This window comes from Giraffa tippelskirchi, chromosome X (assembly GCF_054371585.1).
Source record: "Giraffa tippelskirchi isolate mGirTip1 chromosome X, T2T-mGirTip1v1.2.pri, whole genome shotgun sequence".
NCBI lineage: Eukaryota > Metazoa > Chordata > Mammalia > Artiodactyla > Giraffidae > Giraffa > Giraffa tippelskirchi.
Window position 1 is genome coordinate 8,750,827 of NC_137289.1, and position 144,179 is coordinate 8,895,005.

The window sequence follows — 144,179 nt, forward strand, 5'->3', positions numbered from 1 at the left end:
AACACTGTCTGTCTAGGTGCCTTAGACTCGCCAGGCACGTTGGTGTGGTGTTATTTGTGTTTGGTGCAGTTTTGAGTGTGGAGCTCCAATGGCCTTAGCTCCCTCCAGAACATTTAGGAGCACCTTTAAAACTTTAACAGAGCCTCTGAAATCCTCTGTATGATGGCATGTTTCCATTCCTACCAATTTACCAGGAACTGTTAGAAAAGGGAAGGTGAATTCCATTCATATGTAGGGAGATCCGAAACCCCTATTTCTCTGTTGGTCCTCATCCTTCTAACTATGTACACTGCGAAGTGCAGTGCGGATGGTCTCGTGAGGGAGGGATGCACGGTGCAGGGTCCTGGGGCACCATTTTTAAGTTCTGTGCCTAAAACTTGGGTGAGGTTCAAGGCCGTGGTAGGAGTAATGAGGAATGATTTATTTAAGAGTGTGAAGGGGACCAGCAGGGCCTCCAACTTGAGGCCATATGTTGTACATATTCCCGCCGTGAGAGATGCTATTGACTTCACCTACTGGTAAACGGAACTTTCCTGGTACGATGATTTTGTGACTGCTTCGGAATTAATGACTCGTGGACTTTGGACAAAGGGTGTTTCTGGCACTCCAAGTAGTATTCCTCCAAGATGTCAGGGAGGCGCTTGAGGCCACAGCGATGTCAGTATATGTTGATTATGATCTCAGTAGTCCAGACCTGAAAATGTGCCCATGTATAAAGTAGATGATAGAAACATAAATACTGATAGAGTCACACTCATCTTGCCTGCTGATCATTTCTCCTATGTTCCTCTGTTGCTTCAGATAACCGTGGACTAGCTGAAGAGATTCTCAGGAAGCGGACGGGCAAAGTGGTGACAGTGAGTCCATGATTTAAAGGAGAAACGGTAAATCTTTGTTGTAGCATCAGGATATGATGATGAAAGTCAACTGTGGGAGTGAGGGTAAAGGCCAGTCCTCTGCCTAGAAGCCACGCTGTGTGCCGTGCCCTACCCAGCCAGGTGCAGTTCACGTTGAATCGCTGTACTGTTTCAGGCTGGGTAGGGTAAGGCTCACATGGACATCGTTTGTGGTGTCTCCTGGACCAGTGATGTGGTTGGAAATGCAGGTTTCACTGATCTACCGATCTCGGTAGCATAATGATCTGTGGAGTCATCTGTGGCTCAGGCATCTTCAGGATGATTTCCTTGGTCTGTCCTGACAATAAGAACACAAAGATTTTTTAGAAGGTATGATGATTCCTTAGAGGAGATGTGAGAAATACTAGAGGATATCTCTGGCTCTCTCTTTCTCTTTTTCACACACACACACACACACACACGCATGCACACACACACACACACACACACTCACTGTCTCTTTCTCTGTCTGTGTGTCTGCTTTTCTCAGATTTCAAGCCTCTCCAAAAGGTATAGGGTAGTGAATGGTAAACAACGAGAGAAGGAGAATTCGGGTTGCAATCAATGGGTGGATATTCTCTATGAGTCCGGGTATAGCTCGAGTGCAGCCTAGTGGATGCGATGGGTGAGAGATCATAGGTGATTCTAAGACAGTGCCGGGTCTTGGCTTGATTGATCAGAGACAGCCCTGCTGTGCGCAATACGCTGCGTAGACAGGTACTGATCTTGTAGACCTCGTGCAATCGGGATTGAAAGAAGCCTCAAGGAAGAAGTTTTGGGGTTGAACATAGAGCAGTTCCAGTGTTAGTGCTACGTTTGTCCTTGTGACGCTTGCCATGGTATCTTGAGTGTCCAGGGAACCTGCTACATTCTTGGAACTTTGAGGCTGCTTCCGCTGCTTGAATGTTCGTACGATCATTAGCACCTCCCGTTTAACGATGCAACCACATTTCCTATTAGGAAACGAAGTCAAGGGAGTAAGCTTTTATCATAGTACCTGATCCTGGTGCAAATACGCAGAGAAGAGGTGATGTCATCCTATGAGAGGTGTGTGATCCATGTTTGAGTATAGTGGGTCAACTTTTTCTAGGTCCATATCTACATCTTGGGTGAAGTCATCAAGGTATGGCATTCAGAGGGAAGGAAACTTCACTGCAGATTTGAACGTGGTGCCTGAGGACGTTTTCCACCATGAGGCCGTGGCGTGCGCAGTGCCTTGCCAGGATTGGCACTATTCACATAAATTCGATGAAGTTAGTGCCTCTCTTGGTGAGGTAGTGTGCCACAGAAATATGACCTTTGGTGGCCGTTGGAGCAGTCTTGGCTAGGGGGCTGCTCGTGACTCTGTGATATCTTCCATAAATTCAGGAGGGCTTTAGGAGCCACATAGATATCTGTCATCTGATTGTTATTTCCGTGGACCAATCTCAAATCCTGAAATCTGATACCTTGGGAAATGTAAGGCTATTTCTCAGTAGTTTAGCCTAGAAGCGGGACATGCTGAATATCTCCAGGATTTCTGTGTTCGCCTGGTGTACAAAGAGCTTATGAGGAAACGTCCAAGAGGGAGTAGGATGAAAATTGAAGGGCAGCGAGATAACTTGTTTTTGGAGTGTAGAATATCTTGTGTTCACTCAAGGGGATGTAGTGCGTAGGTTCTCAAAGCTGCATGAGGTACTGAGAGGGCCAAAAGGCATGTCCTTAACCTTGGAGCCTTGCTGTGTGTAATTCCCTGCCCATTCAGGTGCCGTTCACTTAGACTCCCTGTGAACGGCCCACCTGCATAGAGGAAAGCTCACAATGACATCGTTGGTGGTGGCCTCTAAACCAGTGACCTGAATGCAGTTGCAGGTGGCCCTAATCTGCTTGCCTTAATGTCTTAATGACCCTGGAGCCATCTGTGCCTCTAGCACCCTCGGGAAGATGTCAGTGGTCTTCTCCTCACATTGTGAACCCCAAGAGTTTACAGAGAGTCAGATGATACATATGAGGAGAATCTAGAAATGGGAAATTCTTCACTATCTCTGATCCTCCTATGTCCGCAGTAAGTATAAAGGGGATCGAAAGGTCAGTCCCTGAGGAGGGAAAAAGGATTCACATGTGGGTGGATATTCCCTTGCTGTCTGGATATATCATGCATAGAGCCATCAGGATGCGGAGGCATGAGATAGCAAGCTAAATGGAAGAGGATGATGGGGACTGCGGTGTGGCTACACATTACAGATTTCTTGTGTGTAGTGCCCCAGCCATACAGCTACTGTACCCTTGGAGAATGTGTAAACACACTCTGTCTAGGTGCGTTAGACTTGCCAGGCACGTTGGTGTGGTGGTATTTGTGTTTGGTGCAGTTTTGAGTGTGGAGCTCCGATGGCCTTAGCTTCCTCCAGAACATTTAGGAGCACCTTTAAAACTTTAACAGAGCCTCTGAAATCCTGTGTATGACGGAATGTTTCCATTCCTACCAATTTACCAGGAACTGTTAGAAAAGGGAAGGTGAATTCCGTTGAAATGAAGAGAGATCCGAAACCCCTATTTCTCTCTTGGTCCTTATCCTTCTAAATCTGTACACTGCGAAGTGCAGTGCGGATGGTCCTGTGAGGGAGGGATGCACCGTGCCGGGTCCTGGGGCACCATTTTTAAGTTCTGTGCCTAAAACTTGGGTGAGGTTCAAGGCCGTGGTAGGAGTAATGAGGAATGATTTATTTAAGAGTGTGAAGGGGACCAGCAGGGCCTCCAAGTTGAGGCCATATGTTGTACAGATTCCCGCTGTGAGATTTGCTATTGACTTCACCTACTGGTAAACGGAACTTTCCTCTTTCGAGGATTGTGGGATTGCTTCCGCATTAATGACTCGTGGGCTTTGGACCAAGGGTGTTTCTGGGACTCCAAGTAATATTCCTCCAAGATGTCAGGGAGGCGCTTGAGGCCACAGAGATGTCAGTATATGTTGATTATGATCTCAGTAGTCCAGACCTGAAAATGTGCCCATGTATAAAGTAGATGATAGAAACATAAATGCTGATAGAGTCACACTCATCTTGCCTGCTGATCATTTCTCCTATGTTCCTCTGTTGCTTCAGATAACTGTGGAGCAGCTGAAGAGATTCTCAGGAAGCGGACGGGCAAAGTGGTGACAGTGAGTCCATGATTTAAAGGAGAAACGGTAAATCTTTGTTGTAGCATCAGGATATGATGATGAAAGTCATGTGTGGGTATGCCGGTAAAGGCCAGTCCTCTGCCTAGAAGCCACGCTGTGTGCCGTGCCCTACCCAGCCGGGTGCAGTTCACGTTTAATCGCTGTATATGTACCCTGCTGGGTAGCGTAAGGCTCACAAGTTCATCGTTTGTTGTGTCTCCTGGACCAGTGATGTGGATGCATATGCAGGTTTCTCTGAGCTAAAGACCTTGGTATCATAATTATCTGTGGAGTCATCTTTGGCTCAGACATCTTCAGGATGATTTCCTTGGTCTGTCCTGACAATAAGAACACAAAGATTTTTCAGAAGGCATGATGATTCCTTAGAGGAGATGTGAGAAATCTTAGAGGATTTCTCTGTCTCTCTTCTCTGTGTCTCTCTCTGTGTCTCTCTCTCTCTCTCACACACACACACTCACACTCTCTTTCTCTCTGTGTGTGTCTGCTTATCTCCGTTTTCGTACCTCTCCAAAAGGGATAGAGAAGTGAATGCTTGACATCGAGGGAAGGAAATTTCGGGGTGCAATCAATGGGTGTATATTCTCTATGAGTCCGGGTATATCTCGAGTGCAGCCTATTGGATGTGATGGGTGACAGACCCTAGGTGATTCTAAGACAGTGCAGGGTCTTGGCTTGATTGATCAGAGACAGCCCTGCTGTGCGCAATACCCCGCGTGGACACTACTGATCTTGTAGACCTTGTGCAATCGGGATGGAAAGAAGCTACAAGGAAGAAGTTTTGGGGTTGACCTTAGAGCAGTTGGGGTGTTAGTGCTACGTTTGTTCTTGTGACGCTTGCCATGGTATCTTGAGTGTCCAGGGAACCTGCTACATTCTAGGAACTTTGAGGCTGCTTCCCCTGCTTGAATATTCCTACGAACATGAGCACTTCCAGTTTAATGGTGGAACCACAGTTACTATTAGGAAATGAAGTCATCGGACGAAGCTTTTATCATAGTACCTGATCCTGGTGCAGATACGCAGAGAAGAGGTGATGACATCCTGTGAGAGGTGTGTGATCCATGTTTGAGTATAGTGGGTTAACTTTTTCCAGGTCCATATCTACATCTTGGGTGAAGTCAACAAGGTATGGCACTCCGAGGGAAGGAAACTTCACTGCAGTTTTGAAGGTGGTGCCTGAGGATGTTTTCCACCATGAGGCCGTGTCGTGTGCAGTGCCTTGCCAGGATCGGCACTATTCACGTAAATTCGATGTTCATAGTGCCTCTCTTGGTGAGGTAATGTGCCACAGGAATATGACCTTCGGTGGCCGCTGGAGCAGTCTTGGGTAGGGGGCTGTTCGTGACTCTGTGATCTCTTCCATAAATTCAGGAGGGCTTTAGCAGCCACATAGATATTTGTCATGTGATTGTTATTTCCGTGGTCCATTCTAAAATCCTGAAATCTGAAAACCTGGGAAATGTAAGGCTATTTCTCAGTAGTTTAGCGTAGAAGCGGGCCATGCTGAATACCTCCAGGATTTCTGTGTTCTCTTCATGGACACAGAGCTTGTGAGGAAACATCCAAGAGGGAGTAGGATGAAAATTGAAGGGCAGCGAGATAACTTGTTTTTGGAGTGTAGAATATCTTGTGTTCACTCAAGGGGATGTAGTGCGTAGGTTCTCAAAGCTGCATGAGGTACTGAGAGGGCCAAAAGGCATGTCCTTAACCTTGGAGCCTTGCTGTGTGTAATTCCCTGCCCATTCAGGTGCCGTTCACTTAGACTCCCTGGGAACGGCCCACCTGCATAGAGGAAAGCTCACAATGACATCGTTGGTGGTGGCCTCTAAACCAGTGACCTGAGTGCAGTTGCAGGTGGCCCTAATCTGCTTGCCTTAATGTCTTAATGACCCTGGAGCCATCTGTGCCTCTAGCACCCTCGGGAAGATGTCAGTGGTCTTCTCCTCACATTGTGAACCCCAAGAGTTTACAGAGAGTCAGATGATACATATGAGGAGAATCTAGAAATGGGAAATTCTTCACTATCTCTGATCCTCCTATGTCCGCAGTAAGTATAAAGGGGATCGAAAGGTCAGTCCCTGAGGAGGGAAAAAGGATTCACATGTGGGTGGATATTCCCTTGCTGTCTGGATATATCATGCATAGAGCCATCAGGATGCGGAGGCAAGAGATAGCAAGCTAAATGGAAGAGGATGATGGGGACTGCGGTGTGGCTACACATTACAGATTTCTTGTGTGTAGTGCCCCAGCCATACAGCTACTGTACCCTTGGAGAATGTGTAAACACACTCTGTCTAGGTGCGTTAGACTTGCCAGGCACGTTGGTGTGGTGGTATTTGTGTTTGGTGCAGTTTTGAGTGTGGAGCTCCGATGGCCTTAGCTTCCTCCAGAACATTTAGGAGCACCTTTAAAACTTTAACAGAGCCTCTGAAATCCTGTGTATGACGGAATGTTTCCATTCCTACCAATTTACCAGGAACTGTTAGAAAAGGGAAGGTGAATTCCGTTGAAATGAAGAGAGATCCGAAACCCCTATTTCTCTCTTGGTCCTTATCCTTCTAAATCTGTACACTGCGAAGTGCAGTGCGGATGGTCCTGTGAGGGAGGGATGCACCGTGCCGGGTCCTGGGGCACCATTTTTAAGTTCTGTGCCTAAAACTTGGGTGAGGTTCAAGGCCGTGGTAGGAGTAATGAGGAATGATTTATTTAAGAGTGTGAAGGGGACCAGCAGGGCCTCCAAGTTGAGGCCATATGTTGTACAGATTCCCGCTGTGAGATTTGCTATTGACTTCACCTACTGGTAAACGGAACTTTCCTCTTTCGAGGATTGTGGGATTGCTTCCGCATTAATGACTCGTGGGCTTTGGACCAAGGGTGTTTCTGGGACTCCAAGTAATATTCCTCCAAGATGTCAGGGAGGCGCTTGAGGCCACAGAGATGTCAGTATATGTTGATTATGATCTCAGTAGTCCAGACCTGAAAATGTGCCCATGTATAAAGTAGATGATAGAAACATAAATGCTGATAGAGTCACACTCATCTTGCCTGCTGATCATTTCTCCTATGTTCCTCTGTTGCTTCAGATAACTGTGGAGCAGCTGAAGAGATTCTCAGGAAGCGGACGGGCAAAGTGGTGACAGTGAGTCCATGATTTAAAGGAGAAACGGTAAATCTTTGTTGTAGCATCAGGATATGATGATGAAAGTCATGTGTGGGTATGCCGGTAAAGGCCAGTCCTCTGCCTAGAAGCCACGCTGTGTGCCGTGCCCTACCCAGCCGGGTGCAGTTCACGTTTAATCGCTGTATATGTACCCTGCTGGGTAGCGTAAGGCTCACAAGTTCATCGTTTGTTGTGTCTCCTGGACCAGTGATGTGGATGCATATGCAGGTTTCTCTGAGCTAAAGACCTTGGTATCATAATTATCTGTGGAGTCATCTTTGGCTCAGACATCTTCAGGATGATTTCCTTGGTCTGTCCTGACAATAAGAACACAAAGATTTTTCAGAAGGCATGATGATTCCTTAGAGGAGATGTGAGAAATCTTAGAGGATTTCTCTGTCTCTCTTCTCTGTGTCTCTCTCTGTGTCTCTCTCTCTCTCACACACACACACACTCACACTCTCTTTCTCTCTCTGTGTGTCTGCTTATCTCCGTTTTCGTACCTCTCCAAAAGGGATAGAGAAGTGAATGCTTGACATCGAGGGAAGGAAATTTCGGGGTGCAATCAATGGGTGTATATTCTCTATGAGTCCGGGTATATCTCGAGTGCAGCCTATTGGATGTGATGGGTGACAGACCCTAGGTGATTCTAAGACAGTGCAGGGTCTTGGCTTGATTGATCAGAGACAGCCCTGCTGTGCGCAATACCCCGCGTGGACACTACTGATCTTGTAGACCTTGTGCAATCGGGATGGAAAGAAGCTACAAGGAAGAAGTTTTGGGGTTGACCTTAGAGCAGTTGGGGTGTTAGTGCTACGTTTGTTCTTGTGACGCTTGCCATGGTATCTTGAGTGTCCAGGGAACCTGCTACATTCTAGGAACTTTGAGGCTGCTTCCCCTGCTTGAATATTCCTACGAACATGAGCACTTCCAGTTTAATGGTGGAACCACAGTTACTATTAGGAAATGAAGTCATCGGACGAAGCTTTTATCATAGTACCTGATCCTGGTGCAGATACGCAGAGAAGAGGTGATGACATCCTGTGAGAGGTGTGTGATCCATGTTTGAGTATAGTGGGTTAACTTTTTCCAGGTCCATATCTACATCTTGGGTGAAGTCAACAAGGTATGGCACTCCGAGGGAAGGAAACTTCACTGCAGTTTTGAAGGTGGTGCCTGAGGATGTTTTCCACCATGAGGCCGTGTCGTGTGCAGTGCCTTGCCAGGATCGGCACTATTCACGTAAATTCGATGTTCATAGTGCCTCTCTTGGTGAGGTAATGTGCCACAGGAATATGACCTTCGGTGGCCGCTGGAGCAGTCTTGGGTAGGGGGCTGTTCGTGACTCTGTGATCTCTTCCATAAATTCAGGAGGGCTTTAGCAGCCACATAGATATTTGTCATGTGATTGTTATTTCCGTGGTCCATTCTAAAATCCTGAAATCTGAAAACCTGGGAAATGTAAGGCTATTTCTCAGTAGTTTAGCGTAGAAGCGGGCCATGCTGAATACCTCCAGGATTTCTGTGTTCTCTTCATGGACACAGAGCTTGTGAGGAAACATCCAAGAGGGAGTAGGATGAAAATTGAAGGGCAGCGAGGTAACTTGTTTTTGGAGTGTAGAATATCTTGTGTTCACTCACGGGGATGTAGTGCGTAGGTTCTCAAAGCTGCATGAGGTACTGAGAGGGCCAAAAGGCATGTCCTTAGCCTTGGAGCCTTGCTGTGTGTAGTTCCCTGCCCATTCAGGTGCCGTTCACTTAGACTCCCTTTGAACGGCCCACCTGCATAGAGGAAAGCTCACAATGACATCGTTGGTGGTGGCCTCTAAACCAGTGACCTGAATGCAGTTGCAGGTGGCCCTAATCTGCTTGCCTTAATGTCTTAATGACCCTGGAGCCATCTGTGCCTCTAGCAGCCTCAGGAAGATGTCAGTGGTCTTCTCCTCACATTGTGAACCCCAAGAGTTTACAGAGAGTCAGATGATACATATGAGGAGAATATAGAAATGGGAAATTCTTCACTATCTCTGATCCTCCTATGTCCGCAGTAACTATAAAGGGGATCGAATGGTCAGTCCCTGAGGAGGGAAAAAGGATTCACATGTGGGTGGATATTCCCTTGCTGTTTGGATATATCATGCATAGAGCCATCAGGATGCGGAGGCAAGAGATAGCAAGCTAAATGGAAGAGGATGATGGGGACTGCGATGTGGCTACACATTACAGATTTCTTGTGTGTAGTGCCCCAGCCATACAGCTACTGTACCCTTGGAGAATGTGTAAACACACTCTGTCTAGGTGTGTTAGACTTGCCAGGCACGTTGGTGTGGTGGTATATGTGTTTGCTGCAGTTTTGAGTGTGGAGCTCCGATGGCCTTAACTTCCTCCAGAACATTTAGGAGCACCTTTAAAACTTTAACAGAGCCTCTGAAATCCTGTGTATGACGGAATGTTTCCATTCCTACCAATTTACCAGGAACTGTTAGAAAAGGGAAGGTGAATTCCGTTGAAATGAAGAGAGATCCGAAACCCCTATTTCTCTCTTGGTCCTTATCCTTCTAAATCTGTACACTGCGAAGTGCAGTGCGGATGGTCCTGTGAGGGAGGGATGCACCGTGCCGGGTCCTGGGGCACCATTTTTAAGTTCTGTGCCTAAAACTTGGGTGAGGTTCAAGGCCGTGGTAGGAGTAATGAGGAATGATTTATTTAAGAGTGTGAAGGGGACCAGCAGGGCCTCCAAGTTGAGGCCATATGTTGTACAGATTCCCGCTGTGAGATTTGCTATTGACTTCACCTACTGGTAAACGGAACTTTCCTCTTTCGAGGATTGTGGGATTGCTTCCGCATTAATGACTCGTGGGCTTTGGACCAAGGGTGTTTCTGGGACTCCAAGTAATATTCCTCCAAGATGTCAGGGAGGAGCTTGAGGCCACAGAGATGTCAGTATATGTTGATTATGATCTCAGTAGTCCAGACCTGAAAATGTGCCCATGTATAAAGTAGATGATAGAAACATAAATGCTGATAGAGTCACACTCATCTTGCCTGCTGATCATTTCTCCTATGTTCCTCTGTTGCTTCAGATAACTGTGGAGCAGCTGAAGAGATTCTCAGGAAGCGGACGGGCAAAGTGGTGACAGTGAGTCCATGATTTAAAGGAGAAACGGTAAATCTTTGTTGTAGCATCAGGATATGATGATGTAAGTCATGTGTGGGTATGCCGGTAAAGGCCAGTCCTCTGCCTAGAAGCCACGCTGTGTGCCGTGCCCTACCCAGCCGGGTGCAGTTCACGTTTAATCGCTGTATATGTACCCTGCTGGGTAGCGTAAGGCTCACAAGTTCATCGTTTGTTGTGTCTCCTGGACCAGTGATGTGGATGCATATGCAGGTTTCTCTGAGCTAAAGACCTTGGTATCATAATTATCTGTGGAGTCATCTTTGGTTGAGACATCTTCAGGATGATTTCCTTGGTCTGTCCTGACAATAAGAACACAAAGATTTTTCAGAAGGCATGATGATTCCTTAGAGGAGATGTGAGAAATCTTAGAGGATTTCTCTGTCTCTCTTCTCTGTGTCTCTCTCTGTGTCTCTCTCTCTCTCTCTCACACACACACACTCACACTCTCTTTCTCTCTCTGTGTGTCTGCTTATCTCCGTTTTCGTACCTCTCCAAAAGGGATAGAGAAGTGAATGCTTGACATCGAGGGACGGAAATTTCGGGGTGCAATCAATGGGTGTAAATTCTCTATGAGTCCGGGTATATCTCGAGTGCAGCCTATTGGATGTGATGGGTGACAGACCCTAGGTGATTCTAAGACAGTGCAGGGTCTTGGCTTGATTGATCAGAGACAGCCCTGCTGTGCGCAATACCCCGCGTGGACACTACTGATCTTGTAGACCTTGTGCAATCGGGATGGAAAGAAGCTACAAGGAAGAAGTTTTGGGGTTGACCTTAGAGCAGTTGGGGTGTTAGTGCTACGTTTGTTCTTGTGACGCTTGCCATGGTATCTTGAGTGTCCAGGGAACCTGCTACATTCTAGGAACTTTGAGGCTGCTTCCCCTGCTTGAATATTCCTACGAACATGAGCACTTCAAGTTTAATGGTGGAACCACAGTTACTATTAGGAAATGAAGTCATCGGACGAAGCTTTTATCATAGTACCTGATCCTGGTGCAGATACGCAGAGAAGAGGTGATGACATCCTGTGAGAGGTGTGTGATCCATGTTTGAGTATAGTGGGTTAACTTTTTCCAGGTCCATATCTACATCTTGGGTGAAGTCAACAAGGTATGGCACTCCGAGGGAAGGAAACTTCACTGCAGTTTTGAAGGTGGTGCCTGAGGATGTTTTCCACCATGAGGCCGTGTCGTGTGCAGTGCCTTGCCAGGATCGGCACTATTCACGTAAATTCGATGTCCATAGTGCCTCTCTTGGTGAGGTAATGTGCCACAGGAATATGACCTTCGGTGGCCGCTGGAGCAGTCTTGGGTAGGGGGCTGTTCGTGACTCTGTGATCTCTTCCATAAATTCAGGAGGGCTTTAGCAGCCACATAGATATTTGTCATGTGATTGTTATTTCCGTGGTCCATTCTAAAATCCTGAAATCTGAAAACCTGGGAAATGTAAGGCTATTTCTCAGTAGTTTAGCGTAGAAGCGGGCCATGCTGAATACCTCCAGGATTTCTGTGTTCTCTTCATGGACACAGAGCTTGTGAGGAAACATCCAAGAGGGAGTAGGATGAAAATTGAAGGGCAGTGAGATAACTTGTTTTTCGAGTGTAGAATATCTTGTGTTCACTCACGGGGATGTAGTGCGTAGGTTCTCAAAGCTGCATGAGGTACTGAGAGGGCCAAAAGGCATGTCCTTAGCCTTGGAGCCTTGCTGTGTGTAGTTCCCTGCCCATTCAGGTGCCGATCACTTAGACTCCCTTTGAACGGCCCACCTGCATAGAGGAAAGCTCACAATGACATCGTTGGTGGTGGCCTCTAAACCAGTGACCTGAATGCAGTTGCAGGTGGCCCTAATCTGCTTGCCTTAATGTCTTAATGACCCTGGAGCCATCTGTGCCTCTAGCAGCCTCGGGAAGATGTCAGTGGTCTTCTCCTCACATTGTGAACCCCAAGAGTTTACAGAGAGTCAGATGATATATATGAGGAGAATATAGAAATGGGAAATTCTTCACTATCTCTGATCCTCCTATGTCCGCAGTAAGTATAAAGGGGATCGAAATGTCAGTCCCTGAGGAGGGAAAAAGGATTCACCTGTGGTTGGATATTCCCTTGCTGTCTGGATATATCATGCGTAGAGCCATCAGGATGCGGAGGCAAGAGATAGCAAGCTAAATGGAAGAGGATGATGGGGACTGCGGTGTGGCTACACATTACAGATTTCTTGTGTGTAGTGCCTCAGCCATACAGCTACTGTACCCTTGGAGAATGTGTAAACACACTCTGTCTAGGTGCGTTAGACTCGCCAGGCACCTTGGTGTGGTGGTATTTGTGTTTGGTGCAGTTTTGAGTGTGGAACTCCGATGGCCTTAGCTCCCTCCAGAACATTTAGGAGCACCTTTAAAACTTTAACAGTGCCTCAGAAATCCTCTGTATGAGGTTATGTTTCCATTTCTACCAATTTACCAGGAACTGTTACAAAAGGGAAGGTGAATTCCGTTGAAATGAAGAGAGATCCGAAACCCCTATTTCTCTCTTGGTCCTCATCCTTCTATATCTGTACACTGCGAAGTGCAGTGCGGATGGTCTCGTGAGGGAGGGATGCAAGGTGCAGGGTCCTGGGGCACCATTTGCAAGTTCTGTGCATAACACTTGGGGGAGGTTCAAGACCGTGGTAGGAGTAATGAGGACTGATGTATTTAAGAGTGTGAAGTAGACCAGCAGGGCCTGCAACTTGAGACCATGCGTTGGACAGATTTTGGTCGTGAGAGATGCTATTGATTTCACCTACTGGTAAACGGAACTTTCCTGGTTCGAGAACTGTGCACCTGCTTCCTCATTAATGTCTCGTGGCCTTTGGACCAAGGGCGTCTCTGGGACTTCAAGTAATATTCCTCCAAGATGTCAGGGAAGTGCTTGAGGCACAGAGATATCAATATATGTTGATTATGACCTCAGTAGTCTAGACCTGAAAATGTGCCCATGTATAAAGGAGATGATAGAAACATAAATGCTGATGGAGTCACACTCATCTTGCCTGCTGATCATTTCTCCTATGCTCCTCTATTGCTTCAGATAACTGTGGACCAGCTGAAGAGATTCTCTGGAAGCGGAGATGCAAACTGATTGACGGAGTGTCCATGATTTAAAGGAGAACCGGTAAAACTTTGTTGTACCCTCAGGATATGATGATGAAAGTCATGTGTCAGTGTGAGGGTAAAGGCCAGTCCTCTACATTGAAGCCACGCTGTGTGCCATGCCCTACCCAGCCAGGTGCAGTTCACGTTGAATCAGTGTACTTGTACCCCGCTGGGGAGAGTACGGCTCACAAGAACCTCCTTTGTGGTGTCTCCTGGACCAGTGATGTGGATGGATATGCAGGTTTCACTGAGCTACCGACCTCGGTAGAATAATGACCTCTGGAATCATCTGTGGCTCAGGCATCTTTAGGATGATTTCCTTGGTCTGTCCTGACAATAAGAACACAAAGATTTTTTAGAAGGCATGATGATTCCTTAGAGGAGATGTGAGAAATACTAGAGGATATCTCTGTCTCTCTCTTTCTCTTTTTCACACACACACACACACACACACACACACACACACACACACACACTCACTGTCTCTTTCTCTGTCTGGGTGTCTGCTTTTCTCAGATTTCAATCCTCTCCAAAAGGTATAGGGTAGTGAATGGTAAACAATGAGAGATGGAGAATTCAGGTTGCAATCAATGGGTGGATATTCCCTATGAGTCCGGGTATAGCTCGAGTGCAGCCTAGTGGATGCGATGGGTTAGAGATCATAGGTGATTCTAAGACACTGCAGGGTCTTGGCTTGATTGATCAGAGACAGCCCTGCTGTGCGCAATACGCTGGGTAGACAGGTACTGATCTTGTAGACCTCGTGCAATCGGGATTGAAAGAAGCTACAAGGAAGAAGTTTTGGGGTTGACCTTAGAGCAGTTCCAGTGTTAGTGCTACGTTTGTCCTTGTGACGCTTGCCATGGTATCTTGAGTGTCCAGGGAACCTGCTACATTCTTGGAACTTTGAGGCTGCTTCCGCTGCTTGAAAGTTCGTACGATCATTAGCACCTCCCGTTTAACGATGCAACCACAGTTCCTATTAGGAAACGAAGTCAAGGGAGTAAGCTTTTATCATCGTACCTGATCCTGGTGCAGATACGCAGAGAAGAGGTGATGACATCCTGTGAGAGGTGTGTGATCCATGTTTGAGTATAGTGGGTCAACTTTTTCTAGGTCCATATCTACATCTTGGGTGAAGTCATCAAGGTATGGCACTCAGAGGGAAGGAAACTTCACTGCAGATTTGAACGTGGTGCCTGAGGACGTTTTCCACCATGAGGCCGTGGCGTGCTCAGTGCCTTGCCAGGATTGGCACTATTCACGTAAATTCGATGAAGATAGTGCCTCTCTTGGTGAGGTAGTGTGCCACAGAAATATGACCTTTGGTGGCCGTTGGAGCAGTCTTGGCTAGGGGGCGGCTCGTGACTCTGTGATCTCTTCCAAAAAGTCAGGAGGGCTTTAGGAGCCACATCGATATTTGTCATCTGAATGTTATTTCCGTGGTCCATTCTAAAATCCTGAAATCTGAAAACCTGGGAAATGTAAGGCTATTTCTCATTAGATTAGCGTAGAAGCGGGCAATGCTGAATACCCCCAGGATGTCTGGGTTCTCTTCATGGATACAGAGCTTGTGAGGAAACATCCAAGAGGGAGTAGGATGAAAATTGAAGGGCAGCGAGATAACTTGTTTTAGGAGTGTAGAATATCTTGTGTGCACTCACTTGGATGTAGTGCGTAGGTCTCAAAGCTGCATGAGGTACTGAGAGGGCCGAAAGGCATGTCCTTAGCCTTGGAGCCTTGCTGTGTGTAGTTCCCTGCCCATTCAGGTGCCGTTCACTTAGACTCCCTGGGAACGGCCCACCTGCATAGAGGAAAGCTGACAATGACATCTTTGGTGGTGGCCTCTAAACCAGTGACCTGAATGCAGTTGCAGGTGGCCCTAATCTGCTTGCCTTGATGTCTTAATGACCCTGGAGCCATCTGTGCATCTAGCAGCCTCGGGGAGATGTCAGTGGTCTTCTCCTCACATTGTGAACCCCAAGAGTTTACAGAGAGTCAGATGATACATATCAGGAGAATATAGAAATGGGAAATTCTTCACTCTCTGTGATCCTCCTATATCTGTAGTAAGTATAAAGGGGATGGAAAGGTCAGTCCCTGAGAAGGGAAAAGGATTCAAATGTGGGTGGATATTCCCTTGCTGTCTGGATATATCATGCATAGAGCCATCAGGATGCAGAGGCAAGAGATAGCAAGCTAAATGGAAGAGGATGATGGGGACTGCGGTGTGGCTACACATTACAGATTTCTTGTGTTTAGTGCCCCAGCCATACAGCTACTGTACCCTTGGAGAATGTGTAAACCCTGTCTTTCTAGCTGCGTTAGTCTCTGCAGGCACCCTGGTGTGGTGTTGTTTGTGTTCGGTGCATTTTTGACTGTGGAGCTCCAATGGCCTTAGCTCCCTCTAGAAAATTTAGCAGCACCTTTAGAACTTTAACAGAGCCTCGGAAATCCTCCGTATGACGTAATGTTTCCATTTCTGGAAGTTTACCAGGAACTGTTAGTAAAGGGAAGGTTAATTCCATTGAAATGAAGAGAGATCTGAAACAACTCTTTGTCTCTTGGTCCTCATCCTTCTAAATCTGTACACTGCGAAGTGCAGTGGAGATGGTCTCTTGAGGGAGAGATGCAAGGTGCAGGGTCCTGGGGCACCATTTTCAAATTCTTTGTATAAAACCTGGGTGAGGTTCAAGGAGGTGGTCGGAGTAATGAGGAATGATTTATTTAAGAGTGTGAAGGGGACCAGCAGGGCCTCCAACTTAAGGCCATGCGTTGCACAGATTCCCGCCGTGAGAGTTGGTATTGACCTCAACTACTGGTAAACGGAACTTTCCTGGTTCGAGGACTGTGCACCTGCTTCCTCATTAATGACTCGTGGCTTTTGGACCAAGGGTGGCTCTGGGACTCCAAGTAATAGTCCTCCAAGATGTCAGGGAGGAGCTTGAGGCCACAGAGTTGTCTCTATATGTTGATTATCATCTCAGCAGTCCAGACCTGAAAACGTGCCCGTGTATAAAGTAGATGATAGAAACATAAATGCTTATAGAGTCACACTCATCTTGTCTGCTGATCATTTCTCTTATGCTCCTGTATTGCTTCCGATACCTGTGGACCAGCTGAAGAGATTCTCAGGAAGCGAAGAGACAACGTGGTTGACAGTTTGTCCATGATTTGTAGGGTCACTGGTTAATGTTTTTTGTAGCATCAGGATATGATGAATAAAGTCATGTGTGCGTGTGACGGTAAAGGCCAGTCCTCTGCGTGGATGTCACACTGTGTGCATTGCCCTGCCCAGTCAGGTGTAGTTCACGTTGAATCTGTGTGCTATGCCCCGCTGTGCAGAGTAAGGCTCACAAGACCATCATTTGTGGTGTCTCCTGGCCCAGTGATGTGGAAGGATATGCAGATTTCACTGAGCTACCCACCTCTGTAGCATAATGATCTGTGGAGTCATCTGTGGCTCAAGTGTCTTCAGCCTGATTGCCTTCGTCTGTCCTGACAATAAGAACACAAAGATTTTTCAGAAGGCAGGATGATGCCTTGGAGAATTGTGAGAAATATTAGAGGATTTCTCTCTGTCTATCTCTCGCTCACTGACTCTGTGTTTCTCTGTGTGTGTGTCTGTTCTTCTCAGATTCTGTACATCTCAAGAAGGCATAGAGAAGTGGAGGGTTGACATCGAGAGAAGGATATTTTCACGTTGCAATCAATGGAGGGATATTCTCTATCAGTGAGGGTATATCTCGAATGCAGCCTATTGGATGCGATGGGAGAGAGACCATAGGTGATTCTGAGACAGTGCAGGGTCTTGGCTTGACTGATCAGAGACAGCCCTGCTGTGCGCAATACCCTGCGTAGACAGGTACTGATCTTGTAGACCTCGTGGAATCGGGATAGAAAGAAGCTAAAAGGAAGAAGTTTTGGGGTTGACCTTAGAGCAGTTCCGGTGCTAGTGCTAGGTTTGTCCTTGTGAACCTTGCCATGGTATCTTGAGGGTCCAGGGAACCTGCCCCATTCTAGGAACTTTGAGGCTGCTTCCACAGCTTGAATATTCCTATGAACATCATCACCTCGAGTTTAACGATGGAACCACAGTTCCTATTAGGTAGCGAAGCCAACGGAGTAAGCTTTTACCGCAGTACCTCCTCCTGCTGCAGATACGCAGGGAACAGGTGGTGACATCCTGAGTGAGGTGTGTGATCCGTGTCTGAGTATAGTGGGCCAACTTTTTCTAGGTCCACATTTACATCTTGGGTGAAGTCATCAAGGTATGGCACTCAGAGGGAAGGAAACTTCACTGCAGTTTTGAACGTGGTGCCTGAGGACGTTTTCCACCATGAGGCCGTGGCGTGCGCAGTGCCTTGCCCGGAGAGGCCATATTCAGGTAAATTCGATGTACACAGTGACTTTCTCGGTGAGGTAATGTGCGACAGGAATAGGACCTTTGGTGGCCGCTGGAGAGGTCCTGGGTAGGGGGCTGCTCGTGACTCTGTGATATCTTCCATAAATTCAGGAGGGCTTTAGGACCCACATAGATATCTGTCATCTGATTGTTATTTCCGTGGACCAATCTCAAATCCTGAAATCTGATAACCTGGGAAATGTAAGGCTATTTCTCAGTAGTATAGCCTAGAAGCGGGACATGCTGAATATCTCCAGGATTTCTGTGTTCTCCTGTTGTACAGAGAGCTTGTGAGGAAACGTCCAAGAGGGAGTAGGATGAAAATTGAAGGGCAGTGAGATAACTTGTTTTAGGTGTTTAGACTATGTTGTGTGCACTCACAGGGATGTAGTGGGTAGGGTTCTCAAAGTTACATGGGATACTGAGAGGGCCAATAGTCATGTCCTTAGCCTTGGAGCCTTGCTGTGTGTAGTTCTCTGCCCATTCAGGTGCCGTTCACGTAGACTCCCTGTGAACGGCCCACCTCTGAAGACGAAAGCTCACAGTGACATCGTCCGTGGTGGCCTCTAAACCAGTGACCTGGATGGAGTTGCAGGTGGCCCAAATCTGCTTGCCTTGATGTCTTAATGACCCTGGAGGCATCTGTGCCTCTAGCAGCCTCGGGAAGATGTCAGTGGTCTTCTCCTCACATTGTGAACCCCAAGAGTTTACAGAGATTCAGGTGATACATATGAGGAGAATATAGAAATGGGAAGTACTTCACTCTCACTGATCCTCCTATATCTGCAGTAAGTATAAAGGGGATGGAAAGGTCAGTCCCTGAGGAGGGAAAAGGATTCAAATGTGGGTGGATATTCCCTTGCTGTGTGGATATATCATGCATAGAGCCATCAGGATGTGGAGGCAAGAGATAGCAAGCTAAATGGAAGAGGAAAATGGGGACTGCGGTGTGGCTACACACTATAGATTTCTTGTGTTTCGTGCCCCAGCCATACAGCTACTGTACCCTTGGATAATTTGTAAACACTGTCTGTCTAGGTGCGTCAGACTCTCCAGGCACGCTGGTGTGGTGTTGTTTGTGTTCGGAGCAGTTTTGAGTGTAGAGCTCCAATGGCCTTAGCTCCCTCTAGAACATTTAGGAGAACCTTTACAACTTTAACAGAGCCTCGGAAATCTTCCGTATGACGTAAGGTTTCCATTTCTGGAAGTTTACCATGAACTGTTAGTAAAGGGAAGGTTAATTCCATTGAAATGAAGAGAGATCTGAAACACCTGTTTGTCTCTTGGTCCTCATCCTTCTAAATCTGTACACTGCGAAGTGCAGTGCAGATGGTCTCTTGAGGGAGAGATGCAAGGTGCAGGGTCCTGGGGCACCATTTTCAAATTCTTTCTATAAAACCTGGGTGAGGTTCAAGGACGTGGTCGGAGTAATGAGGAATGATTTATTTAAGAGTGTGAAGGGGACCAGCAGGGCCTCCAACTTGAGGCCATGCGTTGTACAGATTCCCGCCGTGAGAGTTGGTATTGACCTCAACTACTGGTAAACGGAACTTTCCTGGTTCGAGGACTGTGCACCTGCTTCCTCATTAATGACTCGTGTCTTTTGGACCAAGGGTGGCTCTGGGACTCCAGGTAATATTTCTCCAAGATGTCAGGGAGGCGCTTGAGGCCACAGAGTTGTCTCTGTATGTTGATTATCATCTCAGCAGTCCAGACCTGAAAAAGTCCCCGTGTATAAAGTAGATGATAGAAACATAAATGCTTGTAGAGTCACACTCATCTTGTCTGCTGATCATTTCTCTTATGCTCCTCTATTGCTTCAGATACCTGTGGACAAGCTGAAGAGATTCTCAGGAAGCGAAGAGACAACGTGGTTGACAGTGTGTCCATGATTTATAGGATCACTGGGTAAACTTTTTTTGTAGCATCAGGATATGATGAGTAAAATCATGTGTGCATGTGAGGGTAAAGGCCAGTCCTCTGCCTGGAAGTCACACTGTGTGCATTGCCCTGCCCAGCCAGGTGTAGTTCACGTTGAATCGCTGTTCTACACCCCGCTGGGCAGAGTAAGGCTCACAAGACCATCATTTGTGGTGTCTCCTGGCCCAGTGATGTGGAAGGATATGCAGATTTCACTGAGCTACCTGCCTCTGTATCGTAATGATCTGCGGAGTCATCTGTGGCTCAGGTGTCTTCAGAATGATTGCCTTGGTGTCTCCTGACAATAAGAACACAAAGATTTTTGAGAAGGCAAGATGATTCCTTGGAGAATTGTGAGAAATATTAGAGGAATTCTCTCTGTCTATCACTCGCTGACTCCCTCTGTGTTTCTCTGTGTGTGTGTCTGTTCTTCTCAGATTCTGTACATCTCAAGAAGGCATAGAGAAGTGGAGGGTCGACATCGAGAGAAGGATATTTTCACGTTGCAATCAATGGGTGGATATTCTCTATCAGTCAGGGTATATCTCGAATGCAGCCTATTGGATGCGATGCGAGAGAGACCATAGGTGATTCTGAGACAGTGCAGGGTCTTGGCTTGATTGATCAGAGACAGCCCTGCTGTGCGCAATACCCTGCGTAGACAGGTACTGATCTTGTAGACCTCGTGGAATCGGGATAGAAAGAAACTACAAGGAAGAAGTTTTGGGGTTGACCTTAGAGCAGTTCCGGTGCTACTGCTACGTCTGTCCTTGTGACGCTTGCCATGGTATCTTGAGGGTGCAGGGAACCTGCTACATTCTAGGAACTTTGAGGCTGCTTCCACTGCTTCAATATTCCTATGAACATCAGCACCTCGAGTTTAACGATGGAACCACAGTTCCTATTAGGAAACGAAACCATGGGGGTAAGCTTTTACCACAGTACCTCATCCCGGTGCCGATACTCAGGGAACAGGTGGTGACATCCTGAGAGAGGTGTGTGATCCGTGTCTGAGCAGAGTGGGTCAACTTTTTCTAGGTCCATATCTACATCTTGGGTGAAGTCATCAAGGTATGGCACTCAGAGGGAACGAATCTTCACTGCAGTTTCGAACGTGGTGCCTGAGGACGTTTTCCACCATGAGGCCGTGGCGTGCGCAGTGCCTTGCACGGATAGGCCATATTCAGGTAAATTCGATGTACACAGTGACTTTCTCAGTGAGGTAATGAGCGACAGGAATAGGACCTTTGGTGGCCGCTGGAGCAGTCCTGGGTAGGCGGCTGCTCGTGACTCTGTGATCTCTTCCATAAATTCAAGATGGCTTTAGGAGCCACATAGATATTTGTTATCTGATTGTTTTTCCGTGGTCAATTCTCAAATCCTGAAATCTGATAACCTGGGAGATGTAAGGCTATTTCTCAGTAGTTTAGCGTAGAATCGGGCCATGCTGAATACCTCCAGGATTTCTGTATTCTCCTGGTGTACAGAGAGCTTGTGAGGAAACGTCCAAGAGGTAGGAGGATGAAAATTGAAGGGCAGTGAGATAACTAGTTTTAGGAGTGTAGACAATGTTGTGTGCGTTCAAGGGGATGTAGTGCGTAGGGTTCTCAAAGCTACATGGGATACTGAGAGCACCAAAAGTCATGTCTTTAGCCTTGGAGCCTTGCTGTGTGTAATTCCCTGCCCACTCAGGTGCCTTTCACTTAGACTCCCTGTGAACGGCCCACTTCTGTAGAGGAAAGCTCACAGTGACATCGTTCCTGGTAGCCTCTAAACCAGTGACCTGGATGGAGTTGCAGGTGGCCCAAATCTGCTTGCCTTGATGTCTTAATGACCCTGGAGCCATCTGTGCATCTAGCAGCCTCGGGGAGATGTCAGTGGTCTTCTCCTCACATTGTGAACCCCAAGAGTTTACAGAGAGTCAGATGATACATATCAGGAGAATATACAAATGGGAAATTCTTCACTCTCTGTGATCCTCCTATATCTGTAGTAAGTATAAAGGGGATGGAAAGGTCAGTCCCTGAGGAGGGAAAAGGATTCAAATGTGGGTGGATATTCCCTTGCTGTCTGGATATATCATGCATAGAGCCATCAGGATGCAGAGGCAAGAGATAGCAAGCTAAATGGAAGAAGATGATGGGGACTGCGGTGTGGCTACACATTACAGATTTCTTGTGTTTAGTGCCCCAGCCATACAGCTACTGTACCCTTGGAGAATGTGTAAACCCTGTCTTTCTAGCTGCGTTAGTCTCTGCAGGCACCCTGGTGTGGTGTTGTTTGTGTTCGGTGCATTTTTGACTGTGGAGCTCCAATGGCCTTAGCTCCCTCTAGAACATTTAGCAGCACCTTTAGAATGTTAACAGAGCCTCGGAAATCCTCCGTATGACGTAATGTTTCCATTTCTGGAAGTTTACCAGGAACTGTTAGTAAAGGGAAGGTTAATTCCATTGAAATGAAGAGAGATCTGAAACACCTCTTTGTCTCTTGGTCCTCATCCTTCTAAATCTGTACACTGCGAAGTGCAGTGCAGATGGTCTCCTGAGGGAGAGATGCAAGGTGCAGGGTCCTGGGGCACCATTTTCAAATTCTTTGTATAAAACCTGGGTGAGGTTCAAGGAGGTGGTCAGAGTAATGAGGAATGATTTATTTAAGAGTGTGAAGGGGACCAGCAGGGCCTCCAACTTAAGGCCATGCGTTGCACAGATTCCCGCCGTGAGAGTTGGTATTGACCTCAACTACTGGTAAACGGAACTTTCCTGGTTCGAGGACTGTGCACCTGCTTCCTCATTAATGACTCGTGGCTTTTGGACCAAGGGTGGCTCTGGGACTCCAAGTAATAGTCCTCCAAGATGTCAGGGAGGAGCTTGAGGCCACAGAGTTGTCTCTATATGTTGATTATCATCTCAGCAGTCCAGACCTGAAAACGTGCCCGTGTATAAAGTAGATGATAGAAACATAAATGCTTATAGAGTCACACTCATCTTGTCTGCTGATCATTTCTCTTATGCTCCTCTATTGCTTCCGATACCTGTGGACCAGCTGAAGTGATTCTCAGGAAGCGAAGAGACAACGTGGTTGACAGTTTGTCCATGATTTGTAGGATCACTGGTTAATGTTTTTTGTAGCATCAGGATATGATGAATAAAGTCATGTGTGCGTGTGACGGTAAAGGCCAGTCCTCTGCGTGGATGTCACACTGTGTGCATTGCCCTGCCCAGTCAGGTGTAGTTCACGTTGAATCTGTGTGCTATGCCCCGCTGGGCAGAGTAAGGCTCACAAGACCATCATTTGTGGTGTCTCCTGGCCCAGTGATGTGGAAGGATATGCAGATTTCACTGAGCTACCCACCTCTGTAGCATAATGATCTGTGGAGTCATCTGTGGCTCAAGTGTCTTCAGCCTGATTGCCTTCGTCTGTCCTGACAATAAGAACACAAAGATTTTTCAGAAGGCAGGATGATGCCTTGGAGAATTGTGAGAAATATTAGAGGATTTCTCTCTGTCTATCTCTCGCTCACTGACTCTGTGTTTCTCTGTGTGTGTGTCTGTTCTTCTCAGATTCTGTACATCTCAAGAAGGCATAGAGAAGTGGAGGGTTGACATCGAGAGAAGGATATTTTCACGTTGCAATCAATGGGGGGATATTCTCTATCAGTGAGGGTATATCTCGAATGCAGCCTATTGGATGCGATGGGAGAGAGACCATAGGTGATTCTGAGACAGTGCAGGGTCTTGGCTTGACTGATCAGAGACAGCCCTGCTGTGCGCAATACCCTGCGTAGACAGGTACTGATCTTGTAGACCTCGTGGAATCGGGATAGAAAGAAGCTAAAAGGAAGAAGTTTTGGGGTTGACCTTAGAGCAGTTCCGGTGCTAGTGCTAGGTTTGTCCTTGTGAACCTTGCCATGGTATCTTGAGGGTCCAGGGAACCTGCCCCATTCTAGGAACTTTGAGGCTGCTTCCACAGCTTGAATATTCCTATGAACATCATCACCTCGAGTTTAACGATGGAACCACAGTTCCTATTAGGTAGCGAAGCCAACGGAGTAAGCTTTTACCGCAGTACCTCCTCCTGCTGCAGATACGCAGGGAACAGGTGGTGACATCCTGAGTGAGGTGTGTGATCCGTGTCTGAGTATAGTGGGCCAACTTTTTCTAGGTCCACATTTACATCTTGGGTGAAGTCATCAAGGTATGGCACTCAGAGGGAAGGAAACTTCACTGCAGTTTTGAACGTGGTGCCTGAGGACGTTTTCCACCATGAGGCCGTGGCGTGCGCAGTGCCTTGCCCGGAGAGGCCATATTCAGGTAAATTCGATGTACACAGTGACTTTCTCGGTGAGGTAATGTGCGACAGGAATAGGACCTTTGGTGGCCGCTGGAGAGGTCCTGGGTAGGGGGCTGCTCGTGACTCTGTGATATCTTCCATAAATTCAGGAGGGCTTTAGGACCCACATAGATATCTGTCATCTGATTGTTATTTCCGTGGACCAATCTCAAATCCTGAAATCTGATAACCTGGGAAATGTAAGGCTATTTCTCAGTAGTATAGCCTAGAAGCGGGACATGCTGAATATCTCCAGGATTTCTGTGTTCTCCTGTTGTACAGAGAGCTTGTGAGGAAACGTCCAAGAGGGAGTAGGATGAAAATTGAAGGGCAGTGAGATAACTTGTTTTAGGTGTGTAGACTATGTTGTGTGCACTCACAGGGATGTAGTGGGTAGGGTTCTCAAAGTTACATGGGATACTGAGAGGGCCAATAGTCATGTCCTTAGCCTTGGAGCCTTGCTGTGTGTAGTTCTCTGCCCATTCAGGTGCCGTTCACGTAGACTCCCTGTGAACGGCCCACCTCTGAAGACGAAAGCTCACAGTGACATCGTCCGTGGTGGCCTCTAAACCAGTGACCTGGATGGAGTTGCAAGTGGCCCAAATCTGCTTGCCTTGATGTCTTAATGACCCTGGAGGCATCTGTGCCTCTAGCAGCCTCGGGAAGATGTCAGTGGTCTTCTCCTCACATTGTGAACCCCAAGAGTTTACAGAGAGTCAGGTGATACATATGAGGAGAATATAGAAATGGGAAGTACTTCACTCTCACTGATCCTCCTATATCTGCAGTAAGTATAAAGGGGATGGAAAGGTCAGTCCCTGAGGAGGGAAAAGGATTCAAATGTGGGTGGATATTCCCTTGCTGTGTGGATATATCATGCATAGAGCCATCAGGATGTGGAGGCAAGAGATAGCAAGCTAAATGGAAGAGGAAAATGGGGACTGCGGTGTGGCTACACATTATAGATTTCTTGTGTTTCGTGCCCCAGCCATACAGCTACTGTACCCTTGGATAATTTGTAAACACTGTCTGTCTAGGTGCGTCAGACTCTCCAGGCACGCTGGTGTGGTGTTGTTTGTGTTCGGAGCAGTTTTGAGTGTAGAGCTCCAATGGCCTTAGCTCCCTCTAGAACATTTAGGAGAACCTTTACAACTTTAACAGAGCCTCGGAAATCTTCCGTATGACGTAAGGTTTCCATTTCTGGAAGTTTACCATGAACTGTTAGTAAAGGGAAGGTTAATTTCATTGAAATGAAGAGAGATCTGAAACACCTGTTTGTCTCTTGGTCCTCATCCTTCTAAATCTGTACACTGCGAAGTGCAGTGCAGATGGTCTCTTGAGGGAGAGATGCAAGGTGCAGGGTCCTGGGGCACCATTTTCAAATTCTTTCTATAAAACCTGGGTGAGGTTCAAGGACGTGGTCGGAGTAATGAGGAATGATTTATTTAAGAGTGTGAAGGGGACCAGCAGGGCCTCCAACTTGAGGCCATGCGTTGTACAGATTCCCGCCGTGAGAGTTGGTATTGACCTCAACTACTGGTAAACGGAACTTTCCTGGTTCGAGGACTGTGCACCTGCTTCCTCATTAATGACTCGTGTCTTTTGGACCAAGGGTGGCTCTGGGACTCCAGGTAATATTTCTCCAAGATGTCAGGGAGGCGCTTGAGGCCACAGAGTTGTCTCTGTATGTTGATTATCATCTCAGCAGTCCAGACCTGAAAAAGTCCCCGTGTATAAAGTAGATGATAGAAACATAAATGCTTGTAGAGTCACACTCATCTTGTCTGCTGATCATTTCTCTTATGCTCCTCTATTGCTTCAGATACCTGTGGACAAGCTGAAGAGATTCTCAGGAAGCGAAGAGACAACGTGGTTGACAGTGTGTCCATGATTTATAGGATCACTGGGTAAACTTTTTTTGTAGCATCAGGATATGATGAGTAAAATCATGTGTGCATGTGAGGGTAAAGGCCAGTCCTCTGCCTGGAAGTCACACTGTGTGCATTGCCCTGCCCAGCCAGGTGTAGTTCACGTTGAATCGCTGTTCTACACCCCGCTGGGCAGAGTAAGGCTCACAAGACCATCATTTGTGGTGTCTCCTGGCCCAGTGATGTGGAAGGATATGCAGATTTCACTGAGCTACCTGCCTCTGTATCGTAATGATCTGCGGAGTCATCTGTGGCTCAGGTGTCTTCAGAATGATTGCCTTGGTGTCTCCTGACAATAAGAACACAAAGATTTTTGAGAAGGCAAGATGATTCCTTGGAGAATTGTGAGAAATATTAGAGGAATTCTCTCTGTCTATCACTCGCTGACTCCCTCTGTGTTTCTCTGTGTGTGTGTCTGTTCTTCTCAGATTCTGTACATCTCAAGAAGGCATAGAGAAGTGGAGGGTCGACATCGAGAGAAGGATATTTTCACGTTGCAATCAATGGGTGGATATTCTCTATCAGTCAGGGTATATCTCGAATGCAGCCTATTGGATGCGATGCGAGAGAGACCATAGGTGATTCTGAGACAGTGCAGGGTCTTGGCTTGATTGATCAGAGACAGCCCTGCTGTGCGCAATACCCTGCGTAGACAGGTACTGATCTTGTAGACCTCGTGGAATCGGGATAGAAAGAAACTACAAGGAAGAAGTTTTGGGGTTGACCTTAGAGCAGTTCCGGTGCTACTGCTACGTCTGTCCTTGTGACGCTTGCCATGGTATCTTGAGGGTGCAGGGAACCTGCTACATTCTAGGAACTTTGAGGCTGCTTCCACTGCTTCAATATTCCTATGAACATCAGCACCTCGAGTTTAACGATGGAACCACAGTTCCTATTAGGAAACGAAACCATGGGGGTAAGCTTTTACCACAGTACCTCATCCCGGTGCCGATACTCAGGGAACAGGTGGTGACATCCTGAGAGAGGTGTGTGATCCGTGTCTGAGCAGAGTGGGTCAACTTTTTCTAGGTCCATATCTACATCTTGGGTGAAGTCATCAAGGTATGGCACTCAGAGGGAACGAATCTTCACTGCAGTTTCGAACGTGGTGCCTGAGGACGTTTTCCACCATGAGGCCGTGGCGTGCGCAGTGCCTTGCACGGATAGGCCATATTCAGGTAAATTCGATGTACACAGTGACTTTCTCAGTGAGGTAATGAGCGACAGGAATAGGACCTTTGGTGGCCGCTGGAGCAGTCCTGGGTAGGCGGCTGCTCGTGACTCTGTGATCTCTTCCATAAATTCAAGATGGCTTTAGGAGCCACATAGATATTTGTTATCTGATTGTTTTTCCGTGGTCAATTCTCAAATCCTGAAATCTGATAACCTGGGAGATGTAAGGCTATTTCTCAGTAGTTTAGCGTAGAATCGGGCCATGCTGAATACCTCCAGGATTTCTGTATTCTCCTGGTGTACAGAGAGCTTGTGAGGAAACGTCCAAGAGGTAGGAGGATGAAAATTGAAGGGCAGTGAGATAACTAGTTTTAGGAGTGTAGACAATGTTGTGTGCGTTCAAGGGGATGTAGTGCGTAGGGTTCTCAAAGCTACATGGGATACTGAGAGCACCAAAAGTCATGTCTTTAGCCTTGGAGCCTTGCTGTGTGTAATTCCCTGCCCACTCAGGTGCCTTTCACTTAGACTCCCTGTGAACGGCCCACTTCTGTAGAGGAAAGCTCACAGTGACATCGTTCCTGGTAGCCTCTAAACCAGTGACCTGGATGGAGTTGCAGGTGGCCCAAATCTGCTTGCCTTGATGTCTTAATGACCCTGGAGCCATCTGTGCATCTAGCAGCCTCGGGGAGATGTCAGTGGTCTTCTCCTCACATTGTGAACCCCAAGAGTTTACAGAGAGTCAGATGATACATATCAGGAGAATATACAAATGGGAAATTCTTCACTCTCTGTGATCCTCCTATATCTGTAGTAAGTATAAAGGGGATGGAAAGGTCAGTCCCTGAGGAGGGAAAAGGATTCAAATGTGGGTGGATATTCCCTTGCTGTCTGGATATATCATGCATAGAGCCATCAGGATGCAGAGGCAAGAGATAGCAAGCTAAATGGAAGAAGATGATGGGGACTGCGGTGTGGCTACACATTACAGATTTCTTGTGTTTAGTGCCCCAGCCATACAGCTACTGTACCCTTGGAGAATGTGTAAACCCTGTCTTTCTAGCTGCGTTAGTCTCTGCAGGCACCCTGGTGTGGTGTTGTTTGTGTTCGGTGCATTTTTGACTGTGGAGCTCCAATGGCCTTAGCTCCCTCTAGAACATTTAGCAGCACCTTTAGAATGTTAACAGAGCCTCGGAAATCCTCCGTATGACGTAATGTTTCCATTTCTGGAAGTTTACCAGGAACTGTTAGTAAAGGGAAGGTTAATTCCATTGAAATGAAGAGAGATCTGAAACACCTCTTTGTCTCTTGGTCCTCATCCTTCTAAATCTGTACACTGCGAAGTGCAGTGCAGATGGTCTCCTGAGGGAGAGATGCAAGGTGCAGGGTCCTGGGGCACCATTTTCAAATTCTTTGTATAAAACCTGGGTGAGGTTCAAGGAGGTGGTCAGAGTAATGAGGAATGATTTATTTAAGAGTGTGAAGGGGACCAGCAGGGCCTCCAACTTAAGGCCATGCGTTGCACAGATTCCCGCCGTGAGAGTTGGTATTGACCTCAACTACTGGTAAACGGAACTTTCCTGGTTCGAGGACTGTGCACCTGCTTCCTCATTAATGACTCGTGGCTTTTGGACCAAGGGTGGCTCTGGGACTCCAAGTAATAGTCCTCCAAGATGTCAGGGAGGAGCTTGAGGCCACAGAGTTGTCTCTATATGTTGATTATCATCTCAGCAGTCCAGACCTGAAAACGTGCCCGTGTATAAAGTAGATGATAGAAACATAAATGCTTATAGAGTCACACTCATCTTGTCTGCTGATCATTTCTCTTATGCTCCTCTATTGCTTCCGATACCTGTGGACCAGCTGAAGTGATTCTCAGGAAGCGAAGAGACAACGTGGTTGACAGTTTGTCCATGATTTGTAGGATCACTGGTTAATGTTTTTTGTAGCATCAGGATATGATGAATAAAGTCATGTGTGCGTGTGACGGTAAAGGCCAGTCCTCTGCGTGGATGTCACACTGTGTGCATTGCCCTGCCCAGTCAGGTGTAGTTCACGTTGAATCTGTGTGCTATGCCCCGCTGGGCAGAGTAAGGCTCACAAGACCATCATTTGTGGTGTCTCCTGGCCCAGTGATGTGGAAGGATATGCAGATTTCACTGAGCTACCCACCTCTGTAGCATAATGATCTGTGGAGTCATCTGTGGCTCAAGTGTCTTCAGCCTGATTGCCTTCGTCTGTCCTGACAATAAGAACACAAAGATTTTTCAGAAGGCAGGATGATGCCTTGGAGAATTGTGAGAAATATTAGAGGATTTCTCTCTGTCTATCTCTCGCTCACTGACTCTGTGTTTCTCTGTGTGTGTGTCTGTTCTTCTCAGATTCTGTACATCTCAAGAAGGCATAGAGAAGTGGAGGGTTGACATCGAGAGAAGGATATTTTCACGTTGCAATCAATGGGGGGATATTCTCTATCAGTGAGGGTATATCTCGAATGCAGCCTATTGGATGCGATGGGAGAGAGACCATAGGTGATTCTGAGACAGTGCAGGGTCTTGGCTTGACTGATCAGAGACAGCCCTGCTGTGCGCAATACCCTGCGTAGACAGGTACTGATCTTGTAGACCTCGTGGAATCGGGATAGAAAGAAGCTACAAGGAAGAAGTTTTGGGGTTGACCTTAGAGCAGTTCCGGTGCTAGTGCTAGGTTTGTCCTTGTGAACCTTGCCATGGTATCTTGAGGGTCCAGGGAACCTGCCCCATTCTAGGAACTTTGAGGCTGCTTCCACAGCTTGAATATTCCTATGAACATCATCACCTCGAGTTTAACGATGGAACCACAGTTCCTATTAGGTAGCGAAGCCAACGGAGTAAGCTTTTACCGCAGTACCTCCTCCTGCTGCAGATACGCAGGGAACAGGTGGTGACATCCTGAGTGAGGTGTGTGATCCGTGTCTGAGTATAGTGGGCCAACTTTTTCTAGGTCCACATTTACATCTTGGGTGAAGTCATCAAGGTATGGCACTCAGAGGGAAGGAAACTTCACTGCAGTTTTGAACGTGGTGCCTGAGGACGTTTTCCACCATGAGGCCGTGGCGTGCGCAGTGCCTTGCCCGGAGAGGCCATATTCAGGTAAATTCGATGTACACAGTGACTTTCTCGGTGAGGTAATGTGCGACAGGAATAGGACCTTTGGTGGCCGCTGGAGAGGTCCTGGGTAGGGGGCTGCTCGTGACTCTGTGATATCTTCCATAAATTCAGGAGGGCTTTAGGACCCACATAGATATCTGTCATCTGATTGTTATTTCCGTGGACCAATCTCAAATCCTGAAATCTGATAACCTGGGAAATGTAAGGCTATTTCTCAGTAGTATAGCCTAGAAGCGGGACATGCTGAATATCTCCAGGATTTCTGTGTTCTCCTGTTGTACAGAGAGCTTGTGAGGAAACGTCCAAGAGGGAGTAGGATGAAAATTGAAGGGCAGTGAGATAACTTGTTTTAGGTGTGTAGACTATGTTGTGTGCACTCACAGGGATGTAGTGGGTAGGGTTCTCAAAGTTACATGGGATACTGAGAGGGCCAATAGTCATGTCCTTAGCCTTGGAGCCTTGCTGTGTGTAGTTCTCTGCCCATTCAGGTGCCGTTCACGTAGACTCCCTGTGAACGGCCCACCTCTGAAGACGAAAGCTCACAGTGACATCGTCCGTGGTGGCCTCTAAACCAGTGACCTGGATGGAGTTGCAAGTGGCCCAAATCTGCTTGCCTTGATGTCTTAATGACCCTGGAGCCATCTGTGCCTCTAGCAGCCTCGGGAAGATGTCAGTGGTCTTCTCCTCACATTGTGAACCCCAAGAGTTTACAGAGAGTCAGGTGATACATATGAGGAGAATATAGAAATGGGAAGTACTTCACTCTCACTGATCCTCCTATATCTGCAGTAAGTATAAAGGGGATGGAAAGGTCAGTCCCTGAGGAGGGAAAAGGATTCAAATGTGGGTGGATATTCCCTTGCTGTGTGGATATATCATGCATAGAGCCATCAGGATGTGGAGGCAAGAGATAGCAAGCTAAATGGAAGAGGAAAATGGGGACTGCGGTGTGGCTACACATTATAGATTTCTTGTGTTTCGTGCCCCAGCCATACAGCTACTGTACCCTTGGATAATTTGTAAACACTGTCTGTCTAGGTGCGTCAGACTCTCCAGGCACGCTGGTGTGGTGTTGTTTGTGTTCGGAGCAGTTTTGAGTGTAGAGCTCCAATGGCCTTAGCTCCCTCTAGAACATTTAGGAGAACCTTTACAACTTTAACAGAGCCTCGGAAATCTTCCGTATGACGTAAGGTTTCCATTTCTGGAAGTTTACCATGAACTGTTAGTAAAGGGAAGGTTAATTTCATTGAAATGAAGAGAGATCTGAAACACCTGTTTGTCTCTTGGTCCTCATCCTTCTAAATCTGTACACTGCGAAGTGCAGTGCAGATGGTCTCTTGAGGGAGAGATGCAAGGTGCAGGGTCCTGGGGCACCATTTTCAAATTCTTTCTATAAAACCTGGGTGAGGTTCAAGGACGTGGTCGGAGTAATGAGGAATGATTTATTTAAGAGTGTGAAGGGGACCAGCAGGGCCTCCAACTTGAGGCCATGCGTTGTACAGATTCCCGCCGTGAGAGTTGGTATTGACCTCAACTACTGGTAAACGGAACTTTCCTGGTTCGAGGACTGTGCACCTGCTTCCTCATTAATGACTCGTGTCTTTTGGACCAAGGGTGGCTCTGGGACTCCAGGTAATATTTCTCCAAGATGTCAGGGAGGCGCTTGAGGCCACAGAGTTGTCTCTATATGTTGATTATCATCTCAGCAGTCCAGACCTGAAAACGTGCCCGTGTATAAAGTAGATGATAGAAACATAAATGCTTGTAGAGTCACACTCATCTTGTCTGCTGATCATTTCTCTTATGCTCCTCTATTGCTTCAGATACCTGTGGACAAGCTGAAGAGATTCTCAGGAAGCGAAGAGACAACGTGGTTGACAGTGTGTCCATGATTTATAGGATCACTGGGTAAACTTTTTTTGTAGCATCAGGATATGATGAGTAAAATCATGTGTGCATGTGAGGGTAAAGGCCAGTCCTCTGCCTGGAAGTCACACTGTGTGCATTGCCCTGCCCAGCCAGGTGTAGTTCACGTTGAATCGCTGTTCTACACCCCGCTGGGCAGAGTAAGGCTCACAAGACCATCATTTGTGGTGTCTCCTGGCCCAGTGATGTGGAAGGATATGCAGATTTCACTGAGCTACCTGCCTCTGTATCGTAATGATCTGCGGAGTCATCTGTGGCTCAGGTGTCTTCAGAATGATTGCCTTGGTGTCTCCTGACAATAAGAACACAAAGATTTTTGAGAAGGCAAGATGATTCCTTGGAGAATTGTGAGAAATATTAGAGGAATTCTCTCTGTCTATCACTCGCTGACTCCCTCTGTGTTTCTCTGTGTGTGTGTCTGTTCTTCTCAGATTCTGTACATCTCAAGAAGGCATAGAGAAGTGGAGGGTCGACATCGAGAGAAGGATATTTTCACGTTGCAATCAATGGGTGGATATTCTCTATCAGTCAGGGTATATCTCGAATGCAGCCTATTGGATGCGATGCGAGAGAGACCATAGGTGATTCTGAGACAGTGCAGGGTCTTGGCTTGATTGATCAGAGACAGCCCTGCTGTGCGCAATACCCTGCGTAGACAGGTACTGATCTTGTAGACCTCGTGGAATCGGGATAGAAAGAAACTACAAGGAAGAAGTTTTGGGGTTGACCTTAGAGCAGTTCCGGTGCTACTGCTACGTCTGTCCTTGTGACGCTTGCCATGGTATCTTGAGGGTGCAGGGAACCTGCTACATTCTAGGAACTTTGAGGCTGCTTCCACTGCTTCAATATTCCTATGAACATCAGCACCTCGAGTTTAACGATGGAACCACAGTTCCTATTAGGAAACGAAACCATGGGGGTAAGCTTTTACCACAGTACCTCATCCCGGTGCCGATACTCAGGGAACAGGTGGTGACATCCTGAGAGAGGTGTGTGATCCGTGTCTGAGCAGAGTGGGTCAACTTTTTCTAGGTCCATATCTACATCTTGGGTGAAGTCATCAAGGTATGGCACTCAGAGGGAACGAATCTTCACTGCAGTTTCGAACGTGGTGCCTGAGGACGTTTTCCACCATGAGGCCGTGGCGTGCGCAGTGCCTTGCACGGATAGGCCATATTCAGGTAAATTCGATGTACACAGTGACTTTCTCAGTGAGGTAATGAGCGACAGGAATAGGACCTTTGGTGGCCGCTGGAGCAGTCCTGGGTAGGCGGCTGCTCGTGACTCTGTGATCTCTTCCATAAATTCAAGATGGCTTTAGGAGCCACATAGATATTTGTTATCTGATTGTTTTTCCGTGGTCAATTCTCAAATCCTGAAATCTGATAACCTGGGAGATGTAAGGCTATTTCTCAGTAGTTTAGCGTAGAATCGGGCCATGCTGAATACCTCCAGGATTTCTGTATTCTCCTGGTGTACAGAGAGCTTGTGAGGAAACGTCCAAGAGGTAGGAGGATGAAAATTGAAGGGCAGTGAGATAACTAGTTTTAGGAGTGTAGACAATGTTGTGTGCGTTCAAGGGGATGTAGTGCGTAGGGTTCTCAAAGCTACATGGGATACTGAGAGCACCAAAAGTCATGTCTTTAGCCTTGGAGCCTTGCTGTGTGTAATTCCCTGCCCACTCAGGTGCCTTTCACTTAGACTCCCTGTGAACGGCCCACTTCTGTAGAGGAAAGCTCACAGTGACATCGTTCCTGGTAGCCTCTAAACCAGTGACCTGGATGGAGTTGCAGGTGGCCCAAATCTGCTTGCCTTGATGTCTTAATGACCCTGGAGCCATCTGTGCATCTAGCAGCCTCGGGGAGATGTCAGTGGTCTTCTCCTCACATTGTGAACCCCAAGAGTTTACAGAGAGTCAGATGATACATATCAGGAGAATATACAAATGGGAAATTCTTCACTCTCTGTGATCCTCCTATATCTGTAGTAAGTATAAAGGGGATGGAAAGGTCAGTCCCTGAGGAGGGAAAAGGATTCAAATGTGGGTGGATATTCCCTTGCTGTCTGGATATATCATGCATAGAGCCATCAGGATGCAGAGGCAAGAGATAGCAAGCTAAATGGAAGAAGATGATGGGGACTGCGGTGTGGCTACACATTACAGATTTCTTGTGTTTAGTGCCCCAGCCATACAGCTACTGTACCCTTGGAGAATGTGTAAACCCTGTCTTTCTAGCTGCGTTAGTCTCTGCAGGCACCCTGGTGTGGTGTTGTTTGTGTTCGGTGCATTTTTGACTGTGGAGCTCCAATGGCCTTAGCTCCCTCTAGAACATTTAGCAGCACCTTTAGAATGTTAACAGAGCCTCGGAAATCCTCCGTATGACGTAATGTTTCCATTTCTGGAAGTTTACCAGGAACTGTTAGTAAAGGGAAGGTTAATTCCATTGAAATGAAGAGAGATCTGAAACACCTCTTTGTCTCTTGGTCCTCATCCTTCTAAATCTGTACACTGCGAAGTGCAGTGCAGATGGTCTCCTGAGGGAGAGATGCAAGGTGCAGGGTCCTGGGGCACCATTTTCAAATTCTTTGTATAAAACCTGGGTGAGGTTCAAGGAGGTGGTCAGAGTAATGAGGAAGGATTTATTTAAGAGTGTGAAGGGGACCAGCAGGGCCTCCAACTTAAGGCCATGCGTTGCACAGATTCCCGCCGTGAGAGTTGGTATTGACCTCAACTACTGGTAAACGGAACTTTCCTGGTTCGAGGACTGTGCACCTGCTTCCTCATTAATGACTCGTGGCTTTTGGACCAAGGGTGGCTCTGGGACTCCAAGTAATAGTCCTCCAAGATGTCAGGGAGGAGCTTGAGGCCACAGAGTTGTCTCTATATGTTGATTATCATCTCAGCAGTCCAGACCTGAAAACGTGCCCGTGTATAAAGTAGATGATAGAAACATAAATGCTTATAGAGTCACACTCATCTTGTCTGCTGATCATTTCTCTTATGCTCCTCTATTGCTTCCGATACCTGTGGACCAGCTGAAGTGATTCTCAGGAAGCGAAGAGACAACGTGGTTGACAGTTTGTCCATGATTTGTAGGATCACTGGTTAATGGTTTTTGTAGCATCAGGATATGATGAATAAAGTCATGTGTGCGTGTGTCGGTAAAGGCCAGTCCTCTGCGTGGATGTCACACTGTGTGCATTGCCCTGCCCAGTCAGGTGTAGTTCACGTTGAATCTGTGTGCTATGCCCCGCTGGGCAGAGTAAGGCTCACAAGACCATCATTTGTGGTGTCTCCTGGCCCAGTGATGTGGAAGGATATGCAGATTTCACTGAGCTACCCACCTCTGTAGCATAATGATCTGTGGAGTCATCTGTGGCTCAAGTGTCTTCAGCCTGATTGCCTTCGTCTGTCCTGACAATAAGAACACAAAGATTTTTCAGAAGGCAGGATGATGCCTTGGAGAATTGTGAGAAATATTAGAGGATTTCTCTCTGTCTATCTCTCGCTCACTGACTCTGTGTTTCTCTGTGTGTGTGTCTGTTCTTCTCAGATTCTGTACATCTCAAGAAGGCATAGAGAAGTGGAGGGTTGACATCGAGAGAAGGATATTTTCACGTTGCAATCAATGGGGGGATATTCTCTATCAGTGAGGGTATATCTCGAATGCAGCCTATTGGATGCGATGGGAGAGAGACCATAGGTGATTCTGAGACAGTGCAGGGTCTTGGCTTGACTGATCAGAGACAGCCCTGCTGTGCGCAATACCCTGCGTAGACAGGTACTGATCTTGTAGACCTCGTGGAATCGGGATAGAAAGAAGCTACAAGGAAGAAGTTTTGGGGTTGACCTTAGAGCAGTTCCGGTGCTAGTGCTAGGTTTGTCCTTGTGAACCTTGCCATGGTATCTTGAGGGTCCAGGGAACCTGCCCCATTCTAGGAACTTTGAGGCTGCTTCCACAGCTTGAATATTCCTATGAACATCATCACCTCGAGTTTAACGATGGAACCACAGTTCCTATTAGGTAGCGAAGCCAACGGAGTAAGCTTTTACCGCAGTACCTCCTCCTGCTGCAGATACGCAGGGAACAGGTGGTGACATCCTGAGTGAGGTGTGTGATCCGTGTCTGAGTATAGTGGGCCAACTTTTTCTAGGTCCACATTTACATCTTGGGTGAAGTCATCAAGGTATGGCACTCAGAGGGAAGGAAACTTCACTGCAGTTTTGAACGTGGTGCCTGAGGACGTTTTCCACCATGAGGCCGTGGCGTGCGCAGTGCCTTGCCCGGAGAGGCCATATTCAGGTAAATTCGATGTACACAGTGACTTTCTCGGTGAGGTAATGTGCGACAGGAATAGGACCTTTGGTGGCCGCTGGAGAGGTCCTGGGTAGGGGGCTGCTCGTGACTCTGTGATATCTTCCATAAATTCAGGAGGGCTTTAGGACCCACATAGATATCTGTCATCTGATTGTTATTTCCGTGGACCAATCTCAAATCCTGAAATCTGATAACCTGGGAAATGTAAGGCTATTTCTCAGTAGTATAGCCTAGAAGCGGGACATGCTGAATATCTCCAGGATTTCTGTGTTCTCCTGTTGTACAGAGAGCTTGTGAGGAAACGTCCAAGAGGGAGTAGGATGAAAATTGAAGGGCAGTGAGATAACTTGTTTTAGGTGTGTAGACTATGTTGTGTGCACTCACAGGGATGTAGTGGGTAGGGTTCTCAAAGTTACATGGGATACTGAGAGGGCCAATAGTCATGTCCTTAGCCTTGGAGCCTTGCTGTGTGTAGTTCTCTGCCCATTCAGGTGCCGTTCACGTAGACTCCCTGTGAACGGCCCACCTCTGAAGACGAAAGCTCACAGTGACATCGTCCGTGGTGGCCTCTAAACCAGTGACCTGGATGGAGTTGCAAGTGGCCCAAATCTGCTTGCCTTGATGTCTTAATGACCCTGGAGGCATCTGTGCCTCTAGCAGCCTCGGGAAGATGTCAGTGGTCTTCTCCTCACATTGTGAACCCCAAGAGTTTACAGAGAGTCAGGTGATACATATGAGGAGAATATAGAAATGGGAAGTACTTCACTCTCACTGATCCTCCTATATCTGCAGTAAGTATAAAGGGGATGGAAAGGTCAGTCCCTGAGGAGGGAAAAGGATTCAAATGTGGGTGGATATTCCCTTGCTGTGTGGATATATCATGCATAGAGCCATCAGGATGTGGAGGCAAGAGATAGCAAGCTAAATGGAAGAGGAAAATGGGGACTGCGGTGTGGCTACACATTATAGATTTCTTGTGTTTCGTGCCCCAGCCATACAGCTACTGTACCCTTGGATAATTTGTAAACACTGTCTGTCTAGGTGCGTCAGACTCTCCAGGCACGCTGGTGTGGTGTTGTTTGTGTTCGGAGCAGTTTTGAGTGTAGAGCTCCAATGGCCTTAGCTCCCTCTAGAACATTTAGGAGAACCTTTACAACTTTAACAGAGCCTCGGAAATCTTCCGTATGACGTAAGGTTTCCATTTCTGGAAGTTTACCATGAACTGTTAGTAAAGGGAAGGTTAATTTCATTGAAATGAAGAGAGATCTGAAACACCTGTTTGTCTCTTGGTCCTCATCCTTCTAAATCTGTACACTGCGAAGTGCAGTGCAGATGGTCTCTTGAGGGAGAGATGCAAGGTGCAGGGTCCTGGGGCACCATTTTCAAATTCTTTCTATAAAACCTGGGTGAGGTTCAAGGACGTGGTCGGAGTAATGAGGAATGATTTATTTAAGAGTGTGAAGGGGACCAGCAGGGCCTCCAACTTGAGGCCATGCGTTGTACAGATTCCCGCCGTGAGAGTTGGTATTGACCTCAACTACTGGTAAACGGAACTTTCCTGGTTCGAGGACTGTGCACCTGCTTCCTCATTAATGACTCGTGTCTTTTGGACCAAGGGTGGCTCTGGGACTCCAGGTAATATTTCTCCAAGATGTCAGGGAGGCGCTTGAGGCCACAGAGTTGTCTCTATATGTTGATTATCATCTCAGCAGTCCAGACCTGAAAACGTGCCCGTGTATAAAGTAGATGATAGAAACATAAATGCTTGTAGAGTCACACTCATCTTGTCTGCTGATCATTTCTCTTATGCTCCTCTATTGCTTCAGATACCTGTGGACAAGCTGAAGAGATTCTCAGGAAGCGAAGAGACAACGTGGTTGACAGTGTGTCCATGATTTATAGGATCACTGGGTAAACTTTTTTTGTAGCATCAGGATATGATGAGTAAAATCATGTGTGCATGTGAGGGTAAAGGCCAGTCCTCTGCCTGGAAGTCACACTGTGTGCATTGCCCTGCCCAGCCAGGTGTAGTTCACGTTGAATCGCTGTTCTACACCCCGCTGGGCAGAGTAAGGCTCACAAGACCATCATTTGTGGTGTCTCCTGGCCCAGTGATGTGGAAGGATATGCAGATTTCACTGAGCTACCTGCCTCTGTATCGTAATGATCTGCGGAGTCATCTGTGGCTCAGGTGTCTTCAGAATGATTGCCTTGGTGTCTCCTGACAATAAGAACACAAAGATTTTTGAGAAGGCAAGATGATTCCTTGGAGAATTGTGAGAAATATTAGAGGAATTCTCTCTGTCTATCACTCGCTGACTCCCTCTGTGTTTGTCTGTGTGTGTGTCTGTTCTTCTCAGATTCTGTACATCTCAAGAAGGCATAGAGAAGTGGAGGGTCGACATCGAGAGAAGGATATTTTCACGTTGCAATCAATGGGTGGATATTCTCTATCAGTCAGGGTATATCTCGAATGCAGCCTATTGGATGCGATGCGAGAGAGACCATAGGTGATTCTGAAACAGTGCAGGGTCTTGGCTTGATTGATCAGAGACAGCCCTGCTGTGCGCAATACCCTGCGTAGACAGGTACTGATCTTGTAGACCTCGTGGAATCGGGATAGAAAGAAACTACAAGGAAGAAGTTTTGGGGTTGACCTTAGAGCAGTTCCGGTGCTACTGCTACGTCTGTCCTTGTGACGCTTGCCATGGTATCTTGAGGGTGCAGGGAACCTGCTACATTCTAGGAACTTTGAGGCTGCTTCCACTGCTTCAATATTCCTATGAACATCAGCACCTCGAGTTTAACGATGGAACCACAGTTCCTATTAGGAAACGAAACCATGGGGGTAAGCTTTTACCACAGTACCTCATCCCGGTGCCGATACTCAGGGAACAGGTGGTGACATCCTGAGAGAGGTGTGTGATCCGTGTCTGAGCAGAGTGGGTCAACTTTTTCTAGGTCCATATCTACATCTTGGGTGAAGTCATCAAGGTATGGCACTCAGAGGGAACGAATCTTCACTGCAGTTTCGAACGTGGTGCCTGAGGACGTTTTCCACCATGAGGCCGTGGCGTGCGCAGTGCCTTGCACGGATAGGCCATATTCAGGTAAATTCGATGTACACAGTGACTTTCTCGGTGAGGTAATGTGCGACAGGAATAGGACCTTTGGTGGCCGCTGGAGAGGTCCTGGGTAGGGGGCTGCTCGTGACTCGGTGATATCTTCCATAAATTCAGGAGGGCTTTACGAGCCACATAGATATCTGTCATCTGATTGTTATTTCCGTGGAACAATCTCAATTCCTGAAATCTGATAACCTGGGAAATGTAAGGCTTTTTCTCAGTAGTTTAGCCTAGAAGCGGGACATGCTGAATATCTCCAGGATTTCTGTGTTCTCCTGGTGTACAGAGAGCTTGTGAGGAAACGTCCAAGAGGGAGTAGGATGAAAATTGAAGGGCAGTGAGATAACTTGTTTTAGGAGTGTAGACTATGTTGTGTGCACTCACAGGGATGTAGTGGGTAGGGTTCTCAAAGTTACATGGGATACTGAGAGGGCCAATAGTCATGTCCTTAGCCTTGGAGCCTTGCTGTGTGTAGTTCTCTGCCGATTCAGGTGCTGTTCCCTTAGACTCCCTGTGAACGGCCCACCTCTGAAGACGAAAGCTCACAGTAACATCGTCCGTGGTGGCCCCTAAACCAGTGACCTGGATGGAGTTGCAGGTGGCCCAAATCTGCTTGCTTTGATGTCTTAATGACCCTGGAGCCATCTGTGCATCTAGCAGCCTCGGGGAGATGTCAGTGGTCTTCTCCTCACATTGTGAACCCCAAGAGTTTACAGAGAGTCAGATGATACATATCAGGAGAATATAGAAATGGGAAATTCTTCAATCTCTGTGATCCTCCTATATCTGTAGTAAGTATAAAGGGGATGGAAAGGTCAGTCCCTGAGGAGGGAAAATGATTCAAATGTGGGTGGATATTCCCTTGCTGTCTGGATATATCATGCATAGAGCCATCAGGATGCAGAGGCAAGAGATAGCAAGCTAAATGGAAGAGGATGATGGGGACTGCGGTGTGGCTACACATTACAGATTTCTTGTGTTTAGTGCCCCAGCCATTGAGCTACTGTACCCTTGGAGAATGTGTAAACCCTGTCTGTCTAGGTGCGTTGGACTCTCCAGGCACGCTGGTGTGGTGTTGTTTGTGTTCGGAGCAGTTTTGAGTGTGGAGCTCCAATGGCCTTATCATCCTCCAGAACATTTAGGAGCACCTAAAAAACTTTAATAGTGTCTCAGAAATCCTCTGTATGAGGTAATGTTTCCATTTCTACCAATTTACCAGGAACTGTTACAAAAGGGAAGGTGAATTCCTTTGAAATGAAAAGAGATCTGAAACCCCTATTTCTATCTTGGTCCTCATCCTTCTATATCTGTACACTGCGAAGTGCAGTGTGGATGGTCTCCTGAGGGAGGGATGCAAGGTGCAGGGTCCTGGGGCACCATTTGCAAGTTCTGTGCATAACACTTGGGTGAGGTGCAAAAACGTGGTAGGAGTAATGAGGACTGATGTATTTAAGAGTGTGAAGGTGACCAGCAGGGCCTGCAACTTGAGGCCATGCTTTGTACAGATTTTCGTCGTGAGAGATACTATTGATTTCACCTACTGGTAAATGGTACTTTCCTAGTTCGAGAACTGTGCACCTGCTTCCTCATTAATGTCTCGTGGCCTTTGGACCAAGGGTGTCTCTGGGACTTCAAGTAATATTCCTCCAAGATGTCAGGGAGGTGCTTGAGGCACAGAGATATCAATATATGATGATTATGATCTCAGTACTCTAGACCTGAAAATGTGCCCATGTAGAAAGGAGATGATAGAAACATAAATGCTGATAGAGTCACACTCATCTTGCCTGCTGATCATTTCTCCTATGCTCCTCTATTGCTTCAGATAACTGTGGACCAGCTGAAGAGATTCTCTGGAAGCGGAGAGGCAAACTGGATGACGGAGTGTCCATGATTTAAAGGAGAACCGGTAAAACTTTGTTGTAGCCTCAGGATATGATGATGAAAGTCATGTGTCAGTGTGAGGGTAAAGGCCAGTCCTCTGCCTTGAAGCCACGCTGTGTGCCGTGCCCTACCCAGCCAGGTGCAGTTCACATTGAATCAGTGTACTTGTACCCCGCTGGGGAGAGTATGGCTCACAAGAACCTCCTTTGTGGTGTCTCCTGGACCAGTGATGTGGATGGATATGCAGGTTTCACTGAGCTACCGACCTCGGTAGCATAATGATCTGTGGAATCATCTTTGGCTCAGGCATCTTCAGGATGATTTCCTTGGTCTGTCCTGACAATAAGAACACAAAGATTTTTTAGAAGGCATGATGATTCCTTAGAGGAGATGTGAGAAATACTAGAGGATATCTCTGTCTCTCTCTTTCTCTTTTTCACACACACACACACACACACACGCACACACACACACACACACTCACTGTCTCTTTCTCTGTCTGTGTGTCTGCTTTTCTCAGATTTCAAGCCTCTCCAAAAGGCATAGGGTAGTGAATGGTAGACAACGAGAGAAGGAGAATTCGGGTTGCAATCAATGGGTGGATATTCTCTATGAGTCCGGGTATAGCTCGAGTGCAGCCTAGTGGATGCGATGGGTGAGAGATCATAGGTGATTCGAAGACACTGCAGGGTCTTGGCTTGATTGATCAGAGACAGCCCTGCTGTGCGCAATACGCTGCGTAGACAGGTACTGATCTTGTAGACCTCGTGCAATCGGGATTGAAAGAAGCTACAAGGAAGAAGTTTTGGAGTTGACCTTAGAGCAGTTCCAGTGTTAGTGCTACGTTTGTTCTTGTGACGCTTGCCATGGTATCTTGAGTGTCCAGGGAACCTGCTACATTCTTGGAACTTTGAGGCTGCTTCCGCTGCTTGAATGTTCGTACGATCATTAGCACCTCCCGTTTAACGATGGAACCACAGTTCCTATTAGGAAACGAAGTCAAGGGAGTAAGCTTTTATCATAGTACCTGATGCTGGTGCAGATACGCAGAGAAGAGGTGATGACATCCTGTGAGAGGTGTGTGATCCATGTTTGAGTATAGTGGGTCAACTTTTTCTAGGTCCATATCTACATCTTGGGTGAAGTCATCAAGGTATGGCACTCAGAGGGAAGGAAACTTCATTGCAGATTTGAACGTGGTGCCTGAGGACGTTTTCCACCATGAGGCCGTGGCGTGCGCAGTGACTTGCCAGGATTGGCACTATTCACGTAAATTCGATGAAGATAGTGCCTCTCTTGGTGAGGTAATGTGCCACAGGAATATGACCTTTGGTGGCCGCTGGAGCAGTCTTGGGTAGGGGGCTGCTCGTGACTCTGTGATCTCTTCCATAAATTCAGGAGGGCTTTAGGAGCCACATAGATATTTGTCATGTGATTGTTATTTCTGTGGTCCATTCTAAAATCCTGAAATCTGAAAACCTGGGAAATGTAAGGCTATTTGTCAGTAGTTTAGCGTAGAAGCGGGCCATGCTGAATACCTCCAGGATTTCTGTGTTCTCTTCATGGACACAGAGCTTGTGAGGAAACATCCAAGAGGGAGTAGGAAGAAAATTGAAGGGCAGCGAGATAACTTGTTTTTGGAGTGTAGAATATCTTGTGTTCACTCACGGGGATGTAGTGCGTAGGTTCTCAAAGCTGCATGAGGTACTGAGAGGGCCAAAAGGCATGTCCTTAACCTTGGAGCTTGCTGTGTGTAGTTCCCTGCCCATTCAGGTGCCGTTCACTTAGACTCCCTGTGAACGGCCCACCTGCATAGAGGAAAGCTCACAATGACATCGTTGGTGGTGGCCTCTAAACCAGTGACCTGAATGCAGTTGCAGGTGCCCCTAATCTGCTTGCCTTAATGTCTTAATGACCCTGGAGCCATCTGTGCCTCTAGCAGCCTCGGGAAGATGTCAGTGGTCTTCTCCTCACATTGTGAACCCCAAGAGTTTACAGAGAGTCAGATGATACATATGAGGAGAATCTAGAAATGGGAAATTCTTCACTATCTCTGATCCTCCTATCTCCGCAGTAAGTATAAAGGGGATCGAAATTCAGTCCCTGAGGAGGGAAAAAGGATTCACATGTGGGTGGATATTCCCTTGCTGTCTGGATATATCATGCCTAGAGCCATCAGGATGAGGAGGCAAGAGATAGCAAGCTAAATGGAAGAGGATGATGGGGACTGCGGTGTGGCTATACATGACAGATTTCTTGTGTGTAGTGCCCCAGGCATACAGCTACTGTACCCTTGGAGAATGTGTAAACACACTCTGTCTAGGTGCGTTAGACTCGCCAGGCACGTTGGTGTGGTGGTATTTGTGTTTGGTGCAGTTTTGAGTGTGGAGCTCCAATGGCCTTAGCTCCCTCCAGAACATTTAGGAGCACCTTTAAAACTTTAACAGTGCCTCAGAAATCCTCTGTATGAGGTAATGTTTCCATCCCTACAAATTTACCAGGAACTGTTACAAAAGGGAATGTGAATTCCATTGAAATGAAGAGAGATCCGAAACCCCTATTTCTCTCTTGGTCCTCATCCTTCTATATCTGTACACTGCGAAGTGCAGTGCGGATGGTCTCGTGAGGGAGGGATGCAAGGTGCAGCATCCTGGGGCACCATTTGCAAGTTCTGTGCATAACACTTGGGTGAGGTTCAAGGACGTGGTAGGAGTAATGAGGAATGATGTATTTAAGAGTGTAAAGGAGACCAGCAGGGCCTGCAACTTGAGGCCATGCTTTGTACAGATACTGGTCGTGAGCGTTGCTATTGATTTCACCTACTGGTAAACGGAACTTTCCTGGTTCGAGGACTGTGCACCAGCTTCCTCATTAATGACTCGTGGCCTATGGCCAAGGGTGTCTCTGGGACTTCAAGTAATATTCCTCCAAGATGTCAGGGAGGCGCTTGAGGCACAGAGATGTCAATATATGTTGATTATGCTCTCAGTAGTCTAGACCTGAAAATGTGCCCATGTATAAAGGAGATGATAGAAACATAAATGCTGATAGAGTCACACTCATCTTGCCTGCTGATCATTTCTCCTATGCTCATCTATTGCTTCACATAACTGTGGACCAGCTGAAGACATTCTCAGGAAGCGGAGAGTCAAACTGGATGACAGCGTGTCCATGATTTAAAGGAGAAACAGTAAATCTTTGTTGTAGCATCAGGATATGATGATGAAAGTCACGTGTGGGTATGCCGGTAAAGGCCAGTCTTCTGCCTAGAAGCCACGCTGTGTGCCATGACCTACCCAGCCAGGTGCAGTTCACGTTTAATCGCTGTATATGTACCCTGCTGGGTAGCGTAAGGCTCACAAGTTCATCGTTTCTTGTGTCTCCTGAACCAGTGATGTGGATGCATATGCAGGTTTCTCTGAGCTAAAGACCTTGGTATCATAATTATCTGTGGAGTCATCTTTGGCTCAGACATCTTCAGGATGATTTCCTTGGTCTGTCCTTACAATAAGAACACAAAGATTTTTCAGAAGGCATGATGATTCCTTAGAGGAGATGTGAGAAATCTTAGAGGATTTCTCAGTCTCTCTTCTCTGTGTCTCTCTCTGTGTCTCTCTCTCTCTCTCTCACACACACTCACACTCTCTTTCTCTCTCTGTGTGTCTGCTTATCTCCGTTGTCGTACCTCTCCAAAAGGGATAGAGAAGCGAATGCTTGACATCGAGGGAAGGAAATTTCGGGGTGCAAACAATGGGTGTATATTCTCTATGAGTCCGGGTATATCTCGAGTGCAGCCTATTGGATGTGATGGGTGACAGACCCTAGGTGATTCTAAGACAGTGCAGGGTCTTGGCTTGATTGATCAGAGACAGCCCTGCTGTGCGCAATACCCCGCGTGGACACTACTGATCTTGTAGACCTTGTGCAATCGGGATGGAAAGAAGCTACAAGGAAGAAGTTTTGGGATTGACCTTAGAGCAGTTGGGGTGTTAGTGCTACGTTTGTTCTTGTGACGCTTGCCATGGTATCTTGAGTGTCCAGGGAACCTGCTACATTCTAGGAACTTTGAGGCTGCTTCCACTGCTTGAATATTCCTACGAACATGAGCACTTCCAGTTTAATGGTGGAACCACAGTTACTATTAGGAAATGAAGTCATCGGACTAAGCTTTTATCATAGTACCTGATCCTGGTGCAGATACGAAGAGAGGAGGTGATGACATACTGTGAGAGGTGTGTGATCCATGTTTGAGTATAGTGGGTCAACTTTTTCTAGGTCCATATCTACATCTTGGGTGAAGTCATCAAGGTATGGCACTCTGAGGGAAGGAAACTTCACTGCAGTTTTGAACGTGGTGCCTGAGGACGTTTTCAAACATGAGGCCGTGTCGTGTGCAGTGCCTTGCCAGGATCGGCACTATTCACGTAAATTCGATGAAGATAGTGCCTCTCTTGGTGAGGTAATGTGCCACAGGAATATGATCTTTGGTGGCCACTGGAGCAGTCTTGGGTAGGGGGCTGCTCGTGACTCTGTGATCTCTTCCATGAATTCAGGAGGGCTTTAGGAGCCACATAGATATTTGTGATGTGAATGTTACTTGCGTGGTCCACTCTAAAACCCTGAAATCTGATAACCTGGGAAAGAAATGTAAGGCTATTTCTCAGTAGTTTAGCGTAGAAGTGGGCCATGCTGAATACCTCCAGGATTTCTCGCTTCTCCTAATGGACACAGAGCTTGTGAGGAAACATCCAAGATGGAGTAGGATGAAAATTGAAGGGTAGCGAGATAACTTGTTTTAGGAGTGTAGAATATCTTGTGTGCACTCACAGGGATGTAGAGCGTAGGTTCTCAAAGCTACATGAGGTACTGAGAGGGCCAAAAGGCATGTCCGTAGCCTTAGAGCCTTGCTGTCTGTAGTTCCCTGCCCATTCAGGTGCGTTCACTTAGACTCCCTGTGAACGGGCCACCTGTGTAGAGGAAAGCTCACAATAACATCGTTCGTGGCGGCCTCAAAACCAGTGACCTGGATGCAGTTGCAGGTGGCCCTAATCTGCTTGCCTTAATGTTAATGAGTCTGGAGACATCTGTGCCTCTAGCAGCCTCGGGAAGATGTCAGTGGTCTTCTCCTCACATTGTGTACCCCAAGAGTTTACATCGAGCCAGATGATACATATGAGGAGAATATAGAAATGGGAAATTCTTCACTATCTCTGATCCTCCTTTATCCGCAGTAAGTATAAAGGAGATCGAAAGGTCAGTCCCTGAGGAGGGAAAAAGGATTCAAATGTGGGTGGATATTCCCTTGCTGTCTGGATACATCATGCATAGAGCCATCAGGATGTGAAGGCAAAGGATAGCAAGCTAAATGGAAGAGGATGATGGGGACTGCGGTGTGGCTACACATTACAGATTTCTTGTGTGTAGTGCCCCAGGCATACAGCTACTGTACCCTTGGAGAATGTGTAAACACACTCTGTCTAGGTGCGTTAGACTTGCCAGGCACGTTGGTGTGGTGGTATTTGTGTTTGGTGCAGTTTTGAGTGTGGAGCTCCGATGGCCTTAGCTTCCTCCAGAACATTTAGGAGCACCTTTAAAACTTTAACAGTGCCTCAGAAATCCTCTGTATGAGGTAATGTTTCCATTCCTACCAATTTACCAGGAACTGTTAGAAAAGGGAAGGTGAATTCCGTTGAAATGAAGAGAGATCCGAAACCCCTATTTCTCTCTTGGTCCGTATCCTTCTAAATCTGTACACTGCGAAGTGCAGTGTGGATGGTCCTGTGAGGGAGGGATGCACGGTGCAGGGTCCTGGGGCACCATTTTTAAGTTCTGTGCCTAAAACTTGGGTGAGGTTCAAGGCCGTGGTAGGAGTAATGAGGAATGATTTATTTAAGAGTGTGAAGGGGACCAGCAGGGCCTCCAAGTTGAGGCCATATGTTGTACAGATTCCCGCTGTGAGATTTGCTATTGACTTCACCTACTGGTAAACAGAACTTTCCTCTTTTGAGGATTGTGGGACTGCTTCCGCATTAATGACTCGTGGGCTTTGGACAAAGGGTGTTTCTGGGACTCCAAGTAATATTCCTCCAAGATGTCAGGGAGGCGCTTGAGGCCACAGAGATGGCAGTATATGTTGATTATGATCTCAGTAGTCCAGACCTGAAAATGTGCCCATGTATAAAGTAGATGATAGAAAGATAAATGCTGATAGAGTCACACTCATCTTGCCTGCTGATCATTTCTCCTATGTTCCTCTGTTGCTTCAGATAACTGTGGAGCAGCTGAAGAGATTCTCAGGAAGCGGACGGGCAAAGTGGTGACAGTGAGTCCATGATTTAAAGGAGAAACGGTAAATCTTTGTTGTAGCATCAGGATATGATGATGAAAGTCATGTGTGGGTATGCCGGTAAAGGCCAGTCCTCTGCCTAGAAGCCACGCTGTGTGCCGTGCCCTACCCAGCCGGGTGCAGTTCACGTTTAATCGCTGTATATGTACCCTGCTGGGTAGCGTAAGGCTCACAAGTTCATCGTTTGTTGTGTCTCATGGACCAGTGATGTGGATGCATATGCAGGTTTCTCTGAGCTAAAGACCTTGGTATCATAATTATCTGTGGAGTCATCTTTGGCTCAGACATCTTCAGGATGATTTCCGTGGTCTGTCCTGACAATAAGAACACAAAGATTTTTCAGAAGGCATGATGATTCCTTAGAGGAGATGTGAGAAATCTTAGAGGATTTCTCTGTCTCTCTTCTCTGTGTCTCTCTCTGTGTCTCTCTCTCTCTCACACACACACACACTCACACTCTCTTTCTCTCTGTGTGTGTCTGCTTATCTCCGTTTTCGTACCTCTCCAAAAGGGATAGAGAAGTGAATGCTTGACATCGAGGGAAGGAAATTTCGGGGTGCAATCAATGGGTGTATATTCTCTATGAGTCCAGGTATATCTCGAGTGCAGCCTATTGGATGTGATGGGTGACAGACCCTAGGTGATTCTAAGACAGTGCAGGGTCTTGGCTTGATTGATCAGAGACAGCCCGGCTGTGCGCAATACCCCGCGTGGACACTACTGATCTTGTAGTCCTTGTGCAATCGGGATGGAAAGAAGCTACAAGGAAGAAGTTTTGGGGTTGACCTTAGAGCAGTTGGGGTGTTAGTGCTACGTTTGTTCTTGTGACGCTTGCCATGGTATCTTGAGTGTCCAGGGAACCTGCTACATTCTAGGAACTTTGAGGCTGCTTCCACTGCTTGAATATCCCTACGAACATGAGCACTTCCAGTTTAATGGTGGAACCACAGTTACTATTAGGAAATGAAGTCATCGGACGAAGCTTTTATCATACTACCTGATCCTGGTGCAGATACGCAGAGAAGAGGTGATGACATCCTGTGAGAGGTGTGTGATCCATGTTTGAGTATAGTGGGTTAACTTTTTCTAGGTCCACATCTACATCTTGGGTGAAGTCAACAAGGTATGGCACTCCGAGGGAAGGAAACTTCACTGCAGTTTTGAAGGTGGTGCCTGAGGATGTTTTCCACCATGAGGCTGTGTCGTGTGCAGTGCCTTGCCAGGATCGGCACTATTCACGTAAATTCGATGAAGATAGTGCCTCTCTTGGTGAGGTAATGTGCCACAGGAATATGAGCTTCGGTGGCCGCTGGAGCAGTCTTGGGTAGGGGGCTGCTCGTGACTCTGTGATCTCTTCCATAAATTCAGGAGGGCTTTAGGAGCCACATAGATATTTGTCATGTGATTGTTATTTCCGTGGTCCATTCTAAAATCCTGAAATCTGAAAACCTGGGAAATGTAAGGCTATTTCTCAGTAGTTTACCGTAGAAGCGGGCCATGCTGAATACCTCCAGGATTTCTGTGTTCTCTTCATGGACACAGAGCTTGTGAGGAAACATCCAAGAGGGAGTAGGATGAAAATTGAAGGGCAGCGAGATAACTTGTTTCTGGAGTGTAGAATATCTTGTGTTCACTCACGGGGATGTAGTGCGTAGGTTCTCAAAGCTGCATGAGGTACTGAGAGGGCCAAAAGGCATGTCCTTAGCCTTGGAGCCTTGCTGTGTGTAGTTCCCTGCCCATTCAGGTGCCATTCACTTAGACTCCCTGTGAACGGCCCAACTGCATAGAGGAAAGCTCACAATGACATCGTTGGTGGTGGCCTCTAAACCAGTGACCTGAATGCAGTTGCAGGTGGCCCAAATCTGCTTGCCTTGATGTCTTAATGACCCTGGAGCCACCTGTGCCTCTAGCAGCCGCGGGAGATGTCAGTGGTCTTCTCCTCACATTGTGAACCCCAAGTGATTACAGAGAGTCAGATGATACATATCAGGAGAATCTAGAAATAGGAAATTCTTCACTCTCTCTGATCCTCCTATATCTGCAGTAAGTATATAGGGGATGGAAAGGTCAGTCCCTGAGGAGGGAAAAGGATTTAAATGTGGGTGGATATTCACTTGTGTCTGGATATATCATGCCTAGAGCCATCAGGATGCGGAGGCAAGAGATAGCAAGCTAAATGGAAGAGGATGATGGGGACTGCGGTGTGGCTACACATTACAGATTTCTTGTGTGTAGTGCCCCAGGCATACAGCTACTGTACCCTTGGAGAATGTGTAAACCCTGTCTGTCTAGGTGCGTTAGACTCGGCAGGCACGTTGGTGTGGTGGTATTTGTGTTTGGTGCAGTTTTGAGTGTGGAGCTCCAATGGCCTTAGCTCCCTCCAGAACATTTAGGAGCACCTTTAAAACTTTAACAGTGCCTCAGAAATCCTCTGTATGAGGTTATGTTTCCATTTCTACCAATTTACCAGGAACTGTTACAAAAGGGAAGGTGAATTCCATTGAAATGAAGAGAGATCCGAAACCCCTATTTCTCTCTTGGTCCTCATCCTTCTATATCTGTACACTGCGAAGTGCAGTGCGGATGGTCTCGTGAGGGAGGGATGCAAGGTGCAGGATCCTGGGGCACCATTTGCAAGTTCTGTGCATAACACTTGGGGGAGGTTCAAGACCGTGGTAGGAGTAATGAGGACTGATGTATTTAAGAGTGTGAAGGAGACCAGCAGGGCCTGCAACTTGAGGCCATGCGTTGGACAGATTTTGGTCGTGAGAGATGCTATTGATTTCACCTACTGGTAAACGGAACTTTCCTGGTTCGAGAACTGTGCACCTGCTTCCTCATTAATGTCTCGTGGCCTTTGGACCAAGGGTGTCTCTTGGACTTCAAGTAATATTCCTCCAAGGTGTCAGGGAAGTGCTTTAGGCACAGAGATATCAATATATATGATTATGATCTCAGTAGTCTAGACCTGAAAATGTGCCCATGTATAAAGGAGATGATAGAAACATAAATGCTGATAGAGTCACACTCATCTTGCCTGCTGATCATTTCTCCTATGCTCCTCTATTGCTTCAGATACCTGTGGACCAGCTGAAGAGATTCTCAGGAAGCGAAGAGACAACGTGGTTCACAGTGTCTCCATGATTTATAGGATCACTGGGTAAACTTTTTTTGTAGCATCAGGATACAATGAGGAAAGTCATGTGTGCGTGTGAGGGTAAAGGCCAGTACTCTGCCTGGAAGTCACACTGTGTGCAGTGCCCTACCCAGCCAGGCGTAGTTCACGTTGAATCGGTGTACTAGCTCCCGCTGGGTAGAGTAAGGCTCACAAGACCATCATTTGTGGTGTCTCCTGGCCCAGTGATGTGGAAGGATATGCAGATTTCACTGAGCTACCCACCTCTGTAGCTTAATGATCTGCGGAGTCATCTGTGGCTCAAGTGTCTTCAGCCTGATTGCCTTCGTCTGTCCTGACAATAAGAACACAAAGATTTTTCAGATGGCGGGATGATGCCTTGGAGAATTGTGAGAAATATTAGAGGATTTCTCTCTGTCTATCTCTCGCTCACTGCCTCTGTGTTTCTCTGTGTGTGTGTCTGTTCTTCTCAGATTCTGTACATCTCAAGAAGGCATAGAGAAGTGGAGGGTTGACATCGAGAGAAGGATATTTTCACGTTGCAATCAATGGGGGTATATTCTCTATCAGTCAGGGTATATCTTGCATGCAGCCTGTTGGATGCGATGGGAGAGAGACCATAGGTGATTCTGAGACAGTGCAGGGTCTTGGCTTGATTGATCAGAGACAGCCCTGCTGTGAGCAATACCCTGCGTAGACAGGTACTGATCTTGTAGACCTCGTGGAATCGGGATAGAAAGAAGCTCCAAGAAGAAGTTTTGGGGTTGACCTTAGAGCAGTTCCGGTGCTAGTGCTAGGTTTGCCCTTGTGAACCTTGCCATGGTGTCTTGAGGGTCCAGGGAACCTGCCCCATTCTAGGAACTTTGAGGCTGCTTCCACAGCTTGAATATTCCTATGAACATCATCACCTCTAGTTTAACGATGGAACCACAGTTCCTATTAGGTAGCGAAGCCAACGGAGTAAGCTTTTACCACAGTACCTCCTCCTGGTGCAGATACGCACGGAACAGGTGGTGACATCATGAGTGATGTGTGTGATCCGTGTCTGAGTATAGAGGGTCAACTTTTTCTAGGTCCATATTTACATCTTGGGTGAAGTCATCAAGGTATGGCACTCAGAGGGAAGGAAACTTCACTGCTGTTTTGAACGTGGTGCCTGAGGACGTTTTCCACCATGAGGCCATGGCGTGCGCAGTGCCTTGCCCGGAGAGGCCATATTCAGGTAAATGCGATGTACACAGTGACTTTCTCGGTGAGGTAATGTGCGACAGTAATAGGACCTTTGGTGGCCGCTGGAGAAGTCCTGGGTACGGGGCTGCTCGTGACTCTGTGATCTCTTCCATAAATTCAGGAGGGCTTTAGGAGCCACATAGATATTTGTCATCTGATTGTTATTTCAGTGGACCAATCTCAAATCCTGAAATCTGATAACCTGGGAAATGTAAGGCTATTTCTCAGTAGTTTAGCCTAGAAGCGGGACATGCTGAATATCTCCAGGATTTCTGTGTTCTCCTGGTGTACAGAGAGCTTGTGAGGAAACGCCCAAGAGGGAGTAGGATGAAAATTGAAGGGCAGTGAGATAACTTGTTTTAGGAGTGTAGACTATGTTGTGTGCACTCACAGGGATGTAGTTGGTAGGGTTCTCAAAGTTACATGGGATACTTTGAGGGTCAATAGTCATGTCCTTAGCCTTGGAGCCTTGCTGTGCGTAGTTCTCTGCCGATTCAGGTACTGTTCACTTAGACTCCCTGTGAACGGCCCACTTCTGAAGACGAAAGCTCACAGTGACATCGTCCGTGGTGGCCTCTAAACCAGTGACCTGGATGGAGTTGCAGGTGGCCCAAATCTGCTTGCCTTGATGTCTTAATGACCCTGGAGCCATCTGTGCCTCTAGCAGCCTCGGGAAGATGTCAGTGGTCTTCTCCACACATTGTGAACCCCAAGAGTTTACAGAGAGTCAGATGATACATATGAGGAGAATATAGAAATGGGAAATTCTTCACTATCTCTGATCCTCCTATGTCCGCAGTAAGTATAAAGGGGATCGAAAGGTCAGTCCCTGAGGAGGGAAAAAGGATTCACATGTGGGTGGATATTCCCTTGCTGTCTGGATATATCATGCATAGAGCCATCAGGATGTGGAGGCAAGAGATAGCAAGCTAAATGGAAGAGGATGATGGGGACTGCGGTGCGGCTACACATGACAGATTTCTTGTGTGTAGTGCCCCAGGCATACAGCTACTGTACCCTTGGAGAATGTGTAAACCCTGTCTATCTAAGTGCGTTAGACTCGGCAGGCACGTTGGTGTGGTGGTATTTGTGTTTGGTGCAGTTTTGAGTGTGGAGCTCCAATGGCCTTAGCTCCCTCCAGAACATTTAGGAGCACCTTTAAAACTTTAACAGTGCCTCAGAAATCCTCTGTATGAGGTAATGTTACCATTCCTACCAATTTACCAGGAACTGTTACAAAAGGGAAGGTGAATTCCATTGAAATGAAGAGAGATCCGAAACCCCTATTTCTCTCTTGGTCCTCATCCTTCTATATCTTTACACTGCGAAGTGCAGTGCGGATGGTCTCGTGAGGGAGGGATGCAAGGTGCAGGATCCTGGGGCACCATTTGCAAGTTCTGTGCATAACACTTGGGTGAGGTTCAAGGACGTGGTAGGAGTAATGAGGAATGATGTATTTAAGAGTGTGAAGGAGACCAGCAGGGCCTCCAACTTGAGGCCATGCGTTGTAGAGATACTGGTCGTGAGAGTTGCTATTGATTTCACCTACTGGTAAACGGAACTTTCCTGCTTCGTGGACTGTGCACCTGCTTCCTCATTAATGTCTCGTGGCCTATGGCCCAAGGGTGTCTCTGGGACTTCAAGTAATATTCCTCGAAGATTTCAGGGAGGCGCTTGAGGCGCAGAGATGTCAATATATGTTGATTATGCTCTCAGTAGTCTAGACCTGAAAATGTGCCCATGTATAAAGGAGATGATAGTAACATAAATGCTGATAGAGTCACACTCATCTTGCCTGCTGATCATTTCTCCTATGCTCCTCTATTGCTTCAGATAACTGTGGACGAGCTGAAGACATTCTCAGGAAGCGGAGAGTCAAACTGGATGACGGAGTGTCCATGATTTAAAGGATAACTGGTAAATCTTTGTTGAAGCATCAGGATATGATGAAGAAAGTCATGTGTGGGTATGCCGGTAAAGGCCAGTCCTCTGCCTAGAAGCCACGCTGTGTGCCGTGCCCTACCCAGCCGGGTGCAGTTCACGTTGAATCGCTGTATATGTACCCTGCTGGGTAGCGTAAGGCTCACAAGTTCATCGTTTGTTGTGTCTCCTGGACCAGTGATGTGGATGCATATGCAGGTTTCACTGAGCTAAAGACCTTGGTATCATAATTATCTGTGGAGTCATCTTTGGCTCAGACATCTTCAGGATGATTTCCTTGGTCTGTCCTGACAATAAGAACACAAAGATTTTTCAGAAGGCATGATGATTCCTTAGAGGAGCTGTGAGAAATCTTAGAGGATTTCTCAGTCTCTCTTCTCTGTGTCTCTCTCTGTGTCTCTCTCTCTCTCTCACACAGACACACATTCACACTCTTTCTCTCTCTATGTGTCTGCTTATCTCCGTTTTCGTACCTCTCCAAAAGGGATAGAGAAGTGAATGATTGACATCGAGGGAAGGAAGTTTCGGGGTGCAATCAATGGGTGTATATTCTCTATGAGTCCGGGTATATCTCAAGTGCAGCCTATTGGATGTGATGGTTGACCGACCCTAGGTGTTTCTAAGACAGTGCAGGGTCTTGGCTTGATTGATCAGAGACAGCCCTGCTGTGCGCAATACCCCACGTGGACACTACTGATCTTGTAGACCTTGTGCAATCGGGATGGAAAGAAGCTACAAGGAAGAAGTTTTGGGGTTGACCTTAGAGCAGTTGGGGTGTTAGTGCCACGTTTGTTCTTGTGACGCTTGCCATGGTATCTTGAGTGTCCAGGGAACCTGCTTCATTATAGGAACTTTGAGGCTGCTTCCACTGCTTGAATATTCCTAAGAACATGAGCACTTCCAGTTTAATGGTGGAACCACAGTTACTATTAGGAAATGAAGTCATCGGACGAAGCTTTTATCATAGTACATGATCCTGGTGCAGATACGCAGAGAAGAGGTGATGACATCCTGTGAGAGGTGTGTGATCCATGTTTGAGTATAGTGGGTCAACTTTTTCTAGGTCCATATCTACATCTTGGGTGAAGTCAACAAGGTATGGCACTCTGAGGGAAGGAAACTTCACTGCAGTTTTGAACGTGGTACCTCAGGACGTTTTCCACCATGAGGCGGTGTCGTGTGCAGTGCCTTGCCAGGATCGGCACTATTCACGTAAATTCGATGAAGATAGTGCCTCTCTTGGTGAGGTAATGTGCCAAAGGAATATGACCTTTGGTGGCCACTGGAGCAGTCTTGGGTAGGGGGCTGCTCGTGACTCTGTGATCTCTTCCATAAATTCAGGAGGGCTTTAGGAGCCAGATAGATATTTGTGATGTAAATGTTACTTGCGTGGTCCACTCTAAAATCCTGAAATCTGATAACCTGGGAAAGAAATGTAAGGCTATTTCTCAGTAGTTTAGCGTAGAAGTGAGCCATGCTGAATACCTCCAGGATTTCTCCCTTCTCCTAATGGACGAAGAGCTTGTGAGGAAACATCCAAGATGGAGTAGGATGAAAATTGAAGGGTAGCGAGATAACTTGTTTTAGGAGTGTAGAATATCTTGTGTGCACTCACGGGGATGTAGAACGTAGGTTCTCAAAGCTGCATGAGGTACTGAGAGGGCCAAAAGGCATGTCCTTAGCCTTGGAGCCTTGCTGTGTGTAGTTCCCTGCCCACTCAGGTGCCGTTCACTTAGACTCCCTGTGAACGGCCCACCTGTGTAGAGGAAAGCTCACAATAACATCGTTCGTGGCGGCCTCAAAACCAGTGACCTTGATGCGGTTGCAGGTGGCCCTAATCTGCTTGCCTTAATGTCTTAATGAGCCTGGAGCCATCTGTGCCTCTAGGAGCCTCGGGAAGATGTCAGTGGTCTTCTCCTCACATTGTGAACCCCAAGAGTTTAAAGAGAGTCAGATGATACATATGAGGAGAATATAGAAATGGGAAATTGTTCACTATCTCTGATCCTGCTATATCCGCAGTAAGTATAAAGGGATTTGAAATGTCAGTCTCGGCGGAGGTAAAAAGCATTCAAATGTGGGTGGATATTCCCTTGCTTTCTGGATATATCATGCATACAGCCATCAGGATGTGAAGGCAAGAGATACCAAGCTAAATGGAAGAGGATGATGGGGACTGCGGTGTGGCTACACATTACAGATTTCTTGTGTGTAGTGCCCCACCCATACAGCTACTGTACCCTTGGAGTATGTGTAAACACTCTCTGTCTAGGTGCCTTAGACTCGCCAGGCACGTTGGTGTGGTGGTATTTGTGTTTGGTGCAGTTTTGAGTGTGGAGCTCCGATGGCCTTAGCTTCCTCCAGAACATTTCGGAGCACCTTTAAAACTTTAACAGAGCCTCTGAAATCCTGTGCATGACGGAATGTTTCCATTCCTACCAATTTACCAGGAACTGTTAGAAAAGGGAAGGTGAATTCTGTTGAAATGAAGAGAGATCCGAAACCCCTATTTCTCTCTTGGTCCTTATCCTTCTAAATCTGTACTCTGCGAAGTGCAGTGCGGATGGTCCTGTGAGGGAGGGATGCATGGTGCAGGGTCCTGGGGCACCATTTTTAAGTTCTGTGCCTAAAACTTGGGTGAGGTTCAAGGCCATGGTCGGTGTAATGAGGAATGATTTATTTAAGAGTGTGAAGGGGACCAGCTGGCCCTCCAAGTTGAGGCCATATGTTGTACAGCTTCCCGCTGTGAGATTTGCTATTGACTTCACCTACTGGTAAACGGAACTTTCCTCTTTCGAGGATTGTGGGACTGCTTCCGCATTAATGACTCGTGGGCTTTGGACCAAGGGTGTTTCTGGGACTCCAAGTAATATTCCTCCAAGATGTCAGGGAGGCGCTTGAGGCCACAGAGATGTCAGTATATGTTGATTATGATCTCAGTAGTCCAGACCTGAAAATGTGCCCATGTATAAAGTAGATGATAGAAATATAAATGCTGATAGAGTCACACTCATCGTGCCTGCTGATCATTTCTCCTATGTTCCTCTGTTGCTTCAGATACCTGTGGAGCAGCTGAAGAGATTCTCAGGAAGCGGACGGGCAAAGTGGTGACAGTGAGTCCATGATTTAAAGGAGAACCGGTAAAACTTTGTTGTAGCCTCAGGATATGATGATGAAAGTCATGTGTGGGAGTGAGGGTAAAGGCCAGTCCTCTGCCTAGAAGCCACGCTGTGTGCCATGCCCTACCCAGCCAGATGCAGTTCACGTTGAATCGCTGTACTGTTTCCGGCTGGGTAGGGTAAGGCTCACATGAACATCGTTTGTGGTGTCTCCTGGACCAGTGATGTGGATGGAAATGCAGGTTTCACTGATCTACCGATCTCGGTAGCATAGTGATCTTTGGAGTCATCTGCGGCTCAGGCATCTTCAGGATGATTTCCTTGGTCTGTCCTGACAATAAGAACACAATGATTTTTCAGAAGACATGATGATTCCTTAGAGGAGATGTGAGAAATGCTGGAGGATTTCTCTGTCTCTCTCTCTCTCTCACACACACACACACAAACACACAAACACACTCACACTCTTTCTCTCTGTGTGTGTCTGCTTATCTCCTTTTTCGTACCTCTCCAAAAGGGATAGAGAAGTGAATGCTTGACATCGAGGGAAGGAAATTTCGGGGTGCCATAAATGGGTGTATATTCTCTGTGAGTCCGGGTATATCTCAAGTGCAGCCTATTGGATGTGATGGGTGACAGACCCTAGGTGATTCTAAGACAGTGCAGGGTCTTGGCTTGATTGATCAGAGACAGCCCTGCTGTGCGCAATACCCCACGTGGACACTACTGATCTTGTAGACCTTGTGCAATCGGGATGGAAAGAAGCTACAAGGAAGAAGTTTTGGGGTTGACCTTAGAGCAGTTGCGGTTTTAGTGCTACGTTTGTTCTTGTGACGCTTGCCATGGTATCTTGAGTGTCCAGGGAACCTCCTACATTCTAGAAACTTTGAGGCTGCTTCCACTGCTTGAATATTCCTAAGAACATGAGCACTTCCAGTTTAATGGTGGAACCACAGTTACTATTAGGAAATGAAGTCACTGGACGAAGCTTTTATCATAGTACCTGATCCTGGTGCAGATACGCAGAGAAGAGGTGATGACATCCTGTGAGAGGTGTGTGATCCATGTTTGAGTATAGTGGGTCAACTTTTTCTAGGTCCATATCTACATCTTGGGTGAAGTCAAAAAGGTATGGAACTCCGAGGGAAGGAAACTTCACTGCAGTTTTTAACGTGGTGCCTGAGGACGTTTTCCACCATGAGGCCGTGTCGTGTGCAGTGCCTTGCCAGGATCGGCACTATTCACGTAAATTTGATGTTCATAGTGCCTCTCTTGGTGAGGTAATGTGCCACAGGAAATATCACCTTCGGTGTCCGCTGGAGCAGTCGTGGGTAGGGGGCTGCTCGTGACTCTGTGATCTCTTCCATAAATTCAGGAGGGCTTTAGGAGCCACATAGATATTTGTCATGTGATTGTTATTTCCGTGGTCCATTCTAAAATCCTGAAATCTGAAAACCTGGGAAATGTAAGGCTATTTCTCAGTAGTTTAGCGTAGAAGCGGGCCATGCTGAATACCTCCAGGATTTCTGTGTTCTCTTCATGGACACAGAGCTTGTGAGGAAACATCCAAGAGGCAGTAGGATGAAAATTCAAGGGCAGCGAGATAACTTGTTTTAGGAGTGTAGAATATCTTGTGTGCACTCACTTGGATGTATTGCGTAGGTTCTCAAAGCTGCATGAGGTACTGAGAGGGCAAAAGGCATGTCCTTAGCCTTGGAGCCTTGCTGTGTGTAGTTCCCTTCCCATTCAGGTGCCGTTCACTTAGACTCCCTGTGAACGGCCCACCTTCATAGAGGAAAGCTCACAATGACATCGTTGGTGGTGGCTTCTAAACCAGTGACCTGAATGCAGTTGCAGGTGGCCCTAATCTGTTGCCTTAATGTCTTAATGACCCTGGAGCCATCTGTGCCTCTAGCAGCCTCGGGAAGATGTCAGTGGTCTTCTCCTCACATTGTGAACCCCAAGAGTTTACAGAGAGTCAGATGATACATATGAGGAGAATATAGAAATGGGAAAATCTTCACTATCTCTGATCCTCCTATGTCCGCAGTAAGTATAAAGGGGATCGAAAGGTCAGTTCCTGAGGAGGGAAAAAGGATTCACATGTGGGTGGATATTCCCTTGCTATCTGGATATATCATGCATAGAGCCATCAGGATGAGGAGGCAAGAGATAGCAAGCTAAATGGAAGAGGATGATGGGGACTGCGGTGTGGCTACACATGACAGATTTCTTGTGTGTAGTGCCCCACCCATCCAGCTACTGTACCCTTGGAGAATGTGTAAACCCTGTCTGTCTAGGTGCGTTAGACTCGCCAGGCACGTTGGTGTGGTGGTATTTGTGTTTGGTGCAGTTATGAGTGTGGAGCTCCAATGGCCTTAGCTCCCTCCAGAACATTTTGGAGCACCTTTAAAACTTTAACAGTGCCTCAGAAATCCTCTCTAGGAGGTAATGTTTCCATTTCTACCAATTTACCAGGAACTGTTAGAAAAGGGAAGGTGAATTCCATTGAAATGAAGAGAGATCCGAAACCCATATTTCTCTGTTGGTCCTCATACTTCTAAATCTGTACACTGCGAAGTGCAGTGCGGATGGTCTTGTGAGGGAGGGATGCACGGTGCAGGGTCCTGGGGCACCATTTTCAAATTCTATGTATAAAACCTGGGTGAGGTTCAAGGACGTGGTCGGAGTAATGAGGAATGATTTATTTAAGAGTGTGAAGGGGACCAGCGGGGCCTCCAACTTGAGGCCACGCGTTGTACAGATTCCCGCCGTGAGAGTTGGTATTGACCTCAACTACTGGTGAACGGAACTTCCCTGGTTCGAGGACTGTGCACCTGCTTCCTCATTAATGACTCGTGGCTTTTGGACCAAGGGTGGCTCTGGGACTCCAGGTAATATTCCTCCAAGATGTCAGGGAGGCGCTTGAGGCCACAGAGATGTCTCTGTATGTTGATTATCATCTCAGCAGTCCAGACCTGAAAACGTGCCCGTGTATAAAGTAGATGATAGAAACATAAATGCTTATAGAGTCACACTCATCTGGTCTGCTGATCATTTCTCTTATGCTCCTCTATTGCTTCCGATACCTGTGGACCAGCTGAAGAGATTCTCAGGAAGCGAAGAGACAATGTGGTTGACAGTGTGTCCATGATTTATAGGATCACTGGTTAATCTTTTTTGTAGCATCAGGATATGATGAGGAAAGTCATGTGTGCGTGTGAGGGTAAAGGCCAGTCCTCTGCCTGGAAGTCACACTGTGTGCAGTGCCCTACCCAGCCAGGTGTAGTTCACGTTGAATCGGTGTACTAAGCCCCGCTGGGCAGGGTAAGGCTCACAAGACCATCATTTGTGGTGTCTCCTGGCCCAGTGATGCGGATGCATATGCAGATTTCACTGAGCTACCCGCCTGTGTAGCATAATGATCTGCGGAGTCATCTGTGGCTCAGGTGTCTTCAGGATGATTGCCTTGGTGTCTCCTGACAATAAGAACACAAAGATTTTTGAGAAGGCAAGACGATTCCTTGGAGAATTGTGAGAAATATTAGAGGATTTCTCTCTGTCTATCACTCGCTGACTCCCTCTGTGTTTCTCTGTGTGTGTGTCTGTTCTTCTCAGATTCTGTACATCTCAAGAAGGCATAGAGAAGTGGAGGGTCGACATCGAGAGAAGGATATTTTCACGTTGCAATCAATGGGCGGATATTCTCTATCAGTCAGGGAATATCTCGAGTGCAGCCTATTGGATGCGATGGGTGAGAGACCATAGGTGATTCTGAGACAGTGCAGGGTCTTGGCTTGATTGATCAGAGACAGCCCTGCTGTGCGCAATAGCCTGCGTAGACAGGTACTGATCTTGTAGTCCTCATGGAATCGGGATAGAAAGAGGCTACAAGGAAGAAGTTTTGGGGTTGACCTTAGAGCGGTTCCGGTGCTAGTCCTACGTTTGTCCTTGTGAACCTTGCCGTGGTATCTTGAGGGTCCAGGGAACCTGCCACATTCTAGGAACTTTGAGGCTGCTTCCACTGCTTGAATATTCCTATGAACATCATCACCTCGAGTTTAACGATGGAACCACAGTTCCTATTAGGTAACGAAGCCAACGGAGTAAGCTTTTACCACAGTACCTCCTCCTGGTGCAGATACGCAGGGAACAGGTGGTGACATCCTGAGAGAGGTGTGTGATCCGTGTCTGAGTATAGTGGGTCAACTTTTTCTAGGGCCATATCTACATCTTGGGTGAAGTCATCAAGGTATGGCACTCAGAGGGAAGGAAACATCACTGCAGTTTTGAACGTGGTGCCAGAGGACGTTTTCCACCATGAGGCCGTGGCGTGCGCAGTGCCTTACCCGGATAGGCCATATTCAGGTAAATTCGATGTACATAGTGACTTTCTCGGTGAGGTAATGTGCGACAGGAATATGACCTTTGGTGGCCGCTGGATCAGTCTTGGGTAGGCGGCTGCTCGTGACTCTGATCTCTTCCATAAATTCAGGAGGGCTTTAGGAGCCACATAGATATTTGTCATCTGATTGTTTTTCCGTGGTCCATTCTCAAATCCTGAAATCTGATAACCTGGGAAATGTAAGGCTATTTCTCAGTAGTTTAGCGTAGCATGGGGACACGCTGAATATCTCCAGGATTTCTGTGTTCTCCGGGTGTACAGAGAGCTTGTCAGGAAACGTCCAAGAGGGAGTAGGCTGAAAATTGAAGGGCAGAGAGATAACTTGTTTTAGGATTGTAGACCATGTTGTGTGCCCTCACAGCGATGTAGTGCGTAGGGGCTCAAAGCGACATGAGATACTGTGAGGGCCAAAAGGCATGTGCTTAGCCTTGGAGCCTTGCTGTGTGTAGTCCCCTGCCCACTCAGGTGCCGTTCACTTAGACTCCCTGTGAACGGCCCACCTGCGTAGAGGAAAGCCCACAATGACATCGTTGGTGGTGGCCTCTAAACCAGTGACCTGGATGGAGTTGCAGGTGGCCCTACTCTGCTTGCCTGGTTGTCTTAATCACCCTGGAGCCATCTGTGCCTCTAGGAGCCTCGGGAAGATGTCAGTGCTCTTCTCCTCACATTGTGAACCCCAAGAGTTTACAGAGAGTCAGATGATACATGTGAGGAGAATATAGAAATGGGAAATTCTTCACTGTCTCTGATCCTCCTATATCCGCAGTAAGTATAAAGGGGATCGAAAGGTCAGTCCCCGAGGAGGGAAAAAGGATTCAAATGTGGGTGGATATTCCCTTGCTGTCTGGAGATATCATGCATAGAGCCATCAGGATGTGGAGGCAAGAGATAGCAAGCTAAATGGAAGAGGATGATGGGGACTGCGGTGTGGCTACACATTCCAGATTTCTTGTGCGTAGTGGCCCACCCATACAGCTACTGTACCCTTGGAGAATGTGTAAACCCTGTCTGTCTAGGTGCGTTAGACTCGCCAGGCACGTTGGTATGGTGGTATTTGTGTTTGGTGCAGTTTTGAGTGTGGAGCTCCAATGGCCTTAGCTCCTTCTAGAACATTTCGGAGCACCTTTAAAACTTTAACAGAGCCTCTGAAATCCTGTGTATGACGGAATGTTTCCATTCCTACCAATTTACCAGGAACTGTTAGAAAAGGGAAGGTGAATTCCATTGAAATGAAGAGAGATCCGAAACCCCTATTTCTCTGTTGGTCCTCATACTTCTAAATCTGTACACTGCGAAGTGCAGTGCGGATGGTCTCGTGAGGGAGGGATGCACGGTGCAGGGTCCTGGGGCACCATTTTCAAATTCTATATATAAAACCTGGGTGAGGTTCAAGGACGTGGTCGGAGTAATGAGGAATGATTTATTTAAGAGTGTGAAGGGGACCAGCAGGGCCTCCAAACTGAGGCCATGCGTTGTACAGATTCCGGCCGTGAGGGTTGTTATTGATTTCACCTACTGGTGAACGGAACTTTCCTGGTTCGAGGACTGTGCACCTGCTTCCTCATTAATGACTCGTGGCCTTTGGACCAAGGGTGTCTCTGGGACTCCAAGTAATATTCCTCCAAGGTGTCCGGGAGGTGCTTTAAGCCACAGAGATGTCCATATATGTTGATTATGATCTCAGTAGTCCAGACTTGAAAATGTGCCCATGTATAAAGTAGATGATAGAAACATAAATGCTGATAGAGTCACACTCATCTTGCCTGCTGATCATTTCTCTTATGCTCCTCTATTGCTTCAGATAACTGTGGACCAGCTGAAGAGAGCATCTGGAAGCGGAGAGGCAAACGGGATGAGAGTGTGTCCATGATTTAAAGGAGAACCGGTAAAACTTTGTTGTAGCCTCAGGATATGATGATGAAAGTCATGTGTCGGTGTGAGGGCAAAGGCCAGTCCTCTGCCTAGAAGCCACGCTGTGTGCCGTGCCCTACCCAGCCAGGTGCAGTTCACGTTGAATCAGTGTAATGTACCCCGCTGGGTAGAGTACGGCTCACAAGAACCTCCTTTGTGGTGTCTCCTGGCCCAGTGATGTGGATGGATATGCAGGTTTCACTGAGCTACCGACCTCAGTAGCATAATGATCTGTGGAATCATCTGTGGCTCAGGCATCTTCAGGATGATTTCCTTGGTCTGTCCTGAGAATAAGAACACAAAGATTTTTTAGAAGGCATGATGATTCCTTAGAGGAGATGTGAGAAATACTAGAGGATTCCTCTGTCTCTGTCTTTCTCTTTTTCACACACACCCACACACACACACACACACACACACACACACACACGCTCACTCTCTCTTTCTCTGTCTGTGTGTCTGCTTATCTCAGATTTCGTGCCTCTCCAAAAGGTATAGGGTAGTGAATGGTAGACATCGAGAGAAGGAGAATTCGGGTTGCAATCAATGGGTGGATATTCTCTCTGAGTCCGGGTATATGGCGAGTGCAGCCTATTGGATGCGATGGCTGAGAGATCATAGGTGATTCTAAGACAGTGCAGGGTCTTGGCTTGATTGATGAGAGACAGCCCTGCTGTGCGCAATATGCTGCATAGATAGGTACTGATCTTGTAGACCTTGCGCAATCGGGATTCAAAGAAGCTACAAGGAAGAAGTTTTGGGGTTGACCTTAGAGCAGTTCCGGTGTTAGTGCTACATTTGTCCTTGTGACGCTTGCCATGGTATCTTGAGTGTCCAGGGATCCTGCTACATTCTAGGAACTTTGAGGCTGCTTCCACGGCTTGAATGTTCGTACGAACATTAGCACCTCCAGTTTAACGATGCAACCACAGTTCCTATTAGGAAACAAAGTCTAGGGAGTAAGCTTTGATCATAGTTCCTCATCCAGGTGCAGATACACAGAGAACAGCTGATGACATCCTGTGAGAGGTGTGTGATCCATATTTGAGTATAGTGGGTCAACTTTTTCTAGGTCCATATCTACATCTTGGGTGAAATCATCAAGTTAAGGCACTCAGAGGGAAGGAAACTTCACTGCAGTTTTGAACGTGGTGCCTGAGTACGTTTTCCACCATGAGGCCGTGGCGTGCGCAGTGCCTTTCCAGGATCGGTGCTATTCACGTAAATTCAATGTAGATAGTGCCTTTCTTGGTGAGGTAATGTGCCACAGGAATATGACCTTTGGTGGCCACTGGAGCAGTCTTGGGTACGGGGCTGCTCGTGACTCTGTGATCTCTTCCATAAATTCAGGAGGGCTTTTGGAGCCACATAGATATTTGTCATGTGATTGTTATTTCCGTGGTCCACTCTAAAATACAGAAATCTGATAACCTGGGAAATGTTAGGCTATTTCTCAGTAGTTTAGCATAGAAGCGGGCCATGCTGAATACCTCCAGGATTTCTGTGTTCTCCTGATGGACACAGAGCTTGTGAGGAAACGTCCAAGAGGGAGTAGGCTGAAAATTGAAGGGCAGTGAGATAACTTGTTTTAGGATTGTAGACCATGTTGTGTGCCCTCACAGCGATGTAGTGCGTAGGGGCTCAAAGCGACATGAGATACTGTGAGGGCCAAAAGGCATGTGCTTAGCCTTGGAGCCTTGCTGTGTGCAGTCCCCTGCCCACTCAGGTGCCGTTCACTTAGACTCCCTGTGAACGGCCCACCTGCGTAGAGGAAAGCTCACAATGACATCGTTGGTGGTGGCCTCTAAACCAGTGACCTGGATGGAGTTGCAGGTGGCCCTACTCTGCTTGCCTGGTTGTCTTAATCACCCTGGAGCCATCTGTGCCTCTAGGAGCCTCGGGAAGATGTCAGTGGTCATCTCCTCACATTGTGAACCCCAAGAGTTTACAGAGAGTCAGATGATACATGTGAGGAGAATATAGAAATGGGAAATTCTTCACTGTCTCTGATCCTCCTATATCCGCAGTAAGTATAAAGGGGATCGAAAGGTCAGTCCCCGAGGGGGGAAAAAGGATTCAAATGTGGGTGGATATTCCCTTGCTGTCTGGATATATCATGCATAGAGCCATCAGGATGTGGAGGCAAGAGATAGCAAGCTAAATGTAAGAGGATGATGGGGACTGCGGTGTGGCTACACATTCCAGATTTCTTGTGTGTAGTGCCCCACCCATACAGCTACTGTAGCCTTGGAGAATGTGTAAACCCTGTCTGTCTGGGTGCGTTAGACTCGCCAGGCACGTTGGTATGGTGGTATTTGTGTTTGGTGCAGTTTTGAGTGTGGAGCTCCAATGGCCTTAGCTGCTTCTAGAACATTTCGGAGCACCTTTAAAACTTTAACAGAGCCTCTGAAATCCTGTGTATGACGGAATGTTTCCATTCCTACCAATTTACCAGGAACTGTTAGAAAAGGGAAGGTGAATTCCATTGAAATGAAGAGAGATCCGAAACCCCTATTTCTCTGTTGGTCCTCATACTTCTAAATCTGTACACTGCGAAGTGCAGTGCGGATGGTCTCGTGAGGGAGGGATGCACGGTGCAGGGTCCTGGGGCACCATTTTCAAATTCTATATATAAAACCTGGGTGAGGTTCAAGGACGTGGTCGGAGTAATGAGGAATGATTTATTTAAGAGTGTGAAGGGGACCAGCAGGGCCTCCAAACTGAGGCCATGCGTTGTACAGATTCCGGCCGTGAGGGTTGCTATTGATTTCACCTACTGGTGAACGGAACTTTCCTGGTTCGAGGACTGTGCACCTGCTTCCTCATTAATGACTCGTGGCCTTTGGACCAAGGGTGTCTCTGGGACTCCAAGTAATATTCCTCCAAGGTGTCCGGGAGGTGCTTTAAGCCACAGAGATGTCCATATATGTTGATTATGATCTCAGTAGTCCAGACTTGAAAATGTGCCCATGTATAAAGTAGATGATAGAAACATAAATGCTGATAGAGTCACACTCATCTTGCCTGCTGATCATTTCTCTTATGCTCCTCTATTGCTTCAGATAACTGTGGACCAGCTGAAGAGAGCATCTGGAAGCGGAGAGGCAAACGGGATGAGAGTGTGTCCATGATTTAAAGGAGAACCGGTAAAACTTTGTTGTAGCCTCAGGATATGATGATGAAAGTCATGTGTCGGTGTGAGGGCAAAGGCCAGTCCTCTGCCTAGAAGCCACGCTGTGTGCCGTGCCCTACCCAGCCAGGTGCAGTTCACGTTGAATCAGTGTGATGTACCCCGCTGGGTAGAGTACGGCTCACAAGAACCTCCTTTGTGGTGTCTCCTGGCCCAGTGATGTGGATGGATATGCAGGTTTCACTGAGCTACCGACCTCAGTAGCATAATGATCTGTGGAATCATCTGTGGCTCAGGCATCTTCAGGATGATTTCCTTGGTCTGTCCTGAGAATAAGAACACAAAGATTTTTTAGAAGGCATGATGATTCCTTAGAGGAGATGTGAGAAATACTAGAGGATTTCTCTGTCTCTGTCTTTCTCTTTTTCACACACACACACACACACACACACACACGCTCACTCTCTCTTTCTCTGTCTGTGTGTCTGCTTATCTCAGATATCGTGCCTCTCCAAAAGGTATAGGGTAGTGAATGGTAGACATCGAGAGAAGGAGAATTCGGGTTGCAATCAATGGGTGGATATTCTCTCTGAGTCCGGGTATATGGCGAGTGCAGCCTATTGGATGCGATGGCTGAGAGATCATAGGTGATTCTAAGACAGTGCAGGGTCTTGGCTTGATTGATGAGAGACAGCCCTGCTGTGCGCAATATGCTGCATAGATAGGTACTGATCTTGTAGACCTTGCGCAATCGGGATTCAAAGAAGCTACAAGGAAGAAGTTTTGGGGTTGACCTTAGAGCAGTTCCGGTGTTAGTGCTACATTTGTCCTTGTGACGCTTGCCATGGTATCTTGAGTGTCCAGGGATCCTGCTACATTCTAGGAACTTTGAGGCTGCTTCCACGGCTTGAATGTTCGTACGAACATTAGCACCTCCAGTTTAACGATGCAACCACAGTTCCTATTAGGAAACGAAGTCTAGGGAGTAAGCTTTGATCATAGTTCCTCATCCAGGTGCAGATACACAGAGAACAGCTGATGACATCCTGTGAGAGGTGTGTGATCCATATTTGAGTATAGTGGGTCAACTTTTTCTAGGTCCATATCTACATCTTGGGTGAAATCATCAAGTTAAGGCACTCAGAGGGAAGGAAACTTCACTGCAGTTTTGAACGTGGTGCCTGAGTACGTTTTCCACCATGAGGCCGTGGCGTGCGCAGTGCCTTTCCAGGATCAGTGCTATTCAGGTAAATTCAATGAAGATAGTGCCTTTCTTGGTGAGGTAATGTGCCACAGGAATATGACCTTTGGTGGCCACTGGAGCAGTCTTGGGTACGGGGCTGCTCGTGACTCTGTGATCTCTTCCATAAATTCAGGAGGGCTTTTGGAGCCACATAGATATTTGTCATGTGATTGTTATTTCCGTGGTCCACTCTAAAATACAGAAATCTGATAACCTGGGAAATGTTAGGCTATTTCTCAGTAGTTTAGCATAGAAGCGGGCCATGCTGAATACCTCCAGGATTTCTGTGTTCTCCTGATGGACACAGAGCTTGTGAGGAAACGTCCAAGAGGGAGTAGGCTGAAAATTGAAGCCAGTGAGATAACTTGTTTTAGGATTGTAGACCATGTTGTGTGCCCTCACAGCGATGTAGTGCGTAGGGGCTCAAAGCGACATGAGATACTGTGAGGGCCAAAAGGCATGTGCTTAGCCTTGGAGCCTTGCTGTGTGTAGTCCCCTGCCCACTCAGGTGCCGTTCACTTAGACTCCCTGTGAACGGCCCACCTGCGTAGAGGAAAGCTCACAATGACATCGTTGGTGGTGGCCTCTAAACCAGTGACCTGGATGGAGTTGCAGGTGGCCCTACTCTGCTTGCCTGGTTGTCTTAATCACCCTGGAGCCATCTGTGCCTCTAGGAGCCTCGGGAAGATGTCAGTGGTCTTCTCCTCACATTGTGAACCCCAAGAGTTTACAGAGAGTCAGATGATACATGTGAGGAGAATATAGAAATGGGAAATTCTTCACTGTCTCTGATCCTCCTATATCCGCAGTAAGTATAAAGGGGATCGAAAGGTCAGTCCCCGAGGAGGGAAAAAGGATTCAAATGTGGGTGGATATTCCCTTGCTGTCTGGATATATCATGCATAGAGCCATCAGGATGTGGAGGCAAGAGATAGCAAGCTAAATGGAAGAGGATGATGGGGACTGCGGTGTGGCTACACATTCCAGATTTCTTGTGTGTAGTGCCCCACCCATACAGCTACTGTAGCCTTGGAGAATGTGTAAACCCTGTCTGTCTGGGTGCGTTAGACTCGCCAGGCACGTTGGTATGGTGGTATTTGTGTTTGGTGCAGTTTTGAGTGTGGAGCTCCAATGGCCTCAGCTCCTTCTAGAACATTTCGGAGCACCTTTAAAACTTTAACAGAGCCTCTGAAATCCTGTGTATGACGGAATGTTTCCATTCCTACCGATTTACCAGGAACTGTTAGAAAAGGGAAGGTGAATTCCATTGAAATGAAGAGAGATCCGAAACCCCTATTTCTCTGTTGGTCCTCATACTTCTAAATCTGTACACTGCGAAGTGCAGTGCGGATGGTCTCGTGAGGGATGGATGTACGGTGCAGGGTCCTGGGGCACCATTTTCAAATTCTATGTATAAAACCTGGGTGAGGTTCAAGGACGTGGTCGGAGTAATGAGGAATGATTTATTTAAGAGTGTGAAGGGGACCAGCGGGGCCTCCAACTTGAGGCCACGCGTTGTACAGATTCCCGCCGTGAGAGTTGGTATTGACCTCAACTACTGGTGAAGGGAACTTTCCTGGTTCGAGGACTGTGCATCTGCTTCCTCATTAATGACTCGTGGCTTTTGGACCAAGGGTGGCTCTGGGACTCCAAGTAATATTCCTCCAAGATGTCAGGGAGGCGCTTGAGGCCACAGAGATGTCTCTGTATGTTGATTATCATCTCAGCAGTCCAGACCTGAAAACGTGCCCGTGTATAAAGTAGATGATAGACACACAAATGCTTATAGAGTCACACTCATCTGGTCTGCTGATCATTTCTCTTATGCTCCTCTATTGCTTCCGATACCTGTGGACCAGCTGAAGAGATTCTCAGGAAGCGAAGAGACAATGTGGTTGACAGTGTGTCCATGATTTATAGGATCACTGGTTAATCTTTTTTGTAGCATCAGGATATGATGAGGAAAGTCATGTGTGCGTGTGAGGGTAAAGGCCAGTCCTCTGCCTGGAAGTCACACTGTGTGCAGTGCCCTACCCAGCCAGGTGTAGTTCACGTTGAATCGGTGTACTAAGCCCCGCTGGGCAGGGTAAGGCTCACAAGACCATCATTTGTGGTGTCTCCTGGCCCAGTGATGCGGATGCATATGCAGATTTCACTGAGCTACCCGCCTGTGTAGCATAATGATCTGCGGAGTCATCTGTGGCTCAGGTGTCTTCAGGATGATTGCCTTGGTGTCTCCTGACAATAAGAACACAAAGATTTTTGAGAAGGCAAGACGATTCCTTGGAGAATTGTGAGAAATATTAGAGGATTTCTCTCTGTCTATCACTCGCTGACTCCCTCTGTGTTTCTCTGTGTGTGTGTCTGTTCTTCTCAGATTCTGTACATCTCAAGAAGGCATAGAGAAGTGGAGGGTCGACATCGAGAGAAGGATATTTTCACGTTGCAATCAATGGGCGGATATTCTCTATCAGTCAGGGAATATCTCGAGTGCAGCCTATTGGATGCGATGGGTGAGAGACCATAGGTGATTCTGAGACAGTGCAGGGTCTTGGCTTGATTGATCAGAGACAGCCCTGCTGTGCGCAATAGCCTGCGTAGACAGGTACTGATCTTGTAGTCCTCATGGAATCGGGATAGAAAGAGGCTACAAGGAAGAAGTTTTGGGGTTGACCTTAGAGCGGTTCCGGTGCTAGTGCTACGTTTGTCCTTGTGAACCTTGCCGTGGTATCTTGAGGGTCCAGGGAACCTGCCACATTCTAGGAACTTTGAGGCTGCTTCCACTGCTTGAATATTCCTATGAACATCATCACCTCGAGTTTAACGATGGAACCACAGTTCCTATTAGGTAACGAAGCCAACGGAGTAAGCTTTTACCACAGTACCTCCTCCTGGTGCAGATACGCAGGGAACAGGTGGTGACATCCTGAGAGAGGTGTGTGATCCGTGTCTGAGTATAGTGGGTCAACTTTTTCTAGGGCCATATCTACATCTTGGGTGAAGTCATCAAGGTATGGCACTCAGAGGGAAGGAAACATCACTGCAGTTTTGAACGTGGTGCCAGAGGACGTTTTCCACCATGAGGCCGTGGCGTGCGCAGTGCCTTACCCGGATAGGCCATATTCAGGTAAATTCGATGTACATAGTGACTTTCTCGGTGAGGTAATGTGCGACAGGAATATGACCTTTGGTGGCCGCTGGATCAGTCTTGGGTAGGCGGCTGCTCGTGACTCTGATCTCTTCCATAAATTCAGGAGGGCTTTAGGAGCCACATAGATATTTGTCATCTGATTGTTTTTCCGTGGTCCATTCTCAAATCCTGAAATCTGATAACCTGGGAAATGTAAGGCTATTTCTCAGTAGTTTAGCGTAGCATGGGGACACGCTGAATATCTCCAGGATTTCTGTGTTCTCCGGGTGTACAGAGAGCTTGTCAGGAAACGTCCAAGAGGGAGTAGGCTGAAAATTGAAGGGCAGTGAGATAACTTGTTTTAGGATTGTAGACCATGTTGTGTGCCCTCACAGCAATGTAGTGCGTAGGGGCTCAAAGCGACATGAGATACTGTGAGGGCCAAAAGGCATGTGCTTAGCCTTGGAGCCTTGCTGTGTGTAGTCCCCTGCCCACTCAGGTGCCGTTCACTTAGACTCCCTGTGAACGGCCCACCTGCGTAGAGGAAAGCCCACAATGACATCGTTGGTGGTGGCCTCTAAACCAGTGACCTGGATGGAGTTGCAGGTGGCCCTACTCTGCTTGCCTGGTTGTCTTAATCACCCTGGAGCCATCTGTGCCTCTAGGAGCCTCGGGAAGATGTCAGTGCTCTTCTCCTCACATTGTGAACCCCAAGAGTTTACAGAGAGTCAGATGATACATGTGAGGAGAATATAGAAATGGGAAATTCTTCACTGTCTCTGATCCTCCTATATCCGCAGTAAGTATAAAGGGGATCGAAAGGTCAGTCCCCGAGGAGGGAAAAAGGATTCAAATGTGGGTGGATATTCCCTTGCTGTCTGGAGATATCATGCATAGAGCCATCAGGATGTGGAGGCAAGAGATAGCAAGCTAAATGGAAGAGGATGATGGGGACTGCGGTGTGGCTACACATTCCAGATTTCTTGTGCGTAGTGCCCCACCCATACAGCTACTGTACCCTTGGAGAATGTGTAAACCCTGTCTGTCTAGGTGCGTTAGACTCGCCAGGCACGTTGGTATGGTGGTATTTGTGTTTGGTGCAGTTTTGAGTGTGGAGCTCCAATGGCCTTAGCTCCTTCTAGAACATTTCGGAGCACCTTTAAAACTTTAACAGAGCCTCTGAAATCCTGTGTATGACGGAATGTTTCCATTCCTACCAATTTACCAGGAACTGTTAGAAAAGGGAAGGTGAATTCCATTGAAATGAAGAGAGATCCGAAACCCCTATTTCTCTGTTGGTCCTCATACTTCTAAATCTGTACACTGCGAAGTGCAGTGCGGATGGTCTCGTGAGGGAGGGATGCACGGTGCAGGGTCCTGGGGCACCATTTTCAAATTCTATATATAAAACCTGGGTGAGGTTCAAGGACGTGGTCGGAGTAATGAGGAATGATTTATTTAAGAGTGTGAAGGGGACCAGCAGGGCCTCCAAACTGAGGCCATGCGTTGTACAGATTCCGGCCGTGAGGGTTGCTATTGATTTCACCTACTGGTGAACGGAACTTTCCTGGTTCGAGGACTGTGCACCTGCTTCCTCATTAATGACTCGTGGCCTTTGGACCAAGGGTGTCTCTGGGACTCCAAGTAATATTCCTCCAAGGTGTCCGGGAGGTGCTTTACGCCACAGAGATGTCCATATATGTTGATTATGATCTCAGTAGTCCAGACTTGAAAATGTGCCCATGTATAAAGTAGATGATAGAAACATAAATGCTGATAGAGTCACACTCATCTTGCCTGCTGATCATTTCTCTTATGCTCCTCTATTGCTTCAGATAACTGTGGACCAGCTGAAGAGAGCATCTGGAAGCGGAGAGGCAAACGGGATGAGAGTGTGTCCATGATTTAAAGGAGAACCGGTAAAACTTTGTTGTAGCCTCAGGATATGATGATGAAAGTCATGTGTCGGTGTGAGGGCAAAGGCCAGTCCTCTGCCTAGAAGCCACGCTGTGTGCCGTGCCCTACCCAGCCAGGTGCAGTTCACGTTGAATCAGTGTGATGTACCCCGCTGGGTAGAGTACGGCTCACAAGAACCTCCTTTGTGGTGTCTCCTGGCCCAGTGATGTGGATGGATATGCAGGTTTCACTGAGCTACCGACCTCAGTAGCATAATGATCTGTGGAATCATCTGTGGCTCAGGCATCTTCAGGATGATTTCCTTGGTCTGTCCTGAGAATAAGAACACAAAGATTTTTTAGAAGGCATGATGATTCCTTAGAGGAGATGTGAGAAATACTAGAGGATTTCTCTGTCTCTGTCTTTCTCTTTTTCACACACACCCACACACACACACACACACACACACACACACACGCTCACTCTCTCTTTCTCTGTCTGTGTGTCTGCTTATCTCAGATTTCGTGCCTCTCCAAAAGGTATAGGGTAGTGAATGGTAGACATCGAGAGAAGGAGAATTCGGGTTGCAATCAATGGGTGGATATTCTCTCTGAGTCCGGGTATATGGCGAGTGCAGCCTATTGGATGCGATGGCTGAGAGATCATAGGTGATTCTAAGACAGTGCAGGGTCTTGGCTTGATTGATGAGAGACAGCCCTGCTGTGCGCAATATGCTGCATAGATAGGTGCTGATCTTGTAGACCTTGCGCAATCGGGATTCAAAGAAGCTACAAGGAAGAAGTTTTGGGGTTGACCTTAGAGCAGTTCCGGTGTTAGTGCTACATTTGTCCTTGTGACGCTTGCCATGGTATCTTGAGTGTCCAGGGATCCTGCTACATTCTAGGAACTTTGAGGCTGCTTCCACGGCTTGAATGTTCGTACGAACATTAGCACCTCCAGTTTAACGATGCAACCACAGTTCCTATTAGGAAACGAAGTCTAGGGAGTAAGCTTTGATCATAGTTCCTCATCCAGGTGCAGATACACAGAGAACAGCTGATGACATCCTGTGAGAGGTGTGTGATCCATATTTGAGTATAGTGGGTCAACTTTTTCTAGGTCCATATCTACATCTTGGGTGAAATCATCAAGTTAAGGCACTCAGAGGGAAGGTAACTTCACTGCAGTTTTGAACGTGGTGCCTGAGTACGTTTTCCACCATGAGGCCGTGGCGTGCGCAGTGCCTTTCCAGGATCGGTGCTATTCACGTAAATTCAATGTAGATAGTGCCTTTCTTGGTGAGGTAATGTGCCACAGGAATGTGACCTTTGGTGGCCACTGGAGCAGTCTTGGGTACGGGGCTGCTCGTGACTCTGTGATCTCTTCCATAAATTCAGGAGGGCTTTTGGAGCCACATAGATATTTGTCATGTGATTGTTATTTCCGTGGTCCACTCTAAAATACAGAAATCTGATAACCTGGGAAATGTTAGGCTATTTCTCAGTAGTTTAGCATAGAAGCGGGCCATGCTGAATACCTCCAGGATTTCTGTGTTCTCCTGATGGACACAGAGCTTGTGAGGAAACGTCCAAGAGGGAGTAGGCTGAAAATTGAAGGGCAGTGAGATAACTTGTTTTAGGATTGTAGACCATGTTGTGTGCCCTCACAGCGATGTAGTGCGTAGGGGCTCAAAGCGACATGAGATACTGTGAGGGCCAAAAGGCATGTGCTTAGCCTTGGAGCCTTGCTGTGTGCAGTCCCCTGCCCACTCAGGTGCCGTTCACTTAGACTCCCTGTGAACGGCCCACCTGCGTAGAGGAAAGCTCACAATGACATCGTTGGTGGTGGCCTCTAAACCAGTGACCTGGATGGAGTTGCAGGTGGCCCTACTCTGCTTGCCTGGTTGTCTTAATCACCCTGGAGCCATCTGTGCCTCTAGGAGCCTCGGGAAGATGTCAGTGGTCTTCTCCGCACATTGTGAACCCCAAGAGTTTACAGAGAGAGTCAGATGATACATGTGAGGAGAATATAGAAATGGGAAATTCTTCACTGTCTCTGATCCTCCTATATCCGCAGTAAGTATAAAGGGGATCGAAAGGTCAGTCCCCGAGGAGGGAAAAAGGATTCAAATGTGGGTGGATATTCCCTTGCTGTCTGGATATATCATGCATAGAGCCATCAGGATGTGGAGGCAAGAGATAGCAAGCTAAATGGAAGAGGATGATGGGGACTGCGGTGTGGCTACACATTCCAGATTTCTTGTGCGTAGTGCCCCACCCATACAGCTACTGTAGCCTTGGAGAATGTGTAAACCCTGTCTGTCTGGGTGCGTTAGACTCGCCAGGCACTTTGGTATGGTGGTATTTGTGTTTGGTGCAGTTTTGAGTGTGGAGCTCCAATGGCCTAAGCTCCTTCTAGAACATTTCGGAGCACCTTTAAAACTTTAACAGAGCCTCTGAAATCCTGTGTATGACGGAATGTTTCCATTCCTACCGATTTACCAGGAACTGTTAGAAAAGGGAAGGTGAATTCCATTGAAATGAAGAGAGATCCGAAACCCCTATTTCTCTGTTGGTCCTCATACTTCTAAATCTGTACACTGCGAAGTGCAGTGCGGATGGTCTCGTGAGGGATGGATGTACGGTGCAGGGTCCTGGGGCACCATTTTCAAATTCTATGTATAAAACCTGGGTGAGGTTCAAGGACGTGGTCGGAGTAATGAGGAATGATTTATTTAAGAGTGTGAAGGGGACCAGCGGGGCCTCCAACTTGAGGCCACGCGTTGTACAGATTCCCGCCGTGAGAGTTGGTATTGACCTCAACTACTGGTGAAGGGAACTTTCCTGGTTCGAGGACTGTGCACCTGCTTCCTCATTAATGACTCGTGGCTTTTGGACCAAGGGTGGCTCTGGGACTCCAAGTAATATTCCTCCAAGATGTCAGGGAGGCGCTTGAGGCCACAGAGATGTCTCTGTATGTTGATTATCATCTCAGCAGTCCAGACCTGAAAACGTGCCCGTGTATAAAGTAGATGATAGACACACAAATGCTTATAGAGTCACACTCATCTGGTCTGCTGATCATTTCTCTTATGCTCCTCTATTGCTTCCGATACCTGTGGACCAGCTGAAGAGATTCTCAGGAAGCGAAGAGACAATGTGGTTGACAGTGTGTCCATGATTTATAGGATCACTGGTTAATCTTTTTTGTAGCATCAGGATATGATGAGGAAAGTCATGTGTGCGTGTGAGGGTAAAGGCCAGTCCTCTGCCTGGAAGTCACACTGTGTGCAGTGCCCTACCCAGCCAGGTGTAGTTCACGTTGAATCGGTGTACTAAGCCCCGCTGGGCAGGGTAAGGCTCACAAGACCATCATTTGTGGTGTCTCCTGGCCCAGTGATGCGGATGCATATGCAGATTTCACTGAGCTACCCGCCTGTGTAGCATAATGATCTGCGGAGTCATCTGTGGCTCAGGTGTCTTCAGGATGATTGCCTTGGTGTCTCCTGACAATAAGAACACAAAGATTTTTGAGAAGGCAAGACGATTCCTTGGAGAATTGTGAGAAATATTAGAGGATTTCTCTCTGTCTATCACTCGCTGACTCCCTCTGTGTTTCTCTGTGTGTGTGTCTGTTCTTCTCAGATTCTGTACATCTCAAGAAGGCATAGAGAAGTGGAGGGTCGACATCGAGAGAAGGATATTTTCACGTTGCAATCAATGGGCGGATATTCTCTATCAGTCAGGGAATATCTCGAGTGCAGCCTATTGGATGCGATGGGTGAGAGACCATAGGTGATTCTGAGACAGTGCAGGGTCTTGGCTTGATTGATCAGAGACAGCCCTGCTGTGCGCAATAGCCTGCGTAGACAGGTACTGATCTTGTAGTCCTCATGGAATCGGGATAGAAAGAGGCTACAAGGAAGAAGTTTTGGGGTTGACCTTAGAGCGGTTCCGGTGCTAGTGCTACGTTTGTCCTTGTGAACCTTGCCGTGGTATCTTGAGGGTCCAGGGAACCTGCCACATTCTAGGAACTTTGAGGCTGCTTCCACTGCTTGAATATTCCTATGAACATCATCACCTCGAGTTTAACGATGGAACCACAGTTCCTATTAGGTAACGAAGCCAACGGAGTAAGCTTTTACCACAGTACCTCCTCCTGGTGCAGATACGCAGGGAACAGGTGGTGACATCCTGAGAGAGGTGTGTGATCCGTGTCTGAGTATAGTGGGTCAACTTTTTCTAGGGCCATATCTACATCTTGGGTGAAGTCATCAAGGTATGGCACTCAGAGGGAAGGAAACATCACTGCAGTTTTGAACGTGGTGCCAGAGGACGTTTTCCACCATGAGGCTGTGGCGTGCGCAGTGCCTTACCCGGATAGGCCATATTCAGGTAAATTCGATGTACATAGTGACTTTCTCGGTGAGGTAATGTGCGACAGGAATATGACCTTTGGTGGCCGCTGGATCAGTCTTGGGTAGGCGGCTGCTCGTGACTCTGATCTCTTCCATAAATTCAGGAGGGCTTTAGGAGCCACATAGATATTTGTCATCTGATTGTTTTTCCGTGGTCCATTCTCAAATCCTGAAATCTGATAACCTGGGAAATGTAAGGCTATTTCTCAGTAGTTTAGCGTAGCATGGGGACACGCTGAATATCTCCAGGATTTCTGTGTTCTCCGGGTGTACAGAGAGCTTGTCAGGAAACGTCCAAGAGGGAGTAGGCTGAAAATTGAAGGGCAGTGAGATAACTTGTTTTAGGATTGTAGACCATGTTGTGTGCCCTCACAGCAATGTAGTGCGTAGGGGCTCAAAGCGACATGAGATACTGTGAGGGCCAAAAGGCATGTGCTTAGCCTTGGAGCCTTGCTGTGTGTAGTCCCCTGCCCACTCAGGTGCCGTTCACTTAGACTCCCTGTGAACGGCCCACCTGCGTAGAGGAAAGCCCACAATGACATCGTTGGTGGTGGCCTCTAAACCAGTGACCTGGATGGAGTTGCAGGTGGCCCTACTCTGCTTGCCTGGTTGTCTTAATCACCCTGGAGCCATCTGTGCCTCTAGGAGCCTCGGGAAGATGTCAGTGCTCTTCTCCTCACATTGTGAACCCCAAGAGTTTACAGAGAGTCAGATGATACATGTGAGGAGAATATAGAAATGGGAAATTCTTCACTGTCTCTGATCCTCCTATATCCGCAGTAAGTATAAAGGGGATCGAAAGGTCAGTCCCCGAGGAGGGAAAAAGGATTCAAATGTGGGTGGATATTCCCTTGCTGTCTGGAGATATCATGCATAGAGCCATCAGGATGTGGAGGCAAGAGATAGCAAGCTAAATGGAAGAGGATGATGGGGACTGCGGTGTGGCTACACATTCCAGATTTCTTGTGCGTAGTGCCCCACCCATACAGCTACTGTACCCTTGGAGAATGTGTAAACCCTGTCTGTCTAGGTGCGTTAGACTCGCCAGGCACGTTGGTATGGTGGTATTTGTGTTTGGTGCAGTTTTGAGTGTGGAGCTCCAATGGCCTTAGCTCCTTCTAGAACATTTCGGAGCACCTTTAAAACTTTAACAGAGCCTCTGAAATCCTGTGTATGACGGAATGTTTCCATTCCTACCAATTTACCAGGAACTGTTAGAAAAGGGAAGGTGAATTCCATTGAAATGAAGAGAGATCCGAAACCCCTATTTCTCTGTTGGTCCTCATACTTCTAAATCTGTACACTGCGAAGTGCAGTGCGGATGGTCTCGTGAGGGAGGGATGCACGGTGCAGGGTCCTGGGGCACCATTTTCAAATTCTATATATAAAACCTGGGTGAGGTTCAAGGACGTGGTCGGAGTAATGAGGAATGATTTATTTAAGAGTGTGAAGGGGACCAGCAGGGCCTCCAAACTGAGGCCATGCGTTGTACAGATTCCGGCCGTGAGGGTTGCTATTGATTTCACCTACTGGTGAACGGAACTTTCCTGGTTCGAGGACTGTGCACCTGCTTCCTCATTAATGACTCGTGGCCTTTGGACCAAGGGTGTCTCTGGGACTCCAAGTAATATTCCTCCAAGGTGTCCGGGAGGTGCTTTAAGCCACAGAGATGTCCATATATGTTGATTATGATCTCAGTAGTCCAGACTTGAAAATGTGCCCATGTATAAAGTAGATGATAGAAACATAAATGCTGATAGAGTCACACTCATCTTGCCTGCTGATCATTTCTCTTATGCTCCTCTATTGCTTCAGATAACTGTGGACCAGCTGAAGAGAGCATCTGGAAGCGGAGAGGCAAACGGGATGAGAGTGTGTCCATGATTTAAAGGAGAACCGGTAAAACTTTGTTGTAGCCTCAGGATATGATGATGAAAGTCATGTGTCGGTGTGAGGGCAAAGGCCAGTCCTCTGCCTAGAAGCCACGCTGTGTGCCGTGCCCTACCCAGCCAGGTGCAGTTCACGTTGAATCAGTGTGATGTACCCCGCTGGGTAGAGTACGGCTCACAAGAACCTCCTTTGTGGTGTCTCCTGGCCCAGTGATGTGGATGGATATGCAGGTTTCACTGAGCTACCGACCTCAGTAGCATAATGATCTGTGGAATCATCTGTGGCTCAGGCATCTTCAGGATGATTTCCTTGGTCTGTCCTGAGAATAAGAACACAAAGATTTTTTAGAAGGCATGATGATTCCTTAGAGGAGATGTGAGAAATACTAGAGGATTTCTCTGTCTCTGTCTTTCTCTTTTTCACACACACCCACACACACACACACACACACACACACACACACACACACACACGCTCACTCTCTCTTTCTCTGTCTGTGTGTCTGCTTATCTCAGATTTCGTGCCTCTCCAAAAGGTATAGGGTAGTGAATGGTAGACATCGAGAGAAGGAGAATTCGGGTTGCAATCAATGGGTGGATATTCTCTCTGAGTCCGGGTATATGGCGAGTGCAGCCTATTGGATGCGATGGCTGAGAGATCATAGGTGATTCTAAGACAGTGCAGGGTCTTGGCTTGATTGATGAGAGACAGCCCTGCTGTGCGCAATATGCTGCATAGATAGGTACTGATCTTGTAGACCTTGCGCAATCGGTATTCAAAGAAGCTACAAGGAAGAAGTTTTGGGGTTGACCTTAGAGCAGTTCCGGTGTTAGTGCTACATTTGTCCTTGTGACGCTTGCCATGGTATCTTGAGTGTCCAGGGATCCTGCTACATTCTAGGAACTTTGAGGCTGCTTCCACGGCTTGAATGTTCGTACGAACATTAGCACCTCCAGTTTAACGATGCAACCACAGTTCCTATTAGGAAACAAAGTCTAGGGAGTAAGCTTTGATCATAGTTCCTCATCCAGGTGCAGATACACAGAGAACAGCTGATGACATCCTGTGAGAGGTGTGTGATCCATATTTGAGTATAGTGGGTCAACTTTTTCTAGGTCCATATCTACATCTTGGGTGAAATCATCAAGTTAAGGCACTCAGAGGGAAGGAAACTTCACTGCAGTTTTGAACGTGGTGCCTGAGTACGTTTTCCACCATGAGGCCGTGGCGTGCGCAGTGCCTTTCCAGGATCGGTGCTATTCACGTAAATTCAATGTAGATAGTGCCTTTCTTGGTGAGGTAATGTGCCACAGGAATATGACCTTTGGTGGCCACTGGAGCAGTCTTGGGTACGGGGCTGCTCGTGACTCTGTGATCTCTTCCATAAATTCAGGAGGGCTTTTGGAGCCACATAGATATTTGTCATGTGATTGTTATTTCCGTGGTCCACTCTAAAATACAGAAATCTGATAACCTGGGAAATGTTAGGCTATTTCTCAGTAGTTTAGCATAGAAGCGGGCCATGCTGAATACCTCCAGGATTCCTGTGTTCTCCTGATGGACACAGAGCTTGTGAGGAAACGTCCAAGAGGGAGTAGGCTGAAAATTGAAGGGCAGTGAGATAACTTGTTTTAGGATTGTAGACCATGTTGTGTGCCCTCACAGCGATGTAGTGCGTAGGGGCTCAAAGCGACATGAGATACTGTGAGGGCCAAAAGGCATGTGCTTAGCCTTGGAGCCTTGCTGTGTGCAGTCCCCTGCCCACTCAGGTGCCGTTCACTTAGACTCCCTGTGAACGGCCCACCTGCGTAGAGGAAAGCTCACAATGACATCGTTGGTGGTGGCCTCTAAACCAGTGACCTGGATGGAGTTGCAGGTGGCCCTACTCTGCTTGCCTGGTTGTCTTAATCACCCTGGAGCCATCTGTGCCTCTAGGAGCCTCGGGAAGATGTCAGTGGTCTTCTCCTCACATTGTGAACCCCAAGAGTTTACAGAGAGAGTCAGATGATACATGTGAGGAGAATATAGAAATGGGAAATTCTTCACTGTCTCTGATCCTCCTATATCCGCAGTAAGTATAAAGGGGATCGAAAGGTCAGTCCCCGAGGAGGGAAAAAGGATTCAAATGTGGGTGGATATTCCCTTGCTGTCTGGATATATCATGCATAGAGCCATCAGGATGTGGAGGCAAGAGATAGCAAGCTAAATGGAAGAGGATGATGGGGACTGCGGTGTGGCTACACATTCCAGATTTCTTGTGTGTAGTGCCCCACCCATACAGCTACTGTAGCCTTGGAGAATGTGTAAACCCTGTCTGTCTGGGTGCGTTAGACTCGCCAGGCACGTTGGTATGGTGGTATTTGTGTTTGGTGCAGTTTTGAGTGTGGAGCTCCAATGGCCTAAGCTCCTTCTAGAACATTTCGGAGCACCTTTAAAACTTTAACAGAGCCTCTGAAATCCTGTGTATGACGGAATGTTTCCATTCCTACCAATTTACCAGGAACTGTTAGAAAAGGGAAGGTGAATTCCATTGAAATGAAGAGAGATCCGAAACCCCTATTTCTCTGTTGGTCCTCATACTTCTAAATCTGTACACTGCGAAGTGCAGTGCGGATGGTCTCGTGAGGGAGGGATGCACGGTGCAGGGTCCTGGGGCACCATTTTCAAATTCTATGTATAAAACCTGGGTGAGGTTCAAGGACGTGGTCGGAGTAATGAGGAATGATTTATTTAAGAGTGTGAAGGGGACCAGCGGGGCCTCCAACTTGAGGCCACGCGTTGTACAGATTCCCGCCGTGAGAGTTGGTATTGACCTCAACTACTGGTGAACGGAACTTTCCTGGTTCGAGGACTGTGCACCTGCTTCCTCATTAATGACTCGTGGCTTTTGGACCAAGGGTGGCTCTGGGACTCCAAGTAATATTCCTCCAAGATGTCAGGGAGGCGCTTGAGGCCACAGAGATGTCTCTGTATGTTGATTATCATCTCAGCAGTCCAGACCTGAAAACGTGCCCGTGTATAAAGTAGATGATAGAAACATAAATGCTTATAGAGTCACACTCATCTGGTCTGCTGATCATTTCTCTTATGCTCCTCTATTGCTTCCGATACCTGTGGACCAGCTGAAGAGATTCTCAGGAAGCGAAGAGACAATGTGGTTGACAGTGTGTCCATGATTTATAGGATCACTGGTTAATCTTTTTTGTAGCATCAGGATATGATGAGGAAAGTCATGTGTGCGTGTGAGGGTAAAGGCCAGTCCTCTGCCTGGAAGTCACACTGTGTGCAGTGCCCTACCCAGCCAGGTGTAGTTCACGTTGAATCGGTGTACTAAGCCCCGCTGGGCAGGGTAAGGCTCACAAGACCATCATTTGTGGTGTCTCCTGGCCCAGTGATGCGGATGCATATGCAGATTTCACTGAGCTACCCGCCTGTGTAGCATAATGATCTGCGGAGTCATCTGTGGCTCAGGTGTCTTCAGGATGATTGCCTTGGTGTCTCCTGACAATAAGAACACAAAGATTTTTGAGAAGGCAAGACGATTCCTTGGAGAATTGTGAGAAATATTAGAGGATTTCTCTCTGTCTATCACTCGCTGACTCCCTCTGTGTTTCTCTGTGTGTGTGTCTGTTCTTCTCAGATTCTGTACATCTCAAGAAGGCATAGAGAAGTGGAGGGTCGACATCGAGAGAAGGATATTTTCACGTTGCAATCAATGGGCGGATATTCTCTATCAGTCAGGGAATATCTCGAGTGCAGCCTATTGGATGCGATGGGTGAGAGACCATAGGTGATTCTGAGACAGTGCAGGGTCTTGGCTTGATTGATCAGAGACAGCCCTGCTGTGCGCAATAGCCTGCGTAGACAGGTACTGATCTTGTAGTCCTCATGGAATCGGGATAGAAAGAGGCTACAAGGAAGAAGTTTTGGGGTTGACCTTAGAGCGGTTCCGGTGCTAGTGCTACGTTTGTCCTTGTGAACCTTGCCGTGGTATCTTGAGGGTCCAGGGAACCTGCCACATTCTAGGAACTTTGAGGCTGCTTCCACTGCTTGAATATTCCTATGAACATCATCACCTCGAGTTTAACGATGGAACCACAGTTCCTATTAGGTAACGAAGCCAACGGAGTAAGCTTTTACCACAGTACCTCCTCCTGGTGCAGATACGCAGGGAACAGGTGGTGACATCCTGAGAGAGGTGTGTGATCCGTGTCTGAGTATAGTGGGTCAACTTTTTCTAGGGCCATATCTACATCTTGGGTGAAGTCATCAAGGTATGGCACTCAGAGGGAAGGAAACATCACTGCAGTTTTGAACGTGGTGCCAGAGGACGTTTTCCACCATGAGGCCGTGGCGTGCGCAGTGCCTTACCCGGATAGGCCATATTCAGGTAAATTCGATGTACATAGTGACTTTCTCGGTGAGGTAATGTGCGACAGGAATATGACCTTTGGTGGCCGCTGGATCAGTCTTGGGTAGGCGGCTGCTCGTGACTCTGATCTCTTCCATAAATTCAGGAGGGCTTTAGGAGCCACATAGATATTTGTCATCTGATTGTTTTTCCGTGGTCCATTCTCAAATCCTGAAATCTGATAACCTGGGAAATGTAAGGCTATTTCTCAGTAGTTTAGCGTAGCATGGGGACACGCTGAATATCTCCAGGATTTCTGTGTTCTCCGGGTGTACAGAGAGCTTGTCAGGAAACGTCCAAGAGGGAGTAGGCTGAAAATTGAAGGGCAGTGAGATAACTTGTTTTAGGATTGTAGACCATGTTGTGTGCCCTCACAGCGATGTAGTGCGTAGGGGCTCAAAGCGACATGAGATACTGTGAGGGCCAAAAGGCATGTGCTTAGCCTTGGAGCCTTGCTGTGTGTAGTCCCCTGCCCACTCAGGTGCCGTTCACTTAGACTCCCTGTGAACGGCCCACCTGCGTAGAGGAAAGCCCACAATGACATCGTTGGTGGTGGCCTCTAAACCAGTGACCTGGATGGAGTTGCAGGTGGCCCTACTCTGCTTGCCTGGTTGTCTTAATCACCCTGGAGCCATCTGTGCCTCTAGGAGCCTCGGGAAGATGTCAGTGGTCTTCTCCTCACATTGTGAACCCCAAGAGTTTACAGAGAGTCAGATGATACATGTGAGGAGAATATAGAAATGGGAAATTCTTCACTGTCTCTGATCCTCCTATATCCGCAGTAAGTATAAAGGGGATCGAAAGGTCAGTCCCCGAGGAGGGAAAAAGGATTCAAATGTGGGTGGATATTCCCTTGCTGTCTGGATATATCATGCATAGAGCCATCAGGATGTGGAGGCAAGAGATAGCAAGCTAAATGGAAGAGGATGATGGGGACTGCGGTGTGGCTACACATTCCAGATTTCTTGTGCGTAGTGGCCCACCCATACAGCTACTGTACCCTTGGAGAATGTGTAAACCCTGTCTGTCTAGGTGCGTTAGACTCGCCAGGCACGTTGGTATGGTGGTATTTGTGTTTGGTGCAGTTTTGAGTGTGGAGCTCCAATGGCCTTAGCTCCTTCTAGAACATTTCGGAGCACCTTTAAAACTTTAACAGAGCCTCTGAAATCCTGTGTATGACGGAATGTTTCCATTCCTACCAATTTACCAGGAACTGTTAGAAAAGGGAAGGTGAATTCCATTGAAATGAAGAGAGATCCGAAACCCCTATTTCTCTGTTGGTCCTCATACTTCTAAATCTGTACACTGCGAAGTGCAGTGCGGATGGTCTCGTGAGGGAGGGATGCACGGTGCAGGGTCCTGGGGCACCATTTTCAAATTCTATATATAAAACCTGGGTGAGGTTCAAGGACGTGGTCGGAGTAATGAGGAATGATTTATTTAAGAGTGTGAAGGGGACCAGCAGGGCCTCCAAACTGAGGCCATGCGTTGTACAGATTCCGGCCGTGAGGGTTGCTATTGATTTCACCTACTGGTGAACGGAACTTTCCTGGTTCGAGGACTGTGCACCTGCTTCCTCATTAATGACTCGTGGCCTTTGGACCAAGGGTGTCTCTGGGACTCCAAGTAATATTCCTCCAAGGTGTCCGGGAGGTGCTTTAAGCCACAGAGATGTCCATATATGTTGATTATGATCTCAGTAGTCCAGACTTGAAAATGTGCCCATGTATAAAGTAGATGATAGAAACATTAATGCTGATAGAGTCACACTCATCTTGCCTGCTGATCATTTCTCTTATGCTCCTCTATTGCTTCAGATAACTGTGGACCAGCTGAAGAGAGCATCTGGAAACGGAGAGGCAAACGGGATGAGAGTGTGTCCATGATTTAAAGGAGAACCGGTAAAACTTTGTTGTAGCCTCAGGATATGATGATGAAAGTCATGTGTCGGTGTGAGGGCAAAGGCCAGTCCTCTGCCTAGAAGCCACGCTGTGTGCCGTGCCCTACCCAGCCAGGTGCAGTTCACGTTGAATCAGTGTGATGTACCCCGCTGGGTAGAGTACGGCTCACAAGAACCTCCTTTGTGCTGTCTCCTGGCCCAGTGATGTGGATGGATATGCAGGTTTCACTGAGCTACCGACCTCAGTAGCATAATGATCTGTGGAATCATCTGTGGCTCAGGCATCTTCAGGATGATTTCCTTGGTCTGTCCTGAGAATAAGAACACAAAGATTTTTTAGAAGGCATGATGATTCCTTAGAGGAGATGTGAGAAATACTAGAGGATTTCTCTGTCTCTGTCTTTCTCTTTTTCACACACACCCACACACACACACACACACACACACACACACACACACACACACACGCTCACTCTCTCTTTCTCTGTCTGTGTGTCTGCTTATCTCAGATTTCGTGCCTCTCCAAAAGGTATAGGGTAGTGAATGGTAGACATCGAGAGAAGGAGAATTCGGGTTGCAATCAATGGGTGGATATTCTCTCTGAGTCCGGGTATATGGCGAGTGCAGCCTATTGGATGCGATGGCTGAGAGATCATAGGTGATTCTAAGACAGTGCAGGGTCTTGGCTTGATTGATGAGAGACAGCCCTGCTGTGCGCAATATGCTGCATAGATAGGTACTGATCTTGTAGACCTTGCGCAATCGGGATTCAAAGAAGCTACAAGGAAGAAGTTTTGGGGTTGACCTTAGAGCAGTTCCGGTGTTAGTGCTACATTTGTCCTTGTGACGCTTGCCATGGTATCTTGAGTGTCCAGGGATCCTGCTACATTCTAGGAACTTTGAGGCTGCTTCCACGGCTTGAATGTTCGTACGAACATTAGCACCTCCAGTTTAACGATGCAACCACAGTTCCTATTAGGAAACGAAGTCTAGGGAGTAAGCTTTGATCATAGTTCCTCATCCAGGTGCAGATACACAGAGAACAGCTGATGACATCCTGTGAGAGGTGTGTGATCCATATTTGAGTATAGTGGGTCAACTTTTTCTAGGTCCATATCTACATCTTGGGTGAAATCATCAAGTTAAGGCACTCAGAGGGAAGGAAACTTCACTGCAGTTTTGAACGTGGTGCCTGAGTACGTTTTCCACCATGAGGCCGTGGCGTGCGCAGTGCCTTTCCAGGATCGGTGCTATTCACGTAAATTCAATGTAGATAGTGCCTTTCTTGGTGAGGTAATGTGCCACAGGAATATGACCTTTGGTGGCCACTGGAGCAGTCTTGGGTACGGGGCTGCTCGTGACTCTGTGATCTCTTCCATAAATTCAGGAGGGCTTTTGGAGCCACATAGATATTTGTCATGTGATTGTTATTTCCGTGGTCCACTCTAAAATACAGAAATCTGATAACCTGGGAAATGTTAGGCTATTTCTCAGTAGTTTAGCATAGAAGCGGGCCATGCTGAATACCTCCAGGATTTCTGTGTTCTCCTGATGGACACAGAGCTTGTGAGGAAACGTCCAAGAGGGAGTAGGCTGAAAATTGAAGGGCAGTGAGATAACTTGTTTTAGGATTGTAGACCATGTTGTGTGCCCTCACAGCGATGTAGTGCGTAGGGGCTCAAAGCGACATGAGATACTGTGAGGGCCAAAAGGCATGTGCTTAGCCTTGGAGCCTTGCTGTGTGCAGTCCCCTGCCCACTCAGGTGCCGTTCACTTAGACTCCCTGTGAACGGCCCACCTGCGTAGAGGAAAGCTCACAATGACATCGTTGGTGGTGGCCTCTAAACCAGTGACCTGGATGGAGTTGCAGGTGGCCCTACTCTGCTTGCCTGGTTGTCTTAATCACCCTGGAGCCATCTGTGCCTCTAGGAGCCTCGGGAAGATGTCAGTGGTCTTCTCCTCACATTGTGAACCCCAAGAGTTTACAGAGAGTCAGATGATACATGTGAGGAGAATATAGAAATGGGAAATTCTTCACTGTCTCTGATCCTCCTATATCCGCAGTAAGTATAAAGGGGATCGAAAGGTCAGTCCCCGAGGAGGGAAAAAGGATTCAAATGTGGGTGGATATTCCCTTGCTGTCTGGATATATCATGCATAGAGCCATCAGGATGTGGAGGCAAGAGATAGCAAGCTAAATGGAAGAGGATGATGGGGACTGCGGTGTGGCTACACATTCCAGATTTCTTGTGCGTAGTGGCCCACCCATACAGCTACTGTACCCTTGGAGAATGTGTAAACCCTGTCTGTCTAGGTGCGTTAGACTCGCCAGGCACGTTGGTATGGTGGTATTTGTGTTTGGTGCAGTTTTGAGTGTGGAGCTCCAATGGCCTTAGCTCCTTCTAGAACATTTCGGAGCACCTTTAAAACTTTAACAGAGCCTCTGAAATCCTGTGTATGACGGAATGTTTCCATTCCTACCAATTTACCAGGAATTGTTAGAAAAGGGAAGGTGAATTCCATTGAAATGAAGAGAGATCCGAAACCCCTATTTCTCTGTTGGTCCTCATACTTCTAAATCTGTACACTGCGAAGTGCAGTGCGGATGGTCTCGTGAGGGAGGGATGCACGTTGCAGGGTCCTGGGGCTTCATTTTCAAATTCTATATATAAAACCTGGGTGAGGTTCAAGGACGTGGTCGGAGTAATGAGGAATGATTTATTTAAGAGTGTGAAGGGGACCAGCAGGGCCTCCAAACTGAGGCCATGCGTTGTACAGATTCCGGCCGTGAGGGTTGCTATTGATTTCACCTACTGGTGAAAGGAACTTTCCTGGTTCGAGGACTGTGCACCTGCTTCCTCATTAATGACTCGTGGCCTTTGGACCAAGGGTGTCTCTGGGACTCCAAGTAATATTCCTCCAAGGTGTCCGGGAGGTGCTTTAAGCCACAGAGATGTCCATATATGTTGATTATGATCTCAGTAGTCCAGACTTGAAAATGTGCCCATGTATAAAGTAGATGATAGAAACATAAATGCTGATAGAGTCACACTCATCTTGCCTGCTGATCATTTCTCTTATGCTCCTCTATTGCTTCAGATAACTGTGGACCAGCTGAAGAGAGCATCTGGAAGCGGAGAGGCAAACGGGATGAGAGTGTGTCCATGATTTAAAGGAGAACCGGTAAAACTTTGTTGTAGCCTCAGGATATGATGATGAAAGTCATGTGTCGGTGTGAGGGCAAAGGCCAGTCCTCTGCCTAGAAGCCACGCTGTGTGCCGTGCCCTACCCAGCCAGGTGCAGTTCACGTTGAATCAGTGTAATGTACCCCGCTGGGTAGAGTACGGCTCACAAGAACCTCCTTTGTGCTGTCTCCTGGCCCAGTGATGTGGATGGATATGCAGGTTTCACTGAGCTACCGACCTCAGTAGCATAATGATCTGTGGAATCATCTGTGGCTCAGGCATCTTCAGGATGATTTCCTTGGTCTGTCCTGAGAATAAGAACACAAAGATTTTTTAGAAGGCATGATGATTCCTTAGAGGAGATGTGAGAAATACTAGAGGATTTCTCTGTCTCTGTCTTTCTCTTTTTCACACACACCCACACACACCCACACACACACACACACACACACACACACACACGCTCACTCTCTCTTTCTCTGTCTGTGTGTCTGCTTATCTCAGATTTCGTGCCTCTCCAAAAGGTATAGGGTAGTGAATGGTAGACATCGAGAGAAGGAGAATTCGGGTTGCAATCAATGGGTGGATATTCTCTCTGAGTCCGGGTATATGGCGAGTGCAGCCTATTGGATGCGATGGCTGAGAGATCATAGGTGATTCTAAGACAGTGCAGGGTCTTGGCTTGATTGATGAGAGACAGCCCTGCTGTGCGCAATATGCTGCATAGATAGGTACTGATCTTGTAGACCTTGCGCAATCGGGATTCAAAGAAGCTACAAGGAAGAAGTTTTGGGGTTGACCTTAGAGCAGTTCCGGTGTTAGTGCTACATTTGTCCTTGTGACGCTTGCCATGGTATCTTGAGTGTCCAGGGATCCTGCTACATTCTAGGAACTTTGAGGCTGCTTCCACGGCTTGAATGTTCGTACGAACATTAGCACCTCCAGTTTAACGATGCAACCACAGTTCCTATTAGGAAACGAAGTCTAGGGAGTAAGCTTTGATCATAGTTCCTCATCCAGGTGCAGATACACAGAGAACAGCTGATGACATCCTGTGAGAGGTGTGTGATCCATATTTGAGTATAGTGGGTCAACTTTTTCTAGGTCCATATCTACATCTTGGGTGAAATCATCAAGTTAAGGCACTCAGAGGGAAGGAAACTTCACTGCAGTTTTGAACGTGGTGCCTGAGTACGTTTTCCACCATGAGGCCGTGGCGTGCGCAGTGCCTTTCCAGGATCGGTGCTATTCACGTAAATTCAATGTAGATAGTGCCTTTCTTGGTGAGGTAATGTGCCACAGGAATATGACCTTTGGTGGCCACTGGAGCAGTCTTGGGTACGGGGCTGCTCGTGACTCTGTGATCTCTTCCATAAATTCAGGAGGGCTTTTGGAGCCACATAGATATTTGTCATGTGATTGTTATTTCCGTGGTCCACTCTAAAATACAGAAATCTGATAACCTGGGAAATGTTAGGCTATTTCTCAGTAGTTTAGCATAGAAGCGGGCCATGCTGAATACCTCCAGGATTTCTGTGTTCTCCTGATGGACACAGAGCTTGTGAGGAAACGTCCAAGAGGGAGTAGGCTGAAAATTGAAGGGCAGTGAGATAACTTGTTTTAGGATTGTAGACCATGTTGTGTGCCGTCACAGCGATGTAGTGCGTAGGGGCTCAAAGCGACATGAGATACCGTGAGGGCCAAAAGGCATGTGCTTAGCCTTGGAGCCTTGCTGTGTGCAGTCCCCTGCCCACTCAGGTGCCGTTCACTTAGACTCCCTGTGAACGGCCCACCTGCGTAGAGGAAAGCTCACAATGACATCGTTGGTGGTGGCCTCTAAACCAGTGACCTGGATGGAGTTGCAGGTGGCCCTACTCTGCTTGCCTGGTTGTCTTAATCACCCTGGAGCCATCTGTGCCTCTAGGAGCCTCGGGAAGATGTCAGTGGTCTTCTCCTCACATTGTGAACCCCAAGAGTTTACAGAGAGAGTCAGATGATACATGTGAGGAGAATATAGAAATGGGAAATTCTTCACTGTCTCTGATCCTCCTATATCCGCAGTAAGTATAAAGGGGATCGAAAGGTCAGTCCCCGAGGAGGGAAAAAGGATTCAAATGTGGGTGGATATTACCTTGCTGTCTGGAGATATCATGCATAGAGCCATCAGGATGTGGAGGCAAGAGATAGCAAGCTAAATGGAAGAGGATGATGGGGACTGCGGTGTGGCTACACATTCCAGATTTCTTGTGTGTAGTGCCCCACCCATACAGCTACTGTAGCCTTGGAGAATGTGTAAACCCTGTCTGTCTGGGTGCGTTAGACTCGCCAGGCACGTTGGTATGGTGGTATTTGTGTTTGGTGCAGTTTTGAGTGTGGAGCTCCAATGGCCTAAGCTCCTTCTAGAACATTTCGGAGCACCTTTAAAACTTTAACAGAGCCTCTGAAATCCTGTGTATGACGGAATGTTTCCATTCCTACCAATTTACCAGGAACTGTTAGAAAAGGGAAGGTGAATTCTATTGAAATGAAGAGAGATCCGAAACCCCTATTTCTCTGTTGGTCCTCATACTTCTAAATCTGTACACTGCGAAGTGCAGTGCGGATGGTCTCGTGAGGGAGGGATGCACGGTGCAGGGTCCTGGGGCACCATTTTCAAATTCTATGTATAAAACCTGGGTGAGGTTCTAGGACGTGGTCGGAGTAATGAGGAATGATTTATTTAAGAGTGTGAAGGGGACCAGCGGGGCCTCCAACTTGAGGCCACGCGTTGTACAGATTCCCGCCGTGAGAGTTGGTATTGACCTCAACTACTGGTGAACGGAACTTTCCTGGTTCGAGGACTGTGCACCTGCTTCCTCATTAATGACTCGTGGCTTTTGGACCAAGGGTGGCTCTGGGACTCCAAGTAATATTCCTCCAAGATGTCAGGGAGGCGCTTGAGGCCACAGAGATGTCTCTGTATGTTGATTATCATCTCAGCAGTCCAGACCTGAAAACGTGCCCGTGTATAAAGTAGATGATAGAAACATAAATGCTTATAGAGTCACACTCATCTGGTCTGCTGATCATTTCTCTTATGCTCCTCTATTGCTTCCGATACCTGTGGACCAGCTGAAGAGATTCTCAGGAAGCGAAGAGACAATGTGGTTGACAGTGTGTCCATGATTTATAGGATCACTGGTTAATCTTTTTTGTAGCATCAGGATATGATGAGGAAAGTCATGTGTGCGTGTGAGGGTAAAGGCCAGTCCTCTGCCTGGAAGTCACACTGTGTGCAGTGCCCTACCCAGCCAGGTGTAGTTCACGTTGAATCGGTGTACTAAGCCCCGCTGGGCAGGGTAAGGCTCACAAGACCATCATTTGTGGTGTCTCCTGGCCCAGTGATGCGGATGCATATGCAGATTTCACTGAGCTACCCGCCTGTGTAGCATAATGATCTGCGGAGTCATCTGTGGCTCAGGTGTCTTCAGGATGATTGCCTTGGTGTCTCCTGACAATAAGAACACAAAGATTTTTGAGAAGGCAAGACGATTCCTTGGAGAATTGTGAGAAATATTAGAGGATTTCTCTCTGTCTATCACTCGCTGACTCCCTCTGTGTTTCTCTGTGTGTGTGTCTGTTCTTCTCAGATTCTGTACATCTCAAGAAGGCATAGAGAAGTGGAGGGTCGACATCGAGAGAAGGATATTTTCACGTTGCAATCAATGGGCGGATATTCTCTATCAGTCAGGGAATATCTCGAGTGCAGCCTATTGGATGCGATGGGTGAGAGACCATAGGTGATTCTGAGACAGTGCAGGGTCTTGGCTTGATTGATCAGAGACAGCCCTGCTGTGCGCAATAGCCTGCGTAGACAGGTACTGATCTTGTAGTCCTCATGGAATCGGGATAGAAAGAGGCTACAAGGAAGAAGTTTTGGGGTTGACCTTAGAGCGGTTCCGGTGCTAGTGCTACGTTTGTCCTTGTGAACCTTGCCGTGGTATCTTGAGGGTCCAGGGAACCTGCCACATTCTAGGAACTTTGAGGCTGCTTCCACTGCTTGAATATTCCTATGAACATCATCACCTCGAGTTTAACGATGGAACCACAGTTCCTATTAGGTAACGAAGCCAACGGAGTAAGCTTTTACCACAGTACCTCCTCCTGGTGCAGATACGCAGGGAACAGGTGGTGACATCCTGAGAGAGGTGTGTGATCCGTGTCTGAGTATAGTGGGTCAACTTTTTCTAGGGCCATATCTACATCTTGGGTGAAGTCATCAAGGTATGGCACTCAGAGGGAAGGAAACATCACTGCAGTTTTGAACGTGGTGCCAGAGGACGTTTTCCACCATGAGGCCGTGGCGTGCGCAGTGCCTTACCCGGATAGGCCATATTCAGGTAAATTCGATGTACATAGTGACTTTCTCGGTGAGGTAATGTGCGACAGGAATATGACCTTTGGTGGCCGCTGGATCAGTCTTGGGTAGGCGGCTGCTCGTGACTCTGATCTCTTCCATAAATTCAGGAGGGCTTTAGGAGCCACATAGATATTTGTCATCTGATTGTTTTTCCGTGGTCCATTCTCAAATCCTGAAATCTGATAACCTGGGAAATGTAAGGCTATTTCTCAGTAGTTTAGCGTAGCATGGGGACACGCTGAATATCTCCAGGATTTCTGTGTTCTCCGGGTGTACAGAGAGCTTGTCAGGAAACGTCCAAGAGGGAGTAGGCTGAAAATTGAAGGGCAGTGAGATAACTTGTTTTAGGATTGTAGACCATGTTGTGTGCCCTCACAGCGATGTAGTGCGTAGGGGCTCAAAGCGACATGAGATACTGTGAGGGCCAAAAGGCATGTGCTTAGCCTTGGAGCCTTGCTGTGTGCAGTCCCCTGCCCACTCAGGTGCCGTTCACTTAGACTCCCTGTGAACGGCCCACCTGCGTAGAGGAAAGCCCACAATGACATCGTTGGTGGTGGCCTCTAAACCAGTGACCTGGATGGAGTTGCAGGTGGCCCTACTCTGCTTGCCTGGTTGTCTTAATCACCCTGGAGCCATCTGTGCCTCTAGGAGCCTCGGGAAGATGTCAGTGCTCTTCTCCTCACATTGTGAACCCCAAGAGTTTACAGAGAGTCAGATGATACATGTGAGGAGAATATAGAAATGGGAAATTCTTCACTGTCTCTGATCCTCCTATATCCGCAGTAAGTATAAAGGGGATCGAAAGGTCAGTCCCCGAGGAGGGAAAAAGGATTCAAATGTGGGTGGATATTCCCTTGCTGTCTGGAGATATCATGCATAGAGCCATCAGGATGTGGAGGCAAGAGATAGCAAGCTAAATGGAAGAGGATGATGGGGACTGCGGTGTGGCTACACATTCCAGATTTCTTGTGCGTAGTGGCCCACCCATACAGCTACTGTACCCTTGGAGAATGTGTAAACCCTGTCTGTCTAGGTGCGTTAGACTCGCCAGGCACGTTGGTATGGTGGTATTTGTGTTTGGTGCAGTTTTGAGTGTGGAGCTCCAATGGCCTTAGCTCCTTCTAGAACATTTCGGAGCACCTTTAAAACTTTAACAGAGCCTCTGAAATCCTGTGTATGACGGAATGTTTCCATTCCTACCAATTTACCAGGAACTGTTAGAAAAGGGAAGGTGAATTCCATTGAAATGAAGAGAGATCCGAAACCCCTATTTCTCTGTTGGTCCTCATACTTCTAAATCTGTACACTGCGAAGTGCAGTGCGGATGGTCTCGTGAGGGAGGGATGCACGGTGCAGGGTCCTGGGGCACCATTTTCAAATTCTATATATAAAACCTGGGTGAGGTTCAAGGACGTGGTCGGAGTAATGAGGAATGATTTATTTAAGAGTGTGAAGGGGACCAGCAGGGCCTCCAAACTGAGGCCATGCGTTGTACAGATTCCGGCCGTGAGGGTTGCTATTGATTTCACCTACTGGTGAACGGAACTTTCCTGGTTCGAGGACTGTGCACCTGCTTCCTCATTAATGACTCGTGGCCTTTGGACCAAGGGTGTCTCTGGGACTCCAAGTAATATTCCTCCAAGGTGTCCGGGAGGTGCTTTAAGCCACAGAGATGTCCATATATGTTGATTATGATCTCAGTAGTCCAGACTTGAAAATGTGCCCATGTATAAAGTAGATGATAGAAACATAAATGCTGATAGAGTCACACTCATCTTGCCTGCTGATCATTTCTCTTATGCTCCTCTATTGCTTCAGATAACTGTGGACCAGCTGAAGAGAGCATCTGGAAGCGGAGAGGCAAACGGGATGAGAGTGTGTCCATGATTTAAAGGAGAACCGGTAAAACTTTGTTGTAGCCTCAGGATATGATGATGAAAGTCATGTGTCGGTGTGAGGGCAAAGGCCAGTCCTCTGCCTAGAAGCCACGCTGTGTGCCGTGCCCTACCCAGCCAGGTGCAGTTCACGTTGAATCAGTGTAATGTACCCCGCTGGGTAGAGTACGGCTCACAAGAACCTCCTTTGTGGTGTCTCCTGGCCCAGTGATGTGGATGGATATGCAGGTTTCACTGAGCTACCGACCTCAGTAGCATAATGATCTGTGGAATCATCTGTGGCTCAGGCATCTTCAGGATGATTTCCTTGGTCTGTCCTGAGAATAAGAACACATAGATTTTTTAGAAGGCATGATGATTCCTTAGAGGAGATGTGAGAAATACTAGAGGATTTCTCTGTCTCTGTCTTTCTCTTTTTCACACACACACACACACACACACACACGCTCACTCTCTCTTTCTCTGTCTGTGTGTCTGCTTATCTCAGATTTCGTGCCTCTCCAAAAGGTATAGGGTAGTGAATGGTAGACATCGAGAGAAGGAGAATTCGGGTTGCAATCAATGGGTGGATATTCTCTCTGAGTCCGGGTATATGGCGAGTGCAGCCTATTGGATGCGATGGCTGAGAGATCATAGGTGATTCTAAGACAGTGCAGGGTCTTGGCTTGATTGATGAGAGACAGCCCTGCTGTGCGCAATATGCTGCATAGATAGGTACTGATCTTGTAGACCTTGCGCAATCGGGATTCAAAGAAGCTACAAGGAAGAAGTTTTGGGGTTGACCTTAGAGCAGTTCCGGTGTTAGTGCTACATTTGTCCTTGTGACGCTTGCCATGGTATCTTGAGTGTCCAGGGATCCTGCTACATTCTAGGAACTTTGAGGCTGCTTCCACGGCTTGAATGTTCGTACGAACATTAGCACCTCCAGTTTAACGATGCAACCACAGTTCCTATTAGGAAACGAAGTCTAGGGAGTAAGCTTTGATCATAGTTCCTCATCCAGGTGCAGATACACAGAGAACAGCTGATGACATCCTGTGAGAGGTGTGTGATCCATATTTGAGTATAGTGGGTCAACTTTTTCTAGGTCCATATCTACATCTTGGGTGAAATCATCAAGTTAAGGCACTCAGAGGGAAGGAAACTTCACTGCAGTTTTGAACGTGGTGCCTGAGTACGTTTTCCACCATGAGGCCGTGGCGTGCGCAGTGCCTTTCCAGGATCGGTGCTATTCACGTAAATTCAATGTAGATAGTGCCTTTCTTGGTGAGGTAATGTGCCACAGGAATATGACCTTTGGTGGCCACTGGAGCAGTCTTGGGTACGGGGCTGCTCGTGACTCTGTGATCTCTTCCATAAATTCAGGAGGGCTTTTGGAGCCACATAGATATTTGTCATGTGATTGTTATTTCCGTGGTCCACTCTAAAATACAGAAATCTGATAACCTGGGAAATGTTAGGCTATTTCTCAGTAGTTTAGCATAGAAGCGGGCCATGCTGAATACCTCCAGGATTTCTGTGTTCTCCTGATGGACACAGAGCTTGTGAGGAAACGTCCAAGAGGGAGTAGGCTGAAAATTGAAGGGCAGTGAGATAACTTGTTTTAGGATTGTAGACCATGTTGTGTGCCGTCACAGCGATGTAGTGCGTAGGGGCTCAAAGCGACATGAGATACCGTGAGGGCCAAAAGGCATGTGCTTAGCCTTGGAGCCTTGCTGTGTGCAGTCCCCTGCCCACTCAGGTGCCGTTCACTTAGACTCCCTGTGAACGGCCCACCTGCGTAGAGGAAAGCTCACAATGACATCGTTGGTGGTGGCCTCTAAACCAGTGACCTGGATGGAGTTGCAGGTGGCCCTACTCTGCTTGCCTGGTTGTCTTAATCACCCTGGAGCCATCTGTGCCTCTAGGAGCCTCGGGAAGATGTCAGTGGTCTTCTCCTCACATTGTGAACCCCAAGAGTTTACAGAGAGAGTCAGATGATACATGTGAGGAGAATATAGAAATGGGAAATTCTTCACTGTCTCTGATCCTCCTATATCCGCAGTAAGTATAAAGGGGATCGAAAGGTCAGTCCCCGAGGAGGGAAAAAGGATTCAAATGTGGGTGGATATTACCTTGCTGTCTGGAGATATCATGCATAGAGCCATCAGGATGTGGAGGCAAGAGATAGCAAGCTAAATGGAAGAGGATGATGGGGACTGCGGTGTGGCTACACATTCCAGATTTCTTGTGTGTAGTGCCCCACCCATACAGCTACTGTAGCCTTGGAGAATGTGTAAACCCTGTCTGTCTGGGTGCGTTAGACTCGCCAGGCACGTTGGTATGGTGGTATTTGTGTTTGGTGCAGTTTTGAGTGTGGAGCTCCAATGGCCTAAGCTCCTTCTAGAACCTTTCGGAGCACCTTTAAAACTTTAACAGAGCCTCTGAAATCCTGTGTATGACGGAATGTTTCCATTCCTACCAATTTACCAGGAACTGTTAGAAAAGGGAAGGTGAATTCTATTGAAATGAAGAGAGATCCGAAACCCCTATTTCTCTGTTGGTCCTCATACTTCTAAATCTGTACACTGCGAAGTGCAGTGCGGATGGTCTCGTGAGGGAGGGATGCACGGTGCAGGGTCCTGGGGCACCATTTTCAAATTCTATGTATAAAACCTGGGTGAGGTTCTAGGACGTGGTCGGAGTAATGAGGAATGATTTATTTAAGAGTGTGAAGGGGACCAGCGGGGCCTCCAACTTGAGGCCACGCGTTGTACAGATTCCCGCCGTGAGAGTTGGTATTGACCTCAACTACTGGTGAACGGAACTTTCCTGGTTCGAGGACTGTGCACCTGCTTCCTCATTAATGACTCGTGGCTTTTGGACCAAGGGTGGCTCTGGGACTCCAAGTAATATTCCTCCAAGATGTCAGGGAGGCGCTTGAGGCCACAGAGATGTCTCTGTATGTTGATTATCATCTCAGCAGTCCAGACCTGAAAACGTGCCCGTGTATAAAGTAGATGATAGAAACATAAATGCTTATAGAGTCACACTCATCTGGTCTGCTGATCATTTCTCTTATGCTCCTCTATTGCTTCCGATACCTGTGGACCAGCTGAAGAGATTCTCAGGAAGCGAAGAGACAATGTGGTTGACAGTGTGTCCATGATTTATAGGATCACTGGTTAATCTTTTTTGTAGCATCAGGATATGATGAGGAAAGTCATGTGTGCGTGTGAGGGTAAAGGCCAGTCCTCTGCCTGGAAGTCACACTGTGTGCAGTGCCCTACCCAGCCAGGTGTAGTTCACGTTGAATCGGTGTACTAAGCCCCGCTGGGCAGGGTAAGGCTCACAAGACCATCATTTGTGGTGTCTCCTGGCCCAGTGATGCGGATGCATATGCAGATTTCACTGAGCTACCCGCCTGTGTAGCATAATGATCTGCGGAGTCATCTGTGGCTCAGGTGTCTTCAGGATGATTGCCTTGGTGTCTCCTGACAATAAGAACACAAAGATTTTTGAGAAGGCAAGACGATTCCTTGGAGAATTGTGAGAAATATTAGAGGATTTCTCTCTGTCTATCACTCGCTGACTCCCTCTGTGTTTCTCTGTGTGTGTGTCTGTTCTTCTCAGATTCTGTACATCTCAAGAAGGCATAGAGAAGTGGAGGGTCGACATCGAGAGAAGGATATTTTCACGTTGCAATCAATGGGCGGATATTCTCTATCAGTCAGGGAATATCTCGAGTGCAGCCTATTGGATGCGATGGGTGAGAGACCATAGGTGATTCTGAGACAGTGCAGGGTCTTGGCTTGATTGATCAGAGACAGCCCTGCTGTGCGCAATAGCCTGCGTAGACAGGTACTGATCTTGTAGTCCTCATGGAATCGGGATAGAAAGAGGCTACAAGGAAGAAGTTTTGGGGTTGACCTTAGAGCGGTTCCGGTGCTAGTGCTACGTTTGTCCTTGTGAACCTTGCCGTGGTATCTTGAGGGTCCAGGGAACCTGCCACATTCTAGGAACTTTGAGGCTGCTTCCACTGCTTGAATATTCCTATGAACATCATCACCTCGAGTTTAACGATGGAACCACAGTTCCTATTAGGTAACGAAGCCAACGGAGTAAGCTTTTACCACAGTACCTCCTCCTGGTGCAGATACGCAGGGAACAGGTGGTGACATCCTGAGAGAGGTGTGTGATCCGTGTCTGAGTATAGTGGGTCAACTTTTTCTAGGGCCATATCTACATCTTGGGTGAAGTCATCAAGGTATGGCACTCAGAGGGAAGGAAACATCACTGCAGTTTTGAACGTGGTGCCAGAGGACGTTTTCCACCATGAGGCCGTGGCGTGCGCAGTGCCTTACCCGGATAGGCCATATTCAGGTAAATTCGATGTACATAGTGACTTTCTCGGTGAGGTAATGTGCGACAGGAATATGACCTTTGGTGGCCGCTGGATCAGTCTTGGGTAGGCGGCTGCTCGTGACTCTGATCTCTTCCATAAATTCAGGAGGGCTTTAGGAGCCACATAGATATTTGTCATCTGATTGTTTTTCCGTGGTCCATTCTCAAATCCTGAAATCTGATAACCTGGGAAATGTAAGGCTATTTCTCAGTAGTTTAGCGTAGCATGGGGACACGCTGAATATCTCCAGGATTTCTGTGTTCTCCGGGTGTACAGAGAGCTTGTCAGGAAACGTCCAAGAGGGAGTAGGCTGAAAATTGAAGGGCAGTGAGATAACTTGTTTTAGGATTGTAGACCATGTTGTGTGCCCTCACAGCGATGTAGTGCGTAGGGGCTCAAAGCGACATGAGATACTGTGAGGGCCAAAAGGCATGTGCTTAGCCTTGGAGCCTTGCTGTGTGCAGTCCCCTGCCCACTCAGGTGCCGTTCACTTAGACTCCCTGTGAACGGCCCACCTGCGTAGAGGAAAGCCCACAATGACATCGTTGGTGGTGGCCTCTAAACCAGTGACCTGGATGGAGTTGCAGGTGGCCCTACTCTGCTTGCCTGGTTGTCTTAATCACCCTGGAGCCATCTGTGCCTCTAGGAGCCTCGGGAAGATGTCAGTGCTCTTCTCCTCACATTGTGAACCCCAAGAGTTTACAGAGAGTCAGATGATACATGTGAGGAGAATATAGAAATGGGAAATTCTTCACTGTCTCTGATCCTCCTATATCCGCAGTAAGTATAAAGGGGATCGAAAGGTCAGTCCCCGAGGAGGGAAAAAGGATTCAAATGTGGGTGGATATTCCCTTGCTGTCTGGAGATATCATGCATAGAGCCATCAGGATGTGGAGGCAAGAGATAGCAAGCTAAATGGAAGAGGATGATGGGGACTGCGGTGTGGCTACACATTCCAGATTTCTTGTGCGTAGTGGCCCACCCATACAGCTACTGTACCCTTGGAGAATGTGTAAACCCTGTCTGTCTAGGTGCGTTAGACTCGCCAGGCACGTTGGTATGGTGGTATTTGTGTTTGGTGCAGTTTTGAGTGTGGAGCTCCAATGGCCTTAGCTCCTTCTAGAACATTTCGGAGCACCTTTAAAACTTTAACAGAGCCTCTGAAATCCTGTGTATGACGGAATGTTTCCATTCCTACCAATTTACCAGGAACTGTTAGAAAAGGGAAGGTGAATTCCATTGAAATGAAGAGAGATCCGAAACCCCTATTTCTCTGTTGGTCCTCATACTTCTAAATCTGTACACTGCGAAGTGCAGTGCGGATGGTCTCGTGAGGGAGGGATGCACGGTGCAGGGTCCTGGGGCACCATTTTCAAATTCTATATATAAAACCTGGGTGAGGTTCAAGGACGTGGTCGGAGTAATGAGGAATGATTTATTTAAGAGTGTGAAGGGGACCAGCAGGGCCTCCAAACTGAGGCCATGCGTTGTACAGATTCCGGCCGTGAGGGTTGCTATTGATTTCACCTACTGGTGAACGGAACTTTCCTGGTTCGAGGACTGTGCACCTGCTTCCTCATTAATGACTCGTGGCCTTTGGACCAAGGGTGTCTCTGGGACTCCAAGTAATATTCCTCCAAGGTGTCCGGGAGGTGCTTTAAGCCACAGAGATGTCCATATATGTTGATTATGATCTCAGTAGTCCAGACTTGAAAATGTGCCCATGTATAAAGTAGATGATAGAAACATAAATGCTGATAGAGTCACACTCATCTTGCCTGCTGATCATTTCTCTTATGCTCCTCTATTGCTTCAGATAACTGTGGACCAGCTGAAGAGAGCATCTGGAAGCGGAGAGGCAAACGGGATGAGAGTGTGTCCATGATTTAAAGGAGAACCGGTAAAACTTTGTTGTAGCCTCAGGATATGATGATGAAAGTCATGTGTCGGTGTGAGGGCAAAGGCCAGTCCTCTGCCTAGAAGCCACGCTGTGTGCCGTGCCCTACCCAGCCAGGTGCAGTTCACGTTGAATCAGTGTGATGTACCCCGCTGGGTAGAGTACGGCTCACAAGAACCTCCTTTGTGGTGTCTCCTGGCCCAGTGATGTGGATGGATATGCAGGTTTCACTGAGCTACCGACCTCAGTAGCATAATGATCTGTGGAATCATCTGTGGCTCAGGCACCTTCAGGATGATTTCCTTGGTCTGTCCTGAGAATAAGAACACAAAGATTTTTTAGAAGGCATGATGATTCCTTAGAGGAGATGTGAGAAATACTAGAGGATTTCTCTGTCTCTGTCTTTCTCTTTTTCACACACACACACACACACACACACACACACGCTCACTCTCTCTTTCTCTGTCTGTGTGTCTGCTTATCTCAGATTTCGTGCCTCTCCAAAAGGTATAGGGTAGTGAATGGTAGACATCGAGAGAAGGAGAATTCGGGTTGCAATCAATGGGTGGATATTCTCTCTGAGTCCGGGTATATGGCGAGTGCAGCCTATTGGATGCGATGGCTGAGAGATCATAGGTGATTCTAAGACAGTGCAGGGTCTTGGCTTGATTGATGAGAGACAGCCCTGCTGTGCGCAATATGCTGCATAGATAGGTACTGATCTTGTAGACCTTGCGCAATCGGGATTCAAAGAAGCTACAAGGAAGAAGTTTTGGGGTTGACCTTAGAGCAGTTCCGGTGTTAGTGCTACATTTGTCCTTGTGACGCTTGCCATGGTATCTTGAGTGTCCAGGGATCCTGCTACATTCTAGGAACTTTGAGGCTGCTTCCACGGCTTGAATGTTCGTACGAACATTAGCACCTCCAGTTTAACGATGCAACCACAGTTCCTATTAGGAAACGAAGTCTAGGGAGTAAGCTTTGATCATAGTTCCTCATCCAGGTGCAGATACACAGAGAACAGCTGATGACATCCTGTGAGAGGTGTGTGATCCATATTTGAGTATAGTGGGTCAACTTTTTCTAGGTCCATATCTACATCTTGGGTGAAATCATCAAGTTAAGGCACTCAGAGGGAAGGAAACTTCACTGCAGTTTTGAACGTGGTGCCTGAGTACGTTTTCCACCATGAGGCCGTGGCGTGCGCAGTGCCTTTCCAGGATCGGTGCTATTCACGTAAATTCAATGTAGATAGTGCCTTTCTTGGTGAGGTAATGTGCCACAGGAATATGACCTTTGGTGGCCACTGGAGCAGTCTTGGGTACGGGGCTGCTCGTGACTCTGTGATCTCTTCCATAAATTCAGGAGGGCTTTTGGAGCCACATAGATATTTGTCATGTGATTGTTATTTCCGTGGTCCACTCTAAAATACAGAAATCTGATAACCTGGGAAATGTTAGGCTATTTCTCAGTAGTTTAGCATAGAAGCGGGCCATGCTGAATACCTCCAGGATTTCTGTGTTCTCCTGATGGACACAGAGCTTGTGAGGAAACGTCCAAGAGGGAGTAGGCTGAAAATTGAAGGGCAGTGAGATAACTTGTTTTAGGATTGTAGACCATGTTGTGTGCCCTCACAGCGATGTAGTGCGTAGGGGCTCAAAGCGACATGAGATACCGTGAGGGCCAAAAGGCATGTGCTTAGCCTTGGAGCCTTGCTGTGTGCAGTCCCCTGCCCACTCAGGTGCCGTTCACTTAGACTCCCTGTGAACGGCCCACCTGCGTAGAGGAAAGCTCACAATGACATCGTTGGTGGTGGCCTCTAAACCAGTGACCTGGATGGAGTTGCAGGTGGCCCTACTCTGCTTGCCTGGTTGTCTTAATCACCCTGGAGCCATCTGTGCCTCTAGGAGCCTCGGGAAGATGTCAGTGGTCTTCTCCTCACATTGTGAACCCCAAGAGTTTACAGAGAGAGTCAGATGATACATGTGAGGAGAATATAGAAATGGGAAATTCTTCACTGTCTCTGATCCTCCTATATCCGCAGTAAGTATAAAGGGGATCGAAAGGTCAGTCCCCGAGGAGGGAAAAAGGATTCAAATGTGGGTGGATATTCCCTTGCTGTCTGGATATATCATGCATAGAGCCATCAGGATGTGGAGGCAAGAGATAGCAAGCTAAATGGAAGAGGATGATGGGGACTGCGGTGTGGCTACACATTCCAGATTTCTTGTGTGTAGTGCCCCACCCATACAGCTACTGTAGCCTTGGAGAATGTGTAAACCCTGTCTGTCTGGGTGCGTTAGACTCGCCAGGCACGTTGGTATGGTGGTATTTGTGTTTGGTGCAGTTTTGAGTGTGGAGCTCCAATGGCCTAAGCTCCTTCTAGAACATTTCGGAGCACCTTTAAAACTTTAACAGAGCCTCTGAAATCCTGTGTATGACGGAATGTTTCCATTCCTACCAATTTACCAGGAACTGTTAGAAAAGGGAAGGTGAATTCCATTGAAATGAAGAGAGATCCGAAACCCCTATTTCTCTGTTGGTCCTCATACTTCTAAATCTGTACACTGCGAAGTGCAGTGCGGATGGTCTCGTGAGGGAGGGATGCACGGTGCAGGGTCCTGGGGCACCATTTTCAAATTCTATGTATAAAACCTGGGTGAGGTTCTAGGACGTGGTCGGAGTAATGAGGAATGATTTATTTAAGAGTGTGAAGGGGACCAGCGGGGCCTCCAACTTGAGGCCACGCGTTGTACAGATTCCCGCCGTGAGAGTTGGTATTGACCTCAACTACTGGTGAACGGAACTTTCCTGGTTCGAGGACTGTGCACCTGCTTCCTCATTAATGACTCGTGGCTTTTGGACCAAGGGTGGCTCTGGGACTCCAAGTAATATTCCTCCAAGATGTCAGGGAGGCGCTTGAGGCCACAGAGATGTCTCTGTATGTTGATTATCATCTCAGCAGTCCAGACCTGAAAACGTGCCCGTGTATAAAGTAGATGATAGAAACATAAATGCTTATAGAGTCACACTCATCTGGTCTGCTGATCATTTCTCTTATGCTCCTCTATTGCTTCCGATACCTGTGGACCAGCTGAAGAGATTCTCAGGAAGCGAAGAGACAATGTGGTTGACAGTGTGTCCATGATTTATAGGATCACTGGTTAATCTTTTTTGTAGCATCAGGATATGATGAGGAAAGTCATGTGTGCGTGTGAGGGTAAAGGCCAGTCCTCTGCCTGGAAGTCACACTGTGTGCAGTGCCCTACCCAGCCAGGTGTAGTTCACGTTGAATCGGTGTACTAAGCCCCGCTGGGCAGGGTAAGGCTCACAAGACCATCATTTGTGGTGTCTCCTGGCCCAGTGATGCGGATGCATATGCAGATTTCACTGAGCTACCCGCCTGTGTAGCATAATGATCTGCGGAGTCATCTGTGGCTCAGGTGTCTTCAGGATGATTGCCTTGGTGTCTCCTGACAATAAGAACACAAAGATTTTTGAGAAGGCAAGACGATTCCTTGGAGAATTGTGAGAAATATTAGAGGATTTCTCTCTGTCTATCACTCGCTGACTCCCTCTGTGTTTCTCTGTGTGTGTGTCTGTTCTTCTCAGATTCTGTACATCTCAAGAAGGCATAGAGAAGTGGAGGGTCGACATCGAGAGAAGGATATTTTCACGTTGCAATCAATGGGCGGATATTCTCTATCAGTCAGGGAATATCTCGAGTGCAGCCTATTGGATGCGATGGGTGAGAGACCATAGGTGATTCTGAGACAGTGCAGGGTCTTGGCTTGATTGATCAGAGACAGCCCTGCTGTGCGCAATAGCCTGCGTAGACAGGTACTGATCTTGTAGTCCTCATGGAATCGGGATAGAAAGAGGCTACAAGGAAGAAGTTTTGGGGTTGACCTTAGAGCGGTTCCGGTGCTAGTGCTACGTTTGTCCTTGTGAACCTTGCCGTGGTATCTTGAGGGTCCAGGGAACCTGCCACATTCTAGGAACTTTGAGGCTGCTTCCACAGCTTGAATATTCCTATGAACATCATCACCTCGAGTTTAACGATGGAACCACAGTTCCTATTAGGTAACGAAGCCAACGGAGTAAGCTTTTACCACAGTACCTCCTCCTGGTGCAGATACGCAGGGAACAGGTGGTGACATCCTGAGAGAGGTGTGTGATCCGTGTCTGAGTATAGTGGGTCAACTTTTTCTAGGGCCATATCTACATCTTGGGTGAAGTCATCAAGGTATGGCACTCAGAGGGAAGGAAACATCACTGCAGTTTTGAACGTGGTGCCAGAGGACGTTTTCCACCATGAGGCCGTGGCGTGCGCAGTGCCTTACCCGGATAGGCCATATTCAGGTAAATTCGATGTACATAGTGACTTTCTCGGTGAGGTAATGTGCGACAGGAATATGACCTTTGGTGGCCGCTGGATCAGTCTTGGGTAGGCGGCTGCTCGTGACTCTGATCTCTTCCATAAATTCAGGAGGGCTTTAGGAGCCACATAGATATTTGTCATCTGATTGTTTTTCCGTGGTCCATTCTCAAATCCTGAAATCTGATAACCTGGGAAATGTAAGGCTATTTCTCAGTAGTTTAGCGTAGCATGGGGACACGCTGAATATCTCCAGGATTTCTGTGTTCTCCGGGTGTACAGAGAGCTTGTCAGGAAACGTCCAAGAGGGAGTAGGCTGAAAATTGAAGGGCAGTGAGATAACTTGTTTTAGGATTGTAGACCATGTTGTGTGCCCTCACAGCGATGTAGTGCGTAGGGGCTCAAAGCGACATGAGATACTGTGAGGGCCAAAAGGCATGTGCTTAGCCTTGGAGCCTTGCTGTGTGCAGTCCCCTGCCCACTCAGGTGCCGTTCACTTAGACTCCCTGTGAACGGCCCACCTGCGTAGAGGAAAGCCCACAATGACATCGTTGGTGGTGGCCTCTAAACCAGTGACCTGGATGGAGTTGCAGGTGGCCCTACTCTGCTTGCCTGGTTGTCTTAATCACCCTGGAGCCATCTGTGCCTCTAGGAGCCTCGGGAAGATGTCAGTGCTCTTCTCCTCACATTGTGAACCCCAAGAGTTTACAGAGAGTCAGATGATACATGTGAGGAGAATATAGAAATGGGAAATTCTTCACTGTCTCTGATCCTCCTATATCCGCAGTAAGTATAAAGGGGATCGAAAGGTCAGTCCCCGAGGAGGGAAAAAGGATTCAAATGTGGGTGGATATTCCCTTGCTGTCTGGAGATATCATGCATAGAGCCATCAGGATGTGGAGGCAAGAGATAGCAAGCTAAATGGAAGAGGATGATGGGGACTGCGGTGTGGCTACACATTCCAGATTTCTTGTGCGTAGTGGCCCACCCATACAGCTACTGTACCCTTGGAGAATGTGTAAACCCTGTCTGTCTAGGTGCGTTAGACTCGCCAGGCACGTTGGTATGGTGGTATTTGTGTTTGGTGCAGTTTTGAGTGTGGAGCTCCAATGGCCTTAGCTCCTTCTAGAACATTTCGGAGCACCTTTAAAACTTTAACAGAGCCTCTGAAATCCTGTGTATGACGGAATGTTTCCATTCCTACCAATTTACCAGGAACTGTTAGAAAAGGGAAGGTGAATTCCATTGAAATGAAGAGAGATCCGAAACCCCTATTTCTCTGTTGGTCCTCATACTTCTAAATCTGTACACTGCGAAGTGCAGTGCGGATGGTCTCGTGAGGGAGGGATGCACGGTGCAGGGTCCTGGGGCACCATTTTCAAATTCTATATATAAAACCTGGGTGAGGTTCAAGGACGTGGTCGGAGTAATGAGGAATGATTTATTTAAGAGTGTGAAGGGGACCAGCAGGGCCTCCAAACTGAGGCCATGCGTTGTACAGATTCCGGCCGTGAGGGTTGCTATTGATTTCACCTACTGGTGAACGGAACTTTCCTGGTTCGAGGACTGTGCACCTGCTTCCTCATTAATGACTCGTGGCCTTTGGACCAAGGGTGTCTCTGGGACTCCAAGTAATATTCCTCCAAGGTGTCCGGGAGGTGCTTTAAGCCACAGAGATGTCCATATATGTTGATTATGATCTCAGTAGTCCAGACTTGAAAATGTGCCCATGTATAAAGTAGATGATAGAAACATAAATGCTGATAGAGTCACACTCATCTTGCCTGCTGATCATTTCTCTTATGCTCCTCTATTGCTTCAGATAACTGTGGACCAGCTGAAGAGAGCATCTGGAAGCGGAGAGGCAAACGGGATGAGAGTGTGTCCATGATTTAAAGGAGAACCGGTAAAACTTTGTTGTAGCCTCAGGATATGATGATGAAAGTCATGTGTCGGTGTGAGGGCAAAGGCCAGTCCTCTGCCTAGAAGCCACGCTGTGTGCCGTGCCCTACCCAGCCAGGTGCAGTTCACGTTGAATCAGTGTAATGTACCCCGCTGGGTAGAGTACGGCTCACAAGAACCTCCTTTGTGGTGTCTCCTGGCCCAGTGATGTGGATGGATATGCAGGTTTCACTGAGCTACCGACCTCAGTAGCATAATGATCTGTGGAATCATCTGTGGCTCAGGCATCTTCAGGATGATTTCCTTGGTCTGTCCTGAGAATAAGAACACAAAGATTTTTTAGAAGGCATGATGATTCCTTAGAGGAGATGTGAGAAATACTAGAGGATTTCTCTGTCTCTGTCTTTCTCTTTTTCACACACACACACACACACACACACACACACGCTCACTCTCTCTTTCTCTGTCTGTGTGTCTGCTTATCTCAGATTTCGTGCCTCTCCAAAAGGTATAGGGTAGTGAATGGTAGACATCGAGAGAAGGAGAATTCGGGTTGCAATCAATGGGTGGATATTCTCTCTGAGTCCGGGTATATGGCGAGTGCAGCCTATTGGATGCGATGGCTGAGAGATCATAGGTGATTCTAAGACAGTGCAGGGTCTTGGCTTGATTGATGAGAGACAGCCCTGCTGTGCGCAATATGCTGCATAGATAGGTACTGATCTTGTAGACCTTGCGCAATCGGGATTCAAAGAAGCTACAAGGAAGAAGTTTTGGGGTTGACCTTAGAGCAGTTCCGGTGTTAGTGCTACATTTGTCCTTGTGACGCTTGCCATGGTATCTTGAGTGTCCAGGGATCCTGCTACATTCTAGGAACTTTGAGGCTGCTTCCACGGCTTGAATGTTCGTACGAACATTAGCACCTCCAGTTTAACGATGCAACCACAGTTCCTATTAGGAAACGAAGTCTAGGGAGTAAGCTTTGATCATAGTTCCTCATCCAGGTGCAGATACACAGAGAACAGCTGATGACATCCTGTGAGAGGTGTGTGATCCATATTTGAGTATAGTGGGTCAACTTTTTCTAGGTCCATATCTACATCTTGGGTGAAATCATCAAGTTAAGGCACTCAGAGGGAAGGAAACTTCACTGCAGTTTTGAACGTGGTGCCTGAGTACGTTTTCCACCATGAGGCCGTGGCGTGCGCAGTGCCTTTCCAGGATCGGTGCTATTCACGTAAATTCAATGTAGATAGTGCCTTTCTTGGTGAGGTAATGTGCCACAGGAATATGACCTTTGGTGGCCACTGGAGCAGTCTTGGGTACGGGGCTGCTCGTGACTCTGTGATCTCTTCCATAAATTCAGGAGGGCTTTTGGAGCCACATAGATATTTGTCATGTGATTGTTATTTCCGTGGTCCACTCTAAAATACAGAAATCTGATAACCTGGGAAATGTTAGGCTATTTCTCAGTAGTTTAGCATAGAAGCGGGCCATGCTGAATACCTCCAGGATTTCTGTGTTCTCCTGATGGACACAGAGCTTGTGAGGAAACGTCCAAGAGGGAGTAGGCTGAAAATTGAAGGGCAGTGAGATAACTTGTTTTAGGATTGTAGACCATGTTGTGTGCCCTCACAGCGATGTAGTGCGTAGGGGCTCAAAGCGACATGAGATACCGTGAGGGCCAAAAGGCATGTGCTTAGCCTTGGAGCCTTGCTGTGTGCAGTCCCCTGCCCACTCAGGTGCCGTTCACTTAGACTCCCTGTGAACGGCCCACCTGCGTAGAGGAAAGCTCACAATGACATCGTTGGTGGTGGCCTCTAAACCAGTGACCTGGATGGAGTTGCAGGTGGCCCTACTCTGCTTGCCTGGTTGTCTTAATCACCCTGGAGCCATCTGTGCCTCTAGGAGCCTCGGGAAGATGTCAGTGGTCTTCTCCTCACATTGTGAACCCCAAGAGTTTACAGAGAGAGTCAGATGATACATGTGAGGAGAATATAGAAATGGGAAATTCTTCACTGTCTCTGATCCTCCTATATCCGCAGTAAGTATAAAGGGGATCGAAAGGTCAGTCCCCGAGGAGGGAAAAAGGATTCAAATGTGGGTGGATATTACCTTGCTGTCTGGAGATATCATGCATAGAGCCATCAGGATGTGGAGGCAAGAGATAGCAAGCTAAATGGAAGAGGATGATGGGGACTGCGGTGTGGCTACACATTCCAGATTTCTTGTGTGTAGTGCCCCACCCATACAGCTACTGTAGCCTTGGAGAATGTGTAAACCCTGTCTGTCTGGGTGCGTTAGACTCGCCAGGCACGTTGGTATGGTGGTATTTGTGTTTGGTGCAGTTTTGAGTGTGGAGCTCCAATGGCCTAAGCTCCTTCTAGAACATTTCGGAGCACCTTTAAAACTTTAACAGAGCCTCTGAAATCCTGTGTATGACGGAATGTTTCCATTCCTACCAATTTACCAGGAACTGTTAGAAAAGGGAAGGTGAATTCTATTGAAATGAAGAGAGATCCGAAACCCCTATTTCTCTGTTGGTCCTCATACTTCTAAATCTGTACACTGCGAAGTGCAGTGCGGATGGTCTCGTGAGGGAGGGATGCACGGTGCAGGGTCCTGGGGCACCATTTTCAAATTCTATGTATAAAACCTGGGTGAGGTTCTAGGACGTGGTCGGAGTAATGAGGAATGATTTATTTAAGAGTGTGAAGGGGACCAGCGGGGCCTCCAACTTGAGGCCACGCGTTGTACAGATTCCCGCCGTGAGAGTTGGTATTGACCTCAACTACTGGTGAACGGAACTTTCCTGGTTCGAGGACTGTGCACCTGCTTCCTCATTAATGACTCGTGGCTTTTGGACCAAGGGTGGCTCTGGGACTCCAAGTAATATTCCTCCAAGATGTCAGGGAGGCGCTTGAGGCCACAGAGATGTCTCTGTATGTTGATTATCATCTCAGCAGTCCAGACCTGAAAACGTGCCCGTGTATAAAGTAGATGATAGAAACATAAATGCTTATAGAGTCACACTCATCTGGTCTGCTGATCATTTCTCTTATGCTCCTCTATTGCTTCCGATACCTGTGGACCAGCTGAAGAGATTCTCAGGAAGCGAAGAGACAATGTGGTTGACAGTGTGTCCATGATTTATAGGATCACTGGTTAATCTTTTTTGTAGCATCAGGATATGATGAGGAAAGTCATGTGTGCGTGTGAGGGTAAAGGCCAGTCCTCTGCCTGGAAGTCACACTGTGTGCAGTGCCCTACCCAGCCAGGTGTAGTTCACGTTGAATCGGTGTACTAAGCCCCGCTGGGCAGGGTAAGGCTCACAAGACCATCATTTGTGGTGTCTCCTGGCCCAGTGATGCGGATGCATATGCAGATTTCACTGAGCTACCCGCCTGTGTAGCATAATGATCTGCGGAGTCATCTGTGGCTCAGGTGTCTTCAGGATGATTGCCTTGGTGTCTCCTGACAATAAGAACACAAAGATTTTTGAGAAGGCAAGACGATTCCTTGGAGAATTGTGAGAAATATTAGAGGATTTCTCTCTGTCTATCACTCGCTGACTCCCTCTGTGTTTCTCTGTGTGTGTGTCTGTTCTTCTCAGATTCTGTACATCTCAAGAAGGCATAGAGAAGTGGAGGGTCGACATCGAGAGAAGGATATTTTCACGTTGCAATCAATGGGCGGATATTCTCTATCAGTCAGGGAATATCTCGAGTGCAGCCTATTGGATGCGATGGGTGAGAGACCATAGGTGATTCTGAGACAGTGCAGGGTCTTGGCTTGATTGATCAGAGACAGCCCTGCTGTGCGCAATAGCCTGCGTAGACAGGTACTGATCTTGTAGTCCTCATGGAATCGGGATAGAAAGAGGCTACAAGGAAGAAGTTTTGGGGTTGACCTTAGAGCGGTTCCGGTGCTAGTGCTACGTTTGTCCTTGTGAACCTTGCCGTGGTATCTTGAGGGTCCAGGGAACCTGCCACATTCTAGGAACTTTGAGGCTGCTTCCACTGCTTGAATATTCCTATGAACATCATCACCTCGAGTTTAACGATGGAACCACAGTTCCTATTAGGTAACGAAGCCAACGGAGTAAGCTTTTACCACAGTACCTCCTCCTGGTGCAGATACGCAGGGAACAGGTGGTGACATCCTGAGAGAGGTGTGTGATCCGTGTCTGAGTATAGTGGGTCAACTTTTTCTAGGGCCATATCTACATCTTGGGTGAAGTCATCAAGGTATGGCACTCAGAGGGAAGGAAACATCACTGCAGTTTTGAACGTGGTGCCAGAGGACGTTTTCCACCATGAGGCCGTGGCGTGCGCAGTGCCTTACCCGGATAGGCCATATTCAGGTAAATTCGATGTACATAGTGACTTTCTCGGTGAGGTAATGTGCGACAGGAATATGACCTTTGGTGGCCGCTGGATCAGTCTTGGGTAGGCGGCTGCTCGTGACTCTGATCTCTTCCATAAATTCAGGAGGGCTTTAGGAGCCACATAGATATTTGTCATCTGATTGTTTTTCCGTGGTCCATTCTCAAATCCTGAAATCTGATAACCTGGGAAATGTAAGGCTATTTCTCAGTAGTTTAGCGTAGCATGGGGACACGCTGAATATCTCCAGGATTTCTGTGTTCTCCGGGTGTACAGAGAGCTTGTCAGGAAACGTCCAAGAGGGAGTAGGCTGAAAATTGAAGGGCAGTGAGATAACTTGTTTTAGGATTGTAGACCATGTTGTGTGCCCTCACAGCGATGTAGTGCGTAGGGGCTCAAAGCGACATGAGATACTGTGAGGGCCAAAAGGCATGTGCTTAGCCTTGGAGCCTTGCTGTGTGCAGTCCCCTGCCCACTCAGGTGCCGTTCACTTAGACTCCCTGTGAACGGCCCACCTGCGTAGAGGAAAGCCCACAATGACATCGTTGGTGGTGGCCTCTAAACCAGTGACCTGGATGGAGTTGCAGGTGGCCCTACTCTGCTTGCCTGGTTGTCTTAATCACCCTGGAGCCATCTGTGCCTCTAGGAGCCTCGGGAAGATGTCAGTGCTCTTCTCCTCACATTGTGAACCCCAAGAGTTTACAGAGAGTCAGATGATACATGTGAGGAGAATATAGAAATGGGAAATTCTTCACTGTCTCTGATCCTCCTATATCCGCAGTAAGTATAAAGGGGATCGAAAGGTCAGTCCCCGAGGAGGGAAAAAGGATTCAAATGTGGGTGGATATTCCCTTGCTGTCTGGAGATATCATGCATAGAGCCATCAGGATGTGGAGGCAAGAGATAGCAAGCTAAATGGAAGAGGATGATGGGGACTGCGGTGTGGCTACACATTCCAGATTTCTTGTGCGTAGTGGCCCACCCATACAGCTACTGTACCCTTGGAGAATGTGTAAACCCTGTCTGTCTAGGTGCGTTAGACTCGCCAGGCACGTTGGTATGGTGGTATTTGTGTTTGGTGCAGTTTTGAGTGTGGAGCTCCAATGGCCTTAGCTCCTTCTAGAACATTTCGGAGCACCTTTAAAACTTTAACAGAGCCTCTGAAATCCTGTGTATGACGGAATGTTTCCATTCCTACCAATTTACCAGGAACTGTTAGAAAAGGGAAGGTGAATTCCATTGAAATGAAGAGAGATCCGAAACCCCTATTTCTCTGTTGGTCCTCATACTTCTAAATCTGTACACTGCGAAGTGCAGTGCGGATGGTCTCGTGAGGGAGGGATGCACGGTGCAGGGTCCTGGGGCACCATTTTCAAATTCTATATATAAAACCTGGGTGAGGTTCAAGGACGTGGTCGGAGTAATGAGGAATGATTTATTTAAGAGTGTGAAGGGGACCAGCAGGGCCTCCAAACTGAGGCCATGCGTTGTACAGATTCCGGCCGTGAGGGTTGCTATTGATTTCACCTACTGGTGAACGGAACTTTCCTGGTTCGAGGACTGTGCACCTGCTTCCTCATTAATGACTCGTGGCCTTTGGACCAAGGGTGTCTCTGGGACTCCAAGTAATATTCCTCCAAGGTGTCCGGGAGGTGCTTTAAGCCACAGAGATGTCCATATATGTTGATTATGATCTCAGTAGTCCAGACTTGAAAATGTGCCCATGTATAAAGTAGATGATAGAAACATAAATGCTGATAGAGTCACACTCATCTTGCCTGCTGATCATTTCTCTTATGCTCCTCTATTGCTTCAGATAACTGTGGACCAGCTGAAGAGAGCATCTGGAAGCGGAGAGGCAAACGGGATGAGAGTGTGTCCATGATTTAAAGGAGAACCGGTAAAACTTTGTTGTAGCCTCAGGATATGATGATGAAAGTCATGTGTCGGTGTGAGGGCAAAGGCCAGTCCTCTGCCTAGAAGCCACGCTGTGTGCCGTGCCCTACCCAGCCAGGTGCAGTTCACGTTGAATCAGTGTGATGTACCCCGCTGGGTAGAGTACGGCTCACAAGAACCTCCTTTGTGGTGTCTCCTGGCCCAGTGATGTGGATGGATATGCAGGTTTCACTGAGCTACCGACCTCAGTAGCATAATGATCTGTGGAATCATCTGTGGCTCAGGCACCTTCAGGATGATTTCCTTGGTCTGTCCTGAGAATAAGAACACAAAGATTTTTTAGAAGGCATGATGATTCCTTAGAGGAGATGTGAGAAATACTAGAGGATTTCTCTGTCTCTGTCTTTCTCTTTTTCACACACACACACACACGCTCACTCTCTCTTTCTCTGTCTGTGTGTCTGCTTATCTCAGATTTCCTGCCTCTCCAAAAGGTATAGGGTAGTGAATGGTAGACATCGAGAGAAGGAGAATTCGGGTTGCAATCAATGGGTGGATATTCTCTCTGAGTCCGGGTATATGGCGAGTGCAGCCTATTGGATGCGATGGCTGAGAGATCATAGGTGATTCTAAGACAGTGCAGGGTCTTGGCTTGATTGATGAGAGACAGCCCTGCTGTGCGCAATATGCTGCATAGATAGGTACTGATCTTGTAGACCTTGCGCAATCGGGATTCAAAGAAGCTACAAGGAAGAAGTTTTGGGGTTGACCTTAGAGCAGTTCCGGTGTTAGTGCTACATTTGTCCTTGTGACGCTTGCCATGGTATCTTGAGTGTCCAGGGATCCTGCTACATTCTAGGAACTTTGAGGCTGCTTCCACGGCTTGAATGTTCGTACGAACATTAGCACCTCCAGTTTAACGATGCAACCACAGTTCCTATTAGGAAACGAAGTCTAGGGAGTAAGCTTTGATCATAGTTCCTCATCCAGGTGCAGATACACAGAGAACAGCTGATGACATCCTGTGAGAGGTGTGTGATCCATATTTGAGTATAGTGGGTCAACTTTTTCTAGGTCCATATCTACATCTTGGGTGAAATCATCAAGTTAAGGCACTCAGAGGGAAGGAAACTTCACTGCAGTTTTGAACGTGGTGCCTGAGTACGTTTTCCACCATGAGGCCGTGGCGTGCGCAGTGCCTTTCCAGGATCGGTGCTATTCACGTAAATTCAATGTAGATAGTGCCTTTCTTGGTGAGGTAATGTGCCACAGGAATATGACCTTTGGTGGCCACTGGAGCAGTCTTGGGTACGGGGCTGCTCGTGACTCTGTGATCTCTTCCATAAATTCAGGAGGGCTTTTGGAGCCACATAGATATTTGTCATGTGATTGTTATTTCCGTGGTCCACTCTAAAATACAGAAATCTGATAACCTGGGAAATGTTAGGCTATTTCTCAGTAGTTTAGCATAGAAGCGGGCCATGCTGAATACCTCCAGGATTTCTGTGTTCTCCTGATGGACACAGAGCTTGTGAGGAAACGTCCAAGAGGGAGTAGGCTGAAAATTGAAGGGCAGTGAGATAACTTGTTTTAGGATTGTAGACCATGTTGTGTGCCCTCACAGCGATGTAGTGCGTAGGGGCTCAAAGCGACATGAGATACTGTGAGGGCCAAAAGGCATGTGCTTAGCCTTGGAGCCTTGCTGTGTGCAGTCCCCTGCCCACTCAGGTGCCGTTCACTTAGACTCCCTGTGAACGGCCCACCTGCGTAGAGGAAAGCTCACAATGACATCGTTGGTGGTGGCCTCTAAACCAGTGACCTGGATGGAGTTGCAGGTGGCCCTACTCTGCTTGCCTGGTTGTCTTAATCACCCTGGAGCCATCTGTGCCTCTAGGAGCCTCGGGAAGATGTCAGTGGTCTTCTCCTCACATTGTGAACCCCAAGAGTTTACAGAGAGAGTCAGATGATACATGTGAGGAGAATATAGAAATGGGAAATTCTTCACTGTCTCTGATCCTCCTATATCCGCAGTAAGTATAAAGGGGATCGAAAGGTCAGTCCCCGAGGAGGGAAAAAGGATTCAAATGTGGGTGGATATTCCCTTGCTGTCTGGATATATCATGCATAGAGCCATCAGGATGTGGAGGCAAGAGATAGCAAGCTAAATGGAAGAGGATGATGGGGACTGCGGTGTGGCTACACATTCCAGATTTCTTGTGTGTAGTGCCCCACCCATACAGCTACTGTAGCCTTGGAGAATGTGTAAACCCTGTCTGTCTGGGTGCGTTAGACTCGCCAGGCACGTTGGTATGGTGGTATTTGTGTTTGGTGCAGTTTTGAGTGTGGAGCTCCAATGGCCTAAGCTCCTTCTAGAACATTTCGGAGCACCTTTAAAACTTTAACAGAGCCTCTGAAATCCTGTGTATGACGGAATGTTTCCATTCCTACCAATTTACCAGGAACTGTTAGAAAAGGGAAGGTGAATTCCATTGAAATGAAGAGAGATCCGAAACCCCTATTTCTCTGTTGGTCCTCATACTTCTAAATCTGTACACTGCGAAGTGCAGTGCGGATGGTCTCGTGAGGGAGGGATGCACGGTGCAGGGTCCTGGGGCACCATTTTCAAATTCTATGTATAAAACCTGGGTGAGGTTCTAGGACGTGGTCGGAGTAATGAGGAATGATTTATTTAAGAGTGTGAAGGGGACCAGCGGGGCCTCCAACTTGAGGCCACGCGTTGTACAGATTCCCGCCGTGAGAGTTGGTATTGACCTCAACTACTGGTGAACGGAACTTTCCTGGTTCGAGGACTGTGCACCTGCTTCCTCATTAATGACTCGTGGCTTTTGGACCAAGGGTGGCTCTGGGACTCCAAGTAATATTCCTCCAAGATGTCAGGGAGGCGCTTGAGGCCACAGAGATGTCTCTGTATGTTGATTATCATCTCAGCAGTCCAGACCTGAAAACGTGCCCGTGTATAAAGTAGATGATAGAAACATAAATGCTTATAGAGTCACACTCATCTGGTCTGCTGATCATTTCTCTTATGCTCCTCTATTGCTTCCGATACCTGTGGACCAGCTGAAGAGATTCTCAGGAAGCGAAGAGACAATGTGGTTGACAGTGTGTCCATGATTTATAGGATCACTGGTTAATCTTTTTTGTAGCATCAGGATATGATGAGGAAAGTCATGTGTGCGTGTGAGGGTAAAGGCCAGTCCTCTGCCTGGAAGTCACACTGTGTGCAGTGCCCTACCCAGCCAGGTGTAGTTCACGTTGAATCGGTGTACTAAGCCCCGCTGGGCAGGGTAAGGCTCACAAGACCATCATTTGTGGTGTCTCCTGGCCCAGTGATGCGGATGCATATGCAGATTTCACTGAGCTACCCGCCTGTGTAGCATAATGATCTGCGGAGTCATCTGTGGCTCAGGTGTCTTCAGGATGATTGCCTTGGTGTCTCCTGACAATAAGAACACAAAGATTTTTGAGAAGGCAAGACGATTCCTTGGAGAATTGTGAGAAATATTAGAGGATTTCTCTCTGTCTATCACTCGCTGACTCCCTCTGTGTTTCTCTGTGTGTGTGTCTGTTCTTCTCAGATTCTGTACATCTCAAGAAGGCATAGAGAAGTGGAGGGTCGACATCGAGAGAAGGATATTTTCACGTTGCAATCAATGGGCGGATATTCTCTATCAGTCAGGGAATATCTCGAGTGCAGCCTATTGGATGCGATGGGTGAGAGACCATAGGTGATTCTGAGACAGTGCAGGGTCTTGGCTTGATTGATCAGAGACAGCCCTGCTGTGCGCAATAGCCTGCGTAGACAGGTACTGATCTTGTAGTCCTCATGGAATCGGGATAGAAAGAGGCTACAAGGAAGAAGTTTTGGGGTTGACCTTAGAGCGGTTCCGGTGCTAGTGCTACGTTTGTCCTTGTGAACCTTGCCGTGGTATCTTGAGGGTCCAGGGAACCTGCCACATTCTAGGAACTTTGAGGCTGCTTCCACTGCTTGAATATTCCTATGAACATCATCACCTCGAGTTTAACGATGGAACCACAGTTCCTATTAGGTAACGAAGCCAACGGAGTAAGCTTTTACCACAGTACCTCCTCCTGGTGCAGATACGCAGGGAACAGGTGGTGACATCCTGAGAGAGGTGTGTGATCCGTGTCTGAGTATAGTGGGTCAACTTTTTCTAGGGCCATATCTACATCTTGGGTGAAGTCATCAAGGTATGGCACTCAGAGGGAAGGAAACATCACTGCAGTTTTGAACGTGGTGCCAGAGGACGTTTTCCACCATGAGGCCGTGGCGTGCGCAGTGCCTTACCCGGATAGGCCATATTCAGGTAAATTCGATGTACATAGTGACTTTCTCGGTGAGGTAATGTGCGACAGGAATATGACCTTTGGTGGCCGCTGGATCAGTCTTGGGTAGGCGGCTGCTCGTGACTCTGATCTCTTCCATAAATTCAGGAGGGCTTTAGGAGCCACATAGATATTTGTCATCTGATTGTTTTTCCGTGGTCCATTCTCAAATCCTGAAATCTGATAACCTGGGAAATGTAAGGCTATTTCTCAGTAGTTTAGCGTAGCATGGGGACACGCTGAATATCTCCAGGATTTCTGTGTTCTCCGGGTGTACAGAGAGCTTGTCAGGAAACGTCCAAGAGGGAGTAGGCTGAAAATTGAAGGGCAGTGAGATAACTTGTTTTAGGATTGTAGACCATGTTGTGTGCCCTCACAGCGATGTAGTGCGTAGGGGCTCAAAGCGACATGAGATACTGTGAGGGCCAAAAGGCATGTGCTTAGCCTTGGAGCCTTGCTGTGTGCAGTCCCCTGCCCACTCAGGTGCCGTTCACTTAGACTCCCTGTGAACGGCCCACCTGCGTAGAGGAAAGCCCACAATGACATCGTTGGTGGTGGCCTCTAAACCAGTGACCTGGATGGAGTTGCAGGTGGCCCTACTCTGCTTGCCTGGTTGTCTTAATCACCCTGGAGCCATCTGTGCCTCTAGGAGCCTCGGGAAGATGTCAGTGCTCTTCTCCTCACATTGTGAACCCCAAGAGTTTACAGAGAGTCAGATGATACATGTGAGGAGAATATAGAAATGGGAAATTCTTCACTGTCTCTGATCCTCCTATATCCGCAGTAAGTATAAAGGGGATCGAAAGGTCAGTCCCCGAGGAGGGAAAAAGGATTCAAATGTGGGTGGATATTCCCTTGCTGTCTGGATATATCATGCATAGAGCCATCAGGATGTGGAGGCAAGAGATAGCAAGCTAAATGGAAGAGGATGATGGGGACTGCGGTGTGGCTACACATTCCAGATTTCTTGTGCGTAGTGGCCCACCCATACAGCTACTGTACCCTTGGAGAATGTGTAAACCCTGTCTGTCTAGGTGCGTTAGACTCGCCAGGCACGTTGGTATGGTGGTATTTGTGTTTGGTGCAGTTTTGAGTGTGGAGCTCCAATGGCCTTAGCTCCTTCTAGAACATTTCGGAGCACCTTTAAAACTTTAACAGAGCCTCTGAAATCCTGTGTATGACGGAATGTTTCCATTCCTACCAATTTACCAGGAACTGTTAGAAAAGGGAAGGTGAATTCCATTGAAATGAAGAGAGATCCGAAACCCCTATTTCTCTGTTGGTCCTCATACTTCTAAATCTGTACACTGCGAAGTGCAGTGCGGATGGTCTCGTGAGGGAGGGATGCACGGTGCAGGGTCCTGGGGCACCATTTTCAAATTCTATATATAAAACCTGGGTGAGGTTCAAGGACGTGGTCGGAGTAATGAGGAATGATTTATTTAAGAGTGTGAAGGGGACCAGCAGGGCCTCCAAACTGAGGCCATGCGTTGTACAGATTCCGGCCGTGAGGGTTGCTATTGATTTCACCTACTGGTGAACGGAACTTTCCTGGTTCGAGGACTGTGCACCTGCTTCCTCATTAATGACTCGTGGCCTTTGGACCAAGGGTGTCTCTGGGACTCCAAGTAATATTCCTCCAAGGTGTCCGGGAGGTGCTTTAAGCCACAGAGATGTCCATATATGTTGATTATGATCTCAGTAGTCCAGACTTGAAAATGTGCCCATGTATAAAGTAGATGATAGAAACATAAATGCTGATAGAGTCACACTCATCTTGCCTGCTGATCATTTCTCTTATGCTCCTCTATTGCTTCAGATAACTGTGGACCAGCTGAAGAGAGCATCTGGAAGCGGAGAGGCAAACGGGATGAGAGTGTGTCCATGATTTAAAGGAGAACCGGTAAAACTTTGTTGTAGCCTCAGGATATGATGATGAAAGTCATGTGTCGGTGTGAGGGCAAAGGCCAGTCCTCTGCCTAGAAGCCACGCTGTGTGCCGTGCCCTACCCAGCCAGGTGCAGTTCACGTTGAATCAGTGTGATGTACCCCGCTGGGTAGAGTACGGCTCACAAGAACCTCCTTTGTGGTGTCTCCTGGCCCAGTGATGTGGATGGATATGCAGGTTTCACTGAGCTACCGACCTCAGTAGCATAATGATCTGTGGAATCATCTGTGGCTCAGGCACCTTCAGGATGATTTCCTTGGTCTGTCCTGAGAATAAGAACACAAAGATTTTTTAGAAGGCATGATGATTCCTTAGAGGAGATGTGAGAAATACTAGAGGATTTCTCTGTCTCTGTCTTTCTCTTTTTCACACACACACACACACGCTCACTCTCTCTTTCTCTGTCTGTGTGTCTGCTTATCTCAGATTTCGTGCCTCTCCAAAAGGTATAGGGTAGTGAATGGTAGACATCGAGAGAAGGAGAATTCGGGTTGCAATCAATGGGTGGATATTCTCTCTGAGTCCGGGTATATGGCGAGTGCAGCCTATTGGATGCGATGGCTGAGAGATCATAGGTGATTCTAAGACAGTGCAGGGTCTTGGCTTGATTGATGAGAGACAGCCCTGCTGTGCGCAATATGCTGCATAGATAGGTACTGATCTTGTAGACCTTGCGCAATCGGGATTCAAAGAAGCTACAAGGAAGAAGTTTTGGGGTTGACCTTAGAGCAGTTCCGGTGTTAGTGCTACATTTGTCCTTGTGACGCTTGCCATGGTATCTTGAGTGTCCAGGGATCCTGCTACATTCTAGGAACTTTGAGGCTGCTTCCACGGCTTGAATGTTCGTACGAACATTAGCACCTCCAGTTTAACGATGCAACCACAGTTCCTATTAGGAAACGAAGTCTAGGGAGTAAGCTTTGATCATAGTTCCTCATCCAGGTGCAGATACACAGAGAACAGCTGATGACATCCTGTGAGAGGTGTGTGATCCATATTTGAGTATAGTGGGTCAACTTTTTCTAGGTCCATATCTACATCTTGGGTGAAATCATCAAGTTAAGGCACTCAGAGGGAAGGAAACTTCACTGCAGTTTTGAACGTGGTGCCTGAGTACGTTTTCCACCATGAGGCCGTGGCGTGCGCAGTGCCTTTCCAGGATCGGTGCTATTCACGTAAATTCAATGTAGATAGTGCCTTTCTTGGTGAGGTAATGTGCCACAGGAATATGACCTTTGGTGGCCACTGGAGCAGTCTTGGGTACGGGGCTGCTCGTGACTCTGTGATCTCTTCCATAAGTTCAGGAGGGCTTTTGGAGCCACATAGATATTTGTCATGTGATTGTTATTTCCGTGGTCCACTCTAAAATACAGAAATCTGATAACCTGGGAAATGTTAGGCTATTTCTCAGTAGTTTAGCATAGAAGCGGGCCATGCTGAATACCTCCAGGATTTCTGTGTTCTCCTGATGGACACAGAGCTTGTGAGGAAACGTCCAAGAGGGAGTAGGCTGAAAATTGAAGGGCAGTGAGATAACGTGTTTTAGGATTGTAGACCATGTTGTGTGCCCTCACAGCGATGTAGTGCGTAGGGGCTCAAAGCGACATGAGATACTGTGAGGGCCAAAAGGCATGTGCTTAGCCTTGGAGCCTTGCTGTGTGCAGTCCCCTGCCCACTCAGGTGCCGTTCACTTAGACTCCCTGTGAACGGCCCACCTGCGTAGAGGAAAGCTCACAATGACATCGTTGGTGGTGGCCTCTAAACCAGTGACCTGGATGGAGTTGCAGGTGGCCATACTCTGCTTGCCTGGTTGTCTTAATCACCCTGGAGCCATCTGTGCCTCTAGGAGCCTCGGGAAGATGTCAGTGGTCTTCTCCTCACATTGTGAACCCCAAGAGTTTACAGAGAGAGTCAGATGATACATGTGAGGAGAATATAGAAATGGGAAATTCTTCACTGTCTCTGATCCTCCTATATCCGCAGTAAGTATAAAGGGGATCGAAAGGTCAGTCCCCGAGGAGGGAAAAAGGATTCAAATATGGGTGGATATTCCCTTGCTGTCTGGATATATCATGCATAGAGCCATCAGGATGTGGAGGCAAGAGATAGCAAGCTAAATGGAAGAGGATGATGGGGACTGCGGTGTGGCTACACATTCCAGATTTCTTGTGTGTAGTGCCCCACCCATACAGCTACTGTAGCCTTGGAGAATGTGTAAACCCTGTCTGTCTGGGTGCGTTAGACTCGCCAGGCACGTTGGTATGGTGGTATTTGTGTTTGGTGCAGTTTTGAGTGTGGAGCTCCAATGGCCTAAGCTCCTTCTAGAACATTTCGGAGCACCTTTAAAACTTTAACAGAGCCTCTGAAATCCTGTGTATGACGGAATGTTTCCATTCCTACCAATTTACCAGGAACTGTTAGAAAAGGGAAGGTGAATTCCATTGAAATGAAGAGAGATCCGAAACCCCTATTTCTCTGTTGGTCCTCATACTTCTAAATCTGTACACTGCGAAGTGCAGTGCGGATGGTCTCGTGAGGGAGGGATGCACGGTGCAGGGTCCTGGGGCACCATTTTCAAATTCTATGTATAAAACCTGGGTGAGGTTCTAGGACGTGGTCGGAGTAATGAGGAATGATTTATTTAAGAGTGTGAAGGGGACCAGCGGGGCCTCCAACTTGAGGCCACGCGTTGTACAGATTCCCGCCGTGAGAGTTGGTATTGACCTCAACTACTGGTGAACGGAACTTTCCTGGTTCGAGGACTGTGCACCTGCTTCCTCATTAATGACTCGTGGCTTTTGGACCAAGGGTGGCTCTGGGACTCCAAGTAATATTCCTCCAAGATGTCAGGGAGGCGCTTGAGGCCACAGAGATGTCTCTGTATGTTGATTATCATCTCAGCAGTCCAGACCTGAAAACGTGCCCGTGTATAAAGTAGATGATAGAAACATAAATGCTTATAGAGTCACACTCATCTGGTCTGCTGATCATTTCTCTTATGCTCCTCTATTGCTTCCGATACCTGTGGACCAGCTGAAGAGATTCTCAGGAAGCGAAGAGACAATGTGGTTGACAGTGTGTCCATGATTTATAGGATCACTGGTTAATCTTTTTTGTAGCATCAGGATATGATGAGGAAAGTCATGTGTGCGTGTGAGGGTAAAGGCCAGTCCTCTGCCTGGAAGTCACACTGTGTGCAGTGCCCTACCCAGCCAGGTGTAGTTCACGTTGAATCGGTGTACTAAGCCCCGCTGGGCAGGGTAAGGCTCACAAGACCATCATTTGTGGTGTCTCCTGGCCCAGTGATGCGGATGCATATGCAGATTTCACTGAGCTACCCGCCTGTGTAGCATAATGATCTGCGGAGTCATCTGTGGCTCAGGTGTCTTCAGGATGATTGCCTTGGTGTCTCCTGACAATAAGAACACAAAGATTTTTGAGAAGGCAAGACGATTCCTTGGAGAATTGTGAGAAATATTAGAGGATTTCTCTCTGTCTATCACTCGCTGACTCCCTCTGTGTTTCTCTGTGTGTGTGTCTGTTCTTCTCAGATTCTGTACATCTCAAGAAGGCATAGAGAAGTGGAGGGTCGACATCGAGAGAAGGATATTTTCACGTTGCAATCAATGGGCGGATATTCTCTATCAGTCAGGGAATATCTCGAGTGCAGCCTATTGGATGCGATGGGTGAGAGACCATAGGTGATTCTGAGACAGTGCAGGGTCTTGGCTTGATTGATCAGAGACAGCCCTGCTGTGCGCAATAGCCTGCGTAGACAGGTACTGATCTTGTAGTCCTCATGGAATCGGGATAGAAAGAGGCTACAAGGAAGAAGTTTTGGGGTTGACCTTAGAGCGGTTCCGGTGCTAGTGCTACGTTTGTCCTTGTGAACCTTGCCGTGGTATCTTGAGGGTCCAGGGAACCTGCCACATTCTAGGAACTTTGAGGCTGCTTCCACTGCTTGAATATTCCTATGAACATCATCACCTCGAGTTTAACGATGGAACCACAGTTCCTATTAGGTAACGAAGCCAACGGAGTAAGCTTTTACCACAGTACCTCCTCCTGGTGCAGATACGCAGGGAACAGGTGGTGACATCCTGAGAGAGGTGTGTGATCCGTGTCTGAGTATAGTGGGTCAACTTTTTCTAGGGCCATATCTACATCTTGGGTGAAGTCATCAAGGTATGGCACTCAGAGGGAAGGAAACATCACTGCAGTTTTGAACGTGGTGCCAGAGGACGTTTTCCACCATGAGGCCGTGGCGTGCGCAGTGCCTTACCCGGATAGGCCATATTCAGGTAAATTCGATGTACATAGTGACTTTCTCGGTGAGGTAATGTGCGACAGGAATATGACCTTTGGTGGCCGCTGGATCAGTCTTGGGTAGGCGGCTGCTCGTGACTCTGATCTCTTCCATAAATTCAGGAGGGCTTTAGGAGCCACATAGATATTTGTCATCTGATTGTTTTTCCGTGGTCCATTCTCAAATCCTGAAATCTGATAACCTGGGAAATGTAAGGCTATTTCTCAGTAGTTTAGCGTAGCATGGGGACACGCTGAATATCTCCAGGATTTCTGTGTTCTCCGGGTGTACAGAGAGCTTGTCAGGAAACGTCCAAGAGGGAGTAGGCTGAAAATTGAAGGGCAGTGAGATAACTTGTTTTAGGATTGTAGACCATGTTGTGTGCCCTCACAGCGATGTAGTGCGTAGGGGCTCAAAGCGACATGAGATACTGTGAGGGCCAAAAGGCATGTGCTTAGCCTTGGAGCCTTGCTGTGTGTAGTCCCCTGCCCACTCAGGTGCCGTTCACTTAGACTCCCTGTGAACGGCCCACCTGCGTAGAGGAAAGCCCACAATGACATCGTTGGTGGTGGCCTCTAAACCAGTGACCTGGATGGAGTTGCAGGTGGCCCTACTCTGCTTGCCTGGTTGTCTTAATCACCCTGGAGCCATCTGTGCCTCTAGGAGCCTCGGGAAGATGTCAGTGGTCTTCTCCTCACATTGTGAACCCCAAGAGTTTACAGAGAGTCAGATGATACATGTGAGGAGAATATAGAAATGGGAAATTCTTCACTGTCTCTGATCCTCCTATATCCGCAGTAAGTATAAAGGGGATCGAAAGGTCAGTCCCCGAGGAGGGAAAAAGGATTCAAATGTGGGTGGATATTCCCTTGCTGTCTGGAGATATCATGCATAGAGCCATCAGGATGTGGAGGCAAGAGATAGCAAGCTAAATGGAAGAGGATGATGGGGACTGCGGTGTGGCTACACATTCCAGATTTCTTGTGCGTAGTGCCCCACCCATACAGCTACTGTACCCTTGGAGAATGTGTAAACCCTGTCTGTCTAGGTGCGTTAGACTCGCCAGGCACGTTGGTATGGTGGTATTTGTGTTTGGTGCAGTTTTGAGTGTGGAGCTCCAATGGCCTTAGCTCCTTCTAGAACATTTCGGAGCACCTTTAAAACTTTAACAGAGCCTCTGAAATCCTGTGTATGACGGAATGTTTCCATTCCTACCAATTTACCAGGAACTGTTAGAAAAGGGAAGGTGAATTCCATTGAAATGAAGAGAGATCCGAAACCCCTATTTCTCTGTTGGTCCTCATACTTCTAAATCTGTACACTGCGAAGTGCAGTGCGGATGGTCTCGTGAGGGAGGGATGCACGGTGCAGGGTCCTGGGGCACCATTTTCAAATTCTATATATAAAACCTGGGTGAGGTTCAAGGACGTGGTCGGAGTAATGAGGAATGATTTATTTAAGAGTGTGAAGGGGACCAGCAGGGCCTCCAAACTGAGGCCATGCGTTGTACAGATTCCGGCCGTGAGGGTTGCTATTGATTTCACCTACTGGTGAACGGAACTTTCCTGGTTCGAGGACTGTGCACCTGCTTCCTCATTAATGACTCGTGGCCTTTGGACCAAGGGTGTCTCTGGGACTCCAAGTAATATTCCTCCAAGGTGTCCGGGAGGTGCTTTAAGCCACAGAGATGTCCATATATGTTGATTATGATCTCAGTAGTCCAGACTTGAAAATGTGCCCATGTATAAAGTAGATGATAGAAACATAAATGCTGATAGAGTCACACTCATCTTGCCTGCTGATCATTTCTCTTATGCTCCTCTATTGCTTCAGATAACTGTGGACCAGCTGAAGAGAGCATCTGGAAGCGGAGAGGCAAACGGGATGAGAGTGTGTCCATGATTTAAAGGAGAACCGGTAAAACTTTGTTGTAGCCTCAGGATATGATGATGAAAGTCATGTGTCGGTGTGAGGGCAAAGGCCAGTCCTCTGCCTAGAAGCCACGCTGTGTGCCGTGCCCTACCCAGCCAGGTGCAGTTCACGTTGAATCAGTGTAATGTACCCCGCTGGGTAGAGTACGGCTCACAAGAACCTCCTTTGTGGTGTCTCCTGGCCCAGTGATGTGGATGGATATGCAGGTTTCACTGAGCTACCGACCTCAGTAGCATAATGATCTGTGGAATCATCTGTGGCTCAGGCATCTTCAGGATGATTTCCTTGGTCTGTCCTGAGAATAAGAACACAAAGATTTTTTAGAAGGCATGATGATTCCTTAGAGGAGATGTGAGAAATACTAGAGGATTTCTCTGTCTCTGTCTTTCTCTTTTTCACACACACACACACACACACACACACACACACACACACACACACGCTCACTCTCTCTTTCTCTGTCTGTGTGTCTGCTTATCTCAGATTTCGTGCCTCTCCAAAAGGTATAGGGTAGTGAATGGTAGACATCGAGAGAAGGAGAATTCGGGTTGCAATCAATGGGTGGATATTCTCTCTGAGTCCGGGTATATGGCGAGTGCAGCCTATTGGATGCGATGGCTGAGAGATCATAGGTGATTCTAAGACAGTGCAGGGTCTTGGCTTGATTGATGAGAGACAGCCCTGCTGTGCGCAATATGCTGCATAGATAGGTACTGATCTTGTAGACCTTGCGCAATCGGGATTCAAAGAAGCTACAAGGAAGAAGTTTTGGGGTTGACCTTAGAGCAGTTCCGGTGTTAGTGCTACATTTGTCCTTGTGACGCTTGCCATGGTATCTTGAGTGTCCAGGGATCCTGCTACATTCTAGGAACTTTGAGGCTGCTTCCACGGCTTGAATGTTCGTACGAACATTAGCACCTCCAGTTTAACGATGCAACCACAGTTCCTATTAGGAAACGAAGTCTAGGGAGTAAGCTTTGATCATAGTTCCTCATCCAGGTGCAGATACACAGAGAACAGCTGATGACATCCTGTGAGAGGTGTGTGATCCATATTTGAGTATAGTGGGTCAACTTTTTCTAGGTCCATATCTACATCTTGGGTGAAATCATCAAGTTAAGGCACTCAGAGGGAAGGAAACTTCACTGCAGTTTTGAACGTGGTGCCTGAGTACGTTTTCCACCATGAGGCCGTGGCGTGCGCAGTGCCTTTCCAGGATCGGTGCTATTCACGTAAATTCAATGTAGATAGTGCCTTTCTTGGTGAGGTAATGTGCCACAGGAATATGACCTTTGGTGGCCACTGGAGCAGTCTTGGGTACGGGGCTGCTCGTGACTCTGTGATCTCTTCCATAAATTCAGGAGGGCTTTTGGAGCCACATAGATATTTGTCATGTGATTGTTATTTCCGTGGTCCACTCTAAAATACAGAAATCTGATAACCTGGGAAATGTTAGGCTATTTCTCAGTAGTTTAGCATAGAAGCGGGCCATGCTGAATACCTCCAGGATTTCTGTGTTCTCCTGATGGACACAGAGCTTGTGAGGAAACGTCCAAGAGGGAGTAGGCTGAAAATTGAAGGGCAGTGAGATAACGTGTTTTAGGATTGTAGACCATGTTGTGTGCCCTCACAGCGATGTAGTGCGTAGGGGCTCAAAGCGACATGAGATACTGTGAGGGCCAAAAGGCATGTGCTTAGCCTTGGAGCCTTGCTGTGTGCAGTCCCCTGCCCACTCAGGTGCCGTTCACTTAGACTCCCTGTGAACGGCCCACCTGCGTAGAGGAAAGCTCACAATGACATCGTTGGTGGTGGCCTCTAAACCAGTGACCTGGATGGAGTTGCAGGTGGCCCTACTCTGCTTGCCTGGTTGTCTTAATCACCCTGGAGCCATCTGTGCCTCTAGGAGCCTCGGGAAGATGTCAGTGGTCTTCTCCTCACATTGTGAACCCCAAGAGTTTACAGAGAGAGTCAGATGATACATGTGAGGAGAATATAGAAATGGGAAATTCTTCACTGTCTCTGATCCTCCTATATCCGCAGTAAGTATAAAGGGGATCGAAAGGTCAGTCCCCGAGGAGGGAAAAAGGATTCAAATATGGGTGGATATTCCCTTGCTGTCTGGATATATCATGCATAGAGCCATCAGGATGTGGAGGCAAGAGATAGCAAGCTAAATGGAAGAGGATGATGGGGACTGCGGTGTGGCTACACATTCCAGATTTCTTGTGTGTAGTGCCCCACCCATACAGCTACTGTAGCCTTGGAGAATGTGTAAACCCTGTCTGTCTGGGTGCGTTAGACTCGCCAGGCACGTTGGTATGGTGGTATTTGTGTTTGGTGCAGTTTTGAGTGTGGAGCTCCAATGGCCTAAGCTCCTTCTAGAACATTTCGGAGCACCTTTAAAACTTTAACAGAGCCTCTGAAATCCTGTGTATGACGGAATGTTTCCATTCCTACCAATTTACCAGGAACTGTTAGAAAAGGGAAGGTGAATTCCATTGAAATGAAGAGAGATCCGAAACCCCTATTTCTCTGTTGGTCCTCATACTTCTAAATCTGTACACTGCGAAGTGCAGTGCGGATGGTCTCGTGAGGGAGGGATGCACGGTGCAGGGTCCTGGGGCACCATTTTCAAATTCTATGTATAAAACCTGGGTGAGGTTCTAGGACGTGGTCGGAGTAATGAGGAATGATTTATTTAAGAGTGTGAAGGGGACCAGCGGGGCCTCCAACTTGAGGCCACGCGTTGTACTGATTCCCGCCGTGAGAGTTGGTATTGACCTCAACTACTGGTGAACGGAACTTTCCTGGTTCGAGGACTGTGCACCTGCTTCCTCATTAATGACTCGTGGCTTTTGGACCAAGGGTGGCTCTGGGACTCCAAGTAATATTCCTCCAAGATGTCAGGGAGGCGCTTGAGGCCACAGAGATGTCTCTGTATGTTGATTATCATCTCAGCAGTCCAGACCTGAAAACGTGCCCGTGTATAAAGTAGATGATAGACACACAAATGCTTATAGAGTCACACTCATCTGGTCTGCTGATCATTTCTCTTATGCTCCTCTATTGCTTCCGATACCTGTGGACCAGCTGAAGAGATTCTCAGGAAGCGAAGAGACAATGTGGTTGACAGTGTGTCCATGATTTATAGGATCACTGGTTAATCTTTTTTGTAGCATCAGGATATGATGAGGAAAGTCATGTGTGCGTGTGAGGGTAAAGGCCAGTCCTCTGCCTGGAAGTCACACTGTGTGCAGTGCCCTACCCAGCCAGGTGTAGTTCACGTTGAATCGGTGTACTAAGCCCCGCTGGGCAGGGTAAGGCTCACAAGACCATCATTTGTGGTGTCTCCTGGCCCAGTGATGCGGATGCATATGCAGATTTCACTGAGCTACCCGCCTGTGTAGCATAATGATCTGCGGAGTCATCTGTGGCTCAGGTGTCTTCAGGATGATTGCCTTGGTGTCTCCTGACAATAAGAACACAAAGATTTTTGAGAAGGCAAGACGATTCCTTGGAGAATTGTGAGAAATATTAGAGGATTTCTCTCTGTCTATCACTCGCTGACTCCCTCTGTGTTTCTCTGTGTGTGTGTCTGTTCTTCTCAGATTCTGTACATCTCAAGAAGGCATAGAGAAGTGGAGGGTCGACATCGAGAGAAGGATATTTTCACGTTGCAATCAATGGGCGGATATTCTCTATCAGTCAGGGAATATCTCGAGTGCAGCCTATTGGATGCGATGGGTGAGAGACCATAGGTGATTCTGAGACAGTGCAGGGTCTTGGCTTGATTGATCAGAGACAGCCCTGCTGTGCGCAATAGCCTGCGTAGACAGGTACTGATCTTGTAGTCCTCATGGAATCGGGATAGAAAGAGGCTACAAGGAAGAAGTTTTGGGGTTGACCTTAGAGCGGTTCCGGTGCTAGTGCTACGTTTGTCCTTGTGAACCTTGCCGTGGTATCTTGAGGGTCCAGGGAACCTGCCACATTCTAGGAACTTTGAGGCTGCTTCCACTGCTTGAATATTCCTATGAACATCATCACCTCGAGTTTAACGATGGAACCACAGTTCCTATTAGGTAACGAAGCCAACGGAGTAAGCTTTTACCACAGTACCTCCTCCTGGTGCAGATACGCAGGGAACAGGTGGTGACATCCTGAGAGAGGTGTGTGATCCGTGTCTGAGTATAGTGGGTCAACTTTTTCTAGGGCCATATCTACATCTTGGGTGAAGTCATCAAGGTATGGCACTCAGAGGGAAGGAAACATCACTGCAGTTTTGAACGTGGTGCCAGAGGACGTTTTCCACCATGAGGCCGTGGCGTGCGCAGTGCCTTACCCGGATAGGCCATATTCAGGTAAATTCGATGTACATAGTGACTTTCTCGGTGAGGTAATGTGCGACAGGAATATGACCTTTGGTGGCCGCTGGATCAGTCTTGGGTAGGCGGCTGCTCGTGACTCTGATCTCTTCCATAAATTCAGGAGGGCTTTAGGAGCCACATAGATATTTGTCATCTGATTGTTTTTCCGTGGTCCATTCTCAAATCCTGAAATCTGATAACCTGGGAAATGTAAGGCTATTTCTCAGTAGTTTAGCGTAGCATGGGGACACGCTGAATATCTCCAGGATTTCTGTGTTCTCCGGGTGTACAGAGAGCTTGTCAGGAAACGTCCAAGAGGGAGTAGGCTGAAAATTGAAGGGCAGTGAGATAACTTGTTTTAGGATTGTAGACCATGTTGTGTGCCCTCACAGCGATGTAGTGCGTAGGGGCTCAAAGCGACATGAGATACTGTGAGGGCCAAAAGGCATGTGCTTAGCCTTGGAGCCTTGCTGTGTGTAGTCCCCTGCCCACTCAGGTGCCGTTCACTTAGACTCCCTGTGAACGGCCCACCTGCGTAGAGGAAAGCCCACAATGACATCGTTGGTGGTGGCCTCTAAACCAGTGACCTGGATGGAGTTGCAGGTGGCCCTACTCTGCTTGCCTGGTTGTCTTAATCACCCTGGAGCCATCTGTGCCTCTAGGAGCCTCGGGAAGATGTCAGTGGTCTTCTCCTCACATTGTGAACCCCAAGAGTTTACAGAGAGTCAGATGATACATGTGAGGAGAATATAGAAATGGGAAATTCTTCACTGTCTCTGATCCTCCTATATCCGCAGTAAGTATAAAGGGGATCGAAAGGTCAGTCCCCGAGGAGGGAAAAAGGATTCAAATGTGGGTGGATATTCCCTTGCTGTCTGGAGATATCATGCATAGAGCCATCAGGATGTGGAGGCAAGAGATAGCAAGCTAAATGGAAGAGGATGATGGGGACTGCGGTGTGGCTACACATTCCAGATTTCTTGTGCGTAGTGCCCCACCCATACAGCTACTGTACCCTTGGAGAATGTGTAAACCCTGTCTGTCTAGGTGCGTTAGACTCGCCAGGCACGTTGGTATGGTGGTATTTGTGTTTGGTGCAGTTTTGAGTGTGGAGCTCCAATGGCCTTAGCTGCTTCTAGAACATTTCGGAGCACCTTTAAAACTTTAACAGAGCCTCTGAAATCCTGTGTATGACGGAATGTTTCCATTCCTACCAATTTACCAGGAACTGTTAGAAAAGGGAAGGTGAATTCCATTGAAATGAAGAGAGATCCGAAACCCCTATTTCTCTGTTGGTCCTCATACTTCTAAATCTGTACACTGCGAAGTGCAGTGCGGATGGTCTCGTGAGGGAGGGATGCACGGTGCAGGGTCCTGGGGCACCATTTTCAAATTCTATATATAAAACCTGGGTGAGGTTCAAGGACGTGGTCGGAGTAATGAGGAATGATTTATTTAAGAGTGTGAAGGGGACCAGCAGGGCCTCCAAACTGAGGCCATGCGTTGTACAGATTCCGGCCGTGAGGGTTGCTATTGATTTCACCTACTGGTGAACGGAACTTTCCTGGTTCGAGGACTGTGCACCTGCTTCCTCATTAATGACTCGTGGCCTTTGGACCAAGGGTGTCTCTGGGACTCCAAGTAATATTCCTCCAAGGTGTCCGGGAGGTGCTTTAAGCCACAGAGATGTCCATATATGTTGATTATGATCTCAGTAGTCCAGACTTGAAAATGTGCCCATGTATAAAGTAGATGATAGAAACATAAATGCTGATAGAGTCACACTCATCTTGCCTGCTGATCATTTCTCTTATGCTCCTCTATTGCTTCAGATAACTGTGGACCAGCTGAAGAGAGCATCTGGAAGCGGAGAGGCAAACGGGATGAGAGTGTGTCCATGATTTAAAGGAGAACCGGTAAAACTTTGTTGTAGCCTCAGGATATGATGATGAAAGTCATGTGTCGGTGTGAGGGCAAAGGCCAGTCCTCTGCCTAGAAGCCACGCTGTGTGCCGTGCCCTACCCAGCCAGGTGCAGTTCACGTTGAATCAGTGTAATGTACCCCGCTGGGTAGAGTACGGCTCACAAGAACCTCCTTTGTGGTGTCTCCTGGCCCAGTGATGTGGATGGATATGCAGGTTTCACTGAGCTACCGACCTCAGTAGCATAATGATCTGTGGAATCATCTGTGGCTCAGGCATCTTCAGGATGATTTCCTTGGTCTGTCCTGAGAATAAGAACACAAAGATTTTTTAGAAGGCATGATGATTCCTTAGAGGAGATGTGAGAAATACTAGAGGATTTCTCTGTCTCTGTCTTTCTCTTTTTCACACACACACACACACACACACACACACACACACACACACACACACGCTCACTCTCTCTTTCTCTGTCTGTGTGTCTGCTTATCTCAGATTTCGTGCCTCTCCAAAAGGTATAGGGTAGTGAATGGTAGACATCGAGAGAAGGAGAATTCGGGTTGCAATCAATGGGTGGATATTCTCTCTGAGTCCGGGTATATGGCGAGTGCAGCCTATTGGATGCGATGGCTGAGAGATCATAGGTGATTCTAAGACAGTGCAGGGTCTTGGCTTGATTGATGAGAGACAGCCCTGCTGTGCGCAATATGCTGCATAGATAGGTACTGATCTTGTAGACCTTGCGCAATCGGGATTCAAAGAAGCTACAAGGAAGAAGTTTTGGGGTTGACCTTAGAGCAGTTCCGGTGTTAGTGCTACATTTGTCCTTGTGACGCTTGCCATGGTATCTTGAGTGTCCAGGGATCCTGCTACATTCTAGGAACTTTGAGGCTGCTTCCACGGCTTGAATGTTCGTACGAACATTAGCACCTCCAGTTTAACGATGCAACCACAGTTCCTATTAGGAAACGAAGTCTAGGGAGTAAGCTTTGATCATAGTTCCTCATCCAGGTGCAGATACCCAGAGAACAGCTGATGACATCCTGTGAGAGGTGTGTGATCCATATTTGAGTATAGTGGGTCAACTTTTTCTAGGTCCATATCTACATCTTGGGTGAAATCATCAAGTTAAGGCACTCAGAGGGAAGGAAACTTCACTGCAGTTTTGAACGTGGTGCCTGAGTACGTTTCCCACCATGAGGCCGTGGCGTGCGCAGTGCCTTTCCAGGATCGGTGCTATTCACGTAAATTCAATGTAGATAGTGCCTTTCTTGGTGAGGTAATGTGCCACAGGAATATGACCTTTGGTGGCCACTGGAGCAGTCTTGGGTACGGGGCTGCTCGTGACTCTGTGATCTCTTCCATAAATTCAGGAGGGCTTTTGGAGCCACATAGATATTTGTCATGTGATTGTTATTTCCGTGGTCCACTCTAAAATACAGAAATCTGATAACCTGGGAAATGTTAGGCTATTTCTCAGTAGTTTAGCATAGAAGCGGGCCATGCTGAATACCTCCAGGATTTCTGTGTTCTCCTGATGGACACAGAGCTTGTGAGGAAACGTCCAAGAGGGAGTAGGCTGAAAATTGAAGGGCAGTGAGATAACTTGTTTTAGGATTGTAGACCATGTTGTGTGCCCTCACAGCGATGTAGTGCGTAGGGGCTCAAAGCGACATGAGATACTGTGAGGGCCAAAAGGCATGTGCTTAGCCTTGGAGCCTTGCTGTGTGTAGTCCCCTGCCCACTCAGGTGCCGTTCACTTAGACTCCCTGTGAACGGCCCACCTGCGTAGAGGAAAGCTCACAATGACATCGTTGGTGGTGGCCTCTAAACCAGTGACCTGGATGGAGTTGCAGGTGGCCCTACTCTGCTTGCCTGGTTGTCTTAATCACCCTGGAGCCATCTGTGCCTCTAGGAGCCTCGGGAAGATGTCAGTGGTCTTCTCCTCACATTGTGAACCCCAAGAGTTTACAGAGAGTCAGATGATACATGTGAGGAGAATATAGAAATGGGAAATTCTTCACTGTCTCTGATCCTCCTATATCCGCAGTAAGTATAAAGGGGATCGAAAGGTCAGTCCCCGAGGAGGGAAAAAGGATTCAAATGTGGGTGGATATTCCCTTGCTGTCTGGATATATCATGCATAGAGCCATCAGGATGTGGAGGCAAGAGATAGCAAGCTAAATGGAAGAGGATGATGGGGACTGCGGTGTGGCTACACATTCCAGATTTCTTGTGTGTAGTGCCCCACCCATACAGCTACTGTAGCCTTGGAGAATGTGTAAACCCTGTCTGTCTGGGTGCGTTAGACTCGCCAGGCACGTTGGTATGGTGGTATTTGTGTTTGGTGCAGTTTTGAGTGTGGAGCTCCAATGGCCTTAGCTGCTTCTAGAACATTTCGGAGCACCTTTAAAACTTTAACAGAGCCTCTGAAATCCTGTGTATGACGGAATGTTTCCATTCCTACCAATTTACCAGGAACTGTTAGAAAAGGGAAGGTGAATTCCATTGAAATGAAGAGAGATCCGAAACCCCTATTTCTCTGTTGGTCCTCATACTTCTAAATCTGTACACTGCGAAGTGCAGTGCGGATGGTCTCGTGAGGGAGGGATGCACGGTGCAGGGTCCTGGGGCACCATTTTCAAATTCTATGTATAAAACCTGGGTGAGGTTCAAGGACGTGGTCGGAGTAATGAGGAATGATTTATTTAAGAGTGTGAAGGGGACCAGCGGGGCCTCCAACTTGAGGCCACGCGTTGTACTGATTCCCGCCGTGAGAGTTGGTATTGACCTCAACTACTGGTGAACGGAACTTTCCTGGTTCGAGGACTGTGCACCTGCTTCCTCATTAATGACTCGTGGCTTTTGGACCAAGGGTGGCTCTGGGACTCCAAGTAATATTCCTCCAAGATGTCAGGGAGGCGCTTGAGGCCACAGAGATGTCTCTGTATGTTGATTATCATCTCAGCAGTCCAGACCTGAAAACGTGCCCGTGTATAAAGTAGATGATAGACACACAAATGCTTATAGAGTCACACTCATCTGGTCTGCTGATCATTTCTCTTATGCTCCTCTATTGCTTCCGATACCTGTGGACCAGCTGAAGAGATTCTCAGGAAGCGAAGAGACAATGTGGTTGACAGTGTGTCCATGATTTATAGGATCACTGGTTAATCTTTTTTGTAGCATCAGGATATGATGAGGAAAGTCATGTGTGCGTGTGAGGGTAAAGGCCAGTCCTCTGCCTGGAAGTCACACTGTGTGCAGTGCCCTACCCAGCCAGGTGTAGTTCACGTTGAATCGGTGTACTAAGCCCCGCTGGGCAGGGTAAGGCTCACAAGACCATCATTTGTGGTGTCTCCTGGCCCAGTGATGCGGATGCATATGCAGATTTCACTGAGCTACCCGCCTGTGTAGCATAATGATCTGCGGAGTCATCTGTGGCTCAGGTGTCTTCAGGATGATTGCCTTGGTGTCTCCTGACAATAAGAACACAAAGATTTTTGAGAAGGCAAGACGATTCCTTGGAGAATTGTGAGAAATATTAGAGGATTTCTCTCTGTCTATCACTCGCTGACTCCCTCTGTGTTTCTCTGTGTGTGTGTCTGTTCTTCTCAGATTCTGTACATCTCAAGAAGGCATAGAGAAGTGGAGGGTCGACATCGAGAGAAGGATATTTTCACGTTGCAATCAATGGGCGGATATTCTCTATCAGTCAGGGAATATCTCGAGTGCAGCCTATTGGATGCGATGGGTGAGAGACCATAGGTGATTCTGAGACAGTGCAGGGTCTTGGCTTGATTGATCAGAGACAGCCCTGCTGTGCGCAATAGCCTGCGTAGACAGGTACTGATCTTGTAGTCCTCATGGAATCGGGATAGAAAGAGGCTACAAGGAAGAAGTTTTGGGGTTGACCTTAGAGCGGTTCCGGTGCTAGTGCTACGTTTGTCCTTGTGAACCTTGCCGTGGTATCTTGAGGGTCCAGGGAACCTGCCACATTCTAGGAACTTTGAGGCTGCTTCCACTGCTTGAATATTCCTATGAACATCATCACCTCGAGTTTAACGATGGAACCACAGTTCCTATTAGGTAACGAAGCCAACGGAGTAAGCTTTTACCACAGTACCTCCTCCTGGTGCAGATACGCAGGGAACAGGTGGTGACATCCTGAGAGAGGTGTGTGATCCGTGTCTGAGTATAGTGGGTCAACTTTTTCTAGGGCCATATCTACATCTTGGGTGAAGTCATCAAGGTATGGCACTCAGAGGGAAGGAAACATCACTGCAGTTTTGAACGTGGTGCCAGAGGACGTTTTCCACCATGAGGCCGTGGCGTGCGCAGTGCCTTACCCGGATAGGCCATATTCAGGTAAATTCGATGTACATAGTGACTTTCTCGGTGAGGTAATGTGCGACAGGAATATGACCTTTGGTGGCCGCTGGATCAGTCTTGGGTAGGCGGCTGCTCGTGACTCTGATCTCTTCCATAAATTCAGGAGGGCTTTAGGAGCCACATAGATATTTGTCATCTGATTGTTTTTCCGTGGTCCATTCTCAAATCCTGAAATCTGATAACCTGGGAAATGTAAGGCTATTTCTCAGTAGTTTAGCGTAGCATGGGGACACGCTGAATATCTCCAGGATTTCTGTGTTCTCCGGGTGTACAGAGAGCTTGTCAGGAAACGTCCAAGAGGGAGTAGGCTGAAAATTGAAGGGCAGTGAGATAACTTGTTTTAGGATTGTAGACCATGTTGTGTGCCCTCACAGCGATGTAGTGCGTAGGGGCTCAAAGCGACATGAGATACTGTGAGGGCCAAAAGGCATGTGCTTAGCCTTGGAGCCTTGCTGTGTGTAGTCCCCTGCCCACTCAGGTGCCGTTCACTTAGACTCCCTGTGAACGGCCCACCTGCGTAGAGGAAAGCCCACAATGACATCGTTGGTGGTGGCCTCTAAACCAGTGACCTGGATGGAGTTGCAGGTGGCCCTACTCTGCTTGCCTGGTTGTCTTAATCACCCTGGAGCCATCTGTGCCTCTAGGAGCCTCGGGAAGATGTCAGTGGTCTTCTCCTCACATTGTGAACCCCAAGAGTTTACAGAGAGTCAGATGATACATGTGAGGAGAATATAGAAATGGGAAATTCTTCACTGTCTCTGATCCTCCTATATCCGCAGTAAGTATAAAGGGGATCGAAAGGTCAGTCCCCGAGGAGGGAAAAAGGATTCAAATGTGGGTGGATATTCCCTTGCTGTCTGGAGATATCATGCATAGAGCCATCAGGATGTGGAGGCAAGAGATAGCAAGCTAAATGGAAGAGGATGATGGGGACTGCGGTGTGGCTACACATTCCAGATTTCTTGTGCGTAGTGCCCCACCCATACAGCTACTGTACCCTTGGAGAATGTGTAAACCCTGTCTGTCTAGGTGCGTTAGACTCGCCAGGCACGTTGGTATGGTGGTATTTGTGTTTGGTGCAGTTTTGAGTGTGGAGCTCCAATGGCCTTAGCTCCTTCTAGAACATTTCGGAGCACCTTTAAAACTTTAACAGAGCCTCTGAAATCCTGTGTATGACGGAATGTTTCCATTCCTACCAATTTACCAGGAACTGTTAGAAAAGGGAAGGTGAATTCCATTGAAATGAAGAGAGATCCGAAACCCCTATTTCTCTGTTGGTCCTCATACTTCTAAATCTGTACACTGCGAAGTGCAGTGCGGATGGTCTCGTGAGGGAGGGATGCACGGTGCAGGGTCCTGGGGCACCATTTTCAAATTCTATATATAAAACCTGGGTGAGGTTCAAGGACGTGGTCGGAGTAATGAGGAATGATTTATTTAAGAGTGTGAAGGGGACCAGCAGGGCCTCCAAACTGAGGCCATGCGTTGTACAGATTCCGGCCGTGAGGGTTGCTATTGATTTCACCTACTGGTGAACGGAACTTTCCTGGTTCGAGGACTGTGCACCTGCTTCCTCATTAATGACTCGTGGCCTTTGGACCAAGGGTGTCTCTGGGACTCCAAGTAATATTCCTCCAAGGTGTCCGGGAGGTGCTTTAAGCCACAGAGATGTCCATATATGTTGATTATGATCTCAGTAGTCCAGACTTGAAAATGTGCCCATGTATAAAGTAGATGATAGAAACATAAATGCTGATAGAGTCACACTCATCTTGCCTGCTGATCATTTCTCTTATGCTCCTCTATTGCTTCAGATAACTGTGGACCAGCTGAAGAGAGCATCTGGAAGCGGAGAGGCAAACGGGATGAGAGTGTGTCCATGATTTAAAGGAGAACCGGTAAAACTTTGTTGTAGCCTCAGGATATGATGATGAAAGTCATGTGTCGGTGTGAGGGCAAAGGCCAGTCCTCTGCCTAGAAGCCACGCTGTGTGCCGTGCCCTACCCAGCCAGGTGCAGTTCACGTTGAATCAGTGTAATGTACCCCGCTGGGTAGAGTACGGCTCACAAGAACCTCCTTTGTGGTGTCTCCTGGCCCAGTGATGTGGATGGATATGCAGGTTTCACTGAGCTACCGACCTCAGTAGCATAATGATCTGTGGAATCATCTGTGGCTCAGGCATCTTCAGGATGATTTCCTTGGTCTGTCCTGAGAATAAGAACACAAAGATTTTTTAGAAGGCATGATGATTCCTTAGAGGAGATGTGAGAAATACTAGAGGATTTCTCTGTCTCTGTCTTTCTCTTTTTCACACACACACACACACACACACACACACACACACACACACACGCTCACTCTCTCTTTCTCTGTCTGTGTGTCTGCTTATCTCAGATTTCGTGCCTCTCCAAAAGGTATAGGGTAGTGAATGGTAGACATCGAGAGAAGGAGAATTCGGGTTGCAATCAATGGGTGGATATTCTCTCTGAGTCCGGGTATATGGCGAGTGCAGCCTATTGGATGCGATGGCTGAGAGATCATAGGTGATTCTAAGACAGTGCAGGGTCTTGGCTTGATTGATGAGAGACAGCCCTGCTGTGCGCAATATGCTGCATAGATAGGTACTGATCTTGTAGACCTTGCGCAATCGGGATTCAAAGAAGCTACAAGGAAGAAGTTTTGGGGTTGACCTTAGAGCAGTTCCGGTGTTAGTGCTACATTTGTCCTTGTGACGCTTGCCATGGTATCTTGAGTGTCCAGGGATCCTGCTACATTCTAGGAACTTTGAGGCTGCTTCCACGGCTTGAATGTTCGTACGAACATTAGCACCTCCAGTTTAACGATGCAACCACAGTTCCTATTAGGAAACGAAGTCTAGGGAGTAAGCTTTGATCATAGTTCCTCATCCAGGTGCAGATACCCAGAGAACAGCTGATGACATCCTGTGAGAGGTGTGTGATCCATATTTGAGTATAGTGGGTCAACTTTTTCTAGGTCCATATCTACATCTTGGGTGAAATCATCAAGTTAAGGCACTCAGAGGGAAGGAAACTTCACTGCAGTTTTGAACGTGGTGCCTGAGTACGTTTCCCACCATGAGGCCGTGGCGTGCGCAGTGCCTTTCCAGGATCGGTGCTATTCACGTAAATTCAATGTAGATAGTGCCTTTCTTGGTGAGGTAATGTGCCACAGGAATATGACCTTTGGTGGCCACTGGAGCAGTCTTGGGTACGGGGCTGCTCGTGACTCTGTGATCTCTTCCATAAATTCAGGAGGGCTTTTGGAGCCACATAGATATTTGTCATCTGATTGTTATTTCCGTGGTCCACTCTAAAATACAGAAATCTGATAACCTGGGAAATGTTAGGCTATTTCTCAGTAGTTTAGCATAGAAGCGGGCCATGCTGAATACCTCCAGGATTTCTGTGTTCTCCTGATGGACACAGAGCTTGTGAGGAAACGTCCAAGAGGGAGTAGGCTGAAAATTGAAGGGCAGTGAGATAACTTGTTTTAGGATTGTAGACCATGTTGTGTGCCCTCACAGCGATGTAGTGCGTAGGGGCTCAAAGCGACATGAGATACTGTGAGGGCCAAAAGGCATGTGCTTAGCCTTGGAGCCTTGCTGTGTGTAGTCCCCTGCCCACTCAGGTGCCGTTCACTTAGACTCCCTGTGAACGGCCCACCTGCGTAGAGGAAAGCTCACAATGACATCGTTGGTGGTGGCCTCTAAACCAGTGACCTGGATGGAGTTGCAGGTGGCCCTACTCTGCTTGCCTGGTTGTCTTAATCACCCTGGAGCCATCTGTGCCTCTAGGAGCCTCGGGAAGATGTCAGTGGTCTTCTCCTCACATTGTGAACCCCAAGAGTTTACAGAGAGTCAGATGATACATGTGAGGAGAATATAGAAATGGGAAATTCTTCACTGTCTCTGATCCTCCTATATCCGCAGTAAGTATAAAGGGGATCGAAAGGTCAGTCCCCGAGGAGGGAAAAAGGATTCAAATGTGGGTGGATATTCCCTTGCTGTCTGGATATATCATGCATAGAGCCATCAGGATGTGGAGGCAAGAGATAGCAAGCTAAATGGAAGAGGATGATGGGGACTGCGGTGTGGCTACACATTCCAGATTTCTTGTGTGTAGTGCCCCACCCATACAGCTACTGTAGCCTTGGAGAATGTGTAAACCCTGTCTGTCTGGGTGCGTTAGACTCGCCAGGCACGTTGGTATGGTGGTATTTGTGTTTGGTGCAGTTTTGAGTGTGGAGCTCCAATGGCCTTAGCTGCTTCTAGAACATTTCGGAGCACCTTTAAAACTTTAACAGAGCCTCTGAAATCCTGTGTATGACGGAATGTTTCCATTCCTACCAATTTACCAGGAACTGTTAGAAAAGGGAAGGTGAATTCCATTGAAATGAAGAGAGATCCGAAACCCCTATTTCTCTGTTGGTCCTCATACTTCTAAATCTGTACACTGCGAAGTGCAGTGCGGATGGTCTCGTGAGGGAGGGATGCACGGTGCAGGGTCCTGGGGCACCATTTTCAAATTCTATGTATAAAACCTGGGTGAGGTTCAAGGACGTGGTCGGAGTAATGAGGAATGATTTATTTAAGAGTGTGAAGGGGACCAGCGGGGCCTCCAACTTGAGGCCACGCGTTGTACTGATTCCCGCCGTGAGAGTTGGTATTGACCTCAACTACTGGTGAACGGAACTTTCCTGGTTCGAGGACTGTGCACCTGCTTCCTCATTAATGACTCGTGGCTTTTGGACCAAGGGTGGCTCTGGGACTCCAAGTAATATTCCTCCAAGATGTCAGGGAGGCGCTTGAGGCCACAGAGATGTCTCTGTATGTTGATTATCATCTCAGCAGTCCAGACCTGAAAACGTGCCCGTGTATAAAGTAGATGATAGACACACAAATGCTTATAGAGTCACACTCATCTGGTCTGCTGATCATTTCTCTTATGCTCCTCTATTGCTTCCGATACCTGTGGACCAGCTGAAGAGATTCTCAGGAAGCGAAGAGACAATGTGGTTGACAGTGTGTCCATGATTTATAGGATCACTGGTTAATCTTTTTTGTAGCATCAGGATATGATGAGGAAAGTCATGTGTGCGTGTGAGGGTAAAGGCCAGTCCTCTGCCTGGAAGTCACACTGTGTGCAGTGCCCTACCCAGCCAGGTGTAGTTCACGTTGAATCGGTGTACTAAGCCCCGCTGGGCAGGGTAAGGCTCACAAGACCATCATTTGTGGTGTCTCCTGGCCCAGTGATGCGGATGCATATGCAGATTTCACTGAGCTACCCGCCTGTGTAGCATAATGATCTGCGGAGTCATCTGTGGCTCAGGTGTCTTCAGGATGATTGCCTTGGTGTCTCCTGACAATAAGAACACAAAGATTTTTGAGAAGGCAAGACGATTCCTTGGAGAATTGTGAGAAATATTAGAGGATTTCTCTCTGTCTATCACTCGCTGACTCCCTCTGTGTTTCTCTGTGTGTGTGTCTGTTCTTCTCAGATTCTGTACATCTCAAGAAGGCATAGAGAAGTGGAGGGTCGACATCGAGAGAAGGATATTTTCACGTTGCAATCAATGGGCGGATATTCTCTATCAGTCAGGGAATATCTCGAGTGCAGCCTATTGGATGCGATGGGTGAGAGACCATAGGTGATTCTGAGACAGTGCAGGGTCTTGGCTTGATTGATCAGAGACAGCCCTGCTGTGCGCAATAGCCTGCGTAGACAGGTACTGATCTTGTAGTCCTCATGGAATCGGGATAGAAAGAGGCTACAAGGAAGAAGTTTTGGGGTTGACCTTAGAGCGGTTCCGGTGCTAGTGCTACGTTTGTCCTTGTGAACCTTGCCGTGGTATCTTGAGGGTCCAGGGAACCTGCCACATTCTAGGAACTTTGAGGCTGCTTCCACTGCTTGAATATTCCTATGAACATCATCACCTCGAGTTTAACGATGGAACCACAGTTCCTATTAGGTAACGAAGCCAACGGAGTAAGCTTTTACCACAGTACCTCCTCCTGGTGCAGATACGCAGGGAACAGGTGGTGACATCCTGAGAGAGGTGTGTGATCCGTGTCTGAGTATAGTGGGTCAACTTTTTCTAGGGCCATATCTACATCTTGGGTGAAGTCATCAAGGTATGGCACTCAGAGGGAAGGAAACATCACTGCAGTTTTGAACGTGGTGCCAGAGGACGTTTTCCACCATGAGGCCGTGGCGTGCGCAGTGCCTTACCCGGATAGGCCATATTCAGGTAAATTCGATGTACATAGTGACTTTCTCGGTGAGGTAATGTGCGACAGGAATATGACCTTTGGTGGCCGCTGGATCAGTCTTGGGTAGGCGGCTGCTCGTGACTCTGATCTCTTCCATAAATTCAGGAGGGCTTTAGGAGCCACATAGATATTTGTCATCTGATTGTTTTTCCGTGGTCCATTCTCAAATCCTGAAATCTGATAACCTGGGAAATGTAAGGCTATTTCTCAGTAGTTTAGCGTAGCATGGGGACACGCTGAATATCTCCAGGATTTCTGTGTTCTCCGGGTGTACAGAGAGCTTGTCAGGAAACGTCCAAGAGGGAGTAGGCTGAAAATTGAAGGGCAGTGAGATAACTTGTTTTAGGATTGTAGACCATGTTGTGTGCCCTCACAGCGATGTAGTGCGTAGGGGCTCAAAGCGACATGAGATACTGTGAGGGCCAAAAGGCATGTGCTTAGCCTTGGAGCCTTGCTGTGTGTAGTCCCCTGCCCACTCAGGTGCCGTTCACTTAGACTCCCTGTGAACGGCCCACCTGCGTAGAGGAAAGCTCACAATGACATCGTTGGTGGTGGCC